The sequence below is a fragment of the Anabrus simplex genome, chromosome 6 (assembly GCF_040414725.1).
Source record: "Anabrus simplex isolate iqAnaSimp1 chromosome 6, ASM4041472v1, whole genome shotgun sequence".
Lineage (NCBI taxonomy): Eukaryota > Metazoa > Arthropoda > Insecta > Orthoptera > Tettigoniidae > Anabrus > Anabrus simplex.
The window spans coordinates 349,018,893-349,163,071 of record NC_090270.1 but is presented as its reverse complement, the minus strand read 5'-3'; the positions used below and the strand labels follow the sequence as shown (position 1 = coordinate 349,163,071).

The 144,179-nt window shown below is 40.4% G+C and overlaps 1 protein-coding gene across 1 annotated transcript; it reads left to right on the top strand.

Moving 5' to 3' along the window:
* The first annotated feature begins 31,459 nt into the window (after positions 1 to 31,459).
* On the top strand, positions 31,460 to 141,918 carry LOC136875825 (gastrula zinc finger protein XlCGF8.2DB). Its single transcript, XM_067149448.2, has 5 exons — positions 31,460 to 31,466; positions 60,272 to 60,341; positions 73,733 to 73,846; positions 110,592 to 110,650; positions 140,333 to 141,918. The coding sequence occupies exons 2-5, from the start codon at positions 60,285 to 60,287 to the stop codon at positions 140,907 to 140,909; spliced, it is 807 nt and encodes a 268-aa protein (XP_067005549.2). The 5' UTR covers positions 31,460 to 31,466; positions 60,272 to 60,284; the 3' UTR covers positions 140,910 to 141,918.
* The last annotated feature ends 2,261 nt before the right edge of the window (positions 141,919 to 144,179 follow it).

The window sequence follows — 144,179 nt, the reverse complement described above, 5'->3', positions numbered from 1 at the left end:
CACTTTCCGAGTGTTGTTTTTATTAAATTCTCGAGCCAATTTTCTCGGCACACCTGCTGCATTGCGTTCAATCTCCAATGCTTACAATAATTGAAAATAAGAGGGTTCCTCCTATTCAATACAAAGATATTTATTAACGTGAATGAGTCACAGATCGTTCGCATGAGGTCGTAGTTTCGGCACTAAACTTGTGCCATCATCAGCCAACAAGTCAAATCGGGCAAACACAATATAACTTTAAAACTGATTTAAAACACACTATAACACCTGCACAGATGAATATGTAATAAAATGTGGTACATGATGAATTTGCATTTCAGTTTAAAATCCATTAAAATGACGATGCCTCCGATCTTGTATACCCATGGCGGTTTGTATATGCCTCTAGTTTCTTAAATCTGCTAAAATTATGCTGCGGAGTTTAGTTAACACTATGTTTGGTTCCACAAAATAAACATTCACATGATGAACTTGGGTAATTCCCACTTCAATATGGGTTTTGGAACCTGGAGAACAAATCGAAAGTCGAATTAGGCAAAATATAGGAAGGAAAGATTAAAAAGAAAAGTTTAGAAAAGACGAGAGACGACTAGAAACGAATTCACCTTGAGCAGCCTGAGTGATCGGCGGACGGAGCTGGACTGATGGATGCGATCATGAAGTTAAGGGTGTTACGAGATCTTTTTTCTCTTACCTGATGATATTTTCTTCGCTCCGATTTGGTGCTCCTTATACTACGCGGCGATACGAACTGTCTGACTGCCAACATGTCTTACTACTGCTGAGACTGCAGCCTCTCCTTGCGCATCCACCGTGACGTCATCGGCAGGGAAATCGAGCAGGGATCAAGCTGCCGAGTCCCCGGCACGAAATGACGCGAAACAAAGTTCACCACACCACACGTGAAGTTCAGGGTGCACTATTATATTGCCAGTCCAGAGCACTTTGGCCACCACATTCCAAATAATAATGTCTTAATTGCAAAGTTAAGTGCACCAAGGCTATGATGAGTCCTGAAGGGACTAAAGTTCGAATCCACACCAGTGGCAAAGCACAAGCCAAGAAAATAAGGCCTTTTATAAAAATAAGATAGTAATAAAAAGTATCTGCTCACCCAGTCAGTTTTGAAGCACGAAGTAAGTTAAAATTGACACGATCCAGCCGTGTCCAGAGGTCCAGCTCCCACTGCCTATTACAAAGTTGAATCACAGCTGATCGGCGAAAGAAGTAAACGAGGAGTATATATATGGCAGGGGAGCGCTATCTAGAACTTACTAGAGGCCGATGACGTCACGGTGGATGCACAAGGAGAGGCTACAGTCTCAGCAGTAGTAAGACATGTTGGCAAGCAGAAGTTCATATCGCCGCGTAGTATAAGGAGCACCAAATCGGAGCGAAGAAAATATCATCAGGTAAGGGAAAAAAGATCTCGTAACACCCTTAACTTCATGATCGCATCCATCAGTCCAGCTCCGTCCGCCGATCACTCAGGCTGCTCAAGGTGAGTTCGTTTCTAGTCGTCTCTCGTCTTTTCTAGACTTTTATTTTTAATCTTTCCTTCCAATATTTTGCCTAATTCGACTTTCAATTTCTTCTCCAGGTTCCAAAACCCATATTGAAGTGGGAATTAACCAAGTTCATCATGTGAATGTTCATTTTGCGGAACCAAACTACAGAACATACATAGTGTTAACTAAACTCCGCAGCATAATTTTAGCAGATTTAAGAAACTAGAGGCATATACAAACCGCCATAGGTATACAACAACGGAGGCATCGTCATTTTAATGGATTTTAAACTGAAATGCAACTTCATCATGTACCACATTTTATTACATATTCATCTGTGCAGGTGTTATAGTGTGTTTTAAATTAGTTTTAAAGTTATATTGTGTTTGCCCGATTTGACTTGTTGGCTGATGATGGCACAAGTTTAGTGCCGAAACTACTACCTCATGTGAACGATATGTGACTCATTCACGATAATAAATATCTTTGTATTGAATAGGAGGAACCCTGTTATTTTCAATTATTGTAATCCCACTTCAATACGGATCATGAAATTTCTAAATACCAAATCTGTAATGCTCCCCATGATGGAACTGGGATGTGTTTGCGTAGCTGTGAGTTAGTGCAATTCCAGCTGAAGGTTTGGCTTTCGACGGAAAGACTATTTCCTCTATAGAAGATGCAACCTTACCAATTAGTAAACAAAACATCCAATTGAAAAGTACAAACATCAAGAAGAAAACAAGCACAATACTTACCGAAGGGCAGTAGCATAAAAAAATATGAAGCGTGGAGGGCAAAGACGAGAATAAAAAGGCCAGGGTCTTACATAACTTTGACAGGTTGCCAGGTAAATATTGCTAGCTACTAAATGACACACCAGATAAATTTAAAATGAAGAGAATTTACTAAGTAAATGTAATTTGAAAATGGTATAAAATAAGAACAATAAAAATATATATTTCTTTTTCCAAAAATTTAAAATGCAATTAAACTAAATGAGAGAAACAGTATTTTAAAATAAGGTTGAAATTAAGATGAAATGAAGCTCATATTAACATAGGCTTCCACCAAAATTAAGGTTTGAAAATTCATTAATAACTCATTACCTTACATACAGAAACATTATAATTATTTAAAAATTGGTTGCAACCGATATGCGGGCCCGCGATATAAAATCTCTTTAAAATTGAAATTTGCTACACTACTAAAATTTTGAAGTATAAGACGCACACAAGGACACACGAAAAAGAAAAAAAAAATTAGTGGCTCCAACCGCGAATAAACATTACACCAAAGAAACGAGCTAGATGAAAACAATAAAAGAATAGCGCACAGCAACACCAACAAAATGAAGAATATTAAAGGAAATTTACAATTAACGGTGCGCTCATAAAAATAATGAAAGAACACTGAAGCACCCAACAGGAGCTACCCGTTACCGACGCGAAGCCAAGATTCCATAATAATCCTCAATGCCACCCAAAAATAGCGTATCTTCAGATTAAATAAGAAGGCATGACATGACGTAATAAAGACAAAAGCAAGGAACCCAAACAAAGGGAGACACGTTATAAGACAACCAAAGAAAGCCCCCATATTAAACTTAATTTCGACCAGCAAATTTCAATTTTAAGATTTTAAGTTATTAAAATAATAATAATAATTATTATTATTTATCCAAGAGGTGATAGTACCAGTTTACATTAGCTCTAGTTAATCAATTTACCTGCAGTTTACATACTCTAGAACAGAGGGGGCCCTGGATTCCGCTACGATGCGAATATGAGGTGTCATTAATAAACGCCCGTAACAATGCAATAATAATCACGTACAAATAATCAGCCACGAAGGCAATAGGACAAAATTAGACAGCAAATACAACCAACAGGGAAAAATTAAGGGAGAAAATACGCACCGAAATGAATTACAAAAGAATAAAATTAATAATAATAATAATAATAATAATAATAATAATAATAATAATAATAATAATAATAATAAGATTCATCATCATAATGAACATCAAGAAAAACAGTTGGCAATAATGCACACCGACAAAAGCGTAAGATAAAATCACTTACACAAAATACCACCTCATAGATGCATAACTAGCGATCCCGAGCTCCCTACATTAAATTTTCTTTTTCCAACGGATTCAGTTCAAATATATATCAAATTTTGCTTACAAGGTTACACTATACCAAAATTGGCGTTTATACTGTTGCTCATGTCCACGATGAAATTACTCACACTAGTGCCTGAACGAACGGGATCTCTTCAATAAATTATAATTTTCAGTACTTACTTGGAGTTAAGATATCCAACTTACGAGACACTTGAAATTTTCATACCGATAACGGTTAACTCATAGCACCAAGTTTACATGTTACATTAAGAAAATATTAAGTTTGGAGCACACTGGATAACTTTCAAAGGATAACAGGGCCTAGCCCTCATATTATTCTTTAACCGCCGGAGTCCGGCTCCATTGTAATCGCTTTAACTTCTTGCCAAGCCGTCCACTTGGGACCTTCACATAACACAGCCTTCTTGGAATGTAGCGGCGAGCAAAACGCTACAGACTACTGAGCCCACACCGAGCTAGGCGAGTAGCCAGTCCTATAATTCAACGCGTGCACCGCGAAGGTGCGCAGAAGTTACAAATGATAATTCAGCGCATCACATAGTCCAGTCAAATGCCTGACAATAATGGATAGATAACTTGAATTAAATTGGTCTGGTAACTTCCACAGTTAGGAAACAGTTCCAACAATAGCCGATAATATAGATAACGGCTGGATACACAAGTCGACATGACAGATGAGCTTTGATGTAATAATTCAGTTATGTCCAGTAAATATTAGTTCCCATTTTCACATTACAGAAGACTTGGCCTCTTGTGCTTGAGCCATTGTTGTTTTATCTTCCTTTTTGTTAACTGGATGAAAGCCTTCTGCTTGAATGAGTTGTAGTATAACATTCGTTTTGTTGGATTGTTTGCAGTGGCGGCGCATGACATTTGTGACTGGTGGTTCAACAGAAGAAAAAATTGCACCCCCTTCCACCTCTCCCGTCGTGAGCCTTAACATCCTAAAATAAGATGATAGAAATCGGAGAAAAAATGTTAAAGGAAGAAAGAGATTCCGATCCCCCGAGAAAATCCCGTGGTCTCAATCATTTTAGTGGATGACTTCCCATTAGCAATTCAATGCCATCCCTTATTAACCCTTTGTTGCCTGAATAGTGAAAAATAATAAGTATGCTTGATTTTTCGCCTTATTCTAATGGAATATGTTCAAATAGTAAATGCTAATACTTTCAAATCATAATTTTAATTTTTGGTACGTGTTTGGGGCTTGGTACTTTTAATTACCGTCAGGCATACAGGAGGCTTCATTTTCGGGTAGATGCGAATGTTCACATTTTGGAATTATATCATATTTATTGCCTCAAAATAATAGTACAACATGTTTTTCATACGTAAAACTATTACAAAAATGTAAAAGAAAATGTAAGGCAAATATGTGTAATAAGAGTGAAATTTCGTAATATTATTGTTCATATGTAGAACATCTTGCATACATCCTATACAGCTGACACATTATGATACTCTGCGAAGCAGTTCTTTTTTCATTGCAGCAAAGGAAAACACTACATGTAGTACACTTTGAATGCGGTCTTGACTGCATCTTCTTTCTCGAACACACCTCACATCGACCACGGTCTTTTTCAAAAACAACAAAATGATTTCCACGATTACTTAGCCTGACATCACTGGGCACAGAATATTCTGTATTCCTCCTTTTTGGTAGACAATTTTGCTCTGGTGACTTTGGTGGCCTCATATCACCTGAAAGTTTTCCTGAAAGAGGAATTTCTTTCTGGTTCAACAGTCGTAGGGCCACATTACGCCGGAATGCCATTAGAGGGACTTTTTCATGCAGATTACGGTATATGATGTAGGCAAGGGCAAGTGCTATCTCAATCATTCCTCAAAATAATCTATGGCACCATTTTTTGGATCGACAGTCTAAACCATGAACGCCTCGAAGTCTGTCAGCATGGTCCACTCACCTATGTCTGCATTGTAGTCTTGCACAACAACCGGGCAATAAACAGTAACATTACTTCCATCCTTCTGTTTCTTAGAAACAGTTCTGGCTTCTGTTCCATGGGAATTAGATGCTAAGCACACTCCTTTTCTGTCTTTCCATAGAAAAACACTGATGTCCATCGGAGAAATTCTACCTCAGAGCACCCTCTTTTCATTTTTTCAGGCATAACATTCTGTAGGATTCCTTTTCTAGTCATTCTAATGGTTCCACATGTTAGAGTATTTTCTTCTTTCAACCTTTCAAGAAGTGGGAGAGAAGTAAAATAGTTATCAAAGTACAATTTTCTGTGTTGTCCCCAGAATGGCTTTGATGGAATCAACACAACTCTTTCCCCAAGCCCATAATTCTGGAATTCTTGTTTTAGGGCCTGATTCTTCCCTTGATAGATGTCAAATTTCAGAATGTACCCCCTCTGACTTGCAACGCACCACAGTTTATAACCCCTTTTTAATGGTTTCATAGGATTGTACTGCTTCATACTACTCCTTCCCTTGAACAAAATCATTGACTCATCGATGATATCATCATCAGTCAACCTGGCTGCTTTGTCACACATATTGCAAACCTTTAATGTAATAGATATTAGTACTTTTATTTGAGATGCGGTATGACTTAAGATTTGGAGAAATATTCTTAAATTATTGAAGAAAACTTGATAAATGCCGAATATTTTACATGAGTAAAGCATTACTTTCGGTTTTGGATATGACTAACATGAGACCCTCCATATGGACTGATGGTACTTCTAAGTACCTCGCCATTTACTAGCTATATATCCACACCATTTGCAAATTTCATCAATTTGAGTATCTTATTGCATTACAGAAACATACTTACATGCACAAATATCACTTGCAGGTGGAATATAACAATAGGAGCTAAGAAATAATCAAATGCCATTTTTACAGTGGAAACACTATGACTACACTCCTAAGAAGAAAACGATCTCCCGCGTTTTTCATCAATACCAACCTCAAAAATGAAATATCTCTGTTTCAAGAATTAGGTACCGTACTTGAAAGTACCATGAGGAAATTACAGGGTAGGATTTGCTAAATAATTCCAAAGCCATGAAATATGAGATGGTACTTTAAAGTACCGCCAGGCAACAAAGGGTTAATAAGATATCATAAAAAGAATTTTCACGACACTTAAAAATTTCGCAGAATAAATTTTAACAGGTTTTGAAATTTCTCCCTCCCATACGAAGGTTTAGACAGTGTAGCCAGTAAATCAATTACACATTCATATATAGCATTTTAAGGTTCAATTAATCTGAAGATCTATCGAATATTAATTTCCACAGGACGACTTTAAACCCACCAAATTAAAAGGTGTTTTGGTCCAGCTCCAGAAGGGAAAAAAATAAACTTGAAGAAAATAACTTAATTAGGTGCTTGGAAAAGTGCTAACGCTTGGCGTCAGCAGAGATCTTATTACTCACCCAACAGCCAGAAATCAGGAGATAGTAGATACATAAACAGCGGACATCCACTCCAGGTAAATTAAAAACTTGAGGGCATAAAGCCCTGATCCATTACGAACTATCCTGGCATAGTTAGCCGAATAGCCACTCCATGATGCGTCTAATCTCCATCATGGCTAACAAATACTCGAAGCACGCCAGCAAGGCAATGCGAAGCAGAAGTCGGCTGGAGGGCGGACGAGCCTCGGGAGAGAGACTCGCTCTACAGTGGTCCAACATCGGACCAGAAAATAACTGGTGACAGGAGGAAAATACATAATATTTTAATGATAGAATATAACTCCGCGCGAGGATAGATGCAATAAGCCGCACAGAAGATATAATAGAGCCATGTAGGATTAAATTCCTAAGTGACACGGATTTCAAAGGCAAGATCGCCGGATCAAAAATGTAGTGGGGAGAGGCTTAAGACACGTCCCCTCTGGGGCATATTGTGCGTGGTCCATAATCAAATTACTCAAGATTCACGGTTTATCACACTTTCTGACATTCTCTTACCTTAATATATGATGTGATGATACATGGCTTCTACCTCGATTAAATGAGAACACAAATTCAGATGGGTTCAAAGTATGTCTCTTATGGACATGAGGTCCAAGCGACCATAAGTTAAAGGAGAAAGAGGACGCCCCCAACAAACCAAACCATATTCCCCTAGAATACAAGATCGTTGAGTAAATGAGCTTAAAACAGGAGAAGAGGGAAGGGCACACCAAGCTCATAAGATTAAAGCAAAGAGAAAACGGGAAAAGGAGGTTACCATGGTTGTACGCCAAAGAACAAAGATAATATGGAAAGGCGACGCGTTAAGAATAAAACACAATAAACTAGAAAATAGGCAAAGGATATCAATGACGGCAATGCGAAACGAATAATAAATAAGTAAGTAGACACGAGAGGTATCACGGATCCAAGGTTAGAACCACCCTCGCTTACACAGTGGCCATTGAATTTAGATCGCCGATAAAGGGACACACACGCCGGACGCATATGAACGTCAGCCACACAGCACAAATCTAAACAACCGCTCTCGAGCTCAAACAGACAATACGAACCAGAAAGTGGTCCAACTTAGGGAGACAGAGTGTCTCCATACTGTGACCTTATCGGTCATGTACATATTTATTTATTAATTATTTGGCAGTGAAAAACCTTTGTAAAGCTCCCTCGTACTTGTTACAAAAAGTTGCATTAGGTTGCACCTGCTTACACAACCTTTGTACCCTGCTAAACACCACTCCGTCTTAACTAAAAGAATACACAGATAGAGAGAGAGAGAGAAGAAAATGTCAAGCCAGAAAAATCGATAATGATACCTTCACCCGTTAAAATAATGGCCGAACACGATGTTGCCAGCTCGCGAGTTGCATTTGTATGATGAGATTTCGAGACATGCATAATATTTAATATGGAAAACCTCGGGATGTTATATGATTTCATTATATACATCTGCCAAAATTCCAATTCTTTATAATATATTAACGTGTGGAAGAATACGCAATTGTTGCATTATATAACATGCTAAGCGTCCTTTGTACGCAGCACCCTCATGGAGGACATTGTAGGGGCATTATTTTGATAATTAATTTTAAATAAATGACCGAACAATTCAGGTTCCGCACATAACCAGACTACTTAAGAATCTGAGTCACACGTTTGAGTGTATTACCGATGTCATACGACACGTGGAACTATTAATTTAAAAAAAGTAGTGGGGATTAGCCACTGTCTCTTGTATGAGTGGGGGAAGTTTATAAAAAGTATAGCGGTGATGACAACAGGATCCACTTCACGCGAAGGATCCAAAGCAGAACCACGGTTTGATGGTGTTCTGATCTATTTAGTGTTTCAGACTGTAAATATACAGTTTATATCTTCGAGAATATTGTAATTGTCTACAAATAATAGTATTTAAAAAAGGTTGAAATTATGTGATCGCAAGAACGGTATAATTGTAATTTTTTAAGTGATGCAACAAGTGTTAATTTCATTAAAGTGTAATAATTGTATTTTTTGTGTTAAAGTGACGCAACAAGTGTTAATCACATAAAAGCTGTTATAAGTGTAGAAGATAGGCATTGGATTATGAACGCGTTCAGCGGGAGTAGCAACGGACATGAACCCGTGACCAACGTCAACACCATGGAAGCTTAAAAAGGGAAAATGAGGGTCTTACCCGGGACCCGAACCTTGGATTGTTACGACTTGAAGATAAGTACTAAAATGAAATAATTTTTAAATAAATGCGCGGTTATTCATTATGCAGATCACGTAAATTAGGTTAGACATGTAAATTGCATGTATTTTTTTAATTAGAGAGAGAACTTGTGAGTGGTCTTCATATTCATTTATGTTCATTTCATGGAATTAATAGTCTACTCCATAGGCTTAAATATAATATATATAATTTACGTAATGCATGTATTTGACGTGATGATAAAATATTAGTTAGTCTGAGAGTGCTTAGATTAGGTAAAAGTAATAGAAAGTAGATTTTTTTGGCACTGAGCCAAACCGTAATTTTGTATAAGTTATTTACGTGATATCCAAGCTTATTATGATAATGCATGGTGATTATGCTTGTAAAAATGGATTATCGACTGTTAACATCAGGATAGCAAGGCACTCTTATTTTCACGTAATTTGCATGATAATATTTGTAGATGGCTGTATTAATTATATGCGTAACTTGTGACATGCCTAGACATCGAACAGACGCCCTCCTATTGAGATTAGCGTTTTCTTTTAATGTCGAATATTTTCCCTTTCTATATATGAGAATAACATTATGGATATGTTTAAAATCCATATTTGATTTTATTGATTTGAGTTTAAAATGTAGGAAAAACCTAGGCTGCATTCTGTAATCGGATGGAAGCGAACCTGGTCATTCTAATTCTGAGGATGTGAATTTGATAAGATAAAAGGTGGCCTGATATTGAGTTAAAGAATTGTGATAATGCAGTGAACTAATAAGCCAGTGGAGGTTTGGAAATCTGATATGAGAATACGTAATGAAATGAGATTATTTAACAAATATGTGTTCCAAGGGAAACGATTTGGTTTCGCCCTGAAATGTTGAAAAGATATTTCTGCCACTACAGGCCATTATTTGCTAGAGCTTTGACGTCCAGATATTCACGACCCCAGGGGACGGAAGAGGGCTTGCCCCTTGTAGAGGATTACTGTATGCTGTATTGTTCGAGCTATTCCACTTAGAATGAAGGCAGTGCGACACCGATTATTGTTTAAAGGATTATTTTATTTTTCCATGTAAGATTTTTTAATAATATTTAACTAACTGGAACGCCAGTATTATTATTTATTTGTTGACCCTATGATTAATTAAGAAAGGGAGTTTTTTAGTCCCGTTTGTCGATGCCGTCATGGATATCATCGGTTCTAGTTCTGAGGCAACCATGGATTTTTGTTGTCACATAATTTTTTACAGCCAATTGCATGTGTATATTGTTTATTGTTTCTTTTCATATTATGTGTACATATTTTCTTTTTTATACTTTCTTTTAGTCGTGTTTCACTCTTTATGTGGATGACAAATCGAGTTTTATTTTCGTAAATTTTGTCAATGGATTCATTGGGATGTGGGTTCGATTTCTGGACCCGACATCAGTCATTTTATTTTGATTAGGATTTTATCAACTAGCATTCATTTATTCTTTGTTTACTTTTGTAATATAATTATTTAGCTAGGTGACCACTTCAAGTTATCTTCAATTTCTTTTGTTGTATAAATAACTGCTTCTTCTGATAGTGAAGAAACTTCTTAATGATAACCGTCGCATTTATAAGGATATTTCTGATTTTTTAAAAATATGTTATACAAATTATTATGTAGTATATCATCATGTCGGGAAGAAGAAAGAAGTAAAGGAGAAATAAAATTTTTGACACTTTACAATTTGTATTTAGTCCATTGGACATTGCATATTCAAAATTGATATACTATAAATATTCAGGATCAACCTTTAATTAATTTGATTTATCAAGGCTCAATAAATAGGTATTTAAACTTTTGTCTGTCTGTCATTTTGCCGAATAACATTGTATCCCAGGTTTCCTTCCGTTCATTTATGCCTTTAAGCTAGTTATGTGTTATTTTCTTTGATCTTCTGCCGCGAACGCACCATGGCCTTGGGAGGTCGGTGGATTGATTCTATGGAACGGAAGGGTGCAATAGACCCTTGCACGGTCGGAAGAGCATTTGCTCACCCATCATTCTGAAAAAAAAAAAATTTTCGTTCCTTCCTGATGAGGTGGCATTTGACTCTAGACTAAAAAGGTCCCTTTCCATCAGGCGCCTTGGCGTATGGTGCTATATGGCGGTATCCCGACTTTTTTAGGGATTATCATGTAGTTATTTGGTTCTATGCGGCAAATGGCGTGGGGTGGAAAGGTTGCAATACAAAACACACAGAAAGCAGCCAATCACGTTTTAAGCTTGTATTCATGCCAAGCAAGTATGGTGTGCATGAAATATACAGTACAAGCGATAAAATAATAGAACATGGGCTAAAGCGGTATGTTAATGAAGTGATACGACTGAAAGGTCTCGGACGGCACACAGCAAACCATCCCATACTCGCACATGAATACAGGTCACCTTCTGTTTTCAAAACAAACATAGCAGAAGCGTGTGAAAACGAAATTAACACACAAATAAATTAGAAACACTTGTAATGGGAGAAGCCTTTCTAACCCAACCATGAGGAGCACAGGATGAAGCAATTATCAAACCAAGAGAAGATTAAAGAAAATAAATACCTCACATACATAGGCCAATAGTATTCTGGAAAGACCGATAATCGTATAAAGACATATTGAATCTGTTAAAATATCTTTTTTACGTCAAAAAACGACTTGCAAATCCATCGCTTCCACATCCTCAAATCAAAAACTCTCCACCCAACCAACCAGAAAGATAACCAACAAGACGGGGCAGAAGAGAAATGCTTTGACATATGCTGACCCAAGTGAAGCCATCTCTCGGAATAGGAAAAGGTTACGTAGTAGTAACAACACATGATGGGGAAGAGTAACAGTTCAAAATTCATACAAGAGATCGCTAGGAAGGCGGCGTTTTCAGGGCAAACGTACCCGCAGGCAGCAACGAGTCTGCATAGAAACACGTCTTATATAATCCCAAGTAGAAAGCCCTAATCCTCTATTGCTTATGGATAAACGTTGTGTGATTCCTTATTGGAGACCTAACCATACACAACCATGGAGGAGAATGTTTGTTGAGCATCTGTCCAGCAGAAAAAGTGATCCCAACCACTCACTGCACACGAACATGCAGGGAGAGAGTCAACCCCACCATTGGGGACAACAAACCGCGCTATTCTGGAAGTCCGTGCAGATCAATGTATGGGTCATATACGGTCAGTGTAATCTGACTATCATCCTCTCTTTACAGCCAAAGAAGATGGTATACTACACCAAGAAATGTGGTCTAAGGTACATTTAATTCGGCACTTACCAGAAAACAGTGGTCCTGAAGTCACAAAAGCTCATGTCTCCTACCCAGACTGTGAAGCGCACCTACTCAAACTGGTTGCGAAGGAGATAAAGAAGAAATGGAGGAGCGCAAAGAAATTCCTCTCTTTGCAATAACCCCCAACAATACCGAGAGACCCTGGTAGATATATTTCCTGACATCTGCGTTAAAATTGAACAACTCCAGAGATAAAAGTCAACCCTCTCCCTCCATGAGTAAATGTTGCCAGGAGACGGTTCACAATCAGGAAAATAGAAAATAACATTCAGATTTGTTATGTACCCTGAGCCTCATGCCAGAACAGAGTGGGCTACATGTGTAAATTGCAGGTGCACTGTAAGGGATATAGTACCATATCGGAAATACTTATTTGATTATTGTTTGCGTAAAGGAGCTATACCAAAAGAATGGAGAACTGCTATAGTGGCTCCAGAGTGTAAAGGAAAGGGTGATAGACATGAAGCTGAAAATTACAGGCTAGTAAGTTTGCCATGCATTGCATGTAAGCTTTGGGAAAACATTCTTTCTGGTTATATTAGACATGTTTGCGAAATTAATAACTGGTTTGGTAGAAGGCAGTTTGGGTTTAAGAAAGGTTATTGCACTGAAGCTCATCTTTTAGGATTCCAAAAAAGATATAGCAGATAGCCTGGATTCAGGAGGTCAAGTGGACTGTGTCACGATTGACCTATCTAAGGCATTTGATAGGGTAGTTCACGGCACACTACTGGCAAAAAATGAGTGCAACTCGGCTAGAAATAAGAGTGATTCTGTGGCTATATTTCTAGGAAACAGAACTCACAGAATTACAGTAGGTGATGCTTTATATAACCCTGTAATAATTAAGACGGGAATTCCTCAAGGCAGTATTTTATTGTATTGTATTGTATTTATTTTCGTCCAACTGCTCATACACGTCAATAATCATATTTACGGTAACAAAGGATAAAACAGTAATATACATGCCATGAGAAATAAAGAGAAATATACAATGTGAAAAAGCAGCACAGATAAAATAAATAAATTTTAAAAAGGCGATCCATAAGTTAATTTTCAAGAACCAAGTATTCTTCAACAGAATAATAACAATGGTTAGAAGCAAATTTGAATAATTATTTCTTAAATTTTGAACATGTTTTGGTAATTTATTAAACAAATGTAGTCCTGCATAGCTCAAACTTCATTCATGTGGCTTAGTTTTGTGTTGTTCTATGTGCAGACTATATCTATTTCTAGTATTATACATATGTACATCTGATTTAATGGTGAAAGTAATTACATTCTCCTTCATATATCCTAGTGTATGGAAGATATAAAGGCTGGGCAATGCTAAAATAGAATAAAATTTCTTGCAGTTTGTCCTCCTGCAGACACCGGCCATTCCTCTAATTATTCTCTTTTGTAACTTAAAGATAACTTCTCTATATCATGAATTTCCCCAGTAAATGATTCCATAGGTTAGTATGGGATGGACATATTGAACCCGACAGGGGCATGATCCAAGGACCTTAGGTTGATATCGATATCCGTAATTACGCACGCAATGCTATTAAAGGGAAAGAACGCTGAAAATGATTAATATTCATATCATTAATAGAGGTCATACCGGAACTAATTAATATTCATACCATTGAGATAGATAAATTGTGTATTTTAAAATTATTTTACGAGATTTCTTTGTCTGCGACTTATTGCGCAGTATTATCCTTTGTGTAGCGGGGGCCCCGCAGATGAAGCCAAGCCAACTTAGACCCGGGAGGGGTTACGAATGGGGATTCCCTGTGACATCACTCGAGAGAAGACATCCCTCCTCAAGGCTCACAGAATGAGGGGAAACTAACTTTTTCGAAACGGAATATAGGAGCCATTTTGGAATCGGACTGGCCAACTTAATTACCTACGAGATAGAAAATTAATAAAACTCGAATTAGGGGCTCATCTCCCGATCTAAAAGGGATGAATGTTACTGGGACATTTATTTAGAGTGTTTAATGTCCTCTTCCGTGATAACTTTCAGCAGAAGAAAGAATACTGTGTTGTTTCTGCGTGGAAAAGTACTGGGGCCATCTGGTTAGTCTCATGACACGTCCTCGACGGAGGGACTTCACCCCGTGTGGTAGGGGAAGCAGAACATATTTTAATTAATTTAAAGAGATTCACCGAAGGATAATTGAGTGGTTATGTCTCAATCGCACCAACTAGATACTGGTCACCCGTCACCCGCACTATTTTACCTCAGTACGCCGGGAATAGGCGCTACGCAAATTAGTGGAAGGGGTATCGCTCCCTAGTAAAAACTACTGCAGGAAGGGAGAAGAGTCAGTCGGGATTTGTGGCTTACGGACGGCGAAGCTATGTGCATTCGAGCTTCCAGCGACCTTTTGTTTGAGTGAATTTAAAATTAATTTACAAGTGAAATCACGTACTGTGCGTAAATATTGCAGAGATTGGATAGACGTGATGCTAGTGTCTAAACTTTAAAGATCAGGGACGTGTCGCGAACATTAAATATAATTTGTAATAATATTATTATTATTATTATTATTACTACGGCGCTACTGTGTCGAGTAGTAACAAAGGAACGCGGAATCCGATACTGAATCGCGGATCGCGGAGTGAGGTCCGATATCGTGGCTGGACGTTCACTCTGAATGTAACTAAAGAAAACTTGGAATAAATAGTGACGTATTGTGTGCCTCAGGAATACTGCCAGCGGTTTCGTCAACCTAGAACAATGGACTCCCGGTTGGAAAGAAGAATGGTGCCTCCAGTAACTGCTTTGGTGGCTATGGGTCAGCACTAAACCAGCAATGGACTCCCTGAGCTGACAACGGGTCATCGAGATTGAGATGAGTATCAATCATAATTAATATGACGTAATCAGATTGGGCGGGGAACAGTTATCATTACCTGACGCTATAATGTTAAAGATTGTAACTTCAGTAATGTAGATGTGCTACCATGATACACGTAGCTTCTATTTACTTTATTTAATTAGTAACACGTCTGAGCAATCAATTGTAAATAAAGGGGTAATACGATAAGTTTGCATGCAGTCGTATTTTGACTTAATCATTTTATTTGGGGAAACTTGTAATTATTGATGCGTCAGGAGACCAATTTTTTAGTAATTCAGTGTAATTCAAGTTAGGCTGTAGTTAGTCCAGCGATGATAATGCATGGCTGGTAAATAGTGTAATTTTATTCCGTGAGCACCCAGAACTACGAGATATGACTTCGGAACTGACACCCAGGCCTCCACTGACATATATTTAGATAGGAAGTGTACAATTTTAATTGGCAGGCTTATCACAATTTAAGTGCAAATTGAGGAATATTTAATTCATAATTGTATTACCGTGTGACGATTTTATCAGAAATCACAATTTAGATATGGATTAATTACACCGTATTACGAGGAAGTTAATTATGATCACGCAGTATGGTCTAATTTCCAGGTAAGTCGTGTAGGGAGATAGTGTAATGATGAACCCAATAATAATAATAATAATAATAATAATAATAATAATAATAATAATAATAATAATAATAATAATAATAGTAATAATAATAATAATAATAATAATAAATTGTAGTTATGGTAATCATGCAAGTATTGGTATCATAGAAACCGGTGTCGCGCCGCGGGATCATGATATTGTAAACGAATGTGTGTGTTGAATTGAAGTGAAGTATTGAGAGCCGATGTAATTTTGTTTAATGAACAATGAAGTTCAGTTTATTAGTGAACGATCCCCGAGATGGGGTGTTTTGTTAAGAAAGGGCGTTATGCCTGTGAAGGCCGAGGCCATTGACCACCCGCCGTGCAAAGGGGCTGGGGCAGTTGACCTAGTGAGGAGAAGTGTTGGTTTTTTTTGTATGCTCGTCCGCTCGTAAAAGGGGGAGCCTTGAGTTAAATAGAACGAGGGCGGAAGAATCGCCTAATAATGGAATATTCAACACGCCAGAATGATGTAGTCGCTAATAAATGACACGGCGATTGTTACCAGTACTTGTTAGTTTACTGTCATTACACACTTGAGTATAATGTAGCTTAGGGTTTTCAGAGTCCCACTTCCATCCCAGGGGGTGTCAGTTCAGTTCCCGACAGCGGCATTGGTACCCCAATGCTCAACCGAAGGCTGGATGTCTCACGTGTTTACTGTATATAATTTGTGTTCTTTAAGGGTTTATGTATCTTGTTGTGATTATAATTGAGTTGCCGATGGTGTTGACCATCGGGGTGGTGAATTGTATACAAGTGAGGGTCGGTTCAAACCCGGGCGTTTGTTCCACATTTTTATGAGTTCCTTCTTGGTACTTCGTTGGGGAATAGTTGTGTGTTTAGTATAGGGATTGCTCAGATTCGTAGCATGCATGTTAATCCTATTGGTCCATGATATCACATAGCCTCAGTGTCTATGATAAGTGTTTTCCCGTTCGAATCTCGTCATAATGGATCGCTCTGCGATAGATAATACTCGGATCCATCACATACGACTAAAAGTCGATAACAAACAACAACAATTGATAATAATCCATGTAATTCGTTTGTATATAAATGCGTCATTACCATCATCATCATTAAGGCCTAATAAACCACTTGTATTAATCTAAACTTTAACCCGAATGTGTTCTCATTGTAATTAGGTATGATCCGTCTCCTACCCTGTATGCCTTTAAGCTATGTCGAGTTAAGCGCCTATTTGTTTTATTCCAACCCGTTAACGCCCTGTAGATATTATGCCGGAGCCATTATGTGTAGGGACGGGTGCATACTAAAAATGGCGCTTCCAACGTGGTGCGAGATAAAAGGGCGTAAGTGAACTGTGGGGGCTCGATATGTCCGTAAATAAGGGCTACCCAGATTTAGGAAATTTAGCGCCATAGTAGACATGGTAGCCGAGCAACGTGTGGCCCGAAATTCCGTAAAGGGGTACCATAGCGCCATATAAAATGTCGGCCCAACGTCCGACGTGTTTTACTGTTAAATAGGGGCGCATATTTACTTTACCTGCCATATAAAATGACGCTCCAGGTGGGACATGTTTTACGGTTTAATGGACGTATTTTCATGTTTAATAGGCGCATAATTATCCCACATATCGCATACTATTAATGCGAAGATAGGGGCGTGTTGTGTTATGTATTAGGCAAGGCATACTTGTGCGGCTTCCAGGAGTGGGCACGATTATTTTGGTAACCCATGTCTGCTTCTGACATTTCCACGCGAGGCCCAGTTCATTATAATTGAATAAGTGACACCTTGATGTCAATATTAAATCGTTTTATGAATGAGAACACAGTCATGGTCCAATGATATGGGCAGAGCCATGACATTCGAGTAAGCAGGGGCGTATCCAAAATTCAAGGGGATTAGTTCGAATCCCGGGAAACAATAAAACGAATTTCCCATAAGTGAGGTTTGAAGTGAATAGTGGCTTTTTCTTAGTGCCTATTTATTCACGGATATTAGCCAGTGGTGCGTGTTTCGTCACCAAACAACCTGCTATTAGGAAAGATATTTTACGTTAGTATAACCGTGGATGAGAAGAGGTAACCTCACGCCTACTTTTCTTTTTCGAGTGGCAGTAGGTTGATTTCATGGGTTCAGTTTGAGATTCTGATGACTTTGTGTGTTTGAAGGACCTCAATGCTGAGGGCATGGGTTGATTTACTGGCACGATACCACATGTGTTGGTATTTAAAATCGAGCCCAATTTTAGAATCACAGGTCAACCGGCAACTTTATTAACTGAATTTGGGGGCTAATATTATAATCATTTTCGGAAATTTCCCGTTGCCATCTTATATAAATTTCATGAACCTTAATGATGTTAGGCGGTTAGGCAGCTTCAATGATAGCCGTTTTTGAGGCTTAGTTTGCAATGATGATTAAAGTAAAAATTATTTGAAGCTGGAAGAACGTAAAGTTTGGATAGAGGAATCTTTTCCTTTAAAATAAATAATAATTATATATTGTTGTGGTTTGTTGACGCCGACGTTAGCGAGGAGGGTCCTGTCATCTCAAAGGATAGCGACATGGATAGTGAAGCCATGCGGGCTTTGATGGAGGAGATTATGGTCAGCGTGAAGGACGATATTAAGACGCTTGGAAATAGGATGGAAGAGAACAGTGCGCAGATTAGGGAAATGAAGGACGGTGTGAAGGACGATTTAAAGGCGAATCGGGAGGAAATGAAGGACGATATTAAGACACTTGAAAATAAGATGGAGGAGAATAGTGCGCAGATTAGGGGTAGCGTGAAGGACGATATCAAGACGCTTGAAAATGAATGCAAACAGGGGCGCGCAGAGGTCAGAGATCAATTAGAGAACTTTGACGGCAAATTAACACATTTTGAGGTTAAATTGGAAGAAAACCGAACCGAGACCAGTAGGGTGATCGAGGAGAAATGCAGTAGTCTAATGAACAAAATTCAGGAGGTTCAACAACAATGCGAAAAGGGGGCTAAGGAACTAAGCAACAAAATAGACGCGGTTTCTCAGCTCAATGCCGTTGTTGAAATAAAGGTCGAGGGAATAGTTGAGCGGCTTGGTCAGGTTGAGACCGGTATCGAGAGAGACATAACTCGCGTGAATGGCGAAATCGTGGATGTTAAAGAGGAAATCGATCGGCTGAATGGTGAGATGGAACAGGTCAGGTCCAAAGCGAATGACCGTGACACGAAGATCGAAGAGATAGGGGAGCAGGTCAAGGACAACCAGATAAATATCAGAATCGTTGAAGAAAGGACGGAGAAAGCCTTGGCGGTAATTGAGGCCCTAGATGAAAAGATTACATCAGTATCGCAAGCAGCGCAGTCCGATACGAAACTAACTTTTGCCAGGTTACGGAAGGAAGTGTCAGGACAAATAGTAGGAGAGACTGCTAAACAGATCCACGAATGGAGCGAAGAGAAAGGCTCGAAAATGATGGTGAAATTGGAGATCCACGAAGAACAAATTAACGCGCTTCGCGAAGAAATAGAGGGAATGAAGAATTTAGACATTCGGGATGAACCACATTTCAAAATGGAAACAGCTGGAATGAAGGAAATGGAATTAGGTGGCGGATCGCACCAGTTAGGCTACCGTCTGTTCAAGGAGCAACTACCCGGCAATGAAGAGTATAAATTACCGACGATGGACGAGAGAACGTCGACCTTGCTTGGCCAAAATTCAAAACCGATGTATAGCCTCTTACGTTCGGCGGATGATAAGCCAAAGAAATTCAAACCAGGCACTAGGACTACGCCAAAAAGTTTCCTCCGCGAGGTAGATGATTACATGGCGGATCATCGGGTACCAGCGGATAGGAAGTTACGAGTAGTTGAAAAATTTTTGGAAGACCAGGCTCTTGAATGGTTTAAAGCTTTCCGCTACTGTTTCGATAGCTACGAAGGCTTTAATAAGCTATTTTTGGAAAAATACTGGGGTTTGGACACGCAGCAAGGGCTTAGGTTAGAGCTTTACTCGAGGAGGTACGCTTCGGGAGGACCCACAAGGTTCTGCGAATATTTCACGCCCCAGCTGGTGAAGATGTGCGAACTGGACAGCCCGCCGACAGAAAATGAATTAATAACCGCCATTACGAGGCAGTTCGCAGCTGACGTCCAGCGCATGTTGATTGCGGCAAACATTCGTACGGCAGTGGAAGCCGAGCACGTGTTAAGACAGTTGGATCAGACATCTCATGTCGGGCACGGTCGAGCTAGAAACGTAGAAGCCATCAACACGTTAAACGTCCGAGAGGGAGATCAGTCGGTAAACCGGAGTACTCAGGTGACAAGTACTCAGACTGATGCTCAGATAGGCAACCAGAACAGGAATAGTAGGGATTGGCGATCTCCGAAGTGGGAAAACCACCAGTGGAAGTATCGAAATGACCAGGTTAGGAGTCAGTGGTATCAGTCAGGGAGATACAACCACGGACAAATCGGCGCACGAGTGCGACGGCCTTACGAGAGAACAGAAAATTCACGTTGGGATAACCGTGGTCGACCGAACAGACCGCGAGAATACTATCGGGGTGACCTGAACGACAGAAGAAATGAGTCACGCCGTTATGTCAGAGATCTGCGAGATACCCAGGCCGGAAACGATAGGTGGAAAGATTCGATGCAGCAGTTTGCTAAGTCGGATGAATGTCGAGGGGCAGAGAGCCTCGAACTACAGGCACAGAATGCTGCAAACCGTGCCAGTAATCTTGATCCCCGCGCACCACCATATTCAAGTGGGGGCGGAGGTCAGCTAAAAAAAATTAGGAAAACCGAGTGAGGAGATAGTCGGATTTTCGAGGACTACCGACGCGAAGGGGGAACCGTGGACGTCCGTGACCATCGCATCTTGGATAGTTCAGCCCGATGACCTCGTTGAAGATCCCGTTCAGGCATGTCCAAAACCAATCAGAGCGTTACCCGTCATTTATGTCCGTGTTAACCAGTTGCTGGTTCGTTGCCTTGTAGACACAGGCGCGAGCGTCAGCGTGGTATCTAAAGTATTAGTCAAAGAACTGGAATCGAAACAATGTATTCCAATCATTCCGATTTCCAATATTAAGGTTAGAGGAATAATTCCGGACCGCACAACTACATGCAATAGCCAGGCCTATCTAGATTTGGAAATTGGGAACAACCTCATATCACATCCATTTATAATTTTGACTAGAATGGAATATAATATCATCATTGGAGCTGATTTTCTTCGGGAATTCAAAGCGGTCATTGACATGGACAAGAATGAAATTAGATTCAGGAACGATTCAATTCAGGGAGATGTAAGGTTAAACGACTTCGAGGGACAACACGGGGAGGAGAAGATTTGGACTATGGAGGTAGAACAATTGAAACATGAAGGGGGAGATTGCTTCCCAAACTGGGATGCCTATCGGGACGAGATGATCAAGGAGTTTGAAGGGATGATTTTCAAGTTAGAAGCGGAGAATGAAGGACCATCATTAGTGGAGGTAGTCCAAGAAAAGATCGACGAAGCGAAGATAGGGGAGGAAGACAAAGGCACATTACAGAAAGTCATAGAGAGACACGAAAATGTATTTGGTTCACGTCCAGGGAAAATTCCAAATTTCAAATATTCCTTAGTCGTCAACAATTGGGAGCCATTTCGGCAAAGACCATATCCGATACCTGAAAAGTTTCACGCTGGGGTGAAGAAAATTATACAGGAGATGGAAGATAACGGAATTATATCAAAATCACCCACACCATTTTTGATCCGTTGGTCGTGGTGGAGAAGGGCAACGGTTCGTTGCGGGTTTGCCTCGACGCGCGAGCAATAAACCAGCGATTAATCCCAGAGTATGACCAGGCCCCGTGTATAAAAGAGGTCCTTAAGAAATTCCGGGGAATGAAATTATTTAGTGGAGTTGATCTGACATCATCATTTCATCACGTTGAACTTGACCCAGCCACCAAAATTTTGACCGGGTTTCTGTTTGATGGGCAAACCTACGTTTTTAACCGGTTACCCTTTGGATTGAAAACAGCAGGGTCAGCGCTCATTAGGGCACTAGATCGTAACCTCAGTGACGAAGTTAAACAGTTTACGGTGAGGTACGTGGATGACATCCTTATTGCATCTGAAACTTTGCCAGAGCACCTGGAGAAACTTGATAAACTATTAGCTGATTTAGAAAGGAACAACTTCAAGGTAAACCTACCCAAGTCTAATTTCTGCCAAAGGAGTATCCTATTTTTAGGTCATGTGATCGACTCAGAAGGAATCATGCCCAATCCTGTTAAATTAAAGGCAATTCAGAATTTTCCAAAGCCGACGAAGGTGAAACATGTCAGGCAATTTTTAGGAGTTTGTAACTTTTTCGCGGATCATTGTCCGAACTACACCAGTATAGTTGCACCATTACAAGATCTCCTCAAGAAAAACAATAGGTGGAAATGGGACCTTGCATGCGATGAAGCATTTGCTAAAGCAAAGGATCTGTTGGCCCATAGTGTGAAATTAGGATATCCGAACTATACACAAAGGTTTATTGTGCAAACTGATGCGTCGATTATAGGAGTCGGGGCAGTACTCTATCAAGAGACGCCCGAACCCGAACAGAGGATCACCTATTTGGCTTTCATGAGTCGCAAATTAAGGTCGCATGAGTTGAAATACACCGTGACCGAACTGGAGATGCTCGCGATCGTGGCATTAACAAGCGAGAGAGTCAGCCGGTGGTGCTTGTTTGTGCAGCAGTTCGACATTACAGTTGAGCACTGCGCCGGAAAGGCAAATGCAATTGCAGACGCCCTCAGTAGAAATCCAGATCCGGAACCTATCGTGGTTAACCAAATACAGTTGATAGAACAAGGGGACCGCGAAATCATAGAAAGGCTGTGGACTATTGGTGAAGAACAGCAGAAATGTCCGGAAATGAAGAAGTTGATCGATTTCCTCCAACGTAGAATGCAGCCAGGGACGGATGAATACCGTGAACTTCAGAAAAGATCCGAGAAGTACCAATTTTTTAATGGCATGCTGCATAAATTCGTGGACGAGGACCACACGCAATTTAGGATCGTGGTTCCAACGACGTTGCAGGTTGATTTAGTTTGGCTCGCTCATCACGTTACAGGTCACGCAGGGAGAGATAAAGTGATTGCTACACTTCGGGAAACTTTTATCTGGAAAAATTTGAGGAAAACTGTTCAGCAGGTACTCCTCACTTGCGACATTTGCCAACGGGTAAAACCCAATCCGTACCTACTTAAGCAAAAACCGAAGCCGTTGTTGCCAAGTAAACCTCGGGAACTGTTCGCTTTAGACTTTTACGGACCACTTCCCAAGGGAAAGAGAGGGCTTCAATACATTTTGGTATGCGTGGATGCGTTTTCAAAATTCGTCACTCTCTGTCCAATCCAGAAGGCAAACACTAGAGCCGTCATAAATCAGTGAAAGACTAAAATCATACCACGTATGGGCAAGCCCGAATGCGTCCTTACTGATCATGGGTCGCAGTTCACATCGGGAAACTTCAAGCGAGACATCGACAACTTAAACATCAAACATCATCTAAGTTCAATTAGGCATCCGGAGTCGAATCCTGCAGAACGGATAATGCGAGAAATCGCAAAATTTTGCCGTATCTACTGTCCTAGACAACATTGGCGTTGGGTGGACGTGATTCCTGTTATCACAGAAAGTATCAACGGCACTATCCACGAATCCACCGGCCAAATTCCGTCAGTGATTCATTTCGACAGTTTCCCGAAGAGACCATGGCACGAGGTCTTAAAATGTCCACAGGATCCTAGGCTATCGGTTGAGCTATGCATACAGGAGACAGCAAAACATTTGAAGGCCCAAGCAGAACGAAGATTACGCCGTCTCCGTAACAAGAGGTACCATCGACCACTGCGCGTAGGGGAACTTGTTCTCGTTAAACGACCAACAGTTTCTGATCCACCTAACAAGTTCTACCACAAGTTCGCTGAACTGTACATCGGTCCTTACCGAGTCATCCAGAACCTCGACAACAACGCGTACAAGGTGCAAAGCATGGACGGCGTGACCGAAACCATCTATAACGCGGCAAATCTGAAGTTGTACCATACGTCCGGAGGCAACTTAGAAGACGTGGACAACGCTGAAGAACTTGGGGCAACGGAAGAAGAAGACGATGAGGAAGACGGAGAAGAAGATCGACGCGACGTGTCAGATGAAGAGTCGGGACCAAATGAGGAAGCCGAAGAAGTCAATTATTTGGAGAATTTGTTTTCACAGAGAGATCTTGGGGATGAAGAATGTCCAGAATGTCAGTACCGGGAGAACTACAGAGAAGCATTGCGTCAGATAGCATATTATTTGGAAAGAGAGAACCAGGAACTTCGCCAGAAAGCAAAGGTTTGGAAACAGTTGTGAATCGATATTGCCAATTGTATATTTAGCGACGAAATGTGTCCAGTGCCTTTACCCATTTCTTCTCGGGGAGGGGGGAATATGAACCCAACAGGGGCATGATCCAAGGACCTTAGGTTGATATCGATATCCGTAATTACGCACGCAATGCTATTAAAGGGAAAGAACGCTGAAAATGATTAATATTCATATCATTAATAGAGGTCATACCGGAACTAATTAATATTCATACCATTGAGATAGATAAATTGTGTATTTTAAAATTATTTTACGAGATTTCTTTGTCTGCGACTTATTGCGCAGTATTATCCTTTGTGTAGCGGGGGCCCCGCAGATGAAGCCAAGCCAACTTAGACCCGGGAGGGGTTACGAATGGGGATTCCCTGTGACATCACTCGAGAGAAGACATCCCTCCTCAAGGCTCACAGAATGAGGGGAAACTAACTTTTTCGAAACGGAATATAGGAGCCATCTTGGAATCGGACTGGCCAACTTAATTACCTACGAGATAGAAAATTAATAAAACTCGAATTAGGGGCTCATCTCCCGATCTAAAAGGGATGAATGTTACTGGGACATTTATTTAGAGTGTTTAATGTCCTCTTCCGTGATAACTTTCAGCAGAAGAAAGAATACTGTGTTGTTTCTGCGTGGAAAAGTACTGGGGCCATCTGGTTAGTCTCATGACACGTCCTCGACGGAGGGACTTCACCCCGTGTGGTAGGGGAAGCAGAACATATTTTAATTAATTTAAAGAGATTCGCCGAAGGATAATTGAGTGGTTATGTCTCAACCGCACTATTTTACCTCGAGTACGCCGGGAATAGGCGCTACGCAAATTAGTGGAAGGGGTATCGCTCCCTAGTAAAAACTACTGCAGGAAGGGAGAAGAGTCAGTCGGGATTTGTGGCTTACGGACGGCGAAGCTATGTGCATTCGAGCTTCCAGCGACCTTTTGTTTGAGTGAATTTAAAATTAATTTACAAGTGAAATCACGTACTGTGCGTAAATATTGCAGAGATTGGATAGACGTGATGCTAGTGTCTAAACTTTAAAGATCAGGGACGTGTCGCGAACATTAAATATAATTTGTAATAATATTATTATTATTATTATTATTATTACTACGGCGCTACTGTGTCGAGTAGTAACAAAGGAACGCGGAATCCGATACTGAATCGCGGATCGCGGAGTGAGGTCCGATATCGTGGCTGGACGTTCACTCTGAATGTAACTAAACAAATCTTGGAATAAATAGTGACGTATTGTGTGCCTCAGGAATACTGCCAGCGGTTTCGTCAACCTAGAACAATGGACTCCCGGTTGGAAAGAAGAATGGTGCCTCCAGTAACTGCTTTGGTGCCTATGGGTCAGCACTAAACCAGCAATGGACTCCCTGAGCTGACAACGGGTCATCGAGATGGAGATGAGTATCAATCATAATTAATATGACGTAATCAGATTGGGCGGGGAACAGTTATCATTACCTGACGCTATAATGTTAAAGATTGTAACTTCAGTAATGTAGATGTGCTACCATGATACACGTAGCTTCTATTTACTTTATTTAATTAGTAACACGTCTGAGCAATCAATTGTAAATAAAGGGGTAATACGATAAGTTTGCATGCAGTCGTATTTTGACTTAATCATTTTATTTGGGGAAACTTGTAATTATTGATGCGTCAGGAGACCAATTTTTTAGTAATTCAGTGTAATTCAAGTTAGGCTGTAGTTAGTCCAGCGATGATAATGCATGGCTGGTAAATAGTGTAATTTTATTCCGTGAGCACCCAGAACTACGAGATATGACTTCGGAACTGACACCCAGGCCTCCACTGACATATATTTAGATAGGAAGTGTACAATTTTAATTGGCAGGCTTATCACAATTTAAGTGCAAATTGAGGAATATTTAATTCATAATTGTATTACCGTGTGACGATTTTATCAGAAATCACAATTTAGATATGGATTAATTACACCGTATTACGAGGAAGTTAATTATGATCACGCAGTATGGTCTAATTTCCAGGTAAGTCGTGTAGGGAGATAGTGTAATGATGAACCCAATAATAATAATAATAATAATAATAATAATAATAATAATAATAGTAATAATAATAATAATAATAATAATAAATTGTAGTTATGGTAATCATGCAAGTATTGGTATCATAGAAACCGGTGTCGCGCCGCGGGATCATGATATTGTAAACGAATGTGTGTGTTGAATTGAAGTGAAGTATTGAGAGCCGATGTAATTTTGTTTAATGAACAATGAAGTTCAGTTTATTAGTGAACGATCCCCGAGATGGGGTGTTTTGTTAAGAAAGGGCGTTATGCCTGTGAAGGCCGAGGCCATTGACCACCCGCCGTGCAAAGGGGCTGGGGCAGTTGACCTAGTGAGGAGAAGTGTTGGTTTTTTTGTATGCTCGTCCGCTCGTAAAAGGGGGAGCCTTGAGTTAAATAGAACGAGGGCGGAAGAATCGCCTAATAATGGAATATTCAACACGCCAGAATGATGTAGTCGCTAATAAATGACACGGCGATTGTTACCAGTACTTGTTAGTTTACTGTCATTACACACTTGAGTATAATGTAGCTTAGGGTTTTCAGAGTCCCACTTCCATCCCAAGGGGTGTCAGTTCAGTTCCCGACAGCGGCATTGGTACCCCAATGCTCAACCGAAGGCTGGATGTCTCACGTGTTTACTGTATATAATTTGTGTTCTTTAAGGGTTTATGTATCTTGTTGTGATTATAATTGAGTTGCCGATGGTGTTGACCATCGGGGTGGTGAATTGTATACAAGTGAGGGTCGGTTCAAACCCGGGCGTTTGTTCCACATTTTTATGAGTTCCTTCTTGGTACTTCGTTGGGGAATAGTTGTGTGTTTAGTATAGGGATTGCTCAGATTCGTAGCATGCATGTTAATCCTATTGGTCCATGATATCACATAGCCTCAGTGTCTATGATAAGTGTTTTCCCGTTCGAATCTCGTCATAATGGATCGCTCTGCGATAGATAATACTCGGATCCATCACATACGACTAAAAGTCGATAACAAACAACAACAATTGATAATAATCCATGTAATTCGTTTGTATATAAATGCGTCATTACCATCATCATCATTAAGGCCTAATAAACCACTTGTATTAATCTAAACTTTAACCCGAATGTGTTCTCATTGTAATTAGGTATGATCCGTCTCCTACCCTGTATGCCTTTAAGCTATGTCGAGTTAAGCGCCTATTTGTTTTATTCCAACCCGTTAACGCCCTGTAGATATTATGCCGGAGCCATTATGTGTAGGGACGGGTGCAATATGCAAAGTACATTATTCGGCAAGCCTATAAATTAAAACTGTTTTTCAAAGATATTATCATGTAAAAAATTCTACTAAGCTGTTTCCCTATTGGAACTTTATGTTTTCTTATATATATCAATGATATGTGTAAAGAAGTGGAATCAATGATAGGTCTTTTGCAGATGATGTTATTCTATACGGAGTAATAAGTAAGTTATAAGATTGTGAACAACTGCAAACTGACCTCAATAATGTTGTGAGGAGGACAGCAGGCAAATGGTATGATGATAAAGTAAGGCTGTGAGTTTCTCAACTGGGAAATTTCCTCCCTTTTTTATTACAGCGTTGTTGGGAGAGAAAGTTCCTTTCGGGGATCATTGCAGTTTCCTAGGTGTTAATGTAAGGAAAGATCTTCATTGGGGTAATGACATAAATATGATTGTAAACAAAGAGTGCAGAAGTGTGCACATGGTTATGAGGGTGTTTATGGATTGTAGTAAGGATGTAAATAAGAGGGCATATAAGTCTCTGGTAAGACCCCAACTATAGTATAGTTCCAGAGTATGAGACCCTCACCAGGATTAAGAATACTTGATTCAAGAACTGGAGCAAATCCAAAGAGAATCAGCTCAATTTTTATCTGGGTGATTTCCGACAAAAGGGTAGCGTTACAAAAATGTTGCAAAGTTTGGGCTGGGATGACTTGGGAGAAAGGAGACGAGCTGTTCGACTAAGTGGTATGTTCCGAGCTGTCAGTGGAGAGATGGCGTGGGGGGGACATCAGTAGACGAATAAGTTTGAGTGGTGTCTTTAAAAGTAGGAAAGATCACAATATGAAGGTAAAGATGGATTTCAAGGGGACAAACAGGGGCAAATATTCGTTTATAGGAAGGGGAGTCACGGATTGGAATAACTTACCAAGGGAGATGTTGTTCTGGGTGATCCCCGACAAAAGATTATTTTTGTTATTTAAGAAATGGCACCTGAGCCGAAGCTCTTATGGTTCAAAACAAGAATTAAATATTGGCAGAGTTTACACCTTATATCTAAATACGACGATGGTATAGGAAAGGCCTCGGAATTGGAAAGAAGCGGTCGTGTTCTTAATTAAGGTACAGCCCCAGCATTTTCCTGGTGTGAAAATGGAAAACCACGGAAAACCACCTTAAGGCCTGCCGACAGTGGGGTTCGAACCCACTATCTCCCGGATGCAAGCTCACCCGGTGCTTACTAGTTCTTACAAATTCTCTATGGACTGTCTGTGCTCCTCGAGTGTTATATGATAATGTTTGTATGAAACTCTATCACGTAATACGTGGAGCGGGATAAGTCTGCATTTCTTATACAAATTATCCGTAGGTGTAAAGGGCGTATTTTAGTGCTCATTTTTGTATGGTGGCAACTTTGTCAAAGAGATCCTTATTGCAACATCACCAAACATAAATCAGTAAGTCAGGTGACTTTCAATGAGAGTATGACGAATAGATTTTAAAAACTTATGGTTGAATGATCTTAGTCTCTGAAGCACTCCAATTACTGGAGTTATTTTTTGCATGTTTTATGTAACTTGCTCGTTCCAGTCAAGCATTTCATCTATTTTAAACCTAGAAATGTTGTAAATTGCAGGCCTACTCTTGCTAAAAGATTATGGAATTATGTTAATGTAAGGTCAAGAGGAGTTGCACATATGGGCTGTGAAATATCATATAGTTGGTCTTGCTAAGATTAATGGATAGTCCATTGTTTGAAAGCCAAGTTTGTAATAAGGTAATGTCATACTGCATTTTTACCTCAAGTTCTTTATCAGAGGTACCAACATAAAAATATTTGTATCATCTGCAAAAAGAGATAATTGTCCTTGTCATTTTAATGAGCCTAAATCATTCACAAATATTAGAAATAAAATCGGAACCAGTACTGAACCCTGAGGTGTTCCAATTGTTATAGGAAGAGATAAACTTTTAGCAATTTTATATGAAACGAAGTGTGACCAATCACTGAGATAATCCTTAAACCAGTTCTTCGCTACACCTCTTACTCTTGCTTCTTCCAGTTTCTGATCATGATATCATGAATAACCGTGTCCAAGGCTTTTGTTCAGTCTAAAAATAACCCCGAGGCTAATTTTCGCGAATCAAAAGCTTCCTGCAGCCTAATAATAATATCCTCAATAGCACTGTATGTGCTGGATTTTGGAATAAAGTATTATTGATGTTTATAAAAGTAATTATTCTTAAGAAGGAATTTTAAAATTTTTTTAAATTTGTAATAATTTGGCTAAAATGGGAACGATAGGGATTGGTCTGTGGTTGTTTATGTCTGATTTATCTATGCCTTTATGGATGGGTATAACTTCGGCAATTTTTAACAATGTACTGACTGTATCTTCAACTGACGATTTGTTAACGAATGCAGTGATGTATGGAACTAATTCGGTTGATTACTGTTTGAGAACTGTGTTGCTTAAACCATAACAATGGCAACTACCGGTACTGTATTTTTTTTAGTTCTTTTATCATACTTGCTACTTCTTCTTTGTCAGTTGGGTACAAGAATAGCGTTAAAAAATGTTGCAAAGTTTGGGCTGGGAAGACTTGGAAGAAAGGAGACAAGCTGCTCGACTAAGTGGTATGTTCTGAGCTGAAAGTGGAGAGAAGGCGAGGAATGGCATCAATAGACGAATAAGTTTGAGTGTCGTCTTTAAAAGTAGACAATATGGAAATAAGGCTGGAATTCAAGAGGACAAACTGGGGCAAATATTCGTTTATAGGAAGTGGAGTTAGGAATTGGAATAACTTATCAAGGGAGACGTTCAATAAATTTCCAATTTCTTTGAAATAATTTAAGAAAAGGCTAGGAAAACAACAGATAGGGAATCTGCCACCTGGGCGACTGTCCTAAATGCAGATCAGGATTGATTGATTGATTGATTGATTGATTGATTGATTGATTGATTGATTGATTGATTGATTGATTAGTAAAAATCCCGAATTACGGCGAAAAGATTGCCGAAGAAGATAAAAAAAAGCACTGAATATCCAGAAGTAAGGTCTTGTAAAAATTTCGATGCTTTACTGCCTGAGATTCTCTCACAAAGGCGTTATGGGCAATTTATTCAAGAACAAGGAAAGAAATTGGAGATGGAGGTACGTAGAGCTTAATGTTAATTAACTGTATATATGTGTGGGTGTTTTCTTTTAGTAATATTCCTTTTATTTGCCGAAAAAAACATCGGAAAGGATCGAGGGCATTTTCCATCGGGTTTCAGTAAGCCTACTTTTCGACAGCTTGACAGTTTTGACGCATTTAATTAGCACAACTTTAAGAGGAGAATTGAGGCGGATTGCCTATTGTTGTTGTATACTCCTTGGTTGTGCTTCTCATTGTTTCCGGCGTCCTCTGGCCAGTTTCTGACAGGTCGACACGACAGTATCGAATGGCTTTGTTGCTACCGAACTGAGGTGAGCTGCACTCTCTCAAATAAATATTTGGAATTTTGATAAGAAACTAAAAAATATATCGAAATGAAGATTTATTTAACGTTTCACCATTGGCCACAGCCTAGGTGTACGCTCAACCGATTACTAATCACACAGTTTAAACTAAACTTTCAGCAGTTGCTCAGTGTGGGAGACCTGTTTCAGGCCGTGAGTGTTATCAACTTCGCTCTCGTTAAGTTGAGTGATGCAGCACTTTACAATGTTATTTTAATACAATTTATTAACAAGTAGTAACAATAATTATTATTTATTTTGCTATCCCTTTTGGTACTTTTGGTACAAGTAGTGTTTTGTTTAATTTTTATGATTCACTCTTTCATAAGCGGATTGAATTTCTTTTTGGTTATTCATTTTGAAAGAATTATATGTTTCATAAAGCAAAGTCGAGTAGTAACTTCGCATATTTCGTAAATCTAGGCTTCAACTTAGTTTAGTAGACCTACGTTGAATATGGATCTGCTTGAAATATAATGACTGCCCCATGCATTCATTCCAGTAGGCCTATCTAATTTTATGGTACTTGTAGGCTGCTGTAGTGAATGGTTGTGTTTATAACGAACCTCGGATTTTATTTTCTTCATTTTAAGAATTATATCTTTGATCTGCCTGTAAATGAAGAATATTCTTTTAACGACTAGACGCAAGATTATCAGAGCCTGAAAAGTGATATGTACATAAAACATAACTCCAATATTTACCAGTCTCTGATCTAACCATAGAGCTTTGCTCTGAATATTGCAGTAATACAAAGGAGTAAGTTTAATCTTCCATCGTTGTTTTAATTACAAGTTTTGGTTTGAACAGTGCATGTTGTGATTTTGACATTTGGTGCATGAAGGATTATCCAAGGGACTTGTCGTACCTGTGATAATCCTTTGCTTGGAATTGGTAGCTGCTTATGCAGTGCTGAAAATTGTTTCCATATCATTGATATTCATATGGCTTCGATAATGTACCGTATATATTCAGTATTGACTTGTGTTCCTTGGGGGCATTGAATTAGGAAATGTTTCATGATGTCCTCAGCAATTCCCCATTTGATATAAAGCATGATATCATGCTGGATTAGGCAGGGCATTGCTGTTTTTAGGCCTCATTCATCCCGCTGCCCCCCCCCCCCCCCTATAAGCTAAGGGAATTCTTTATTTTTTTGCTGTCAAGATGTTCCTCTTAAATCCCTTCTTGCTGACAAATAGATCTCCATGCAAATGAATGTTTTTAAAGAAGCACGAACTTTGCAAATATTCGTTGTACGGCTTAGAGATTCCAAATAACAGTACTTTTCCTGCATGTTTTGGGCTCTTTAGGGGGAAATTCATGCATAATGCATATTTTGAAGATGTTGGATTTACTAGTGAATATTTGGACGTTTAGTATCACATAATATCATTTTTCTTCTGACTTTGGCGCAAATATAATGTTAACTTGCATGATAGTGCCTTTTAGGAACGTTACTTTTCAGGATTTGGGAGAATACAGTATGTTTATTACCGATAGATGAAGAGAGTGTATTCCTGGCATCCTACTGTATGTGACAACCGAACTTAGTACATACGGTAGGGGTCAAACACTTTCTTATCTGTTGCTTGAGTACACATTGCTCCACGTCGATCTCTGTAGTTCCAGTCATACATTGCTATAAGTTGTGCATTACTCATTGACGGCTCATATTTTCGTCAATGTTAGACGAACAAAACAAAACTCGCATCGCACTTCTGTGACGCCGCGTTACTGAGATATGTTCAGCCTCCGTGGCGTAACCGTCAGGGTTGCCACCGGGCAGAAAATGTTCGTACTAAATTTTCCCGTGAAAAGGTACTAGATTATGGAAAAAAGTACTAAATCATTTTTTTACAATGGAGTAGGATTATTCATAAAGGCAGTATAGAAAAAGTATACTTATCAAAAATACCCCTTTATTAAATGAGAAAATCGTAATTATCAGAAGTTATCGGTTTTGATATCTATGATGGGAAGCAGCAATGTTGCAGTTTCAATACCCACTATCCTAACACTTCCATTTCCAAGCTGACTACCAGATGAGGGTCATTTATTTATGTTTAGAATATGAATATGAACACGCGTGCGCGTACACACACACACACACACACACACATTCATATATTCATTTTGTCTTCATACACTACCCAAAAGTTGGCTATCTTTTAGAATATATTAACATGTATTTAACATTTTGCTCTTCTCTTAATCCTTAAAAAATATTGCCAAAGCAATAAACTGTTTTGAAATGTGAACAGCTTGGGCAGACGAGTGCTTTAGAAAGAGCCCATTCACATACGCTACAGAATAGTAGTTTATTTCTCAATCTGGTCTTATTAACAGAAAAAGCAGGAAAAAATACTGTTCTGTTTCAGCAGGAGAATGTGGTAAACAGAGCAATGCCTTCAAAAAAATTGTCAAATTTGAAAAGATGTAGTCGGCTACAGGATTTTTCAGTTCGATTAAAGAGTTCCAAAATTCCATACCGTAAATTCTTAGTTCTCTTTCAGTGATTCTGTGGACTTGTTTGTTAAGGAGGAAACCATACTTTCCAATGTCGACTCAGTTAAATGTAACTTAAAAGCCGTTCCAGTCTGTCGAACACACAAGTTAAATATAAACAGGGCCTATTTCTTAATAGCGTGTTGTTTTGCAGGCATGTTATAGTGTAATATTTATATTGAACCTCTGTGTTCGAGAGACTGAAGAGCTTTTTAAGTTTCTGTGGAATTTGCCACCCACCATTTCCTATCTAACTTCATAACCACTTTCTGTAATTACATTAGGGAAATATATAGCTAATAGGATTATATTGATGAAACTGCCATCTCTTTTGCAGTTTTCTAGTTCGACATGTAGAGATTTCTTAAAATAGGATCACTAAAAACTACCCTCTAAAAAAACCTTTTTCACCGAATTCAACATGAAAAGATAGACACTTGGCTCTGAAACTTCTTATCAGTGTCTTTCTTGTTCTTCTGCTGCAGTGGAAGAACGTCTACTCTACCTCCGTAAAAAGTACTAGATTTCCATAAAAAGAACTAACGTACTAAAAATGTCCACGAAGTACTAGATCTAGTACTAACGTACTAACGGTGGCAACCCTGGTAACCGTTAGTATAGTACGCGCACTTTTACTTGAGGCCTAGTTCCCATTCGTTACTATGGAGATCCGGGCTCAAGATAAAGTGCGCGTATAGTATTGTTAGCTGCCTTCCTAGGGAGGCCGAGTTCGATTCCTGGTACTGCCAGAAATTTAAGAATGGTAAGTGGTTGGGATGGTACATGCAGTTCACCCCAATTAGGGTTGTGCGTGAAAAGAGCTGCCTCACCTCGGGATGAGGACTTGAGTTTACTCTACTGAGATAGCACTACAGATGGGCACTATCGACTAGTCGGGTGATAGTCCCTTCGAACTATCGACTAAATAGTCGAATGTTTTCAGTCGAACAAAAGTATTCATTTCTTCCTGTCGAGAAGACTGAACAGTCGAATGATTTCAGTCATATGAAAATATTCATATAACGCAACTACAACTAGTCAGTCCATGAAAAACATTCGAATGTTTCCTGTCGAAACTCTCCGTATCGGAAGTGGAGAGTCGTACTTTTACGAATTCGGCTCATTTTAACGCAATTTACATATAATTAGAAATCACTTGTGTAGACACGCATTAAAATCCTATTTACGCACTCGTTCGTACACGGGGCTAATAGATAGAGAGATGCCCTTAATACGAAACAACATCATACGAATGGCCTTTCTTGGTGCTAAATGGACAGTGAAACGTAGAAAGACGACAATGAAGCTCTATTCCCGAACAATGTTAACAATAATATGTAAAACGCGTTGCTGTAGTACACAATCAAGATATACTGTAGATGAGAACAGCCGAACACAATACTACCGTATTTTCTAGATTATTATTATTATTATTATTATTATTATTATTATTATTATTATTATTATTATTATTATTATGATAGTTATGCCTTATTTATGAATACGGCTTAACGTAATTAACATAAACAAATATGCAACGAAATAAAGAGCATATAAATGACAAGAGAAAATCGCCATATATCGTAGGTACATACGAAGTTAACATAATTATATAAGTTATTACATATCCGAAGTGACCATAAACCGATAGTTCCATTCGCTTCCATGTCGTTCTGACTTGAGTGCGACTGAATTCAGTCGACGTGTTTTGTGCTGACTGGACAGTGAAACGTGGAGAGATGCGTGGCGGGAATGCGACTGAATTCAGTCGACTTGTTTTTTAAAGTAGTCGACTGTTACGATAGTTTAAACTATCGACTAGTTCGATAGTTATCAGTCGATAGTGCCCATCTCTAGTGGCGTATACTGAGGGCTACCAGTGAAGCCCAAACCTCAGTTGAGAATGATGGACACATTGTTAGCCGTGAGAGCAAGGCAAGGTATCCGCCACTGCTAACTTCTACCATCAAGGTCCCGCTCCCAGGGCTGCTCACTTCGAACTATGATAAAAAATTGCTTTAAAATTACATACACCTTGGATTTAATGCGGAACATATAATTAGTATGGACACGATGAAGTCAACTTAAAGCTACAAATAAAGCAAGGCGAAGCATGACGTTAGTTTTTGGAGGAAAATCTGTTTATTAAAGTAAACAAGAAAAATACCAAAAAGTATCAAATGATCCACTTTTTTTAGATGACTCGGAATTTTTCTTTCAGCTTGATACAGTCCATTTTTGGAATAAAAAAATAGAAGGCATTCAAATGTGGCACTGTATGCAGACACAGATACTTGACATATCAGATCGGGTCTTGAAATTTCATTCATTTTAACACATGGGCTTGCGTGCTCTCATCACACTTTTGTGAACACTTTGAACTGTAGACGAGTACGTTTCCTTTTCCTGAACACTTGATATTGCAGTAGGGGTCCTTAATCTTAAGAAATTACGTGATTTAATGCGCCAAACTGGAGACAAGAACTAATCTAACTGTACAGTATAAACACGCTGAGTAGTAAAACATCGTACCAATATATATACACCTCAACCAAGAGCACAAGAGAACACTGTGGATCGGAACCACACATAATAAAATCACATCAAAAGGCAAATATATATATTGGAAGTGCGCACAAATGTGCATAGTACAGCAAAAGAAATAATTTAAATATTATTTCTATTAATACTTAGTTTTGCGTATTCACTTATGCTTTTTGTTTGCTTTGTACACAGTTGGCACATACACGTCTTCATCGGATTGTGGTACACCTTGTATTTGCAGAGGTGATGATGGAAGCCGTGCACGGACAGTCTCGTTAGTACATGTCTCATCTCGAAGTTTGCTGACGTCGATCATCGCACCCGTGCTGTAGAATTCTGGCCAAATATAAAAAGGCAAATATACACATTCAAAGAAACAAAAACATGTCATATTTTCCAGGGCTCAGCAAGAAAAGCATGCGGCATTTTCGCAATCGTTACTCACTCAGAGACTCGATGGAAAATATAAGGAGATAAATTTACACTTTAAGCAACACTTCCTATTCAGCGTAGGTTCCTGAAATAAATTACATGACACAAAAATTCCTCAGCGCGGCTATCATAAAAGATAATCCAAACTAAGCGTTGCGATATATATACACCTCAACCATGAGCACAAGAGAACCGTAGTGGCATGGACAAAGGCCGCTAAAATAAAACACTACTCGGTAGACACGCATATCACCCTTGCCAACACACGCGGGAATGACACAAAAGCGGAGATTCAGTCTCCCAAAATAAAGCTGCTAACATGAAAAACATAAGTTCCAACCCTTTACATCCGCTGTTCAATAGTCTAGACGAGGCAGGTCACACAGTCATGAAAATTGCAGGCCTTTTAAATGAGGAACGCGTCCTCTTACTCAAAATCGCACAAATAATATTTCATGTCCTAATGTTGCCAAAACTGAAAAAAGTATATAAAATGACATCGTCTAACATTCGCCCGCCTGAAAAGAAACAAGATCGCGCTGGTCACAAATCAAAGCACTCGCGCTTGTATAAGTAATGAAGTGGCCAACTCTGTAATAATATCGTAATCTGAAACTAAGAAAATGCCACGTAGCCTGACCATCTGAAAATTACTGAAATATTTCAATCTTACAACTCAAGAAACTCGCATTGATAATAATAATAAAATTTTACGGAAAATTTGATTCTAATATTCGGAACTTGAACTAGGAAACTGCGTTCGAGGAACTCGTGAATCAAACACTAATTTACGCTCGTCTTGATATTCAAAACAGTGGTGAAGATGACGCTATCAGAATTTGTGGATCCGAACTCCACCGTCTCACACATTCTCCTTCACACGTCATGCAGGAAATCTCAGAAAACGTGACGGCATGTTTGCGTACTCTCTGAGCTGCCATTAATAATACCTACTTTAATCTAGTCCTTCCTGACTTTAATTTAAATTCTTATTTCCATTTAAGCCCCGAGATGTATACTGCGTCTCAAATATCAAAGCAAAACAAATCAAAATAAATGACGCTAAAATAAGAAACTGACTCGTAAAATAAATGACTCTAACCCCTCAACTAAAAATCTGGGTAAAATTGAAAGAAATCAAGCTGTGACCTCATGCAGTTCCAGTTATATTTACATTAACAAACTTCGTAACATTTATTTTAAACATGACGTAGTTCTTCCCCTTTTGCAACATTAAGCCACGTTCACGTCCTGTATTTCGTTGACTTATCCCCGCCAGCCATCGGAACAGCTGGCTCCCCATCGTTTTAACCCGCCATAGCGAAGATAATGCCTTCAGAAAAGACTTGGGTCTCCATCCTGCCGTAGAACTGTTATCTCCTAGTCTCTGTCGCTGCTTCTGCTTCTAATGCCGTCTAAAACATCCCCTCGTACACGGTGTAGGAAACTGGGTCAAGATTAACCCACCATCTAATAGAATATTACTGCTATGGTAATTTCCACAGACCGTGAAAACAGTTCTCATTCAGTCGCGGAACAACTTTTTGTCTAATCCCGTAACTAGGTCAAATATTTCCCATTTAAATGATGGACTGGAAATAACTGAATTTGATGTCCTCGTAAAATCTCTTTACAGCGGCAAGCTACTAAACATTCAGTGACTATCTGGAAACTGTTCTTCCCTCCTGAAATCGAAAACTAAAAACCATTCTTAAAAGTTTAACATCTTGAATTACTGAAATACAGACTAAGCGTCTTAAACCAAAGTTCAAGTCCCCACCCGATCAAGAAACATGAGTTCTGACCCGCACTCGCGTACCTGCACCGAATCTCGCCGAATAATCGGGTAGCTCAATCAGTTCGTCCTCTAAAGCGCCGTCGTGTACTCGGTCGGCGCCATCGCTTATATAGACCAATGCCTAGCAGTATTGACGGTGGCATCGCTCTCGTGATGCTTTCTTCAAACGTATATTTCCAGGTCCTGTAGCTCTCGCCGGACCTCAGAAATGTTTTCCTTTGGTCTGGGCGTTGGAGTTCTATTGTTACCTTGTTCTGCTTTGTGTACGTCATGTCCTAAACTTAGCTGGCGAGCTCCAAGCTTACTGTACAAATTGCGACATGTGCTGCTGAATGTAGATGTTCCCTGCCAGTTACTAGTACTTAATAAAATGAAATAGTCTCTGTACATTCGACTAAATGACTGATTAATTAAATGAGCACTTCAGTGAGGGCTCATATCCTCCGTACTTTGGCAAAAAATCGTGGAATGATTTTTCTTTCTCCGTGGTATCTCATTTTCAACTGGGTATGATTCCTGTCTGCGGCCTTCTGCTCGTCGTCCTCACACTCCGGATATGTGTCATCCACTTCCTGGTCAAGACGTGCACGTTTACTGGGGTCTGGTTCACAAGCGTTGACCTCCTCGTTCGTTTATTCTGCTTCTGGGACATCTTCCTCCTCTTCGTCTCCTTCCACTACGCTGTCGGGTTTATATTACAGCGTTATGAGCTGTTACATTCGCGCCGTCCATTCCTCTGTTTCTTACGTTGAAGTGTCTCACTCTCGGCTCCCTCACGTCCTTCTTGCGCTGCTCTCTCCCATATTGCCTCCTTCCATTTCTCTGATTCTCTTCGTCTCTCTTCGATTTCTTCTCTAAAATTACGACTTGGTTGGTTCCATTCTCTACACTCTCCCGTGCCGGGAGTGTTCGCATCTACCGGGCTGCCTACTGTAGCGGCACTCCGGCCTTGGCTGCCACGTCCCTTCCCTTGGTCTCTTCCACATTCATTTGTAGGTTTTAGTTGACCTCACCGTGTTCATATTAGTTACATGTACCCCATCAAATCCAGGGTATATGAACTGAGCACCCCTGCGAGCGGCTGACTAGTGATGATGGAAACGGAGACAGCACATTTTCTTTCTCGGCCAGTTTCGGTTTGAAAAAATCGAATATCTTTGAATATTCCCGCTTCGTAACTTAGAGTTCTAGTTATTTCCGATAGGTGACAGTGCTATAACGAGCCTTCAAAATGGCGTCTGTAACGGAGGGACGTATCAAACAGAGAGCAGCAAGGTGTCCACAGTGAAACACCTCGCTGCTGTACTTGACGTGCTCCTAACAGGAATTACTCGCTCATTGTGAGGCTGAAGGTGACATTTCCTTGTCAAACATTGTCAGAGGCGATAAAACATGGAGTCATCACTTCAGCAATCCATGAAATGACGCCACACCAACTCTCCCACGAAGAAAAAATTCAAGACCGTACCCTCAACTGGTAAAAGTCATGGCTAAGGTCTTCTCGGACTCTGAAGGGGTTATTCTGTACGATGTCCTCCCTCGGGGTGAAACAATCAACTCTGAAGTGCTACTCGAAGGGAATTGAAGAAAGTACTTCAGCGTGTTTGTAGTCGCAAAAAATGCAAATGAACTTCTTCTCCACGACAATGCAAGACATGACAAGAGCTCCCTAGAGCCCGGTCTACCACGTGTTTGACCCAATGAAGGATGGTCCTGTTGTACCGTGCAGGCATACAGGCTGCAGCAGGGCTATTTGAATCCTCAATAAAACCAAATGTTGCATTATCTATTGCAATCGCTTCGTATCTTGTGTACATGAGGGAAATACCATCTGTAGGATACACATAAACCATACAGAACCGAGTTTTATGAATTAAATTATATGTATCGAGATGTTATAGACACTAGATAGAACTGTACAAACCCTCGTAGAATTACGGGACTTGTCCGTCTTGAAGCTCTGTAGTTTTTAGCTGCTTATCACTAACAAGTCTCAGTCAGTGGCGGGGGGGGGGGGTGCTTTTTGTGTGAGTGGTGTGTGGAGTGTCACATGCAATTTAAATTGTATTGTACTTGTATTTTTAGGGACCAGCTGGCGAGTTCCTACCCATTGCGTGAACACATCACTTTTCTACAGGCAAAACGAGGTGAGATTTATGTGATTTAGTCTATTTATGGTGCAGCTCGTCCCCTAAACATGTCGTCAGCTTTATAAGAATACAGATTTTGATAATGTACACATGTTATGGATATGAGGGATTGAGAAACAATTTCCCACGAGGTCATTGACCCCTAGTAGCACGTGCTAAAGATGAGCACGAAGGGACAAGTTGCCCGGCTGTCAGCTTGCATCCGGGATATAGTGGTTTTGAATCCCCTTGTGGGCAGCTCTGAAGATGTTTTTCCATGTTTTCCCATTTTCACACCAGGCAAATGCTGGGGCTGTACCTTCCAACTCCTAGGCCTTTCCTATCCCATCGTCGCCATAAGACCTATCTGTGTCGGTGCGACGTAAAGCAACTAGCGAAAAAAGGATAAGCCACGTGTTAGGTGCAGAATTTGAATAAGAGAACAGCCCTAACCTCACAGACGTCATCTTGGACGGGCCTAACTACACAGGGCCTACTTTTACGGGGCAAATGCCCTTACCGACCCAATCTTGCCAGATCCCCTTCCAGATGCTGTGTTCGAGGGGCCAAATTTACAGCGCATAGTTTTACAGGTAGATGCCCTTCCCGACGCCATCTTGGAAGAGCTTAACTATATAGGGCCTAGTTTTAGGGTCATAAGGCTTTCCCGTCGCCATCTTTGATTGTGGCCCCTCCCCGCCACCATTTCGAAGCGGCGTAACTACACAGTCGTTAACTTGGGCCCAGTTTTACAGACAGTTGCCCTCCCGTCGCCATTTGAGAGCGCTCTAACTACACAATCGCAGTCTGTGAGCTCATGGGTTTACGTCTCCATCCGACGGACAAATAACGTGACCTGTCCCCTTACAAACATGACGGCAGGGCCCAAGCAAACTCTGCAGGTTCTGTCCTGTTACAGAAGACCGGAAATGCATTGTGTTGCGACCTCTTAAGATGGTGACATGTCTGTAAATGTTTGAATGCATAGAACATACAGGGTCTGTTGTTATCTTACCTTGCTCATAATAAACAGTAAAGATATGAACAGGCAGCATACAATCCCTTGTGTTCTGATCAGAAAACTTACTTGATCACAAATATCTGCCAGGTGAATGAGAAGAGGGTGCAGTAAAGGTGAATGGGCTGGGCACGGGGAGGGTGAGATATAAACATTTGAAATTGACACGCAGGCAACCTCGAAGCAAACGATGATGTCATTCTGGAACCTACTATCTTCTAAATACGAACTTACAACTGTATGTGTCATTCAGTATAAAACCAAACAGTTGAAATTAACACGCAGGCAACCTAGATTGTGATGAGTCACCCTGAAGAGGGAAACTAGCTCACTCATTTCTGTGAGCTGGCTATACACTGCTCGCACTCATTCCATACACCTCTGAGTGTCCGGTTCATCAATAAACACGGGGATGAACGTGGCATGCAAATTAAGGTAGGAGAACGCTCAAGCATAAACACAAATTAAAGGACTCCACGATAGGACTGGGAAGTGACACTTTAAAATTATCATGGGCATCCATAGAAAACTACAACAAAAAGAGTATGAGAATGGTTTCCTTTGAAAAAATGCCATAAGGAGCAGTTTATTGCAACATTTGGCGCAGTTAAGTCGTGCACAGTTTACCAGTACACTGATTGGACCGGAGAATAAAATGCCGCAAGTGGTGTGGACTGCTGGAGGTGGCTCCATCATCTGATCCGGCGTTCGTATGAGTGGGTGGTTCACATGGACGTCCCGAGAGTAAATTAAATTTTACTGTCGGCTTCTCGGTCCGTTTGATGAGATACCTTCGGCAAATGTGTACATTGCCAAGGCAGGCACCTTGCTTTGGATAATGTTACTATGATTAGGCGGGAATTAATATGCGGACGGACCCAGTTCATGTTATGCCATACCGAACTCGTCATTGCACGGATTACCTCAAAATGTTTATTATTGTCGGGCTCGAACACCTGGCTTGGGAAGGTCAAGCACATCACATACATAACAAGAGACTTGACTGGAAATAGCTTGCTGCTCTCCGCTCCGAGCAAACGCGAACAACGGCTCTGGCACACGACCATTCGTCTAAATCTCGAACCTATGATGATTATTATTATTATTATTATTATTATTATTATTATTATTATTATTATTATTATTATTATTATTATTATTATTATTATTGCGGGTTACCCGTGGAACGCAGAGGTGATAGAAGTTGTCGGGATGAATGGGTCTAACTACAAAGTCAAGAATTGAATTTAAAACGTAAACCGAAGGTTATATTTTCAAAAAACAACAAATTTAATAATTTTTCACTTAGTGAAATAACAATGACATATCAGGTACCATAACAAGGTTTAAATAAGGCAAGAAAATCCAAAATTTAGTGACTGTTGAGTAATCTGGGCTTCCAGCCCCTCGCTTCACAATTCTGGAGCACTCAGCTCAAATTGACAAAAGAATACAATTTTACTCAAGGGCAGAAATCTGCTAATACATGGAGCACAGCTCCGTAATTTACAATATCAAGCCTCCTAGAGGCACTTTTACAAGACTTGAAAAAGAGCTAACGTGCTCTCAGTTTTCCAAGCCTATTCAAGACAATACCAGAAAATTACAATTACTTGCCTTGATAGGCACAACTTACAAATATGAAACAGGGGTATCTTGTACCCAACCTATTGAGCCTTTGCGGAAAAGAAAAGGTTAAGTAAATGGCCCGAAACACAAATTGAATGGAGGCGTGTACCTGCACTCCTGGATATGAATTCTTAAAACCTAAATGGCACTAGGCCGATGAAACAGGGGCTATTCACAAACTATGGAGGTGACTCATATAAGAATAAATTAAGACTTTCCGGAAAGGAAGAAAACCAGTTACAAAACGTAGTCACCTCAAACCAATATGGAGGGGAGCTTGAGAGGGTACATCACTCTCTATCCCCGATTTACAGTTAAAGATTTTAAGAAGTTATTACATAAGCCGGCAGAAGTTACATTTGCAGAAAAATAGGTTACATAGTTAAGGTTTCGGACCTCTCCCTCGGGTTAAACTGCAGAGCTAGCAAGAAATAAAGATGTTAATTGGCCATTGTCTTGTTCGTGTACTGCTGTCTGATGAAAGAGGCGCCTCCCGCCTCCTGCTTGACACACACACTAGTTCAGATGATGTTCAATTGGCCAAGAGACGAGAAAATTCGCAGTTTATAAACCCTCGGGGAAAGTTCGAGGCCTTTGACGAATAAACCAGCCACACCCTCTCAATTTTCTTGGACAGTTTCAAAGTTACACTCAAAATTGAAGAAAAAGCTGGCGATTGGTAGAAAATTAATTACAGAAATTTGGGATTGGCTAGATTCAAATCTGATGGAAAGAAAAGATAAATATTGCCAACCCAAAAATAAATGAGCATCATTTAGTAAAAAAACCACTTATGAATACAAAACGTCTTCAAAAAAAGTTCTTTCACTTCGCACCAGGGTGCATAATCATAGTTTCTTAGCAGTGACATCTATGAGAGAATGTCCAAACTTCTTGGTGAATGAAAAAAAAACAAGTAGAAATACAGTCAGTTCTGAAAACTTCACAATAACAAAATTATATCAGATTTTAGTGGTGACATCTTCTGAGTAAAGTTCTAACTGTTTGTATTATTGGTTTCACCTTTGATAGATAGAGGAGCTCTTTTAGGCGCTCATTTTGAACGCGCCGCGTAGAGGTGTACCTTATGGCGACGATGGGACAGGGAAGGGAGCGTCCGTTGTCTTAATTAAGGTACAGCCCCAGCATTTGCCTGGTGTGAAAATGGGAGACTACGGAAACCATCTTCAGGGCTGCCGACAGTGGGGTACGAAATTATTATTATTATTATTGGTCCCTTTTAAATTCGTTTAATCTGCCATCATTAATCATTACACCTGACGGTCATTTATGCGGACTATCAACCTCTATGATCTCTGGGGCCGTAGCACTTCACATAACTACGCATGCAGCCTGTCCTTCTCTTGACGTACTATAACGGGTTTCGATCCCTGCACCCTCCGTAGCTCAGTCTTACAGTGCCTACATCTCACGGACACTAACACTTTCTCCGTTTCTTGTAGACTATTTCATCGTAGTATCATTATAAATATCCCTGATGAGGGACTCCTTCCTTCCTTACACATCAGAGTAATATCACTCAATTATTATTCACAGAGTTATTGACTGATTATATTCCATCGACGACAAAGTACGATTTACTGCATGTTATTCCTAATTTCCGCCTTTACACTTGATTTGTTTCCTGAGGTTAGTCTCCACGATTGATCGTAATGGTGTAATTTTATATTCCCATAATTTTTAACAGTCGTGAATACGTGATTATTACGCGGTTCCAAAACACTATTTGCACAATAAGAATTTTTCCCATTATTTATAGTTCATTAAGACGGCGATTTAAACAATAGGTTTAGACCAGCGGCAGCAGTCTGACATGACTTGGAACCCACTCAGAATTTAAGGTGTCTCTAGCGATTCCCAGTCAAAGTTTACATTTGAATATTGTATTTTACTTCCCGACAATTCAATCACCGGCAAAATCTCGGCTTCATGAATTTTTTATCTCGACCTTCCCAACAAATAGCCTACATAGTAATAAATAACACGAAAACAAAACGACACTGGTGTTTCATGTGACTGGATTTCTCATAGAACACGATCAAATTTCACCCTACTTGTCATCAACTGACGGATAAGCAAACTATGGGTCAGTACAAACAACTACACAATTGCTTCAATATCGAGAAAAGCTCGAATAAACTAACACCATAAAACATGCATGAACTAAAATACTAAACCCAAACCCAATGTACACTATTTACAACAAACAACTATACTACTGAAAACATAGCCATTATTTACGCTACAAATCTTAGCTCTGTCCGTCTATCCTAAATTAATAATGGATTCGGGAAGCGATCCATTTTTTACATGAAGTAACCACATCTAAATGACATTGTGTCCCTTCTAATCACGGTAACATTCCCAAATAATTCACAAATTAGTCCTCATCTATTTAGTTGGATCCTCGGCGGCATTTTACGAATGAGGGGCCCACTCCGGCCCTCACCCGTCTACTCCTGCCGTTTACAGGTCACAAATATACTTTACACTGAGGTGTTCAGCCATTATAAACACCGGTCTAATATTTAAAACTTATACATGAAAATTCTCTTAACACATCGTTGCACTGAGGTGACTAAGACCAAAATTTTAATTACAATGGTTATTCTTCGTCTTTTCCCGGACAAGACACGTACGACGTCGTGTCCAATATATCGCACGAATATCGATACGGCGCGTCCGAAATGTCTCACCGACTACTGACTGACTGCTATTTTCCGCACTCTACGATAGAAAGTCGCAGTTCACCGTAACAAGATCTGGTAGGATTTAAAGATCGCTCGAACTCGGGCTGACACGACTGCTTCCCTCCGAATATCAACGAGACGTCACTTCGCACGAGATCGGCGCACGATTGAGAGTGTATATAGATGATGGGGTCGTATGGAACATACTCTAATATCGTTCGTAGATCTCAGAGATATTAGCGGATATTGCTCCTCCACATTAGGTGGGCTAAACTCCGTCATAGCGGCCAATACAGTTTGAGATGATCCATTTCCGAGAATTTTATTCTTCAGTTTATTATACTTATAACTGATTCTTTTGTGCACATCTAAAAATTCCTTGATTAAATTCAGATAATTGCAATGTTTAATTAATAATTAATTTCGGAAATAATTGATGTTTCAATTCATTTCTGTCAAGCTGGTATCCCTGCAGGGCCATATGCTTTTTGTGATTGGCCGATAGCGGGCGGTTAATTCGAGTCTTCCTCTGTGGCAACATAAGGACTCTTTTGCCCTGAAGCGCAGGGATATTTGGCGTACAGCTTCCGAGAATTTCTGACGTACTAGAAAGTTCTGCCTGACCCTCATGTTGTAACTAGGCCTCTGTCTTTCCTACTGTCCTTTCTCTTCTCGTGCGAGACCCACTGGTTTATCCAAATCTTCCTGTCGCATGCTGATGGCTCCCCTGCTGGTACTCGAGTGGCCTTGCAATTGTGACAGAATAATCCTTCTGGCGCCAATGGGTCACGCTGCAGATTTGTTCATATCTACGCTTCCTTTGACTTGAATTTTGTTCACTGATTTTTCCCATTTCAACATGTGTAACTATTCTCCTTCTAATATCAAATCATGGTTAATTTATGGGATATGCCATCCAGGTACAATATTACCAACTTCAAGGCACAAACACATATTCACCAAGCGAGAATAAAAAACAATTTTATGTCATAGACATGAATTCAAACCCTGAAGCAAAGAGGAAAAACAACGGGAAAGTACCTCACTCCTTATTTCTGCAAGCCAGCCACACATGTACACATATCACCAACACAAGGAGTATTTGTACCGCTGCATAACACAACTGTTTTAAACTTTCCTGATCATTACAAAAAAGAATAAATTTATAAATGAGTAAAATAACAACAGACCCTGTATAATGTTCACAAAAAAACGCACTACATTTGATGATGAAATCAATGGGAAACTACTCCACTTCTCACAACACGGCACACATCAAATCAAAATCTCTTTATTTGCAAATGAGGTGTCTACCTCAGTGGCAAATGGTCCATTAAAATACATTATTGTCTAGCACTAAATATTAAATTAACAAGAGAAGGAGAAAATTTTCCTAGAATACATTATTATACAATTTATGCTAACAATTTTTTTCTATTAAATACACAGCTCATTTATACTGTTTACAAAATTCTACAGTACTTATAATATCTCCTGTACAACTTACAAACATGGTCAGTTCATATACAGTATGTGGAATTACTTCAAATATTACTATACAACTGGTATTAGATTAAAATTTACATTGCATTTATTTACTTATTTATTTTTTACCCATTCTGGAACCTAAGTAGCATAACAAACTGCTGCGTCTTAACCAGAGCACCTTTTGCCACCACTTTTCAGAGTTCCCGAAGGGCCTTCACAGCTACCGTAGAGGTCCCAGGGGCCTTGAGGTCCCCACTGTACTTCACCCCTACAGGCAGTACCCTACTTTGCCTGTCCAAACTCCATAGACCAGGGGATGAAATTAATTTAATCACACACATTTTTTATGTACAATAGCCTGCACTGGTCGAATGCCCTCTAACATGTCATTTATTTTTTCTGTTGCTGTTTATTCTCTTCTTGAATATCTGTACAGATTTTGGAAAAGGATCAAACACTACCCTTGGTAAACTGTTCCACTCCTTCATGCCCTTCCCAATGAAAGAAAACTTACCCCAATCACTTCTGCTAAATTCCTTCTAATTTTATACTTGTGGTCAGTTCTGCCGATAAAATTATTTTCCAACTGAAGCCTCTCATGGATTTCCCTCCATGCTTCTTTTCCTGTATAGGCTCTATATAATTCTATAAGACTAGTTTTCTCCCTTCTCTTACTTAAAGTTTCCCACCCAAGTTCCTCTAACATTTCTGATACACTAATCTTTCTCCTGAAATCCCCTGTTACAAACCTTGTTGCTTTCTTCTGCACACGATCTAGTTCCTTTATTAGGTATTCTTGGTGAGGATCCCAAACACTGTTTGCATATTCCAATAATGGACAAACCATACCTAAGTACCTTTTTCTCTTAATTCTTTGTTGCATCCTTTAAGTAGCCTCATTATGACATGTAACGATCTGTATGCTTTCCCAACAATGTCATCGACATGACCCTTCCAGTGCAAATTACTTTCAAATCTCACACCTAAGTATTTGCACTTGCCATCTTTTGGGATAACTACCTCATCCAAAGTACTGTATATTCAAATTCAGTTTTAAAACTCCTGTTTGTAAATGTTGTAACAGTTGATTTGCCTCCATTAACCTTCATATTATTTCATTAAACCATTGTTGGATACTCTCAAAGTCCCTTTGTAAATCTGAACAATCCTCAATGTTATTTATTTTCCTATAAACATTTATGTCATCTGCATACAATCTTATTTTCGATGTTATATTGTTCCCTAAATCATTTGCGTATATTAAGAAAAGTAACGGACTGATTATACTACCCTGTGCAATTCCCTTCCAAACTTTCTCTTCCTGCGATACATTATTTCTTACTTTGACTTTCTGAACCCTTGAATTTAGAAATGTTTTTCTCGAATGTGTAACCCTTACGTCCAATCATATTCCTTCCAATTTCTTTAATAATATTCCATGTTCCACTCTATCAAAGGCTTTGGAAAGATCTGTGGCTATGCAATCTAACTGGCCTCCTGAATCCAACTGATCTGATATGTCCTGCTGAAATCCCACCAGTTGTGCCTCACAAGAATATTTCTTTCTAAATCCATACTGGCTCCTCATGAACCAAGTCTTCACATCACATATCCCTCTAATGTACTTTGCTATTAAACTCTCCAACACAAGGAGGCTGATTGGTCTGTAGTTCTCTGGTTTCCTTTTATCACCCTTTCCTTTATAAATTGGTATTATTATAGATTCCTTCCATTCCTTTGGTATTACACTATTATTTATGACATAGTCAAAGAGAAATTTTAAATAAGGCACTATGTACCACCCCATTGTCTTTAATACCTCCCCAGTAATTTGATCACTTCCTGCTGCTTTTCCTTGCTGAAGCAGTTGGATTTCTCTGAAAATATCTTCATTTGTGAATGAGAAGTTTCTTGTTTCCCTCTGTCTCTCTCCCTCTCTGTCTTCTGTTATGGTTTCCAACTCCTGATAATCATCTACTGAATCTCTGAATTCTCTACTAAATAGATTTGCTTTCTCCGCACCTGTTAAATAGTGTTCACCCTCTTCTCCCACCATTGTAGGAATTTGTATTCCTTTTCCTTTTTGATTCCTGATATATGAATACACAGTTTGCCGTTTCCCTTTGTGGTCATTACCCTCTTGGTGTATGCCATTCATATATTTCTCTTTTGCTTCCTTTTTCACTCTTTTCAGTTCCATCATTAGCTGTTTTCTAGTTTCTCTACTCTCCGTACCCTTTTTGATTTTCCTGTTTACTATTGTACATGTTCATTTCAATTTTCTTATTTCCCTTCTATAATAAACATGGTCTGAGGTCATTTTACCCTTCTTGACAGGTAAAAATCTCTTCTCTCCTTCCCAGATGATTCATTTATATTTAGCCCAAAGTGTATCCACATTACTCCCTTCACTTATCCAACAACTGAATTGTGATTTAAGGTAAGTCCCAAATTCATCAACTTTAGTGTTCCTGTACAATTTCTTGTCTTGTGTAACCCTCTTATTAAGCCTTTTTGGTACCAGTCCTACATCCATTATTACAGCCTTATGGTCTTCTATTCCTTCAATTACCTCAGTTTTATCAACAATTTCCCATGGTTTAACCAAGAATACATCTAGTAAGTGATTGAGACGAGTTGGTTTTGTACTACTTGTGTAAATCCTCCCTCCCAAATTAATTATTTGCCAGTTTCTGTTCATGGGCTTCACTTGCAGCTCTATTCCATTACACTTCAGGCAAGTTTAGTTCTCTCCCAATTATTACCATTTCATTATTATTGTTTTTATGAGTATAATCTATTATTTTCTCAAATATTTCCATGTCTCTATCCTCTCTTCCAGGCCTGTATGTTCCTATAATTCCCACCTTCTTCATGTTATCACAAACTAATTTTATCCCTAATATTTCATCTCTTTCATCAGGAAACCATTCATGTGAACAATAGGTTTCCTTCACCAGAATAAACAACCCCCTCCCATTTTATCTCCTCGGTCTCTACGATAAACTGTGTACCCTTCTGGAAATACTTCTCTAAAACCCACCCCTTCTCTCAACCACGATTCCACTCCTATCACCACATCAGTCTCATGAGATTCCATCAATGTACTGAATTTTAGTTGTTTATTTACTACACTCTGACAGTTTATCAAGAGCAATCTCAGACCCCCTTCCTCCCTAAAACTTGACTTTTGGAGTTGGGTAACATTAGACTCATGAGTTGAGAACACCATGCAGAGAAAAATGGTGTGTCAAGCAAATGCTGTGAGCTGGCCCCAGACACGTAAATATTTCAACACTGCATGCAGTAAAAATTTAGACATAGCATACACACACTTCATTTATGTTATTCCCTTACCTCAGATTACCATTATATATAATTACATCTGAAAAAGCTGAGTTCACAACGTAAAGAGGCCACATCATGTAATGATAGAATTGGCTGATGATGATGATGATGACATGTGAAAAAGTAAGTGAAATTAAACATGTTTAAGATGGGACTGCACTCAGTGCCGGGATATAAGAAGAAATGGATGAGACTTCATACAAAACACCGCATCGCTAGCAGGAAACGGATGTATGTGTCAGCACATGTATTGTCCAGCAAATATCTCTGCTGTTGGTATGATACAGTACAGTAAAAATTTGAAATATTGGGCTGCAGTTTTTGAGGTATCATTCATGCCCCCCCCCCCCCCTCTTACTTGGTCATCGTCATAGCGTCCGCCATGCCAACTGGCAGTGGGCCCGGCCCTGCACCGTACAGGCCCACCCCTTACGCTTCAACTTTGCCAGTCACAAGCAGCGCTTAAGTGCTAGTCCAGCCTCACTCGCTTCTGCTCGCGGTCCCGTAGCAGAGGAGTATGGAAATGACTCCACGATTAATCTGGAGTGTGCCATCTGGAGAGGTTCATTGATCCGTCCAGCATCCGGATTATTCTAGAAGAGCCAGCGCAGCTATATAAGAGAGGAACGACCTGCCTGGAGTGAGTGAGAGTTAGACTGAGTTAGAAGTTGATGTGGTTCAGTCGTGAGCGACTGCCAGTGTAGTGAAGTGTGTGAACTGCCGTGATTATCGGACTAGTGTGCTACAGTGCGGGCTGTTGGCGAAGGAGAGAGCGTGTAGCCGTGCGATGCGGGACCTTGTGTGTGAGTGTAAAACTGTGTAGTGTGAGAACAATTGAGAAACTAAGGGAGAGAGAGCGCACGAATTGCGTAAGTTTGTGTTATGAGTAACTGTTGTGTGTAACCTTGTGTAGTCTAGCGCGTAGCTAATGAATCCTAGTATTGAAACTGCCAGTCTAGTGTTAATTGATCCTACTACCCCGCCAACTCGTTACAACTGGTGTCAGAATCGGGATCGACTGGTAGCAGTAATTTCGTAACTAGGAACTTCTAGTGAATCGTAAAATGGGTAGCGAACAGTTTCAGGCTCTCCTCAGTAAGTTCACCGAACTCTCATCCAAACGGGACGAAATCAAGAGCGAACTGAAACTGGAATTAAATGAAGTTAAGGGTGGACAAGGTAAATTAGAACACGAAATGCGCTCTTTCGAAAGAAAATTAAAGAGTGACATTATGCAGGACGTACAGGAACTGGTTGAAAAACGGATCAAAGAAATGCCGCAGGTTGTGGAGTCAGGGGTTCGAGTCCTGAAAGAAGAAGTAAGTGCCCCCGCTTCGACGGGACAACATCTTGGCGTAACTTCCGGGCCCAATTCGAGACCGTGTGCGGGCACAACGGTTGAACATCAGAGGAAAGGGCCGTGTACGTATTCGGCATACTGCAAGGACCAGCAGCGGAAGTACTACACAGCCTTCAGCCGGGTGCTACTTACGAAGAGATCGTTAGGGCCCTCGACAGCCGGTACGGTGACCACCAGCTGGCAGCCGCCTACCGAGTCCAGCTCAGGAAGAGGACCCAGCGCGCTAATGAGTCGCTGCAAGAATTCGCACAGCATGTGGAGCTGCTAGCCTACAAGCCTCTGGACCACATTCAGCGGGAGGCAGCCTATACATTCATTGATGCGCTCCGCGACGCTGAGATCCGTCAAAAGGTGATGCTCAGCGGGGAACATGACCTCAGAGAGGCCCCGACGTTAGCCCTGAGGGTGGAGGCGGTGAAGGGAACAGTGGCACCATCACCAAGAATACGAGCCGTGAGAAGCGAGGACGCGCCGTTACGGGCGAGCGTGGCCACCTGCGGAGGAACTGCCGTATGGAGGCACCCCTGATCAGGGAAACGAGTAAGGGCCGACAAGGAGAGGGGCTCGTCGGCACCGTTGTTTTCACCGAGCGGAGCGACGGCAGCTTGATCGCCGACGGGTGGCTCGGAGTCAGGCCGTGCCGAGTGACGATAGACATTGACCATCGCCAGGACGGACATCGCTGAGGGACAGCCAGAGAGGGAACCCCACCGCCCTTATCTGATGCGATCGGCCTCAGGAGACACCATCCCTGTCTTGAAGGAGGCGATACTACAACTGATGCTGGGACAACGACGCCTACGTGTCTGGGCCTTCGTCGCCGCCATCACGGATGAGGTCATCCTGGGCCTAGATGCGTTACGGGAATACGAGGCGACTGTCGACATGGGACGACGTGTATTGTGGCTCGGCAAACAAGAGGTAATGCTGCGACCTCGAGTAGCGCGGTTAACGTTGGCCATCGAAGAAGTGATACCAGCCAAGAGTGAGGCGATGGTTACGGCACGGTTAGAGGAACCCATACAAGGGGGCAGCGTGCTCGTGGAACCCGCTTAGCCGACCACCGATCAAGGACTGTACCTGGTCAGGACGCTCGTTTCGGCACGAAGCTGCGTGCCGGTACGAATATTGAATTCGACGCCACAGGAGCAGAGGGTACCCAGCGGGACCGAGCTTGGGACTTGTGAACCAGTCACGTGCATCGTGCCAGTGGACGACAAAGACGCACAGACCCTGGAAGCAGGCGAAGGATTGGATAAGCTCCGGAAGATTATATCCGACGCCCGGAAACATTTAGAGGCGAGGCAGCTCAGAGAGGTTAAGGAACTAATCCATGAGTTTCAGGACATATTCACTGCCGGAGGTGACTAGAAGTCTGGATACTGCAAGTAGCGCTCCATCCGGAAGACAAAGAGAAGATGGCGTTCTCAACCGGCCAAGAGCTCTACCAGTTCACCGTGATGCCCTTCGTCCTCTGCAACGTGCCGCTGACTTCCGAGTGACTGATGGAGGCCGTGCTGAGAGTGCTAACTCAAGACGCTTGCCTCGTGTACCTGGACGACATAATTATTGTGGGACGCATGTTCAAAGACCACGTAGAGAACCTACGGAAAGTGTTCGAGAGGCTACGTGGGGCTCACCTAAAGCTAAATCCCGGGAAATGCCAGCTGTTCCAGAAGGAGGTCCGCAACCTGGGCCACATCGTGTCATCTGAGGTAGTAGCCACGGATCCGGAGAAGTTAGAAACTGTCAGGGACTGGCCGGTGCCGAAGGACAAGCGAGCACTAAGGGGTTTTCTCGGTCTTTGCACGTATTACCGCAGATTTATAGCTGGCTACGCAGACATCTCAAAGCCTCTTACACGCCTCACCGAGGAGAGGAGGTCTTTCCAATGGTCAAGCGAGGCGGAGGCTGCCTTCCGGAAGCTGAAGGACTCGTTGTGTACTGCACCCATCTTCGGATATCGCAAGCCTGGGGAGAAGTTCATCGTCGATACCGACACCAGCGACGTGGGAATTGGTGGGGTATTGTCACTCGTGCAAGACGGCCAGGAGAGGGTGATCGCCTATTTCAGCAAGACGTTGTCAAAAGCTGAGAGAAATTACTGCGTGACGCGTTGGGAATTGCTGGCCATCGTGAAGACCTTGGAGTACTTCCACAAGTATCTGTATGGGCAGCCTTTCCTCCTGCGCACTGACCTCTCCGCATTGACCTGGCTCCTAAGCTTCAGAAACCTGGAAGAACAGAGAGTTCGCCGGGTGCAACGCCTTCAGGAGTACGACTTCACCACCGAGCACCGACAAGGAAAGAAGCACTGCAACGCCGACGCTCTATCGAGAAGACCGTGCCCTGCGAACTGCACACACTGCCAGAAAGTGGAGATACAGGCAGGCACCGTGGACGCCCGGGCCGTGAGGGCCACCGCCGCTGAAGGATGGGATCGAGCCGCCCTCAGGAGGGAGCAGCTGAAGGATGAGGACATCGGGCTGATCTTATGAGAAGTAGAGTCGGGCCAGAGGGTGGAATGGAAAGACACCGCCGAATGCAATCCAACCTATAAGGCGTACTGGGCCCAGTGGTCGTCTCTCATGGTAAGTGACGGGGTACTTACCCGCACGTGGGGATCAACCGACGGAAAGAAGCACATTGCACAGCTGATAATCCCCAGGAGCATGAGACAGAGGTGCTGACCGAGTTGCATGCGGGCGCTACTGCCGGCCACTTGGGAGTGAATAAGACACTAGATCGTGCCCGACAGCGTTACTACTGGGTCCACTTGAGGAACGATGTTGAAAGGATGTGCCAGCTGTGTGACACCTGCACAGCGAGCCGGGGTCCACGTACCAGGAGCAGGGGCCAAATGATGCAGTACAACGTTGGAGGACCATTCGAGAGGATCACCATTGATGTCGCTGGACCATTCCCCGAATCTGACGGCGGGAACCGTTACCTACTCCTGGCTATGGACTACTTCATAAAGTGGCCGGAGGTCTACGTCATCCCAAACCAAGAGGCATCGACAGTGGCCGACGGCTTGGTCAAGAACTTCTTCTGTCGATTCAGTGTCCTGAGGGAACTTCATAGCGACCAAGGCAGAAACTTCAAGTCCACATTCAAGAGGTTCTGCAATGCTTAGGAGTGCGTAAGACACGTACGATGCCTCTCCACCCTCAGTTAGATAGCGTTTTGTGAAAACCGTCGAAGAGCACCTCAGAAGGAGTGTGACGAGAGGGGCCCCTTCTTCTTGATGGCCTATCGAGCGTCCACCCATGAGACGACGGGCATGACACCTGCAACATGGTCTTCAGAAGGGATCTTGGCCTTTCCATGCGATCTAATGTTCGGGTCTGCACCAGGCCAGCAGCAACCTGCGACAGACTGTGCATGGGAGTTGGTGGATCTGCTCAACGACATCCACGATTTTGCCCGACATCACCTAAGGGTAGCCAGCGACAGGATGAAAGCCCGCTACGACATGCTCGCGAACTCTGCGGGTTTCCAGGAAGGTGACAGAGTGTGGCTGTACCATACGGTACGGACGAAAGGTAAGTCACCGAAACTGCAGCCACGATGGGAAGGCCCATATACAATTGTCACCAGGATCAACGACGTCGTCTGCCGGATCCGGCTGCCTCCCCGAGGGAAGAGGATGGTAGTTCAGATGGGTCGCTTGACACCGTATCGTGGAGCAGCCTTGAGGAGGGGGCAGTGTAGTGGTCATAGCGTCCGCCAGGCCAACTGGCAGTGGGCCCGGCCCGGCACCGTATAGTCCCACCACTTACACTTCAGCTGCGTCATTCACTAGCAGCGCGTAAGGCTAGGCAAGCCCCACTCACTTCCGCTCGCGGTTCTGTAACAGAGGAGTATGGAAATGACTCCACGATTAATCTGGAGTGTTCCATCGCGAGGTTCCTCGATCCATCCAGCATCCGGACGATTCTAGAAGGGCCAGCGCAGCTATATAAGAGAGGACCGACCTGCCTGGAGTGAGTGAGAGTTAGACTGAGTTAGAAGTTGGTGTGGTTCAGTCGTGAGCGACTGCCAGTGTAGTGAAGTATGTGAACTGCCGTGATTATCGGACTAGTGTGCTACAGTGTGGACTGTCGGCGAAGTGGAGAACGTGTAGCTGTGCGACCTTGTGTGTGAGTGTAAAACTGTGTACTGTGAGAACAAGTGAAAAACGAAGGGAGAGAGAGCGCACGAATTGCGTAAGTTTGTGTTATGAGCATAAGTTGTGTGTAGTCTTGTGTAGTTTAGTGCCTAGCTAATAAATCCTAGTAATGAAGCTACCAGTCTGGTGTTTATTGATCCTACTACCCCGTTTCAATATTTCAACACTGCATGTAATAAAAACTTAGACATAGCATACACACACTTCATTTATGTTATTTCATTACCTCAGATTACCATTATATATAATTACATCTGAAAAAGCTGAGTTCACAACGTAAAGAGGCCACATCATGTAATGATAGAATTGGCTGATGATGATGATGATGACATATGAAGAAATAAGGGAAATTAAACATGTTTAAGATGGGTCTGCACTCAGTGCGGGGATATAAGAAGAAATGAATGAGACTTCGTACAGAACACCGCATCTGCCTGCACATCGCTGGCAGGAAACGGATGTATGTGTCAGCACATATCTCTGCTGTTGGTATGATACAGTACAGTAACAATTTGAAATATTGGGCTGCAGTTTTTGAGGTAGCATTCCCCGCATCTTTCTTGGAGCCCCGGGGTTCAATTCCCTGCTAGGTGACGTATATTTACCTGCAACTATGGGGCTGCTCAACCTCTGATGGTGAGATAGCGATCCTGGTCTAGACACAGTTTTGATTGATATCAAGACGAATGTCTGTAACCGTTCTTTCCGTTCCAGAGTGAACGGTGTAGCACACAATAATATTTATGATAAAGGGCTGTCCTTATTTATAGTCATGTATTATTATGTCTTCGGAAGAAAGCTTACAGCTGTGTGTCCCTAACCGCACACTTGCCAAGTGACCGCTGCTCAGCCCATGAAGGCTTGCAGATTATGAGGCGTCATGTGGTTAGTATGACGGATCCTCTCGGGGCAATATCAATGGCTTTCTAGACTGGGGCTACAATCACACCATGCGATAGTACATCAGTTTTAATGATAATTATTAAATTATATTTCCATTGATTAATAATAATAATTCTTTTCAGTTTGCTGAGACGATATGCATATCACGTATGGATTTGTCTCTGTTTTACATGGTGCAACCTGGTCGCAGCCTATTCCTTCCATCTCGTAGCCCTTTCCTCTCCCATTGTACTGTCCTGAGGATGTAACACAACACAGACAGGTCTTAAGGTACAGCCCCAGCACTAGCATGGTGTGAAAATGGGAAACCATGGGAAACCATCTTCAGGGCTGCTGGCAGTGGGGTTCAAACCCACTATCTTCCAGATGCAAGGTCAAAGCTGCATGGCCCTAACTGCCCTTAAGAACTGTTAACTGTTAATTACTTTCTTGAAGGTATATAAATAATTTGTTGAACACTTGTTTGAAGTTAAAACAATTGGTGAAACATTAAGATAGAGTAGATTATGTTATAACTAGAGCCCAGCACTACCATATTAAGGTGGACGATCCTTTTGTACCTTGTACAACTACTAATTGACTTCATTTAACCTCATCCTTTTATCTGTCAGCATATTCTTAAGTACAGAAAATGATCTTTCCACATCACAAGAAGTGACAGGTGCATACTTAAATTATGATATTTGGGACAAAGGGAGATCAAATTGTACAACTTTTGTATTTTCACCTCAATGCGTCTTTTATAAGCTTATTTAAATCTAAGAATTTCATTTTTGTCCGTATTGAACTGAGAATGGAAGATAGGAAACTTAAAGGGTCCACCTTTTCAATACAAAAATGTTATAGTTTTATTTACAACATATATTTACAACTTGGAACTAGTTTCGACGCTGTTTGGCGTCATCTTCAGCCAAAATGTGGGAAATAGGCTAGCATGTAGACATTTATATTACACAAGGCGTTACATTAAACAATACACATCTTACGAGGAGATAAAAACAGGGACGAATGTAGAAACAAATGAATCGTTGAGAAAGCAAAAGTTATAAATATTAAAAATAACCTTAACCACACATCTTGTAGTGCGAAAATATTCGCCTTGAATGATTCCTGAATACAAAACGCACGTGCACACATTTCTGAAGAGCCAGCAGGCAGGAAAAAGTAAAGTGAAACCTTAAGAGTTCTTCTGAGAAGAGTTCATAATTTTTTCTGTGTTCCGACTAACTAATGAACTCAAGGGAGACTTCATTAGTTAGTCGGAACAAAGAAAAAATGATGAACTCTTCTCAGAAGAACTCTTAAGGTTTCACTTTACTTTTCCCTGCCTGCTGGCTCTTTAGAAATGTGTGCGCGTGCGTTTTGTATTCAGGAATCATTCAAGGCGAATATTTTCGCACTACAAGATGTGTGGTTAAGGTTATTTTTAATATTTATAACTTTTGCTTTCTCAACGATTCATTTGTTTCTACATTCGTCCCTGTTTTTATCTCCTCGTAAGATGTGTATTGTTTAATGTAACGCCTTGTGTAATATAAATGTCTACATGCTAGCCTATTTCCCACATTTTGGCTGAAGATGACGCCAAACAGCGTCGAAACTAGTTCCAAGTTGTAAATATATGTTGTAAATAAAACTATAACATTTTTGTATTGAAAAGTGGACCCTTTAAGTTTCCTATCTTCCATTTTATAAGCTTGACGAATTGAAAATCAGGATTTGAATGGATCACTTTTCTGTACAATGATTGTAGATACATTTGAACGTCCTCAATAACTGGTAACGATTGCCTGCTGCAATAACAAAGATGTGTGATGAGTGAGAATTCCAGGATAACAAACAAGTCATTGTCAAGAAATTTAGAAACTAGTTCCTAGTTAGTTTCAGGAGGTGAGGGGTATCTGTACTAAGGCATTCCATATCACTACTGCACTTTAATACAAAGGAGGTAAGTCAGAGAACAATACTTCTGAAGTTGGGACGTTAACTTTGATTGGTTATTATTGTGTCTGTGATGTTAATACTTTTTATTCATCTCTCATAATGCTAAAAAAAAATTTCCTAAATATCATACTTAATGTGAGATATTCCCTTTTGTACACTAGACAGATTGTATGTAATAAATTTCATATTAGAGCCCGTATTGTCCAAGTATCAACTTTTGAAAATTTCAATTTATAATTCCACCGTTACAATACTGTAATTGTCTTTATTTAAAAGACTACATTAGACTTTATCCATGATTCATCTAATGTAGTCTCTTTATCCATGATTTGTCTACTGTAGTCTCTTAAATAAAGACAATTACAGTATTGTAATGGTGGAATTATAAATTTAAATTTTCACAAGTTCACTTACCAAATGGCATCTCTCTTTTTACTCAAGATGAAGTATTAAGAAAAATTAGTTAATGGACAGTATAATGCATTAATGCAGGGTGTCAAGTGAGGAGATTGCATTTTAATTTGAAAAGTTTCTAACTAACGCACTCTACAAGGCACATCACACATTATAGCCACCTACATGTAAACAGTCTTGGAAAAGAAATGCAAATCTAACTAAATCTCAGATAATCTGTTTTGCTGGAAAACATCAATTTCTGAAGTATATGAATGAATTACAGACAGGAAATCATGCCGTGTTTCTTAACCAAAGTGAATAGTTCCTCTCGTCATTTGCTGTCAACTGAGTAGAGCTTTAACTGTTTTATTTTTAAGTTTCTTGAGACTAATTCTAGATAAAATAAATTTAGATTTTACCTGAGGAAGAACAAAAATTAAACAAAATGAGATTTTTTGTTCTTGAAAGAATCAACAATTTTTACAAGATTGTGCACAGGTTTTTATCGTAAGTTATTTTTACATTTCTTAATAATATGAATAGAAAATCAATAATTGTATTTTTTATTTCCATTTGTAGATTTCTGATAATAATGGAGGAACCAGTGTTCATCAAAATTGAGCCAGACACCGAAGTATTCTGTGACGATGTAAGTATTTGTGGTTGGACTTGCAAACATTCAGGGATGTTGTCTGAGTCTTCTGGTGGGGCTGATGACATTGATGTTTGGCATCTTCCGAGTCATGGCGCATTTGTGTATCCCTCCTCACGTTACGCATGTTGCTCTGGATCACTTGATATAATCCTTGTGCCAACACTTACCTTTGCTCAGCCACATTTTGGACACGTGTTATACAATTCAAATTATTTCTGCCTGTGGAGGAGAGACAATGTCCTGCTGCATGCAGGAGGTTACTTTGGACGAGTCTCTGCACAGAAATGTGTAGTCTGTATTCCTCTCATTTGTCAGACTTGCTGCAGAGTGGTTCAGACTGTTAAGGCGTTGGCATTCCGAGCCCAAATTGGCAGGTTCGATGCTAGACGCTAACCTTCTGGCACCTCAACGTCTCCAAAAACCATAGAAATAATTCATGGGATGTAAAGCCAATAATGTGAAGAAGGACTTAACATACAGGTTTCCTCGTGTGTAGACTCAGACTGACAATGAAACTGTATCTGGGGGGACACTCGCTCTTTCCTCGAGCAACACAGCGCTCCTCTCTTCTCCTTCATCATGTAGACCCTACATGCACAAATGTAGGCAGTTTACGTTATAGTTGCTGCTTAGTCAAGCGAAGTCAAAGTATAAAAACCGATTGAAGAGTCTTTCGTAAAGCCACAAACAAAAGAGAGGGGTCATGCGTGATGTTAATGCGTGGATTTAAGCACGGGAATACAAACATTTACGATGACCAGTACAAATCCCAAATAACCATAGGCAAATGTAGTCCATGTCACATTAGATAAAAGTGTCTACTGATTAACACAGGAGGTTTCTGCTTGGATGGCTTTTCTTTCAGTTATGGGCTCTCAGAAATTTATGGCTCATTTGAGGGGCAGGTGAGAGTTGTAAGAGGGTTTGTATGTGACTGTCATATCATCGCATATTAGGAAATTCTCTCGAATGAGCTTCAATTTTTGAGATAGTTCAACAATGTGAAATACGGCAAACCTTTACAGAGTAGAATCTTGTTCAGTACTTCTTACTGTCCAGTGTGCCATCGCTTATCATCACGAAACTTCCCTCACGTGACTTCCTTTAGACTGCATTACACATTCGACTTAATGTTTCAAACATCACTAAACATTACATTTCAGAAACACGTAAGAATTAGTTAACGTAAGATGTTTCATTTTTCCGTATTGAACCAAGAATTACAATAAATAAACTTGATATTTCCACCTATTCAATACAATTTTAATGCTGTTATTCAATTACAACATATTAAATTTCACAGGACTAGTTTCAACGCGTACTTGCGTCATCTTCAGCTGTTATCGGAAAATAGGCAACCTTAAAATTCATGACATGTCTTAAAATGTTTGGCATGAAAACCCATTAAATCTATAATTAAAACCTTGACTCATTAAAAACTATTATGACAAATAAAAGACTTGCAAGTCAGTCGTATAATAAAAGTTCATTGGTTAAATGATATCCTTATGGACAAGCAGTTGTGGAGTCCTTAAATTTGTTGTGCGATTGATAAAATGTTGTGTTCCATTCCACTACAGTGTGTATACTGCACAAACATCTTGAAAAATGTGAAGGTTAGTCGTATGGAATTTTCTGGATAAAATCTTCTATGTCCTAGGCCTGTGAGGTGGAAACATTAAAGTGGCTTCTTATGATGTTTATGAAACCAATGTTTGCTGGTTCAATGCGAAACCTGTAAATATATGAAAACGTAGTTAACGATCCAATGTTGAGTGTGTTGTGGCTCTATTCGGCGTAATGATGAAGTAATTGTATGTAGGACTCACCTCAAACTGCACTATGAACAACGAGAAAGCTCTGAGCAGGTGCTAGAGAGGGGAATTAGGGGTGGTTGAGACGATGTATGTGGGCCGAGCGCGTGGACTGCGAAACGAATATTGGGAGAACTTATTGTGTATTATACGTAAGATTAAATTCTTGTTTGGGATTTGAACATTTTTGAAAAAATATTATCAGGAAATCTAAGAGAACTTTCGGAGTTTCAGATATATCATTGAGGTTGAAATTAGCGTTAAAATATTGGTCTATATGAATGTAACATAATTCAGTAGCGTCCAGCAATGGTCCTTTGCTCAAAGTCTGTAATATTTGAATGTCTTGTTCCAAGTTTGTAAAATTATGTCTTAGCTCACGGATACGTTGTCCCACAGTGGAGAATCTATTGTATTTTACTGCATTAACGTGTTCGGCATACCTTATCTTAAAGTTGCGCCCAGTTTGCCCTAGGTAGGTGCTGCCACAGTTATTGCATTGGAATCTATGAACACCTGACCTAAGATAAGGGTTGGATTTATTTACAGTAGCTGCATTGTGTAAAACTTCGGTACTCTTATTATCTGTACGAAAATATATCTTTAAATTATTCTTTTTAAATATATTGGTGACTCTGTGAATGTTGTTATTAAATGTAAAAGTTGAATAGGAATTATGACTTGGTTTATCTCTGGTGACCGGACGTTTAATCTCATTGATCATGCTTTTGATGAAAGAGGCCATTGGCATAGGATATATTGCAGATAGTATTCAGCTCCTTGTTTAAATTAGCTTTAGACATAGGGATTCTAAAAGCTCGCTCTACGAGCTTTTATCATTTTATCAATCGCACAAGGACTCCACAACTGCTTGTCTGTAAGGACCAACAAACTTTTATTATACGACTGACTTGCAGGTCTTTTACTTGTCGTAATAGCTTTTAATGAGTCAAGGTTTTAATTATAGTTTTAGTGGGTTTTCATACCAAACATTTTATGACATGTCATGAATTTTAAGGTTGCCTATTTTCCCATAACAGCTGAAGATGACACAAGTACACGTTGAAACTAGTCCTGTGAAATTTAATATGTTGTAATTGAATAACAGCATTAAAATTGTATTGAATAGGTGGAAATATCAAGTTTATTTATTGTAACGTAAGAATAAGATATGTTTTTGCTTTAAACCTTGTAAAATTTGTAGAAAATATGGCCATATAATTATGACATACTTAAAGAATATTTTGCTAGGTTAATGAATGTTAACAACATTAAAACATGTTGTCGTATGTGGCACGCATGTCATCCCTGCTTTAAGAGCACAACGATGGTGACAAGAAGTGATCACTGCGCAGATAACTCAACTTCTGTGCTTTTAAAGATCACACAATTTTTTTTTTACATTTACTTTCACTAGCGTATTGTGTAAAAATATTTTTGTTTTGTTTTGATGGTTATGTTGCTTTGCTTAGTAGAGTGAATATGATCAGTCTGGTCAATAAGCCGGGATACCGTGTGATCCACTTCAGTTATATTCAACCTGCAATATTAATTCCGCCCTGCCGGAATGCTCAGACAACCTTACTGCCTCACCATGATAGGGCAGTGCCTTCCAGATCATATGAACTTGACACACCGGCGAAACACTAAATTGAGTGAAGATTTCATATTTTTGAATTATTTGTTTAATATGTAGCACAGTTCATGCAAACTGTTTGTGGCCCTAAGAAGGGCCTATTAGTTAGCAGGCCAGACACATGCGCACCAGGAACACAACTAGTTAGTGTAGCAAATGCTCGATGTGATGACCGTGTCCAATAGAGCACTCAGCAGGCGTCTGTGATGAGTTGCCACAGCTGGTCGGGGTTTTTTGGCGCTTGAGAGTAAACAATGTTCTTCAAATGCCCCCACAAGAGAAAGTCTAACGGCGTTAAATTCGTTGATCTGGTGCCCCAAGAAACGGGGCCTCTTTGTCCTATCCATTTCCCTGGCTGTTATTCGTTCAAATGGTTACGAATGGGTAGAGTCGAATGTGGCGGAGCTCCCTCCTATTGCAACCACCTCGTCAAACGATCGTGCAAGGGCACATCCTCCAGCAGCAGTGCGAGTAAGGTAGTGTGAGCCCATCCAATGGCCCTGAAAGAAATAAGGTCCAATCAGGCCATTCCTCAAGATTCCACACCACGCAGTCTCTCTCCATCCTACTTGGCGCACTCAGTGAGGATTGTCCGGACTCCAATAATGCATGTTGTGGTGATTGATGTTCCCATTCTTGTGGAAGCCATACGAATGCTGCATCATTGCCCAGCCCGTCTAATAACCACCGACAGAACTCCATTCCTGCTTCGAAATCCCACCAATGGAGCTCTTGCTGTAGCTCAAGATGGTATGAGTGAAATTTATGTTCTTGCAGTATTCGCCAGACGGACAGCGGGCTGGTCACCTGTTCTGCAATTGCCCTCGTACTAATGTGTGGATTATTACGAGTTGCCTCCAGAACGGCTCTTCTGTTTCACCCGATGTAATGGGCCTACTGCAGACTGGTGGCTGCCTGTTTTCATTAGGCATCTTTCAACACAGCGGGACTTCATAGCAGCCGGATGTCGCTTGATGGGATACTGTTCCTGGTTCAGACGTTGTACCTCGCACGCGCTTCCCCATAAATGAGGAGTATCTCAACGTATTCCTCTGTGGAAAATGTGCTGTACATTCAGACCCTAACCAGCGGAGTATGCACAGGGCACAAGAATGTGGCAAACGTGGGCCTGTGTTTACGTATTCAAACACCATACTGATGCAAAACTATTTGAACGATGGAGGGTGGCACATTCCATCGATTGTGAGGCTACACTGCTTGGAACAATCTGGTAGGAGTCTACATAGGCCATCCAGTACGGTGTTTAATTACTGCACTCTAATCTAGTTTTATGCATTGATTCCCCTCTTCCTTACACCCGGTCATGAGGTGCGACACATTAACATAGTTACAGGGTCAAAGGACTTCGCTACAGGATTTCGAGGCATCACGATATAACATTTTGCTAGGGTTCAGAATCGTGTGCTCACTGTGCCGTACAGTAGACCTGCGCTGGAAGGGCGACTGGATCACATGGTATCGATCCCCGAGGAGAGAAGTAGAAGCAGATCTATAAAGTAACAGTCTCATTACCACTTCACAAGAAGCAGTCAACAAGGCATTAGTGACGGGATATTCGATTAATTCGATTTCGTTCATGTTACTGAATCGACGTCCGGCTCCATGGCTGAATGGTTAGCGTGCTGGCCTTTGGTCACAGCAGTCCACGGTTTGATTCCCAGCAGGGTTGGGAATTTTAACCATCATTGGTTAATTCCTCTACCCTTAGGGCTGGGTGTATGTGTCGTCTTCATCATCATTTCATCCTCATTACGACATGCAGGTCACAGACGGGCGTCAAATCAAAAGACCTGCACTTGGCGAGCCGAACTTGTCCTCGGACACTCCCGGCACTGAAAGCCATACGTCATTTCATTTTCAGTGAATCGATACAGCGAGCCAGTTCACGGCTCATGAGTATCATCAGTCTTATTGCACCTGTGTACTGATAAGGCAGCAGAAACAACATTCAGTGCTTGCTGCTGCCATCTTGTCTTCATTCTATGAACTGCTTTCCTATGCGTCCTCCTGCCACTTCTTTGCATCTAGGGACAACTCCATTAAATAAGTAAAGCAGTTAGATGATCTGCGTTTCGAGCTGTCATGCAGGTGGGAGCTTCCCTAGTCTTTCCTTTAATGATTTCCAAGAACTTGGAAATTTCATTATATTCTGGGTAAGTACATAATACAAAATAAATAAGTTAAAAATTTAAATGCTGGAAAAAAAGAGCTACCTGTGCAATAGTACAGACAGTTGTTACACCACAAAACTTATGTAGTTAATAATAATAATAAAGATAATAATAATTTATATACCACAAATTATATACATTACCTTATGGTTTTCCATAGTTTTCTGAAAGTCACAACTATATTATATATACACATTTAGATGTAAAAATATCTGTGGTCCACAACATGTAGCCTAAATATTAAACATGAATAAAATAAGTTGCTTTACTTCGCACCAACACAGACATGCCTTATGGCAACAATAAAGGGCTAGGAGTGGGAAGGAAGTGGCCGTGGCCTTAATTTAGGTTCAGCACGAGCATTTACCTGGTGTGAAAATGGGAAACCACGGAAAACCATCTTAACGGCTGATGACGGTAGGATTTGAATCCACCATACCGCAAATGCAAGATCATAACTACACGACCCTAACCGCACGGCCAACTTGCTCTGTCGCCTTTGAAAAATCTTTTTCCTATCAGCAGAGGATTTTCTAAATCAATATATCATCCTATGGGCTGCCCGAACCCACTCGGTCTGACTATTGCATGACTCGGCTCAATCACTGCCCTCGTGTAACACTGAGAGTGTAACTGTGTTAGTATTAGACTGTAGCACTGGTGCGATTGAACACTGAGAGTGTAACTGTGTTAGTATTAGACTGTAGCACTAGTGTGATTGATCACTGATAGTGTGTTAGTATTAGACTGTAGCACTAGTGTGATTGAACACTGAGAGTGTAACTGTGTTAGTATTAGACTGTAGCACTAGTGTGATTGATCACTGATAGTGTGTTAGTATTAGACTGTAGCACTAGTGTGATTGAACACTGAGAGTGTAACTGTGTTAGTATTAGACTGTAGCACTAGTGTGATTGATCACTGATAGTGTGTTAGTATTAGACTGTAGCACTAGTGTGATTGAACACTGAGAGTGTAACTGTGTTAGTATTAGACTGTAGCACTAGTGTGATTGAACACTGATAGTGTGTTAGTATTAGACTGTAGCACTAGTGTGATTGAACACTGAGAGTGTAACTGTGTTAGTATTAGACTGTAGCACTAGTGTGATTGAACACTGAGAGTGTAACTGTGTTAGTATTAGACTGTAGCACTAGTGTGATTGAACACTGATAGTGTGTTAGTATTAGACTGTAGCACTAGTGTGATTGAACACTGAGAGTGTAACTGTGTTAGTATTAGACTGTAGCACTAGTGTGATTGAACACTGAGAGTGTAACTGTGTTAGTATTAGACTGTAGCACTAGTGTGATTGAACACTGAGAGTGTAACTGTGTTAGTATTAGACTGTAGCACTAGTGTGATTGAACACTGAGAGTGTAACTGTGTTAGTATTAGACTGTAGCACTAGTGTGATTGAACACTGAGAGTGTAACTGTGTTAGTATTAGACTGTAGCACTAGTGTGATTGAACACTGAGAGTGTAACTGTGTTAGTATTAGACTGTAGCACTAGTGTGATTGAACACTGATAGTGTGTTAGTATTAGACTGTAGCACTAGTGTGATTGAACACTGAGAGTGTAACTGTGTTAGTATTAGACTGTAGCACTAGTGTGATTGAACACTGAGAGTGTAACTGTGTTAGTATTAGACTGTAGCACTAGTGTGATTGAACACTGAGAGTGTAACTGTGTTAGTATTAGACTGTAGCACTAGTGTGATTGAACACAGAGAGTGTTAGTATTAGACTGTAGCACTAGTGTGATTGAACACTGAGAGTGTAACTGTGTTAGTATTAGACTGTAGCACTAGTGTGATTGAACACTGAGAGTGTAACTGTGTTAGTATTAGACTGTAGCACTAGTGTGATTGAACACTGATAGTGTGTTAGTATTAGACTGTAGCACTAGTGTGATTGAACACTGAGAGTGTAACTGTGTTAGTATTAGACTGTAGCACTAGTGTGATTGATCACTGAGAGTGTAACTGTGTTAGTATTAGACTGTAGCACTAGTGTGATTGAACACTGAGAGTGTAACTGTGTTAGTATTAGACTGTAGCACTAGTGTGATTGAACACTGAGAGTGTAACTGTGTTAGTATTAGACTGTAGCACTAGTGTGATTGAACACAGAGAGTGTTAGTATTAGACTGTAGCACTAGTGTGATTGAACACTGAGAGTGTAACTGTGTTAGTATTAGACTGTAGCACTAGTGTGATTGAACACTGAGAGTGTAACTGTGTTAGTATTAGACTGTAGCACTAGTGTGATTGAACACTGAGAGTGTAACTGTGTTAGTATTAGACTGTAGCACTAGTGTGATTGAACACTGAGAGTGTAACTGTGTTAGTATTAGACTGTAGCACTAGTGTGATTGAACACAGAGAGTGTAACTGTGTTAGTATTAGACTGTAGCACTAGTGTGATTGAACACTGAGAGTGTAACTGTGTTAGTATTAGACTGTAGCACTAGTGTGATTGAACACTGAGAGTGTAACTGTGTTAGTATTAGACTGTAGCACTAGTGTGATTGAACACTGAGAGTGTAACTGTGTTAGTATTAGACTGTAGCACTAGTGTGATTGAACACTGATAGTGTGTTAGTATTAGACTGTAGCACTAGTGTGATTGAACACTGAGAGTGTAACTGTGTTAGTATTAGACTGTAGCACTAGTGTGATTGAACACTGAGAGTGTAACTGTGTTAGTATTAGACTGTAGCACTAGTGTGATTGAACACTGAGAGTGTAACTGTGTTAGTATTAGACTGTAGCACTAGTGTGATTGAACACTGAGAGTGTAACTGTGTTAGTATTAGACTGTAGCACTAGTGTGATTGAACACTGAGAGTGTAACTGTGTTAGTATTAGACTGTAGCACTAGTGTGATTGAACACAGAGAGTGTTAGTATTAGACTGTAGCACTAGTGTGATTGAACACTGAGAGTGTAACTGTGTTAGTATTAGACTGTAGCACTAGTGTGATTGAACACTGAGAGTGTAACTGTGTTAGTATTAGACTGTAGCACTGGTGTGATTGAACACTGAGAGTGTGTTAGTATTAGACTGTAGCACTAGTGTGATTGAACACTGAGAGTGTAACTGTGTTAGTATTAGACTGTAGCACTGGTGTGATTGAACACTGAGAGTGTAACTGTGTTAGTATTAGACTGTAGCACTGGTGTGATTGAACACTGAGAGTGTAACTGTGTTAGTATTAGACTGTAGCACTAGTGTGATTGAACACTGAGAGTGTAACTGTGTTAGTATTAGACTGTAGCACTAGTGTGATTGAACACTGAGAGTGTGTTAGTATTAGACTGTAGCACTAGTGTGATTGAACACTGAGAGTGTAACTGTGTTAGTATTAGACTGTAGCACTAGTGTGATTGAACACTGAGAGTGTGTTAGTATTAGACTGTAGCACTGGTGTGATTGAACACTGAGAGTGTAACTGTGTTAGTATTAGACTGTAGCACTAGTGTGATTGAACACTGAGAGTGTAACTGTGTTAGTATTAGACTGTAGCACTGGTGTGATTGAACACTGAGAGTGTAACTGTGTTAGTATTAGACTGTAGCACTAGTGTGATTGAACACTGAGAGTGTAACTGTGTTAGTATTAGACTGTAGCACTAGTGTGATTGAACACTGAGAGTGTAACTGTGTTAGTATTAGACTGTAGCACTGGTGTGATTGAACACTGAGAGTGTAACTGTGTTAGTATTAGACTGTAGCACTAGTGTGATTGAACACTGTGAGTGTGTTAGTATTAGACTGTAGCACTAGTGTGATTGAACACTGAGAGTGTAACTGTGTTAGTATTAGACTGTAGCACTAGTGTGATTGAACACTGAGAGTGTAACTGTGTTAGTATTAGACTGTAGCACTAGTGTGATTGAACACTGAGAGTGTAACTGTGTTAGTATTAGACTGTAGCACTAGTGTGATTGAACACAGAGAGTGTAACTGTGTTAGTATTAGACTGTAGCACTAGTGTGATTGAACACTGAGAGTGTAACTGTGTTAGTATTAGACTGTAGCACTAGTGTGATTGAACACAGAGAGTGTTAGTATTAGACTGTAGCACTAGTGTGATTGAACACTGAGAGTGTAACTGTGTTAGTATTAGACTGTAGCACTAGTGTGATTGAACACTGAGAGTGTAACTGTGTTAGTATTAGACTGTAGCACTAGTGTGATTGAACACTGAGAGTGTAACTGTGTTAGTATTAGACTGTAGCACTAGTGTGATTGAACACTGAGAGTGTAACTGTGTTAGTATTAGACTGTAGCACTAGTGTGATTGAACACTGAGAGTGTGTTAGTATTAGACTGTAGCACTAGTGTGATTGAACACTGAGAGTGTAACTGTGTTAGTATTAGACTGTAGCACTAGTGTGATTGAACACTGAGAGTGTGTTAGTATTAGACTGTAGCACTGGTGTGATTGAACACTGAGAGTGTAACTGTGTTAGTATTAGACTGTAGCACTAGTGTGATTGAACACTGAGAGTGTAACTGTGTTAGTATTAGACTGTAGCACTGGTGTGATTGAACACTGAGAGTGTAACTGTGTTAGTATTAGACTGTAGCACTAGTGTGATTGAACACTGTGAGTGTGTTAGTATTAGACTGTAGCACTAGTGTGATTGAACACTGAGAGTGTAACTGTGTTAGTATTAGACTGTAGCACTAGTGTGATTGAACACTGAGAGTGTAACTGTGTTAGTATTAGACTGTAGCACTAGTGTGATTGAACACTGAGAGTGTAACTGTGTTAGTATTAGACTGTAGCACTAGTGTGATTGAACACTGAGAGTGTAACTGTGTTAGTATTAGACTGTAGCACTAGTGTGATTGAACACTGAGAGTGTAACTGTGTTAGTATTAGACTGTAGCACTAGTGTGATTGAACACTGAGAGTGTAACTGTGTTAGTATTAGACTGTAGCACTAGTGTGATTGAACACAGAGAGTGTAACTGTGTTAGTATTAGACTGTAGCACTAGTGTGATTGAACACTGAGAGTGTAACTGTGTTAGTATTAGACTGTAGCACTAGTGTGATTGAACACTGAGAGTGTAACTGTGTTAGTATTAGACTGTAGCACTGGTGCGATTGAACACTGAGAGTGTAACTGTGTTAGTATTAGACTGTAGCACTAGTGTGATTGAACACTGAGAGTGTAACTGTGTTAGTATTAGACTGTAGCACTAGTGTGATTGAACACTGAGAGTGTAACTGTGTTAGTATTAGACTGTAGCACTAGTGTGATTGAACACTGAGAGTGTGTTAGTATTAGACTGTAGCACTAGTGTGATTGAACACTGAGAGTGTAACTGTGTTAGTATTAGACTGTAGCACTGGTGTGATTGAACACTGAGAGTGTAACTGTGTTAGTATTAGACTGTAGCACTAGTGTGATTGAACACTGAGAGTGTAACTGTGTTAGTATTAGACTGTAGCACTAGTGTGATTGAACACTGAGAGTGTAACTGTGTTAGTATTAGACTGTAGCACTGGTGTGATTGAACACTGAGAGTGTAACTGTGTTAGTATTAGACTGTAGCACTGGTGTGATTGAACACTGAGAGTGTAACTGTGTTAGTATTAGACTGTAGCACTAGTGTGATTGAACACTGAGAGTGTAACTGTGTTAGTATTAGACTGTAGCACTAGTGTGATTGAACACTGAGAGTGTAACTGTGTTAGTATTAGACTGTAGCACTAGTGTGATTGAACACTGATAGTGTGTTAGTATTAGACTGTAGCACTAGTGTGATTGAACACTGAGAGTGTAACTGTGTTAGTATTAGACTGTAGCACTAGTGTGATTGATCACTGAGAGTGTAACTGTGTTAGACTGTAGCACTAGTGTGATTGAACACTGAGAGTGTAACTGTGTTAGACTGTAGCACTAGTGTGATTGATCACTGAGAGTGTAACTGTGTTAGACTGTAGCACTAGTGTGATTGAACACTGAGAGTGTAACTGTGTTAGTATTAGACTGTAGCACTAGTGTGATTGAACACTGAGAGTGTAACTGTGTTAGTATTAGACTGTAGCACTAGTGTGATTGAACACTGAGAGTGTAACTGTGTTAGACTGTAGCACTAGTGTGATTGAACACTGAGAGTGTAACTGTGTTAGTATTAGACTGTAGCACTGGTGTGATTGAACACTGAGAGTGTAACTGTGTTAGTATTAGACTGTAGCACTAGTGTGATTGAACACTGAGAGTGTAACTGTGTTAGTATTAGACTGTAGCACTAGTGTGATTGAACACTGAGAGTGTAACTGTGTTAGTATTAGACTGTAGCACTGGTGTGATTGAACACAGAGAGTGTAACTGTGTTAGTATTAGACTGTAGCACTAGTGTGATTGAACACTGAGAGTGTGTTAGTATTAGACTGTAGCACTAGTGTGATTGAACACTGAGAGTGTAACTGTGTTAGTATTAGACTGTAGCACTAGTGTGATTGAACACTGAGAGTGTAACTGTGTTAGTATTAGACTGTAGCACTGGTGTGATTGAACACAGAGAGTGTAACTGTGTTAGTATTAGACTGTAGCACTAGTGTGATTGAACACTGAGAGTGTAACTGTGTTAGTATTAGACTGTAGCACTAGTGTGATTGAACACTGAGAGTGTGTTAGTATTAGACTGTAGCACTAGTGTGATTGAACACTGAGAGTGTGTTAGTATTAGACTGTAGCACTAGTGTGATTGAACACTGTAACTGTGTTAGTATTAGACTGTAGCACTAGTGTGATTGAACACTGAGAGTGTAACTGTGTTAGTATTAGACTGTAGCACTAGTGTGATTGAACACTGAGAGTGTAACTGTGTTAGTATTAGACTGTAGCACTAGTGTGATTGAACACTGAGAGTGTAACTGTGTTAGTATTAGACTGTAGCACTGGTGTGATTGAACACTGATAGTGTGTTAGTATTAGACTGTAGCACTAGTGTGATTGAACACTGAGAGTGTAACTGTGTTAGTATTAGACTGTAGCACTAGTGTGATTGAACACTGAGAGTGTAACTGTGTTAGTATTAGACTGTAGCACTGGTGTGATTGAACACTGATAGTGTGTTAGTATTAGACTGTAGCACTAGTGTGATTGAACACTGAGAGTGTAACTGTGTTAGTATTAGACTGTAGCACTAGTGTGATTGAACACAGAGAGTGTAACTGTGTTAGTATTAGACTGTAGCACTTGCAGAATTGAACAGCGAGATATGAGAGAGAGCTCTAATGAATGTAACTGGTAGTTAGGATGAAGAAATCTCAGTGAATGAGGTACCAGTCGAGGATTCATTTTTTTCTGCTACCATACCAACTTGTTACAATATCACTTATTACCATCAATGTCATTATTTAGGAACTTCAATAGTTGCCATGTTTAACGTTGTTTTACTCTGAAACTTTGTTAGTATATTTTTTACGGAAGCGAGGTCTACGTAAACTCGATGGGTCTGTAGGCCGATTGTAAAATGAGATTTTTCATACGACAGTGTCCAATGTCCATAAATAGCAACGTGTATGTTCTCGTACACTCTCACATATTTTCAGCGTATCTCTCAAATTATGTTTTCATTTATAGGAACTGAAATTCGTTTGGAAGCATGTTCTCGACATCACTTGACAGCAAATTTCATAGATTTGCAGAGAAAATTTAAAATGTATTATACAGATATAACAGAGCGTCCTTATTAATAGAACTTCCCTTTTTCAGGAGCCAAATGAGGAGGTGCCCTCGGATAGCCAGCCCGATGTGAAGTCTGAAACTGATGGTGTGTTAGGTGCAGAAGAGCCTGCCTCAGTCACGACAACAGAACAGGAGATAAAGGTTATTATTCTTTAAGTTCTCTTCACAATTTCTTGTTTATCTCTGTACCTTGATTTACAGATTATTGAGCATACACGAGACATTATCGCTAGTACACTACATTTTATTTTTTCTGGAGCAGGAGTGGCTTCACATACTTTCACTTCAAAGAACATGGGAGCATGTTTTTAATATCCGTAGTACAAACACAGGTAATGAAACTGACCTCTGCAATAAATTTATTAAAGGTACGAGAGGTCTTCGTGTTCATTGGTCCCAAAATAATTCCGATAAGCCTATTAAAGGAGATGGTACGACGGCGATATCACAGAATTCTTTTTATGAGGAACTGGCTTCGTGGAAGAATAACATACATATGTTATGTAGTATTCCCGGATGTGCTAGTTATTTCGTCGCCGAAAATTCATGTCGCCTAATAGATCGTTGTGTTTAAGATAATAGTGAGGACTGCTGGAGAGGTCTACTGCTTCTCATTTATATTGCTCTTCGGGTCGTAGATAAATCTCTAAATTATAAAGGTCGATCTCTTGTAATCGTTATTAAACATAACTTCAAGGAATTGTAATTGTCATCTCACATAAAGTGATACTACTCATCAAAAATACATATTGTAGAATATTTTATTGATCGTGTCTACTCTACAGTTCATTCTTGGAAGGTGTGGGCTGCGGGTCAGAATTCACCCACGATAACTTCTGCCTGTCGTAAAAGCCAACTTAAAGGTGACCGAATGGCCACCGGTATAAGTGGCTCCCTCAATGTCGTCAGCAGCCTCCTCCGAGGGTGGATGAACGAATTGAGGTCAGGGCAGTCTCTTGTCCTTGGGGTGAGAAATTACCCCTAAAAGCGGATGAACCTATACATATTGGTCAACGGTATAGAATGGAGAAGGCAACAGGAAACCACTCCATTAAAGATCCTAAGACCAAGCTCAATAGCTGCAGTCGCTTAAGTGCGGCCAGTATCCAGTAATCGGGAGATAGTAGGTTTGAGCCCCACTGTTGGCAGCCCTGAAGATGGTTTTACGTGGTTTCCCATTTTCATACCAGGCAAATGCCAGGGCTGTAGCTTAATTAAGCCACGGCTGCTTTCTTCCAATTCCTAGGCCATTCCCATCCCATCGTCGCCGGAAGTCGGTGCGACGTAAAGCAAATAGCACTTTACAATGGCGAAAAATGAAAGTATCCTCCTAATCAATACATCATATATTCCGTCATTAGACGGAGTAAACAAGATCAGACATGTTTCGGCTCGTTTGAGCCATCTTCAGTGAAAAAAATTAGGGGGGTTGGAATAATTTACATAATATGAGTTGAAAAAATGCTAAAAAACATAATGAAAGCGCAAATGAAAAAACAAACAAAAGAGAGCCTATACGGAAACAAAATTAGCACCACCTGTTTCACTGAATTTTGTCACAATAAGTTGTTTTTTGCTCTGCATATTGATGTAAATATTGTATATTTGTGCTAATTTTGTTTCCGTATAGGCTCTCTTTTGTTTGTTTTTTCATTTGCGCTTTCATAATGTTTTTTAGCATTTTTTCAACTCATATTATGTAAATTATTCCAACCCCCCTAATTTTTTTCACTGAAGATGGCTCAAACGAGCCGAAACATGTCTAATCTTGTTTACTCCGTCTAATGACGGAATATATGATGTATTGATTAGGAGGATACTTTCATTTTTCGCCATTGTAAAGTGAAAGCCGTCAATACGGAATGATTCTAATATCTTGTAATGTAAAGCAAATAGCAAAAAAAAAAGAAAAGATCCTAAGGATATCCCAAGTAGAATGCAACCATGGAAGCTGATATTAATGAGGAAACGTTAATTACTGATCATGGATTTTGGAACCCAAGATCTGGTAGGAGAGGTTAGAGGGCTTCTCAGGTCATTAGCAAGCTAAATCCCTGTAAAACCGCCATGAAGATGGGAACATGGAATGTACGAACGCTACTGAAAGCGTGAAAACTGGATGAAGTGAAAGACCAGATGAGGAAGAATGAGATAGATATATTAGGTATGTGTGAGACAAGATGGGAAGGAAATGGAGACTTCTACAGTGATGAATTTAGAGTAATGGAGAGAAAAGAGGAAAATGGTCAAATAGTACTTGCAGTACCTACCATGTCAGCAACCGGTTAATGATGGTGAAAATTAATAGTTCACCTGTGGACATAGTAAGAATTCAGACATATTTCCCACCATCGGCTCATGACTTGGAAGGCGTGGAGATTATGTATGAAGATATTGAAGAACTATTAAAACTAACTAAAGAAAAAGATAGTGTCACAATAATGGGCGATTTTAATGCAATAGTGGGATCCCATACAGGCAATAAGACAGTAGGAAATTTTGGTCTGGGGGAAACAAATGAAAGAGGTGAAACTTTGGCAAATTTCTGCAGTCAAAATGATATGGTATACGTGGGAGGTGCCAGACAAAAGACGATTATATACTAATGAAGCAAAGATACAGGAATCAGGTCCTGATAGAGATAGAACCAAAAGATCTATCAAAAAGAAGTGGAGACTAGAAGCAGCAACAAGGGCGGCTTTGGAAGAACGAACCAATAAAGTAGATAATGGAAGTGATGAACCAATGCAGTGCAATAACATGAAGATCAGCAACAAATGAGCTTTTAGGAAAAAGGAAATTGGAGTCCAGAAAACCTTGGATGACACAAGAAATACTAAACCTAATTCAAGAAAGGAATAAGCTCTGGAAGGAAAACAATCTAGATGACTACAAAAGGATTAAAAATCAGATCGCAACCAAACGCAGAGAAGAAAATGAGAAATGGACCAAAAACATTGATGAAGAGATAGAAGAAGATATAAAAAGGGGAAAACAGGATGTTTATAAGAAAATCAGTTCCAATCAGTACAAAAATAGAACCAAATCTGCAGTAGTAAAAAACAAAGAAGGAGTGTTACTGATAGACAACAATAAGATGTGTGCTCGATGGAAAGAATACATAGAAGAACTGTACGATAATGAGGACTTTAAAAATGACAATAAGCTAATTGAAGACATCAATGAGTGTGGAGGAGAAATTCAAGGTCCTTCAATCATGAGACATGAATTTGAACATGCGCTTCAGAGTCTGAAAGAAGGAAAAGCAACCGGTGTAGATGACATCCCAGCAGAATTACTGAAAAATTTAGGTATCAACATTAAAGACTACTTATTCAGAGTAATAAATGAATGCTACGAAAGAGGAATCATGCCGGAAGACTTAACACAATGAAGAACCATTACCATACCTAAAATAGGAAGGGCAGTTGCCTGCACCAATTACAGAACACTAACAATATTAACACATGCCTCCAAGATACTCCTTAACATTGTTAAGAACAGAATAAAAGAAAAAGTAGACAAGTATGTTGGAGAAGATCAATTTGGATTCAGAGAAGGCAGAGGAACAAGAGAAGCAATTCTGGCCTTACGCATGTTGTTGGAGAGAAGGATGGAAATGAATAGAACGACTTATCTTACCTTCATTGACTTAGAAAAAGCTTTTGGCAGTGTGAACTGGGAGCTACTGTTTAGAACTATGAGGAAAATAGGACTGGACTGCAAGGGTAGAAGAATGATTAATCAACTGTATCTGAACCAAAGCAAAAAGATAATCGTCAGTCAGGTAGAAAATAAGGCCAGGAATAAGAAAGCAGTTTATTAAATATGTTCATTGAGGAAGCTATTCAGATCATGAAGGAGAAGACAAAGGGGATAAAAATCAATGGTGAAAGGATAAATTGTATCAGATTTTCAGATGATATCGTATTAATTGGAGACTCAGAAAAAGAAATGAATAGAATGCTGAAAGTCCTCTCAGGGACTCTTAAACTATGGAAATTAAAAGTAAACAAACGGAAAACGAAAATAATGGTAGTACGGAAGAAATTAAAACCAATATCAAGATTGATGACGTCAGAATTGATCAGGTCAAGCAATAGTCTGATGACAGAGGGTAATAGATGCTTCCTGGAAGTGAAGAGAATAGCATTGGCATTTATGAGCAAGAAAAACATTTTAGCCACCACACACATGAATATAGATGTCAGATGTATGGAGTAGACTTCAGTACGGAAGTGAGAGTCGGACTCGACTAGAAGCTGCTGAAATGTGGATATGGCGGAAAATGACCAGAACGAGCTGGACGGAAAGAAAAAGCAACCTGGAAGTCTTAAGGGAAGTTAAAGAGGAGAGAAGATTTTTAAACGAAATGGAAAACAGGAAATTTAAAGTTATTGGACATGTCATCAGACAACGTACTTGAAGGGAAAGTACTGGGAAGGAAGACCTAGGATGACATCAAGAGGAGGTTTACATGGAACTGAAATGAGCAGCATCGACAAGGCAAGAATATTGATTGATTGACTCTTAATGTGCATCAACTGATGGACATCTGGTGGCAAAATCTTCAGCCATTGCATTCGGGAACTCATCAGCTCAGTCTGTTGAAGAGCCACCGTCAAATTCACTGCTTGCCACATTCAGTAAAGCTCTGAGACTATGTGGAACATTGCTGGGCAGTGTTTGAAACCAACACCCATCAGTGGGTCATCCCACTCTTCGTAATGCTCTAGAAATGTCTGGGACTCAACATATTTACCAAAATCTTCACATTCTCTTTTTTGCTCATGGTTGAGATTTACCTCGAGTTGGGACTCGACTTCCGTCGTTAACCCTAGAACACTAACCCTATTTCGCCACACATTATTACTAACCCTTCGTAAATTTGACTACTCCAATTTATAATTGTTATATTTTCTGCATAACAGCTTATATTTGGCAAGATTTTTTTATTTAGAGTTGCTATAGCTTCGTAAACTTTACATGAATCAAAATACGTAGATATTAAATAATTTTATGTGATTATTTATTAAATATAGAAAACTTGACACACAAAAAATATCAAATGAACACATTTTTAAGAAATAAATTTTATAACACAACATATTCAAATAAACCCTTAAAATTATGAATGTGGGGTTATTTACATCGCATAGAAACCAAAACTACCAAGAAAATAAACACAATAAATATAAATGTAAGAAAGGCATAAAGACACATTATACTTAGAAGTTCAGCTGCAAGATTTTCTTTGTTATAATTTGTTAAAATGCCTCTGAAAATACATCTTTTATGCAACTCAGGTATGCATTGGAAAACACTATATAGCCTAAAATACTATAAATATTCACTACAGTAATGAATTTACTTTCAAGTTCATTCTACTCTGTGTTTTTCTCAAACAAGAACAACACACTTTTACTATAGCATCAAGGTAACACAAGACATGGCTCGATAGCTTCATGACAATGACTGCAGTAGGATGTTCGATGAACGGAAGAAGTGACAGATCTTACTCTTTCCCAGTGCTCATGGAGCTTCTGGATGATTAACTCAAATATTATTATAATTATATTATATTAATATAATATTAATTATGTTGTTGTTTGAGTCATCAGTCCATAGACTGGTTTGATGCAGCTCTCCATGCCACCCTATCCTGTGCTAACCTTTTCATTTCTACGTAACTATTGCATCCTACATCTGCTCTAATCTGCTTGTCATATTCATACCTTGGTCTACCCCTACCGTTCTTACCCCCTACACTTCCTTCAAAAACCAACTGAACAAGTCCTGGGTGTCTTAAGATGTGTCCTATCATTCTATCTCTTCTTCTCGTCAAATTTAGCCAAATCGATCTCCTCTCACCAATTCGATTCAGTATCTCTTCATTTGTGATTCGATCTATCCATCTCACCTTCAGCATTCTTCTGTAACACCACATTTCAAAAGCTTCTATTCTCTTTCTTGCTGAGCCAGTTATCGTCCATGTTTCACTTCCATATAATGCCACGCTCCACACGAAAGTCTTCAAAAACACCTTTCTAATTCCGATATCAATGTTTGAAGTGAGCAAATTTCTTTTCTTAAGAAAGCACTTCCTTGCTTGTGCTAGTCTGCATTTTATGTCCTCCTTACTTCTGCCATCGTTAGTTATTTTACTACCCAAGTAACAATATTCATCTACTTCCTTTAAGACTTCATTTCCTAATGTAATATTTCCTGCAGCACCTGCCTTCGTTCGTCTGCACTCCATTACTTTTGTTTTGGACTTATTTATTTTCATCTTGTACTCCTTACCCAAGACTTCATCCATACCATTCAGCAACTTCTCAAGATCTTCTGCAGTCTCAGATAAAATAACAATATCATCGGCAAATCTCAAGGTTTTGATTTCTTATCCTTGGACTGTGATTCCCTTTCCAAATTTCTCTTTGATTTCCTTTACTGCCTGTTCTATGTAAACATTGAAAAGGAGAGGGGACAAACTTCAGCCTTGTCTCACTCCTTTCTGCATTGCTACTTCTTTTTCAAAGCCCTCGATTCTTATCACTGCAGACTGATTTTTATACAGATTGTAGATAATTCTTTGTTCTCGGTATCTGATCCCTATCATCTTCAGAATCATAAATAGCTTGGTCCCATATTATAATAATATTTGAGATATACGTCAGCTTCAATACAGAACCAAAATGAGAATAGTTACTTGTAGCTCCTGGATGAACCAGTATCTCAAGATTTTCACAGATCATTTGGCGCAATGATCGTTGCAGTGATGGATTGTTTAGACGGCTCCTCATGTGCGGGGCGACAAGCTCATTACTCATGAACTCTTTCCGACTGACTGGTTTTTTCCTGTGTATTCAAATGATAGATGATGTATGCGTTCACAAAAGCAATGTTCATCATACTGAAAAAAAAATACAAAGTGGCCATCGTTTCGTCTTTCGGCTGCATGTAATTGTTTCATATGTTTGGTCCATGGTTCTTGTTACGGGTATTCCCATGGAGCAGAAAGAGGTTAAAGTAGGTGCGGGGTGAACGGGTCTAACTACAATATCAAAATTAATTTAAAAACTTGAACAGAAGGTTATATTTCTTCAAGAAGACAACAACTCAACAAATAACAATATGTCAGGTACTAAAGCAATCCTGAAACAAGACTAGGAAAATTCAAGATTAGTGAACTTTGCAAACTATGGGCTTCAAGCCCGTAGTTTTACAATTGCAGGGATACCGGATTCAGTTTACACGTTTTAAGTTTAAAACTAGGAACCATTAAGACAGGTGCAGAAATCAAGAGCACATGCTCCCTAAATACAATATCTGGCACTCTTTACAATAATGAAAACTTAGAGAAAGAGCGAACAGGCTCTCCCATTTTAGCTGCCCGCTTAAGGCAACATTACACACAATTCTAACACTCTCTGGTCTTCCATGGTCCAACAGGGGTATCTCGTACCCAACCTCCGGGGCCTTTGGGAAAAGAACAGGTTAAGTAAACAGCCCGAAACACAAACTGAAAGGCGTACCCTGCACTCCCAGATAATGAAAACAGGGGCTAATCCCAAGCTGCTTGAGGTGGCGCACATGAAAATCACTTTAACACATTACAGGAAGAAAACCAATACAAAACGAAGTTACCTCAAACCAAGATGAAGGGGAGCTCGAGAGGGTACTTCACTCTCTATCCCCGGTTTACAGTTAAAGATTTTATGAACTTTTTGCATTAGCCAGAAGAAAGTTGCATTTTAGAAAAGTAGGTTACATAACTAAAGATTCAGACCTTTCCCCTTGGATTAAGCTGCGGAGGTAGCTACAACAAGAAAGATGTAATTTATGTGGCCATTACCTTATAGATGTTCTGCTGCCGACGAAAGAGACCGCCCGCCTCCTGCTTAAGCACACATCACTCAGATAGACGACGATCAATTGGCCAAGAAACGTGAAAAGCCGCAGTTTATAAACCCTCAGGGAAGGTTCGAGATCATTCAAGACTAAACCAGCCACACCCTCTCAATTTAATTTATGTTTATCACCAAGTTACACTCAGAATCGAACAAGAAGCCTGTGACAGGTTGAAAATTAATTACAGAAATTAGTGATTGGCTAGATTCAAAACTGGCGGAAAAAAAAGGAAGTGTTGCCAATCCAGAAATAAATGAACATAAGTCAGTTATGGAAAACCTAGAAATACCAAACTTCTTTAAATTATAACTTCTTACACCTCACACCATGGTGCATGATCATAGTTTTTTGGTAGTGTCATCTATGGAAGAATGTCCAAACTTCTTGATGAATGGCAAACAAAACAGGGAGAAATTCACTCAGTTTAGGAAACTTCACAACTAAACAGTTACTTAATTTTTCAGTGGTGACATTTTCTGAAAGTTCCTGTTGTAGTACTTTCCACTTCTGTTCGATAGAGGAGTTCATTAAGGCGGTGTTGAGCTGTACACTTCTACAGCACCTTTCCTGTCATTATACATATGAATCATTTTTTGATTTTTTTGTCTGTGGGTGTAGCACTATGGTTTCATGGGTAGTTGGTTACAAACAAACAACTTTGTTTTGTTTGGGTTTAAGGGAAACTAACACTTTTTGTTTGTCAAAGCAGAATATGAAAGAAGCCACTTGCCTGGAACGTGTATTGAGCAATTCTTGAGGACTTTCCTGTTTGTTTTGACGTATTGTACCAACAATTGTCAGACTGTATGGTGCCTTTAGTTTATCATCTGTCAGCTTAACACCAGTAAACCATTTTTTTCTATTGGCTTTACGTCGCATCGACACAGATAGGTCATATGGCGACGATGGGACAGGAAAGGGCTAGGACTGGGAAGGAACGGCCGTGGCCTTAATTAAGGTACCGCCCCCACATTTGCCTGGTGTGAAAATGGCAAACCACGGTAAACCATCTTCAGGGCTGCCGACAGTGGGGTTTGAACCCACCATCTCTCGAATACTGGATACTGACCGGAATTAAGAGATATTTCTATAGCTACCGTCAACTCTTTCCCAAGTAAGGGATTGCATTTATCGTGTAGTTAATGCTTATGTCGCACGCCATCACAATCGTCAAACCGTATTTGGCTGGTTTGTTAGGTATATGCATACGGAATTTGCACTGGCCCCTAAAACTTTGAATAGTTCATTGTTACTGCTGTGACGTGTTGTAAACATTCTTACTACTCAATCTATTTGTTCGTTAGTATGAAGTACGATTTTCTCGATCATTTCTTTGTTGAAAAATAGCTCAAAGCATTCTCTTGGAGTAGTTGCATCTCAGCATTATTTGCAGGTCCGTACTTGAAGAAGGGAACTTAATTTCTGGCAGGAATACGAACAGAATTACATTTTGGTTTCATTGACCAAGGGTGACCATTTCTTCCTCTAACGATTCGTTTCGTGGTAAATATGACATTGCGATCAAAATCAGAATAAAAATCAAAATCAGAATAAACTGGTTCGTCATCTTCAGAGGAATCAGATGTAGTTCGGATCTGTTGCGTGTCTGAAGATGTCAACAGATAAAATGATGTACCACTAACAGTAATTTTGTTTCCTCTTTCTGGACTTACATACTCATTCTAATCTTCGTAATTGAAACATTGCTCACTATCACTGGTATCATGAAGTCCTCTTCTTCACTCTCTTCCTCATCTTTTTCATCTTCCTCCGATTCATATAATAATCGGTTTATTTCTTCTTCTCTGGTCGCCATTTGATGTTCGCATTGCTCTCCTGCAGCGACAGTAAGTGACTGTTTAAATCGTGATATTAACGTACGTACCTTATATCAGTTGAAAAGAGAGTTGTTGTGAGATCGCAAGAATTCACACCATCACTAACCGTATGACAGCCACGCAGTTACTACAAGAATGAGCAATGATCACACATGCGACAGTTTATAACTGCTCGAATAAATCAGCTACACAAAATAGCAGCAGGCACGCAATAAACTATACCGTTCTGCTATCTACCATCGTAAAATTTATCAAGGGTTAGTGTTCTAGGGTTAAACTACACAATAATTAATTAGAGAACTTGTGAGAAGAATGCAAAAGACTCAGAGAAAATTACTCTAATAACAATACTAATGTAATTTTTAAAATTGTAACAGCAATAAATTATTAGTTTACTGCTAACAACTACCAAAACGGAAGTTTCAAAGTAAAAACAAAAAAATGGTACGCAAGGGATGTTTCAGTCTTGACAACGTGAATGAACTCACAGAATCATGATTTATAACCTTCATTTCCGTGTTAACGTTTGAATTAGATAATAGGAATCAATGGATGGATGTTCCACCATTCAACACTTTACATCTCGCGTAACTTTGGAATGAACCCCTCCCTTACCGAGAACTGCACCCCAGCATATACACACATCGGGAGATTATGAGGTGTGAATTGCGACTAAGAAAGGCCAGATAAAACAGCCTTGAACTGGAAATGACCCTCATTACAAATGCAAATAAATATGGAACTAATACTACTAGCAATGAAATTCAAATTAAGATTAATGAGGGTTTATTGATATAATGAAATTAAAAACAGAAGCAAAGAAATGAAGAAAACACTTTAGAAATATAAATAACCAAAGGATACAGTCTGTTCCGTTGATGTGGTAACATCATTTCATGAGCAAGGCATTTTTCAACTTCAAGATAAAATTACACTTAGGACGGGTTCACCACTTTGAAAGTAATCTCATTTCATTTTCTGTCAATTCAAATATAATCCACACGGGACAATTAGATCGTTCCTTCTGTGAGATTACAATCCTCCTTCACATACGCTTCTTTAAACTCCGCCATCTCACAACAATTACCCCACAGCGAAAAGCTCCCACGCATCATGGAGAAGAAAAAGTCCCGAGCAGATAATACAAGGGAATGTAGGTATCGTCATGGCACAGATGGGGAACATCTCTGGACCAAAGAAGCAATGATCAAAACCCCAAAGAGAAACCCAGGCTTGTGCATAGCCTAAATATAAGGAAAACAAAAATGGTGGCATTGCGGGCAAGCCAGCGACCAAGATAGCCATAAAGCTAAAATAAGTAACACCGCACCTCAAACAAATATAAGGTACAGAAACAAGATCAATAATGAAAATTGAGCCGAGCGATACGCGATCCTTTCGCTCCCCTCACTCGTTAACTCACACCCAAACATCCCGACATTGCCGGTATCAGCAACAAGATGAGCTCAACTCCGGTTAACGGTCGAAATCCAATTCATATACTATGACTCTCACGGTCATCGACAAAGGTCTCATTCATCTCGGAAGCAGCGTGCACGGCTCAAACAATTCAGCAGTTGGATCAGAGAGGATCCCGTAGTCATACATAAAATCATCAGGTTACGCACCTCGTACGACACGAATGGAACTTCACGTTGACACGGGGGCGTACGTTCTTTTGACGGCATAACAGTTTAGAATGCAGTACACACAATTAAAATCAATCTGAAACCCAGCTATCAACATAACTCAATCACAATAAAAACAAGCACGCAGCCCATTCATGCAGCAGAGCAGAAGGATGCGTATTAATCAGCTATGAATAAAAGCGAAAAAAATCCACGAGAGAAACGTAAAACCAATACTAAAACAAGAATTGTCAGCCATCAAAATTAAAAGAAGGATGGCAGTATAGGCTAAGTTTGAACTGATTAAAAACCCATCTGTAGCTTAAAAATGCCACTCCGATCTGCATGGGCTCCATTTTATATTCTTCTCTCTATAAAAAATACAAAGATTCGTTCCAAAGAGATATGACAGCTATCTCATCGGAAAGAATGATGCATCGTGTTCACAACCGAGAGAGCTGCCCTCTCTAGTGCAATCTAGGAAATAGTTAAGTCATTCAATGATAAGCCTGGAAAAGGCCATTAGTTTGGATCCTCTAATATGCCTAACATCTATTTGGAAGGCCGAAATTCTGATGACCCATCGGGCTATACGACCAGTACGACGCAGCCTAGCTAAGACCCAACTTAAGTCTTGGATATCTGCTTCCTGGTCGAACTTGAGTTCCAGTATAACGTGCTCCAAATTTTTCAACTATTCTACCTGATTCTACGTCTGCTACGCTTGACATGCCGCTACTAACCTGTGTGTGTGTGTGTGTGCTCTCTTCGCCCGTCCAGTTTGTACTGTTCGTGCTGCTTACCCTCCCTCCTTTCTTCCCCTACCGCCTCGCTGTGCAATGTGTACCGTCTGCTCTCGTCTTTTCTGGACGTTTCCATCGGAGTATAAATAAGGCCTGCTCTGGGCTTGATCGGCGAGTTGGATGAAGACGACGACTTGTGTGGAGGGAGGACTTTATTTTACTTACGCTAGCGGCTGGTCCATGTGCAATGTTTCCTTTTAAATGGTGTTTAATGTTCATGATTGAAGCTCAAGGACTGCTGGACGGGTGAGCGAACTTTAAATTTATTTTCCCTTGCTATACCTCATTTTCTTTTTAATGCTGCACTTCCTGTACTGGCTACTAATGACTGTTCACGCTAATAATATTGCTAGTCTGAGCTGTTGACAGTGGTGTTTTTCTTGCAACTGCATTACGATCTCTCTTCAAAATTTGACTTTCAATTACGTCAAGTGATTACTGTGATATGAACCACTGGATTCCAATAGACTTGGTGAACAAACGCAAGAATAGGACTAATTGTAATTTTATTAACGCCTAGCTTCTGTTTGAAAATTTGAATTCCATCAATGTTTGTAGGTTCTATTTTTCCTAATCCCTGTTGCCAGCCTTAGGTACTGTTCTCTTTCACGTCCTTCCCTTTTTCCCCGTTCCTGTCACGGGTTTTATCTTTTCTTCTACTTTTGCTATTGTACAGTGGCCTAATGCTTTTCAAAACTTTGTTAAAATTTTCGTATTAATGGGTAATATCTGTTTACCGTTTTGTAGGATACTCCCAATGTAAACTATTGTAAAATTCATCTTGCCTCGAGTCTAACTGTTTTCTTTAAATTGAAATTAGTGTTGTTAAATGGTCGTCCCATATGTTTTTTGGAAATCAGAAGTTTCTAATCTTTAAAATATTGTTGGATTCTTTATTATCTGTTTCACTTTCTTTGGCCTGTAAAAATTCTTCTTGGTGTTTGTGCTAATATATTATTGTTATGAAAAAACTGTTCCTTCTTTTTCCCTGATTTTCATCACACGCATTTCCATGTCCTTTAATTATCTGTACTTACCTCGGGTTCCTCTGAAAAAATGGACACAGTAATATGCTTCCCTATGCGCTCTGCTGAAATCCTTCACTTTGAAAATTGAAATCTGAGTACTTGTGCATGTATGGATTTTTCTGGAGAGTTGTACAATCCTTTTCGTGGCATGCCATCACTTGCATAGATTGGTGTTTATGTTACTGTGTTAGTCGGACTAGTGTCCAAGTTTATGACTTAGTTATATTCTTCTATGATCGTGTTTGTTTTGTTGGTATTTTTACTCACCATTTCCACTCTGGTGTGTTGCGAGATTATTCGTAGTGTACATACTTACCCAAGTCTCTAAATCCTAACGCCACACCAGGTAAAGGCGGAACTTCTCTAATGCAAATAAGACTGCCAAACCCTCAAGTTCATAGATGGAATACTTGGCTTCTTGAGCCGATAGTGTCCTAGATGTATAGGCGATGGGTCACCTTCCGAGTTTAGTTTCTTGAAGAAGAACAGCAGCCACCGCTGACGACGAGGACGATGAATCGCAAGAACTGCGGCATTGCAAAGAGCTAATTTCAGATCTTCAAAAGTGGCCCCCACTTGAATTTGACACCTTTCCTACGAAGTAAGTTCAAGGGCGCCGCTCTGTTAGCGAAGTTAGGAATAAATTTCCTGAAGAAATTCGCCATGCCAATGAACCTGGCAATACCTTTGTTGTCCTTGGGAGGTTTGAAATCACGGATGGCCTGTGTTCTAATAGAATTATCAATGGACACACCATCGGGCGACACAATATGGCCTAGGAATGACATGGAAGGCTTAGCAAACACTACCTTAGATAACTTCACCGTTAACCCTGCCTTACGAAGGCGATTAAGGACCTCTTTTAGATGATCAAAGTGTTCTTCAAAGATCTCAGAAAATACGACGACATCGTCAAGATAATGTTACAAGTATTCAAATTTGATATCGGAGAAGGCCCTATCTAGCAGTCTCGTTAGCACAGCTGCCCCTGTGGGAGCCCGAAAGGCACGCGGTTGTACTCCTACAAATTCCAATCCATGGCAAAAGCTGTTAGATGTTTTGATTCTTCTGCTAGAGGGATCTGATTGTACACCTGATTAAGGTCTAAGATGGTGAAGAGCTTAGCTTTCCAAAGCCATGAAAAAGAAGAGTGAAGGTCGGGAAGAGGCACAGATTCTAACACCACCTTCCGATTTAAAGCCTTGTAGTCAATCACAGGCCTGAAGCCGCCTTGGGGTTTCGGAACCAGCAAAATAGGTGATGAATAAAATAGCCGATGAATACACCGACTTAGAGGGTTGAATATTACCATCCTTTAACATCTGATCGATGATCTCCTTGAGGGCCTTCATTTTAGGAGGAGATAGCCTATAAGGTGGAAATCTAACCGGGATCGAGTCCGTAACCTCAATCTTGTTTTCAATAAGGTCAGTAACACCAAGAGGATCGGAAAATACATCCAGAAATGACTGACACAACTTACGAATTCTATCAGCCTGCTCCTCAGGTAGATGTCTAAGGTCTAACATCTCATCCTGGGTAGGCAAAACAGAGGAACATGATGCAGAATTACACTTAAGCAAAGGAATTTTATAGTTACTAGCAAATTTGAACGTTCACGACTGGCTCTGAATGTCGAGCACTAGACCAGTAGAAGACATGAAGTCTGCTCCTAATATTATGGGGGAAAACGAGCACCTAGCCACAAACAATTTAACTTTCCAGGTGAATTTAGAAATACGAATTTTGGCAAATAGGAAACCTAAAATTTCTAATGGAGAAGAATTAGCCGAACTGCATTGAACTGAGGTCGAACAATAATCAGAAAGTTTACAGACCCTCCCAGAGTCTAATAGAGCGGTAACGGGCTCACTATTCAATTCCACTTTCAGAAAAAGGTACAAGTGCGGGGGTCTCTGCCGCAATCCTAAGGCATTCTTTAGGGCATTAAATGCGGGGTTAGAAGAACTTCTACCCTGTTCCGAGCTTTCGGTGGTTTTAACCAGGGCTGAGCCTTGGGAAGATGACTTTGCCGACTCAGCTGATGCCACAAGTCACTTTCGATTATTTGAGTTGGTGGAGGTTGCACCAGAAGTTGAACAGGAGACGGTGCTATTGGCATTAGGGCAATTCTTGGCGAGCTGATTAAAGGAGCCACACTTGAAACATCTTTGTGAGGAACCTGCTCCATTCTTTGTCCCACTGGATTTAATCAAAGGGCACTTGTTACGCAGATGATCTGTCGACCCACAAGCATAACATTTGCAGGTGGTGAAAGTTCGGTGAGGTTGAGGCTGAAAGTTACTCAAAGACGGAGGGGGCTCCTTAGCTCCTTAGCATACCGCACTCCTTCGGCTGAGACCGCCATAGCCTCTAATTCAGCAAAGGCTTGAGGGCGCAACGCGAAACACAGATATGACCTATAGGGTGGGGAAATGCCTTCCACAATGGTCAGCACGATTTGATCTTCCGGGAAATGAAGAGCGAATACCCTGGTGTAGAACTTAATGTCCTGGATGAAGTCAGCGAGATTTTCATCCAGTCACTGTACTCTGTAATAGTACTTCTGTATTAGAGAAGATATTGCCCTAGCCGGAATGAAATTCGCCAGAAGGTGTGCATGGAAGTCTTCTATAGAAGATTGCTCAGCTATGGCTCTGACTATATTGTCCAAGAGGACACCTATGGAGTAAGGGTAAATAATTTGAAGAATTTGAGGGGGAGAAAGAGAAAACACTAGAGTCTGATCTTGAAATTCAACTAAGACTCTTAAAAATGAAATGACATTAGTAGAATTAATCGAAAATTTAGAAATTCCCCTAAGCAACATAGCCAAAGGATGAGGCAAACTACTAAACCCGGGTGACATTGTAGGGGGTGAAGAAGCTTGAGAGACAGCATTATTTAAAAAGACTGGTGGAATAGATATACGACGATCAGCCTCATTTCCTAATAGGGCATAAGTTTGTTGGATTGATACAGCTTTTATGCTTTCTACACCCTTGGAAGAATCCTCCTCACTTGCTATGTTTACGGCAGTGGCTTGGTCGGTCCCAGTTAACAATTGACTAACTCTATTCGATAGATGATCAATTAAATTACTCACCTCCCTAGCATGATCGCTCACCCTGTGGAACAGTCTTGCCTGCACTCTCTTAAGCTGGTTAGCAGAAGGATCACTTACTTCAAAAAAATTACTACAGAAGCTAGGTCGGTGGTCTTGTCTGTGATAGTGGACAAAGCCTCATCAATATCCTTCTCTCCCAAAGTTGGGATACTAATTGGTAATTCTAATGACTCTGTAAGCTTGGTAGTATCTGCCACAACCGTACCTCCAGATTGAACATTTCTAATAAGTAATTCATAAATTAATTCCTCCTTGTGCATGTAGCCAGGATGGAGGACTTTGTGAGGGCCGGACATGATGACAGAAAATAGGAAAAAAATTCCAGCAACTGAGAAAATTGTTAGAGTACCAATCGAATCCTATGCTTAGCCATTCAACCACGCTCTGCTACTACTTGTTACGCAGCAGAAGAGGTGAACCAAGGTGCCGGGATGAATGGGCCTAACTACAGTGTCAAGAAAAGAATTTAAAACTTAAACTGAAGGTTATATTTTCTTAACTTCAACCTTAGCAAATTTTCATAACAATGACATTTCAGGTCCAAAATGGCAATTAGAAACAAGACTTAGAAAAATCCAAGATTTCAGAACTTTAACAGTCTTGAGCTACAAGCCCCTAGTTTTACAATTTTTGAGCTCCCAGCTCAAATTTTACAGACGAGCATACATTTGTTCAAAGGGCAGAAATCCCCTAAATTCATGGAGCACTTGCTCCCGAAATACAACATCTAGCCTTCAAGAGGCATACAGTAATCTTACTCTGAAAAACAGCTAACAGGCTCTCAGTTTTCCAAGCCTACGCAAGGCAACATCAACTAACACTTCCTGGCCTCTCAAGGCACCACTTACAATAGAGGAAAAGAAAAAATATTAAACAGATGTATTTAATACCCAACCTACTGGGCCTTCATGTAAAAAGAAAAACGATTAAATAAATGGCACGAACACAAAATAAAAGGAGGCGAAAGCTTGCATTCCTAGATATGAGCACATAAAACCTAAGGGCACTAGGCCGGTGAAACAGGGGCTATTCCCAAACTACTGAGGTGACTCGTATGGAAATAACTTTACCACATTGCAGAAACAAAAACGTGGCACCTCAAACCAGGATGAAGGGGAGCTCGAGAGGGTCTAACACTCTCTATCCCCGATTTATAGTTAAAGATTTAATGAAGTTTTTACCTAAGCCGGCTGAAAGTTACATTTTTAGGAAAACTAGGTTACATAGGTGATGATTCAGACCTTTCCCTCGGGTTAAACTGCGGAGCTAGCAAGAAAGAAAGAAAGAAAGATGTTATGTGGCCATTACCTTATAGAAGCTCTAGCAGCTGACGAAGAGGCCTCCCGCCTCCTGCTTGACACACACACACTCAGTAAGATGACAATCAATTAGCCAAGAGACGAGAAAATCCGCAGTTTATAATCCCTCGGGGAAAGTTCGAGACCATTCAAGATTAAACTAGCCACACCCCCTCATGTTTATTGGTCAGTTTGAAAGTTTCACTCAAAATAGAAGAAGAAGAAGAAGAAGAAGACGAATAAGAAGAAGAAGAAGAAGACTGTGATTGGTAGAAAATTAATTACAGAAATTAGGGATTGGCTAGATTCGAAACTGGCAGAAAGGGAAGAAAAATATACATACATACATTATCATTATAGACTGTTATGCCTTTCAGTGTTCAGTCTGCAAGCCTCTGTGAATTTACTAAACGTCGCCACAATCCTCGATTTGCAACTAGTGTTGTGGCCTCATTTAGTTCTATACCTCTTATCTTTAAATCATTAGAAACCGAGTCTAACCATCGTCGTCTTGGTCTCCCTCTACTTCTCTTACTCTCCATAACAGAGTCCATTATTCTCTTAGGTAACCAATCCTCATCCATTCGTCTCACATGACCCCACCACCGAAGCCAGTTTATGCGTACAGCTTCATCCATCGAGTTCATTCCTAAATTAGCCTTTATCTCCTCATTAGGCATAGATATCAAGGATAATTTAATAAAAAACCACCTATTCAATACTTTCCACGTTTAATGTGGTTATTATCTACATGATTTTATGTAGACTTATTTGGTCAGGTACATGTTTCACCCATTATTTTGGGCATCTTCAGCCTGTAAACAACCTTTAGGTCAAGGTTTGGGACCTTTTTTTAACCAATATAAACATACCAATATATACACTATATACAACATATACATTATATACAATATATACAAACATAAGTCAATACAGTAAAGTTTTTTGGTCCTAATCTATCTAATATGGAAAATGTCCAAAACTAAAATGGATCTTCTTTTCGGTGAAGAGGATTGCATATCGGGGTTTATGTGACCCCTATATCATATTAAGTTCTTGACGTATCGTGTCTGGTGACAGGATGTGTCGTCAACAATAAGTAGAGATTTGAACTGATTGTAGGTTGGTCAAGATTGAAAATATAAATTTAAATTAAATGTGTTTTTAACTTGGCAGTTCTATTCTGGTTAACTTAAAATGTTCAAAACTAAAAATAAAATGAAATGGATCTTCTTTTTTCTTTTTTCTTGAGAAGGGGTGATATTAAAACTGGAGCTTGTTTGACCCACGATTTTCATTTTCATGAAAATCGTGGGTCAAACAAGCTCCAGTTTTAATATGATATAGGGGTCACATAAACCCCGATATGCAATCCTCTTCACCGAAAAGAAGATCCATTTTAGTTTTGGACATTTTCCATATTAGATAGATTAGGACCAAAAAACTTTACTGTATTGACTTATGTTTGTATATATTGTATATAATGTATATGTTGTATATATTGTATATATTGGTATGTTTATATTGGTTAAAAAAAAGGTACCAAACCTTGACCTAAAGGTTGTTTACAGGCTGAAGATGCCCAAAATAATGGGTGAAACATGTACCTGACCAAATAAGTCTACATAAAATCATGTAGATAATAACCACATTAAACGTGGAAAGTATTGAATAGGTGGTTTTTTATTAAATTATCCTTGATATCTATGCCTAACGTCATCTTCAATACGGAACAATAATGAGAGTTGTTACTTGTAATTTATCTCCTCATTCCGAGTACCCTCCTGCCATTGTTCCACCTGTTTGTACCAACAATCATTCTTGCTACTTTCATGTCTTACTTCTAACTTATGAATAAGATATCCTGAGTCCACCCAGCTTTTGCTCCCGTAAAGCAAGGTTGGTCTGAAAACAGACCGATGTAAAGACAGTTTCGTCTGGGAGCTCACTTCCTTCTTACAGAATACTGCTGATCGCAGCTGCGAGCTCACTGCATTAGCTTTACTACATCTTGATTCAATCTCACTTACTATATTACCATCCTGGGAGAACACACAACCTAAATACCTGAAATTATTGACCTGTTCTAGCTTTGTATCACCAATCTGACATTCAATTCTGTTGAATTTCTTACCTACTGACATCAATTTATTCTTCGAGAGGCTAATTTTCATACCATACTCATTGCACCTATTTTCAAGTTCCAAGATATTAGACTGCAGGCTTTCGGCACAGCCTGCCATTAAGACCAAGTCGTCATCATAGGCCAAACTGCTTACTACATTTCCTCCTAAATGAATCCCTCCCTGCCATTTTATATCTTTCAGCAGATGATCCATGTAAACTACAAACAGCAAAGGTGAAAGATTACAGCCTTGTCTAACACCTGTAAGTACCCTGAACCATGAACTCATTCTACCATCAATTCTCACTGAAGCCCAATTGTCAACATAAATAACTTTGATTGATTTTAATAATCTACCTTTAATTCCATAGTCCCGCAGTATGGCGAACATCTTTTCCCTCGGTACCCTGTCATATGCTTTCTCTAGATCTACGAAACATAAACACAACTGCCTATTCCTCTCGTAGCATTTTTCAATTACCTGGCGCATACTGAAAATCTGATCCTGACAGCCTCTCTGTGGTCTGAAACCACACTGGTTTTCATCCAACTTCCTCTCAACAACTGATCGCACCCTCCCTTCCAGGATGCCAGTGAATACTTTGCCTGGTATACTAATCAATGAGATACCTCGATAGTTGTTGCAATCCTTCCTGTTCCCTTGCTGATAGATAGGTGCAATTACTGCTTTTGTCCAATCTGAAGGTACCTTACCAACACTCCACGCTAATTTTACTACTCTATGAAGCCATTTCATCCCTGCCTTCCCACTATATTTCATCATTTGAGGTCTAATTTCATCTATTCCTGCTGCTTTATGACAATGGAGTTTATTTACCATCCTTTCCACTTCCTCAAGCGTAATTTCACCAACATCATTTTCCTCCTCCCCATGAGCTTGGCTGTTTGCAACACCACCATGATGATTTCCTTTTACATTGAGAAGATGTTCAAAATATTCCCTCCACCTCCCCACTGATTCCCTGGGATCTATTATGAGTTCACCTGAATTACTCAAAACACTGTTCATTTCATTTTCGCTTTGTTTCTTTCATGTACATACCAATCCCTGTCAGCCTCTGTCCTTGTTTGGAGCCACTTCTGATAAGCCTTCTTTTTACGTTTACAAGCTGCTCTCACTTCATCATTCCACCAAGATGTTCGCCTTTTCCCATCTTTACACACAGTTGTTCCTAGGCATTCCCTTGCTCTTTCTACAACAGCATCCCTGTATGCCACCCATTCACTTTCTATATCCTGAACCTTTTTACTGTCTACTGTTCGAAACTTCTCACTAATCATATCCATGTACCTTTGTTTAATTTCCTCGTCCTGGAGATTTTCTACCCTTATTCGTTCGCAGACAGATTTCACTTTCTCTACCCTAGGCCTAGAGATACTTAGTTCACTACAGATCAGAAAGTGGTCTGTATCATCGAAAAATCCGCGAAAAACTCATACATTCCTAAAAGATTTCCTGAATTCAAAGTCTGTTAAGATATAGTCTATTATGGATCTGGTACCCCTAGCCTCCCATGTGTAGCGGTGAATAGCCTTATGCTTGAAGAATGTATTCGTAACAGCTATACCCATGCTAGCACAGAAGTCCAGCAAACGCTTCCCATTCCCATTAGCTTCCATATCTCCCCCACATTTACCAATCACCCTTTCGTATCCTTCAGTTCTATTCCCAACTCTCGCATTGAAATCGCCCATTAGCACTATTCTATCCTTGCTGTTGACCCTGACCACGATGTCACTCAATGCTTCATAAAACTTGTCAACTTCATCCTCATCTGCACCCTCACATGGTGAATACACGGACACAATTCTAGCCCTAATTCCTCCAACTGACAAATCTACCCACATCATTCGCTCATTTATGTGCCTAACAGAAACTATGTTGCGTGCAATGGTATTCCTGATAACGAGCCCTACCCCAGACTCTGCCCTTCCCTTTCTAACACCCGTCAAGTACACTTTATAATCTCCTATCTCTTCCTCATTATCTCCCCTTACCCGAATATCACTTACTCCTAGCGCATCCAGATGCATCCTCTTTGCTGACTCAGCCAGTTCTACCTTCTTTTTTCCATAAGCCCCATTAATATTGATAGCTCCCCATCGAATTGCATTTCGTTCGCCATGTTGTTTCCAGGGAGTCCCTCGCCTGTCAAATGGGAGTGGGACTCCGTTACTCCCATATGTCCGAGGCTTGCTTAAAATGTTCTGAGCTCGGTAAATTCATGAAGCAGGATGCTCCCCTACTTGCACATAGTCCAAGTGAGGATCTCTCCTCTAACGGGTTATGGACCACCGGTGAATTGTATAGTCCTAGCCGCCTGAGCACAAAGAGGGCCATGACTCAGAATATGTCCGAGATGCCCACTCCCATTCCATAGCAACTGGTATCCCGATTCTCAGGACCACTTACTAGGCCACTCAGCCGTTGCCCATGGTTCATGAACTAGGACGTGACTACAGTAACCCACAAACATGAAGCAGAAAAATATTGCCAACCCAAAAATAAATGAACATCAATTAGTAAAAAAACTTATGAATACAAAACTTCTTTAAATCAAAAGTTCTTTCACTTCGCACCAGGGTGCATGATCACAGTTTTTTGTAGTGACATCTATGGGAGAATGTCCAAACGTCTTGATGAATGGCAAACAAAACAAGTAGAAATCACTCATTTCAGGAAACTTCACAATAAAAAAATTACATCAAATTTCTGTGGTGACATCTTCTGAGTTGGTCTAGTTTCAATTTCACAGTTTCTCCAGTAGATGAGTTCTTTAAGTGCTAGATTTAAATTTGCGGTGTTGGGGTGTACTTCCCAGTACAGTTGTTATTATTATTATTATTATTATTATTATTATTATTATTATTATTATTATTATTATTATTATTATTATTATTACTAGAAATCACTCGTGAGAATCTACGTATCTTGGCTTATTTTGATGATGTATACGGCACATCAGCTGTGCACTGAATACATATGGACTACATAAATATAATCTATCAAACTACATAATTTAACAGAAGAAACTTTGCTTGTCTCCACTGCTTCTGGGCTGGTCTAGGTTCGGTTTTGCCCCTTGATCTCCGAGCGACCCTCGTGGTTGGCATCTAGCTATGCGGTCATCTGTAGTATTGAATCGTCGCAGTTCGGCTTAGTCCATCTCAGGTAGTCCATTTCCCCATTTTTTTAGAGAGATTCCATCTTGACAATCTCGTTCAACCAATTGGAAAGTTGGAAAGTACAATTGACATCGGCTGATGCATCTTAACTTCATACTCGAGGCCTTCTAATTGATTAGCTGTTATTCATTGTAAGTGCTTGGACTCTTCTCTAATTTACTATTATTAGACCTTCAGTATGCTGGCAGCATTCAAATAATTTATATTAAATAAATTTGTTTTATAAACATGAGCACAGTTAATGTATTCCTATTATCTTTTTCTTCCTTGGTTATTCTAGTTAAATGGGCTTTTCGTAGCTTAGTGGTCTTCATTTTTTTTTTTTGGAATTGAAAAGAAAATATGCATTTTTATGTTCTTCTTTCAATTTGTTTTGCATTAAATTGCTGGATTATAATAAAAAATATGATTTTCTGCTTCAAATCTTTTCTTTTCTTAAAATAGGTTTTCTTTTGTAATAACTTCGCCTCTTATCTTGAATATGTCCATGTGCTAAGATTGCCAATCAGTTTGTCATTTTTTCCAGTGTTGGATCTTCTCAACAATTTAACTCATGTTTTTGTCTTTTTGCACCACTGCCATGATTGGATCTGTTTCCGTACAGTGTTAATCTGGACTTCAATGACATTACTATGACATTATTCAGTCTGCTTAACTTCGTCACGGATAATCATGTTTACTCTGATTCGACTGGAACTTCACGTTTGGGATAGTGTAACGGTACACTATATATTATTATGATTATTATTATTATTATTATTATTATTATTATTATTATTATTATTATTATTATTATTATTATTAAGCGTATGGAATTTACAAAATGGACAAATATATACAATATTATACAAAAGAAAACCCTGCAAAGAATTCATGGTAAGTAGGGAACAATTACACATGGATATCTAAATTGTTTATCCACTGCACTGGGGATACTGAGACATCAACAAAGTCTTTCCGGTCTCCACTATAAGTATGCAGAAGGCATTCGTCCATTATATGATGCATGGTCTGGACTAAAGCACCACAATCACATGCTGGAGAGTCCCTGAATCCCCACTGGTGAAGGGAGAATGCAGATCTTCCACAATTAGTGCGAAACCTGTTTAGTGATGCCCACGTTCTTCCTGGCAAGCTGAAACCAGCTGGGGCGTGGTTTGGATTAAAGAGGCTTGGCCACTCCGGAGCTGTATGAATCCATTGCTCTTTCCATTCCTCTTTTAAATTGAAACCAGCATCCATTAGATTTTTAGCTGTTTTCATTGGTGGCTTACAGGATTTCAGCCTTTGTTTCCAGAGATCTGCAACATCTCTGTGGATAGGTAGAGTTGGATTGGACATTATCTTATCATATTCTTGAACAAGGGTTCTTGAATGTCGCAGGCTTGGTGGAGCAATGTGGGACAGGACTGGCAGCCAGTGCGTTGCAGTAGGCTTCAGAGTACCAGAGATGATACGCATGGTGGTGTTAAGTTGTACATCCACTTTCTTCATGTGGCAACTGTTAAGCCATACTGAAGAGCAGTATTCAGCTGCAGAATACACAAGGCCAAGCGCAGTACGTCGTAATGTGTCCACTGAAGCACTCCATGAAGTTCCACACACTTTAAATAGAATATTATTACGTGATCTCAACTTAGATCCAAGGTTTTCAAGATGCTTTCTATAAGATAGGGTTCGGTCAAGCGTTACCCCGAGGTACTTTGGATTACGATTGTGCTTTAGCACTGAGCCATTGAAGCATACTTGGAGTTTTGTATTAGCCAACTTGTTGTGGAGATGGAAGCAAGCAGATTCTGTCTTATTCATGCTGGGTTGTAGTCTCCAGTTTCGGAAGTAAGAGCTAAGTGTATTCAGGTCAGACGTCAGGATGGCCTCGGCATGGCTGAGATCTGGATGTTGAATGGCAATGGGTACGTCGTCTGCATAAATGGATTTTACTGATTTTGTCTCAGGAATATCCGATATGTAGAGATTGAATAGAAGAGGTGCCAATACTGATCCCTGGGGAAGGCCATTTTATAGTTTCCTAAGATAACTAATGTCATCATACATGACGACACGGAAGAGCCTTTCGGTTAGCATATTGTTGATCAGTGTGGTTACAGTTTTGCAAGGGATAACTCATTGCAGCTTCAACATCAGCCCTTGCCTCCACACAGTATCATATGCAGCCTTTGGATCTACAAAGACTGCAGATGTTTTAGTACCCCTTTGAAAACCAGCCACAATGTGAGTTGTTAGTGCTAGCACCTGGTCAACACAGCTTCGGTTCTGCCTGAATCCAGCTTGCTCTACTGGGATCACTTCATTAATTGCCGAACTAATTCTATTGTACACAAGTCTCTCAAGGAGTTTATAGCAAATACTCAGCAATACTATTGGTCGGTAGCTATCGACTTGGTCTTCCGGTTTACCGGGTTTCAGAATTGCAATGATCTTGCCTACCCGGAATTCATATGGCAGATGTCCAGACGATAAGATATTAGAGTAGAATTTAGCCAACCAGAGCCTTGTGTTTGGATCACTATTCAGGAAATATCCCATCAAAGCCTGCAGTTTTACCAGGTTTGAGGCTTTTAATAGCAGTATCTACTTCCAGATGTGAAAATGGTTCCGAATATATAGAGTTCTTGTGCAAGTTGCTTTTCTGTTGTTTGAGCAACTTCTTTACTTGGATGGTATGTTTCTTATCAGAGGGCACTCGTGACATATTAACAATATGTTCAGCTACTAGGTTGGCGGTGATGCAACCATTTCTTTTGTGGCAGGTTCTGTTTCCGGTAAGTTTCATGAGAAGACTCCAGGCTTTTCTGCTGGACTGTTTGAAGTCCATAGTCTCCACTTCTGCTGTCGAGACTGTAACAGAGCACTCTCCACCCTGTAGAGTGTCTCGCAAGTTTCATTCAATCCAGGGATATACTCTTTCTGCAGCCCTCTGGGAATATATTTCTTGGCAATTGAGATAATAAGTCCAGCATAACATTCGTAGTTAGACTGAATAGGCGGTATGAATCGGACACATTTGTCAAGATCTTCTGAAAAGCATTCCCACTTGGCTTTATTGAAATTCCAGCGTGGTCGAGGTGTGCTTTTAACCAAAGGCATTTGTATTCCTGTAGTTATCATGACAGGTCTGTGTTGACTGTGGGGAAAGTTTTCCGTTACTTTCCTTGTAGTAGGCAGGAAAATACTGTTTACATCTTCAGTGACAAAGCAAAGATCAGGATTGTATTCTCTCTTCCAGCGGGCTGACTTAAAGGTTCCTCTATCTTTCACATCGAAAACCAAGTGTAGATTATTAGCTTCAGCCCAGGTGACTAGTTGAGAGCCACATTCGTCTGTATCATCATATTTCCAGTTCGGATGATGATTATCGACATGTATTGCTGGGTGAGGAGCACTTCATTTGACCAAGCCACAGAACACATTTACCACTTTGATGCCCGATATGTCAACAGTTACCACGTGAACATCGTCAGTCACCATTACTGAAATGAGCCGAACATCTCGTAGATTCGAACGAGCATAGGTTGCTGCCCCATACGTCTGGTGGTAGGTTGCCCCAATAGCGCTTTCCTCTCGACCTTAGCTGTTCCTCAGTCGCAGTATGAGTTTCTTGAATGGTCACTAAATAAATGTTGTTTTCAAGAAGGATTCCAGAAAGATGTTCACTCTTCGATCTGGACATGCTTTCGATGTTTATTTGGCATATTCGTAGAGAAGGTCCTAGTATCTTTGCAGGTTGGTCCTGAGAAGGACCATTTGCAGAAGTTCTCTCTGAGTCCATTTGACCAGGAGATCAATGACTGTTGATAGTTTGGCCGCCGATGTGTTGTTGCTCGCTTAGCACCACCCGGGGAACACGTGCACGGCAATATGGAGGTAAATCGTGCGGACGTGAGCAACGTTCATTCCCCACACTACATATTGACAAGCACCAAAAGAAGCAAAAGTAGTATTGAGGCAAGGAATTATAGACTGAGCGGTAGCCAACTTGGAAATAACCATGAAAATCTGTTGAAACCATCTACATATACAAGGATGAATTTGTTCCCATTCCCCTTTGATTGAGGGAAAGGTCTGATGTAATCTGTATACAAATGCTCCATAGGGCGAGATGATAACAGCCCTAGACAAGGTGGGTTTACTAAGTAACCATTTCCCTGATTTTGCCATCCGTACTCTTCAAGATGAACATTTCTCTGACTTTTTCTCTGGTTTTGAAGATGCCTAAATGTCCACCTAATGGGGGCTCATAACAATACTTGAAGATCATGGGCACAAGAACAGCTGGAACCTTGACTTTCATCTTCTGATTGTGCCTCGAAGGGCAACACTGAACCCCATTCCTCAGAACTTGAGGGACAACATGTTCCCCAGAAGAAATGGTTTCCATCATAGGAGCCAGCATTGGATCTTCCCGTTGATATTTCTCAATGTCACAAATAATATAGGGTCATCACTCAAAATAGCACTGGCACAAGGAGGTATGGAAATAGGATGAGAAGAACCTTCCACAGGGACCAACGTCACTAGAAAACATGCGGCTTAACCCACCTGTGATCACATTCTCTGAGCCCCGAATGTGTTGCACGTCAAATTGGAATGCTGGGATGTGGATAGCCCAACAGGCAATATGCACTGTACAACCGGGCCTATCTAAAACCCGACTTAAAGCCTGATTGTCCATTTCTGACTCAAAATTAACACGCTTAGAGAAATCAAGCATAGTTAAGACTGGGGCTAACTTAAGATCTTCGAATGCAGCTCACTGCGTTGGCTGCCATTCGAACTTAACACCATTCCTACGAAGTACGTTTAGGGGCGCCACCCTATTAGCGAAGTTGGGAGTAAATTTTCTGAAGAAATTCACCTTGCCTATAAACCTAGCAATTCCTTTAATGTCGTTAGGAGGCTTGAAGTCACAGATTGCCTGTGTTCTAAAATGGTCTATTCATACTCCATCGGGCAACTCAGTATTCCCTAAGAATGACATAGAAGGCTTAGCAAAAGCTACCTTAGATAATTTAACCGTTCACCCAGCCTTACGAAGATGATTTAAAACTTCCTTAAGATCTAAGTGTTCTTCAAAGGTTTCAGAAAACATCACGGCATCATCACAATAATAGTAAAGATATTTAATCCTGATGTCGCAGCAGACCCTATCCAGCAGTCTGGTAAGAACAGCGGCGCGCATGGGGAGTCTGAAAGGTATGTGGTTGTATTTGTACAAATTCCAGTCAGTAGCGAAAGTCATCAGATGTTTGGATTCTTCTGCCAGAGCAATTTGATTATGCGCTTGGTTAAGATCTAAGATGATGAAGAACTTAGGCTTTCGAAACCATAAGAAACACGAATGATGATCAGGAAGGAACACTGACTGCAACACGACCTTAGGGTTTAAAACCCTCTAATCAATGACAGGCCTGAAACCCCCTTGGGGTTTTGGTACTAGGAAAATGGACGATGAATACGCCGACTTTAAAGGTCGAATAATGCCATCCTTCAACATTTGATCAATGGTCTCTTTAAGAGCCTTCATTTTAGGCAGAGATTGCGTATATGAAGGAAATCTTTCTTATTTGTTTGTTTGTTTGTTTGTTTCCACTACAGGACTTGGTGTCCCAATTACAGTGGCAACTATGTCAGATAAGCCACAATTAATGTGGTGATACTTATATCTAAACTATATTCTACAATTTTATCTAATCTCCTATAAGTTAATAATGATATAAAATATTAAACTATATTTTCTTAAAACTAAAGAAACTTATGTTAATATGATGGAACAACACACGACAAAGTAAAATGACAAAATGAGTGAAGCAATACACGTACAAACATAATATTATAGGACTTCATTAAAAGTAATAAACTTCATTGTTAGGTTCCGTATTGAGTTGAGACTATGCTTAAAGTAAATACAAAATTTTAATATTCCACCTTCTCAATACTAAAAAATCATTTGATGTTTTTTTTTTTTTTACAAAAACATTACAATGACGATAAAAGGTACTAGTTTCGGTCCACTGTGGACCATGATCAGCCTAGCCAAATTACAACAGTAAAAGACATAGTGATAAAAATAGTATGGAGAAATGAGAGAGGATCTAGAAGGATGGGATGGTGGTGGTATGACAGATAAAAGTGAAAAAACCGTATTTGCGAATAATGATAAAAGTAACAGAAGTGTTCACAATGACAAGTAAAATCTTGTGAAGTCACGTAAAAACTCTTGGTGAGATAGTCTTTGGTTGGCAGTTGCTCCTCTGTTGCACGATTGACATATATAACTACGTATATGCTTCTAGAAAATTGTAGATGTAAGTTCCACTTTTGCGTAGAGGGAAGAATTGTCCTATGAGACTAGCACCAGATTAAAATTGACAAAGTTGAACCTGTTCTATGGTGGAATTAAAGGCTTTCTGTGTTAAACAGAAGTAGTCTCAGTTCAGTCGGCACCCCAATGAACCTGGGGAAAGAAGATAGTATTAACGCGGGTAATCGGATAGAGAACAAGCGAGGCACCGGAAAATATAAACGATGACTCACCTTGTGCTGCGTGGAACAAACTTGCTGGATTGAATGCAACTTACGGAGTGAGCGTAGCGCGGAGTAGATCAGCAGGAAAGGGGTAGGTGAATACGGAGGGGAGGAATGACGTAAGTGGTGGAGGGTGGGAGGGATGGGAAAGGTTCAAGGCGGGGTGGACGGGAGAGGAAGTAATGGTGTTTGTATTGTCGGGGGACCCTTAATTGACTTAAAGAAAAATTTTGAACGACCGATTTGTTTTTTCTGTAATAAGTAATGAAAAGGTCAAATAAAATATTGGGTTTCTCTGTTATTTTGTTAAGGTTATAGTTGGCATTAAAGTATTGATCTAAATGAATGTAAAAGTTCTCTATTATATTGAGTAGAGGTCCTTTCTTAGCTATTTTGAGAATGTCCATGTCTATTTCAATATTCGTGAATTTGTGGTTATAGTCGACCATATGTTGGGCGATAGCTGAAAATTTGTTGTATCTGACTGCGTTGAAATGTTCTAAATATCTAATGTTGAAGCTCCGGCCGGTTTGCCCCACATAAGAAATATTAGAGCATGTATTACATTTAATCCTGTAGACGCCTGATTTTGTGTACCTATTTATTTTATTTATATGTGATGATTTATGTAAGATTTGTTTGGTGTTGTTGTTGTTGGTTTTAAAGGCTATTTTCATACCTTGTTTGTTCCACGCAGCGCAAGGTGAGTCATCGTTTATATTTTCCGGTGCCTCGCTTGTTCTCTATCCGATTACCCGCGTTAATACTATCTTCTTTCCCCAGGTTCATTGGGGTGCCGACTGAACTGAGACTACTTCTGTTTAACACAGAAAGCCTTTAATTCCACCATAGAACAGGTTCAACTTTGTCAAGTTTAATCTGGTGCTAGTCTCATAGGACAATTCTTCCCTCTACGCAAAAGTGGAACTTACATCTACAATTTTCTAGAAGCATATACGTAGTTATATATGTCAATCGTGCAACAGAGGAGCAACTGCCAACCAAAGACTATCTCACCAAGAGTTTTTACGTGACTTCACAAGATTTTACTTGTCATTGTGAACACTTCTGTTACTTTTATCATTATTCGCAAATACGGTTTTTTCACTTTTATCTGTCATACCACCACCATCCCATCCTTCTAGATCCTCTCTCATTTCTCCATACTATTTTTATCACTATGTCTTTTACTGTTGTAATTTGGCTAGGCTGATGATGGTCCACAGTGGACCGAAACTAGTACCTTTTAATGTCATTGTAATGTTTGTTGTAAAAAAAGAACATCAAATGATTTTTTAGTATTGAGAAGGTGGAATATTAAAATTTTGTATTTACTTTAAGCATTATAGGACTTCACCTTACAATTTCCCCTATTTTTAGGACTTCATACAATTGCGCGATAAAGTTCAGTTACACACTCACACAATGGCGGACTGAAGTCAAGGCCATTATTTTTCTGAATGGCACTGTTAAAGATACTACAGATCCTGTTTACCGGCGAGTTATTATGGGCACACATCCTAGCTTTTTCATTTAAAAATGTTATGTTATTTCTGGAATTGAAGGGAGGTACATGGAAATTTAGGAGAGAAAGTAATTCAGGATTATCAACAGCATAGTTTATAACTTTAAAAAGAAATTTTACTGCATCCTTCCGTCTGCGAATTTCTAAACTCTCCACTCTGAAATTCAAAAGGATATCACTATAGGGTACCATACGGGGATAGCATCCAGTTTTTTATATTGCAAGTATTTTAAAAATCTTTTTTGTAATTTTTCAACCTGATAGACATATGATTGATACCTAGGGCTCCAAACGATGCTGGCATATGCTACATTTGGTCTTACTATGGTACTGAACAGATTAATGCAAGTTTGTGTGGTTTTGAAGGGTTTTATATTCCTGATAATGAATCCTAGGGTCTTGTACGACTCAGCTACCACTTTCAGTATATGCGAATTGCATGTAATCTCGCGGTCAAATAAAACCCCGAGGTCTTTCATCTCGCAAACCGATCGTAAATCACTGTCACCTAGCTTGTAAGTGTAATGGACGGGAGTTTTCATTCTGGTGAACTACATCGATACACATTTTTCTGCATTTAAGTACAGTTTGTTTTCAGTCGCCCACTCCGATACACTTTTCAAGTCTAGCTGAAGCTGTTTACAGTCGTTCATGTTTTCAATGGTTTTGAACACTTTGAAATCGTCGGCGTATAGCAGACAGCTGGAATATTTCACTTGTTCAGGCAAGTCATTGATGAATGCAAGAAAAACTAAAGGGCCTAAATTTGACCCCTGAATTATTCCTGAATTTACAGGGTATTCCCGAGAAGAATGTCTCTGGAAAGAAACGAACTGCTTCCTATCACCCAGATAGGAACTGAAAAAAATGCAAGAGTTGTTTCGAGAAACCAAACAGGTTTAACTAACTTAGGGCATCGTGATTAATTTTATCGAATGCTTTTGCAAAATCTGTAAATACTACGTCCATTTGTCCACCCGTGTCAAGTTCTGTGGACGCTCGCTGAGTGAAGCTAAACAAGGTTGTGACTGTGGAACCATGTTGTTTGTCTGATACAAGAGGTCTTAAATATGTTGTTAGTTGCTATCGCAAGGCCGGTAGTTCTTAATTAGTGTGTGATCCCCTGATTTAAGTATGGGGCACACTCGTGATAACTTCCAGATGGATGGGAATAGAATCCGTTTTAGGTCATTTACACCAAGGTTTTCAAAAAATACATCGGGAAAAGGGTGACACCCGGCTGCCCTCCCAACCATAAGGCAAACACACCCAGCCAACATTGGAAACAATCTTCGAGAACGGGACCACTAGATCGAGAATGCTGCTGTTCTAAAATTTTAAATTCATCGGCGTTTTTCCATCACTTGTCACATACATTTCACCTGGCATGTCGTCTCCTCTGAAACTTGATTTCTCGCTCCCCTCCTAGCCATTCGTGGGATGGTGTCTCTACAAAGACAGGCTGTCAGCCTGAATTTTCAACCAATGATTTCGACCTGTTTTTGCATTGTTATTAAAAAAAATTTAGTCTAAGAGGTCCACAACCTCACTATTAGCAATTATTGTTTCGTTTCTGTCTGTATCATTTATTTTCTTCTTAGGTTTAGCACATTTTTTGGATTCAATAATGTTTTATATTAACCTTTTTTTTCACTAAATTTGCTCAGCGAGTTATTTATTGTTCCATCTAGTGATGTAAATATTGTTATTGTTTTTATTTACATCTGGTTTTTTTCTTTCATTTACTCCTTCATTATGTTTTTAGCTTATACCATGTAAATTACTTAAACCCCCTTAATTCACTGAAGATGGCTCAAACGAGTCAAAATATGTTTGAATTTTATTGCTCCATCTAATGATGGAATTATTTTTTGTATTGAATTAGGAGGATTCATTTAATTTTTTCCTTTGTAAAGTGACATAACCTTCGAATACTCTCAGCCTTGTCCTCAGGGAGATGTCTAACGACATCTCACTCCGGGTAGGCGAATTAGATGAAGATGAAGCAGAATTACATTTTAAAAGAGAAATATATACGTTACCATTACATTTGAATGTGCACGACTTGCTTCGAAGGTCGAGCACAAGACCAGAATACAACATGGAATCGGCCTCCAATATTACAGGGCAAGACAACTGTTTAGCAACGAACAACTTAATTTTCCAAGTAAATTTTAAAATGCAAACTTAAGCAAAAATGAAGCCTAAAGTTTCTAAGGGCGAAGAATTTGCCGAAACACATTTGATAGAAGACAAACAATAATGAGGCTTTCAATTTAGAATACCGCTCCTCAGAAATAATAGAGTTTAATAGTGCAGTGTTGGGTTCATTATTTATCTCAATTTAAAGAAATGGCACAAATCTCGGTGTCTCTAAAGCAATTCTAAGGCATTTCCTTGGGTCTTTGAAGGATAAATTAGAGGGCTTCTTCATTGAAGGGTTCGGTGTCCGATTTAACGTGGGCTGAACATGGTGACTGAGCCGACGGTGCTGGTCACTTCGTATCATCTAAGTTAGTGGAGGCAGAACAGGAAGGTGACATCCCTGCTCCATTCCCAGTTCCACTAGGACACTTGTTGAAAGATGTTCTGCTGATCCGCACATATAACACTTGCGTGGAGGAAAGGTTCAGCAAGGTGATGGCCGAGAATTGTTAGACGATGGAGGGGGTTCCGTAGCGAACCTCATTCCCTCGCCTGACACTGCCATAGGCTCAAGTTCAGAGAAGGTTTGAGGTCGAGAATCAAGACATAAGTCTGACCCGTGGGATGGAGAAATCCCTTTGACAGTGGTCTGTACAATTTGATCTTTGGGGAAATGGAGAGTGAATATCCTCATATAAAACTTTATGTCTTGGATGAAGTCAGCCAAATTCTCGTCAAACCTTTGGACTTCTGTATTAAGGATGACATTGCTCTAGCTGGAATGAAATTAGCCAGAAGATGGGCATGGAAGTCTTCTCTAGAAAATCTTTCAACTACTGCCTTCACAATTTTATCTGAGAGAACACCCAGAGAATATGGGTAAATTATTTGGAGAATTTGAGAATGAGACAGAGCGAACACCAAAGCATGATCCTGGAATTCTACTAGAAATCTCAGAAAACAAATCACATCATTAGTTCAATTTACTGAAAATTTTGAGATGCCCTTAAGCAACATGGCTAAGGGGTGGGGCAAGCTGCTGAGACCTGGTGAAATAATAGTGGATGGCATTGGAGGTTGAGGAAGTTAAGAAGCTGTGTTCCTGATAAGAAAAGGTGGAAGTTGTTTTGGATGATCAGATACTTGTTCAGATTGGGGAGAAGTTTGTTGGTGAACCACAGATTTCCTACTCTCAGCAGACCTACTAGAATTCTCTTCTGTTTTTAAGTTTACTACCAGCTGTGATCTGAAGTCACTGTCACACGAGGACGCAGGATGTTTGTGATGTATCAGTCTGCCGTCAGGGCTCTCTCAGTGACTACTAGGAATGACCTGAAGTCACTGTCACTCGAGGACGCAGGATGTCTGTGATGTACAGTCTGCTGTCAGGGCTCTCTCAGTGACTACCAGCTGTGATCTGAGGTCACTGTCACACGAGGACACAGGATGTCTGTGATGTACAGTCTGCTGTCAGAGCTCTCTCAGTGATTACCAGCTGTGATCTGAGGTCACTGTCACACGAGGACGCAGGATGTCTGTGATGTACAGTCTGCTGTCAGAGCTCTCTCAGTGATTACCAGCTGTGATCTGAGGTCACTGTCACACGAGGACGCAGGATGTCTGTGATGTACAGTCTGCTGTCAGAGCTCTCTCAGTGATTACCAGCTGTGAACTGAAGTCACTGTCACACGAGGACACAGGATGTCTGTGACATATCAGTCTGCTGTCAGGGCTCTCTCAGTGACTACTAGGCATGACCTGAAGTCACTGTCACACGAGGATGCAGGATGTCTGTGATTGCTGTCAGGGCTCTCTCAGTGACTACCAGCTGTGATCTGAGGTCACTGTCACACGAGGACACAGAATGTCTGTGACATATCAGTCTGCTGTCAACGCTCTCTCATTGACTACTAGGCTTGACCTGAAGTCACTGTCACACGAGGACACAGGATGTCTGTGACGTATCAGTCTGCTGTCAGGGCTCTCTCAGTGACTACCAGCTGTGATCTGAGGTCACTGTCACACGAGGATGCTGGATGTCTGTGATGTATCAGTCTGATGTCAGGGCTCTCTCAGTGACTACCAGCTGTGATCTGAAGTCACTGTCACACGAGGATGCAGGATGTCTGTGATTGCTGTCAGGGCTCTCTCAGTGACTACCAGCTGTGATCTGAAGTCATGGCTTGCCATACCACGATGCTCCAAGCCATTGGAAGAACCAGAGCTCTTCCCAGGTCGCCATCATACTCTCAGACGATGGTGCAGCTCCCGCTCATGGCACCACTCCAAATGCAGCCATTTTGCAGCCTATACATGGGACAGTAATTCCCTGCTCTGGCTGTTGCTAGACTCTGACCAATATTGCAGGATGGTGCAGATGTGACGGGATTACATTGTGCGATCATCCCTTGTGGTACGGCAATCTTGAAGACAAGTATGATTGCCCGCGCAGTCCTTCAGCGTGTTACTGTTGCATCCGAATGCCCCACAAATCTGGATATTGCACAATTCGACCAGGCGGCCAATTGGCCACCCACAAGGACGTCCTTTTCAAACTTTGTCAGGTGCTGATAATGCTGTCCCATGTGAGTACACGGTACCTCCATGTCCTTCACAGCGATCGCGCGACATCGGGTGCTGTTATGGCCGTGGTAGCAGTACTAAACACTCATTGACTCTGGCAACATTTGTACATGTTACAGAGAATTCCAATTGTAATCACTTACGTTACATTAAAATACGACCATTTCTTCTGGGTGCTTCAAGTTTTTTGTCAGGCAGTGTAGATAAGGAGGAAATTATAACATTGACTAATATAATGTGGGAAATATTCTTGAATTGATGCATGTTGTAACGTGTCTATGCTCTGGTGCAGATCTTTTCTTGTCTCTCTCAAAATGTTGTTTGAAGTGATGTGGGGTCACCTTGGTCCTCTCTGACGCAGCAGGAGCCAGTTCTGTTTCCCCTCGCCATCCAAATTCATGCAAGTATGAAGAATGAGATTTCCACCTAATCAATACTTTGTTACAAAATGTTTGAAGTTGTCTGCATTGAAACAGTACCGGTTTCGACCTGTAAAAAGGTCATCATCAGCTGTTGGTGAACCTGCTTAACAGCGATAGTACGTAAAACATTACTAAAACTAATTTAACAAGAATTTAACAAGAATGCCTTATTCAGCAGGTTCACCAACAGCTGATGATGACCTTTTTACAGGTCAAAACCGGTACTGTTTCAATGCAGACAACTTCAAACATTTTGTAACAAAGTATTGATTAGGTGGAAATCTCATTCTTCATACTTGCATTCTTAATTCATCAATACGGACAATGAAGCTGATAGATTATAGTATCCAAATTCATCTCACTGTTCGTGACATCAACAGTTCAGTGGTTTGGCAAAGGCTCAATCCATCCTGCTGCTGTTAGGGAGAACAAGTGAAGCAAAATTCTTGGAGCCTAAAATTTAATCATTATGCTTTTTTTCCTTTCTGTTCTTTCTGAGGAGTTAGTGGAGGAGAATAATGAACTCTGCGATGTTGGGTAAGAGAAGTAGAGGGAGACAAAACATTGCGAGGGTTAGACTCATGTTTCATGGAACTAAATGCAGCTTGGGAATTATAGAGGAGCTTCGTTAATTCACACAGAAAATGCTGGAAGGCATAAGAATGGTGTTATTTATACATTGTTTTATTTATCTTTCCAGGATTTGAAGAAGAATCATGACAATGAAGCATGGGTGAGAACTGAAACCATCTTAAAGGAGTAAGTAATCTGAAATTGATATTTTGCATGTCATCATCATCATCCTAAACCATCTTCAGTTTCCCGGGTGTGGTATATGAGCCTCCTCCATCTCATCCTGTCCTTGTACCATTCTTCCTCCACCAACTTGTCCCAATCATGACCTCTCAGCATTACATCGCTCTTAACTAAATCTATCCATTTCCTTCGTGGCCTTCCCACGGGTTTTCTTCCTTCTACCTTTCTGTCAAATTCCTTCCTTGATGGTTATGAATTTCATGTTTTTGGTCCGTATTGAACAATATATAAGTAATAATAATAATAACTTAAATGTTTCCACCTTTTCAATACAATATATTCACAAATTTACAAAATTATACGGTACTAGTTTCGACCCATCTAGGGGTCATCATCAGCCGTATTTGAGCAAAGATCATTTGTGGCGAAATCCTAAGACAGTATTATTTTAAAGAATAACAAGTGAAATGAGATGTTATGGTAATAGTTAATAATACAAGGAATATACATAATAAGAGGTTTTTAACAAAGAATCAAGTATAAATGGGGTGTTGTAAAAATTATAATCATGGAAATCAGTAAGTTCTTGTATTGAAATGAAATATGGCTTAGGAAGAGGGCTTAAGGTGGGGCTGAAGGGTGCGGGAGAAAGTGTAATTGTTTTGGAAAAGTACCTTTGATTAAATTTAGGATTGAGTTTAGGTTGGCTGCATTATTGTTTCTGAGGAAAGTGATAAATAGATCGAAGAGTATGTTGGGTTTCTCTGAGATTTCATTGAGATTGTGACTGGCATTAAAGTATTGGTCTAGGTGTATGTAGTAATTTTCCATTATGTTCAGTAAAGGGCCCTTGTTTGCTAATACGAGGATGTCCATGTCTTGTTCAATATTGGTGAAATTATGGTTATAATCTTGCATGTGTTGGCCGATGGCTGAAAACTTGTTGTATTTTATTGCGTTAGTGTGCTCGTGGTATCTGATAATGAAGTTTCTCCCGGTTTGCCCGATGTAGGTTTTTTTACAGGTGGTACATTTGATCCTATAAACTCCTGATTTTAAAAAACTGCTGGTCTTGTTGATGTGTGAAGTATTGTATAAAACATTCATGTTCTTATTGTTGGTTTTGAAGGCTATTTTAACGCCTTGTTTCTTAAAGATGTTGGTTAACTTGTAGATATCATTGTTGAACGTGAAGGTGGAAAATGTTAGAGGTTTGGTTATTTCTTTTTTGAGGGTAGTTTTTGGGCGATGTTTGTGTTTATTGATTATCCTTTCTATAAAATGATTGCTGAAGCCGTTGAATTTTGCGATTCCGCGGATTGTGTTGAGTTCGTTTTTTAGATCTTTATTGGACATAGGTATGCTGAAGGCTCGGTGAACTAGGCTGTTGTATGTGGCTCGTTTGTGGGACTGGGGGTGCACTGAATCTTGGCGAATGGTGGAGGCTGTTTGAGTGGGTTTTCTGAAAATTCTATAACTGAAAGAATCTGAGTTTCTAGTGATGGTTAAATCTAGAAAGTTGATTTTTTGATTTGATTCGGATTCTAGATTTAACCATCACTAGAAACTCAGATTCTTTCAGTTATAGAATTTTCAGAAAACCCACTCAAACAGCCTCCACCATTCGCCAAGATTCAGTGCACCCCCAGTCCCACAAACGAGCCACATACAACAGCCTAGTTCACCGAGCCTTCAGCATACCTATGTCCAATAAAGATCTAAAAAACGAACTCAACACAATCCGCGGAATCGCAAAATTCAACGGCTTCAGCAATCATTTTATAGAAAGGATAATCAATAAACACAAACATCGCCCAAAAACTACCCTCAAAAAAGAAATAACCAAACCTCTAACATTTTCCACCTTCACGTTCAACAATGATATCTACAAGTTAACCAACATCTTTAAGAAACAAGGCGTTAAAATAGCCTTCAAAACCAACAATAAGAACATGAATGTTTTATACAATACTTCACACATCAACAAGACCAGCAGTTTTTTAAAATCAGGAGTTTATAGGATCAAATGTACCACCTGTAAAAAAACCTACATCGGGCAAACCGGGAGAAACTTCATTATCAGATACCACGAGCACACTAACGCAATAAAATACAACAAGTTTTCAGCCATCGGCCAACACATGCAAGATTATAACCATAATTTCACCAATATTGAACAAGACATGGACATCCTCGTATTAGCAAACAAGGGCCCTTTACTGAACATAATGGAAAATTACTACATACACCTAGACCAATACTTTAATGCCAGTCACAATCTCAATGAAATCTCAGAGAAACCCAACATACTCTTCGATCTATTTATCACTTTCCTCAGAAACAATAATGCAGCCAACCTAAACTCAATCCTAAATTTAATCAAAGGTACTTTTCCAAAACAATTACACTTTCTCCCGCACCCTTCAGCCCCACCTTAAGCCCTCTTCCTTAGCCATATTTCATTTCAATACAAGAACTTACTGATTTCCATGATTATAATTTTTACAACACCCCATTTATACTTGATTCTTTGTTAAAAACCTCTTATTATGTATATTCCTTGTATTATTAACTATTACCATAACATCTCATTTCACTTGTTATTCTTTAAAATAATACTGTCTTAGGATTTCGCCACAAATGATCTTTGCTCAAATACGGCTGATGATGACCCCTAGATGGGTCGAAACTAGTACCGTATAATTTTGTAAATTTGTGAATATATTGTATTGAAAAGGTGGAAACATTTAAGTTATTATTATTATTACTTAAATTCCTTCCTTGCAGTTCTGTTTACTGGCATCCTCTTCATGTGACCAAACCACTTCAGTCTTGATATCTGAATCTTATTTAGGAGAGAATTGTCTATTCCTACTTCTTCTCTAATTTTCTTATTCCTAATCTTGTCTTTCCTGGTTTTCTGGATCATAGTGCGTAGGAATTTCATTTCAGCTGCCTGAAGTTTGGAATTCTCTCTATTGGTCAGTGTTGTGGTTTCGAGACTGTATGTAAGAATTGGGTTATAATAGGACTTGTACAATGTCATTTTTGTTTTCATGGGTATTTGCTCATCCCACAGCAGGTGTCTTACCTGGTGGTAGAATTGTGTTGCCTTATTGATTCGATTGTTCACCTCATGTTTTGCTAGGTTGTCATTTGATATAACGCTACCCAAGTATTTGAAAACTGGAACGCTGTCCAGTTGAGCTTCATTTAGCATGACTATTGGTTCTGCTCCTTCCCCATACACTTTCATCACCACCGTCTTGGTCTTGCTGATGTTTAAACCATATTTCTTAAACTCCTCATTCCAGCTTTGTATTCTCTCTCCCAATTCATCTTCTGAGTCACTCCAGATCGCAACATCATCTGCAAATGTGAAGGCTTTGATATCTCCATGTTCTTTCCTTTTAATAGATTTCATTACTACATCCATTACAATAATAAATAGAAGTAGTGAAAATGAGCTGCCCTGCTGCACTCCTCTCTTTGTTTCAAACCAGTCCGACAAACCACATCCTACTTGAATACAGCTTCTGTTCCCACTATACAACTATACAACTTTGTCTATGAGGCTGTCTCGCACTTGAAGTTCTTTCATGCATTGCCAAATTCTTTCCCTTGGTACACTGTCGTGTGCTTTCTCAATGTCCAAAAATATTAGGAATAAAGGCTTGTTCTTCTCCCAGTATTTTTCCATTAGCATCCTAATTGCAAATATAAGGTCTGTAGTTGACCTTCCTGGTCTGAAACCGTACTGCTCTTCTTCCAAAATTGGTTCAACAATATCTCTGATTCTGGTCTCTATTATTTTTTCCAATATTTTCAGGACATGAGACAGTAGTGTGATACCACGGTAATTAGTACATTTTCGTCGGCTTCCTGTCTTGAACAGAGGTATAATGATGCCCATCTTCCAGTCCTCAGGAATAGTATTTTCCTCCCATATCTTGTTGAGCAGTCTATAGAGCCATTGGATTCCTGGAACTCCCGCTGCTTTCAGCATATCTGCACTTAGTTCATCTACGCCCACTGCCTTTCCTTTCTTCATGCTCTTGAGCGCATTTTCAACCTCAAGCCATGTAATTGGTGGTTCAGTTGTGGTTCCTCGACTTGGCTCTCCTCTATCCGTTGTTACGTTTTCTGTATCTCCATTACGCAGCTTTTCGAAATAGATCTTGAGTTCTTGTTTAATTTCTCCCTCTTCTTGTGCCAGAGTTCCATCATCACGTTCTATTGCTTTTATAGTCTCTTGATCCCTTCGCTTGTTTTTCACTACTCTGCATGTATGTAAAAAATTTATTTCTAGGTGAGCAAATATAGCTTTACAAGTGACAAGCTTTAACAGCTTCATTTCAAGTAATACTAATCCCGTATTGAGTATAATCAATTAGTGAATATTCAAGATAAACTTAAATATTATAACTAAGTGTGCATCTTACTTACTCGGTACAAGTGAGACCTTCTCCGCACATCGGGGCCAATAATAAGGAATAAAATTATATCCATTACCACAAAGAACTTTGCCACTACAGCCCCGAGCTAACTTTAAATTCTAAAGCATTCAATATATTATACTATCTAAGGAATGCATATTAAAGTTTTAACAAATCTTTCATCAAGAGATACAAATCAAGTATGCTATTTACAACAATTGATCATTTAACATTTTATAAAGAAAAACTGGCATTTTTCCAAGAATATCAACAAGAGTAAAATGAACAAGTTAACTGTTTTATCTATCATAAGACTTACAATTTTAACAAAATTTCAGAGATCTTATTTTACACTGACTGACAGAGCAAATGCAACACCAAGAAGGAGTGGTTCGAAAGGGATGAAAGTTGGGGGAAAAACAGAGACGGCACGGACGAATAATTGATGTTTATTTCAAACCGATATGCAGGTTACACAATGCGCACGGCATCGACTCAGTAGGATGTAGGACCACCGCGAGCGGCGATGCACGCAGAAACACGTCGAGGTACAGAGTCAATAAGAGTGCGGATGGTGTCCTGAGGGATGGTTCTCCATTCTCTGTCAATCATTTGCCACAGTTGGTCGTCCGTACGAGGCTGGGGCAGAGTTTGCAAACGGCGTCCAATGAGATCCCACACGTGTTCGATTGGTGAGGGATCCGGAGAGTACGCTGGCCACGGAAGCATCTGTACACCTCGTAGAGCCTGTTGGGAGATGCGAGCAGTGTGTGGGCGGGCATTATCCTGCTGAAACAGAGCATTGGGCAGCCCCTGAAGGTACGGGAGTGCCACCGGCCACAGCACATGCTGCACGTAGCGGTGGGCATTTAACGTGCCTTGAATACGCACTAGAGGTGACGTGGAATCATACGCAATAGCGCCCCAAACCATGATGTCGCGTTGTCTAGCGGTAGGGCGCTCCACAGTTACTGCCGGATTTGACCTTTCTCCACGCCGACGTCACACTCGTCTGCGGTGACTATCACTGACAGAACAGAAGCGTGACTCATCGGAGAACACGACGTTCCGCCATTCCCTCATCCAAGTCACTCTAGCCCGGCACCATGCCAGGCGTGCATGTCTATGCTGTGGAGTCAATGGTAGTCTTCTGAGCGGACGCCGGGAGTGCAGGCCTCCTTCAAGCAATCGACGGGAAATTGTTCTGGTCGATATTGGAACAGCCAGGGTGTCTTGCACATGCTGAAGAATGGCGGTTGACGTGGCGTGCGGGGCTGCCACCGCTTGGCGGCAGATGCGCCGATCCTCGCGTGCTGAAGTCACTCAGGCTGCGCCTGGACCCCTCGCACGTGCCACATGTCCCTGCACCAACCATCTTCGCCACAGGCGCTGCACCGTGGACACATCCCTATGGGTATCGGCTGCGATTTGATGAAGCGACCAACCTGCCCTTCTCAGCCCGATCACCATACCCCTCGTAAAGTCGTCTGTCTGCTGGAAATGCCTCCGTTGACGGCGGCCTGGCATTCTTAGCTATACACGTGTCCTGTGGCACACGACAACACGTTCTACAATGACTGTCGGCTGAGAAATCACGGTACAAAGTGGGCCATTCGCCAACGCCAACGCCGTGTCCCATTTATCGTTCGCTACGTGCGCAGCACAGTGGCACATTTCACATCATGAGCATACCTCAGTGACGTCAGTCTACCCTGCAATTGGCATAAAGTTCTGACCACTCCTTCTTGGTGTTGCATTTGCTCTGTCAGTCAGTGTAAATGTCGTAACCATACATCAATATTTGAATGTGTCTTTCCAATTTTAATAATATCTATTTTGTATTTCTGATATATTAATGTTAATTTATTATTAGCTGATGAGGTCCCTTAGGGGACGAAACATATACTAAGTATAATAAATTATATATTGTATTGCCTCTTCTGCGAACCATGTGACCTTGCCGCGGTGGGGAGGCTTGCGTGTCCCAATGATGCAGATAGCCAAGCTGCAGGTGCGACCATATCGGATGGGGGTATCTGTTGAGAGACCAGACTAACGAATGGTTCATCGAAAGGGGGGAAGCAGCCTTTCGGTAGTTGCAAGAGCGGCAGTCTAGATGATTGACTGATACGGCCTTGTAATAATACTCAACATGGCTTAGCTGTGTTGATACTGCTACACGGCTGAAAGCAACGGGAAACTACAGCCGTAACTACCTCCCGAGGACATGCAGCTCTCTCTGTATGAATGATGTACTGATGATGGCTTCCTCCCGGGTAAAATGTTCCGGAGGTAAACTAGTCCCCCATTCGGATCTCCGGGTGGGGACTACACGAGAGGGGGCAATCATCAGAAAGATGGATACTGACATTCTGCGAGTTGGAGCGTGGAATATTTGAAGTTTGAATCATTGCGGTAGGTTAGAGAATCTGAAAATGGAGATGGATAGACTAAAGTTAGATGTAGTTGGTATAAGTGAAGTATGTTGGCAGGAAGAACAGGATTTCTGGTCAGGTGGCTACCGAATTATCAACACAAAATCAAACAGGGGAAATGTAGGAGTTGGTTTAATAATGAATAAGAAAATAGGGCAGCGGGTAATCTACTACAACCAGCATAGTGAAAGAAGTATTGTCGTCAAGACAGACACCAAACCAATGCCCACCACAATAGTGCAGGTCTATATGCCTACTAGTTCAGCGGATGATGAGGAAATCGAAAGAACATATGAAGAGATAGAAGATTTAATGCAATATGTAAAAGGTGACAAGAATCTAATTGTGATGGGAGACTGGAATGCACTTTTAGGCCAAAGAAGAGAATGTAGTACAGTAGGAGAATTTGGATTGGGACAAAGGAACGAAAGAGAAAGTCGGCTGGTTGAATTCTGCACTGATCATAATTTAGTCCTTGCCAATACTTGGTTTAAACACCACAAACGACGGCTGCATGCATGGACGAGACCAGGAGACACTGGAAGGTATCAAATAGACTTCATTATGATTAGGCAGAGATTCAGAAACCAGGTGTGGGATTGCAAAACTTTCTCAGGAGCAGACGTGGACTCTGACCACAACTTGTTGGTCATGAAATGCCATCTGAAGTTGAAGAAATTGAAGAAAGGAAAGAATGCAAAAAGATGGGATTTAGACAAGTTGAAAGAAAAGAGTGTGAGGGATTGTTTCAAGGAACATGTTGCACAAGAACTAAATGAAAAGGCTGAAGGAAACACTATAGAGGAAGAGTGGAGAGTCATGAAAAATGAAGTTGGTAGGGCTGCTGAAGAAATGTTAGGAAGGGAGAAAAGATCAACTAAGAACCAGTGGATAATTCAGGAGATACTAGACCTGATTGATGAACAACGAAAATACAAGAATGCTAGAAATGAAAAGGGCAGAAAAGAATACAGGCGATTAAAGAACCAAGTGGATAGAAAGTGCAAGGTAGCTAAGGAAGAATGGCTGAAGGAGAAGTGCAAGGATGTCGAAGGTTGTATGGTCTTGGGAAAGGTAGATGCTGCATACAGGAAAATCAAGGAAAACTTTGGAGAAAGGAAATCTAGGTGTATGAATAGTAAATGCTCAGATGGAAAGCAGAAAGATGGCAGGAGCATATCCAACAGTTGTATCAAAGTAAACATGTAGATAATTTGGTTCTGGAACAAGAAGAGGCTGTTAACGCTGATGAAATGGGAGACCCAGTTTTGAGGTCAGAGTTTGACAGAGCTGTGAGTGACCTAAATCGGAACAAGGCACCTGGAATTGATGACATTCCCTCTGAATTACTGACTGCCTTAGGAGAAACCAGCATGGCAAGGTTATTTCATTTAGTGTGCAAGATGTATGAGACAGGCGAAGTCCCATCTGATTTTCGGCAGAATGTTGTTATACGTATTCCCAAGAAAGCCGGTGCTGACAGGTGTGAGAATTACCGCACCATTAGTTTAGTATCACATGCCTGCAAAATTTTAACATGTATTATTTACAGAAGAATGGAAAAACAAGTTGAAGGTGAGTTGGGAGAAGATCAGTTTGGCTTCAGAAGAAATGTAGGAACACGTGAAGCAATTCTGACTTTATATCTGATCTTAGAGGATCGAATCAAGTAGGACAAGCCCACGTACATGGCATTCGTAGATCTAGAAAAGGCATTCGATAATGTTGATTGGACCAAGCTATTTATGATTCTGAAGATGATAGGGATCAGATACCGAGAACGAAGAATTATCTACAATCTTTATAAAAATCAGTCTGCAGTGATAAGAATCGAGGGCTTTGAAAAAGAAGTAGCAGTCCAGAAAGGAGTGAGGCAAGGCTGCAGTTCGTCCCCCCTCCTTTTCAATGTTTACATAGAACAGGCAGTAAAGGAAATCAAAGAGAAATTTGGAAAGGGAATCACAGTCCAAGGAGAGGAAATCAAAACCTTGAGATTTGCCGATGATATTGTTATTTTATCTGAGACTGCAGAAGATCTCGAGAAGTTGCTGAATGGTATGGATGAAGTCTTGGGTAAGGAGTACAAGATGAAAATAAATAAGTCCAAAACAAAAGTAATGGAGTGCAGTCGAACGAAGGCAGGTGATGCGGGAAATATTAGATTAGGAAATGAAGTCTTAAAGGAAGTAGATGAATATTGTTACTTGGGTAGTAAAATAACTAACGATGGCGGAAGTAAGGAGGACATAAAATGCAGACTAGCACAAGCAAGGAAGAGCTTTCTGAAGAAAAGAAATTTGCTCACTTCAAACATTGATATCGGAATTAGAAAGATGTTTTTGAAGACTTTCGTGTGGATCATGGCATTGTATGGAAGTGAAACATGGACGATAACTAGCTCAGAAAGAAAGAGAATAGAAGCTTTTGAAATGTGGTGTTACAGAAGAATGTTGAAGGTGAGATGGATAGATCGAATCACAAATGAAGGGATACTGAATCGAATTGGTGAGAGTAGATCGATTTGGCTAAATTTGACGAGAAGAAGAGACAGAATTATAGGACACATCTTAAGACACCCAGGACTTGTTCAGTTGGTTTTAGAAGGAAGTGTAGGTGGTAAGAACGGTAGGGGTAGACCAAGGTATGAATATGACAAGCAGATTAGAGCAGATGTAGGATGCAGTAGTTATGTAGAAATGAAAAGTTAGCACAGGATAGGGTGGCATGGACAGCTGCATCAAACCAGTCTATGGACTAATGACTCAAACTCCAATATATTGTATTGAATAGGCGGACCACTTATAATATTTAAGTTTATCTTGAATACTCCCTAATTAAATATAGCTTTTACATACTAAAACTTTTATCTTGGTTCCATATTGATGTTGAGGACAATACACTATTTAATCAGATAAAATACAAGCAATTATTATTACATGTTTCATCTACCTAATTGACATCTTCAGCTATACAAGTACTAAACCATTATTACATTTAGGTTATTAAAAAGAGAACAATGGGAATTAAAATATCCATAGGATAACTAATGCATGACCCATTGAAGCTGGAATGAACCTCCAAATTAAAATTCATGAAAGAGAAAGTACATCTGTCGAGTCGTACAAACATATTTTTGGCACAGCAAACCAACCACATGAAAATCTTCAAATTGTTCATTCATATATTAATACACAGTCTTCATGTACTAAGGAACCAAATTAAACGTGTCTCATGTAGCAGAGCGTGGATCATTTGTAGCGAACCGCTGTGCCTTTAAGATCTTGCAAACTGATAACACGTGTGATATAACCAGCCACATACGAACAAGGGCCAGTGGGGAATGTCGCAGTCCAGGCTTAGCACAGTTAAAAGAGAATGCACAATGTTTGATTATTTAGTTTCTCAGCTTGATGTAAATATGTGGCTGACATTTTCAATATATTGGATTCAGAAGAGCAAAACAAGTACACACTCGCAAATCAAAGACTTTTGAGGTTAAATCATGAAAGTGATGACAGGCAACTTGCTTGCGTGGCTTGAATTTGGTATAATGCAACGCAGTTGTTAACTTCAAACATTATGGCTGGATAAATTGCGGAGATCGATCAAATATAAACAGGATTTTTGTTCCTTAACATCAGTGGTTGGTAGGACTGGCACCGCGCTTAGGCAGGACCATTGGCAGTGGGGAGAGTGTGCTGTTAGATATTTCAACCTAACGCTCACAATGTCAGAGCAACTGTTGCACCCCTCTACTGCGCAATGCATGCTCGTGAACGAGTTACAGTGGCGCAGATTTGTCAGAGATGGACTGCACAGTTCGGTGATCAAACTTTGTCAAGGATGCGTTTGTTTGCCTGGAGTGAAAAGTTCAAGGAAGGACGAGAGTCAAGCAACCATCACAAATGACCTACAGTTCCGTAAAGTGTGTTCCAGAAGGGTCCCTCACCTTTTGACCAAAAATCTGAAGTTGACAAGTTTGTAGCTTTATCAGAGGCTTACAGCAAGGTTTGCAGAAGAAGGTGATGTATTTTTGAGTCGGATCGTCACCTGCAACGAAACACTGATCCACCACTACAGTCTGGAAAGGGGAGGCAGCACCAGTGGAAGCCAAGACTTGACTATCAGCTGGCAACTGTTTTTTGATCAGCGAGGCATTTTTCATGAGCGATGCACAATCAATGCTGCTTACAACTGCTAGCTGTTGAACAAGGCGAGGGTTGCATATCACCGCAAAAGACAACACCAGTGGATTCGGCAATGTGCGGCCCCATACTGCAGCTCTAACTGTCTCCAAGCTACAGTACTACACTTGATCATCCTCCTTACAGCCCAGACTTATCACCCGGCCGGATTGCTTAAAGAAGCTCTAGGAGTGCAACGATTTGAAGATAATGAGACTTCATGTGCAAGTGGCTGGTGACGCACCCTTTGTTTTTTACGATGAGGGCATCAAAAACTGCCCATACACTGGGACAAATGCATTTCCAAAGCTTGAAACTATGTGGAAAAATAAAGTGTAATTGCCTTGTGTTTTTCAAGAAATGAATTTAAATGAAAAATAAAATGCCTTTTATTTTGATTCCCCCTCATACCTGAGTCAGTAAGGAATATTTTACTCATTTCAGATGAAAGCCTCCATAAATCAGCCATCATGACAAATAAAATCACGGACTTGTCAATCCTCCGTGATGTTTATGACGTTAGGAAATTGGAGGCTACAGATGGCATGCCAGTCAGAATCACTACCTAAGGAGTTAGTTGCCACAGATCTCCTAGTTACAACTGTGGAGGTAGCCAGTCTCGCCGCTACTTTCATCACCATTTTAGGAAATAATGTCGCCTCAGAAGTGTGAGCAGGATTCAGAAAACTCCAGGGTGCCGACAGTGGGGCTCATGTACCAATAATACCAGTCTCGAAGCAGAACATTCCAAAGGATCCTAATGATTTCAAGTTGTATGCTGCCAATGGAACAGAGATTCCTACTTTTGGTATGAGAATAGTGACCATCAGTTTTGGGAATTCACATGGCCTTTTACAGTAGCTAAAGTGGGTGCTGACTTTTTACATCATTTCAAGTTACTCGTTGACAGTGTTTAATAGATGATAACACAAAACTATAATAAAAGTAGTCTAGTATCACTGAAAGTAATGTTGTCATTACTTCGTCAAAGCACCCAGAATTTTCAGACATTTTTAGCATGTATCCAAATATCACCAAGCCCAGTCTTTTCCCAAGTAACATCAAGCATGATCTAAAGGACAACTCAGCTAGCAATAGACAAGGAAGAATTTGAATTCATGCTGAGCCATGGTATAATTCGATGGTCAAATTCTCAGTGGCCTAGTCCGTTACCCTTAACACCGAAGAAGGTTGGCGCGCTGCATCTGTGGTGACTTCTGCAGACTTAGTTAGCAAACGATACCTGATCGATACCCTATTCCGAGGATTGAGGACTTTCAGCATTTCCTGCAAAACAAGAAGATCAATTTCAAATTCCGGTCACTGAAAAAGACAAACCGTTTGGTCTTTGCAAGTTCAATGTGATGCCATTTGGACTCACTATATTCCAACGTTTTATCTGAGGAATGGAAGTAGATAATTGTCTAATCACTTCATGTTCTGAAGAAAAGCATGTACAGCATCTCAGATTAGTGTTTGAACGATTGAATAAGCATGATCAATCTATTAACGTGTCCAAGTCCGTTATCGGTGTAGAAGAACTAGAATTCTTAGGTTACCTTATAATATCGCAGGGAACCCAGTTTCTACGGTAGCTGTGAAGGCCCTTCAGGAACTCTGAAAAGTGGTGGCAAAAGGGGCTCTGGTTAAGACGCAGCAGGTCATTATGCTACTTAGAATCCAGAACGGGTAAAAAAAAAAGAAAAAAAGAAAATAAATAAATGCAATGTAAATATTAATCTTATACCAGTTGTATAGTATCATTTGAAGTAATTCCACATACTGTATATCAGTTGACTATATTTGTAAGTAGTACAGGAGATATTATAAGTAGAATTTTGTAAACAATATAAATTTATTAAGGATGAGCTGTGTGTTTAATAGAAAACATTGTTAGCATAAATTGTATAATATTGTATTATAGGAAAATTTTCTTCTCTTGTTAATTTAATATTTAGTACTTGACAATAATGTATTTTAGTGTACCATTTGCCACCGAGGTAGACACCTCATTTGCAAATAAAGAGATTTTTGATTTTTTGATAAAAAAATTGACGTCATTGTAGACACAAACTATTCAAATGATTCAGATCAACTTGTACAAGTGATACCTCGCGAATGCTGCTGAGACTCAAGCTGTTCTACACAAGTATATAAAACGAGCAGGAAAACTTGAAAAATGAGAAATTCAGTGGACACCTGAAGCAGTTAAACCATTTGAGAAATGTAAATGGGACCTAGCTGAAGCAACAGTGTTTACACACTAGCCCTTGTGACTGACACTGGTAATTATGCTATTGGAACCATCGTTCAGCAGCTTCAAAAAGACGGATGGAAGCCTGTTATTCGGAAAGGTTGAATGATGCACAACAGTCATACAGCACCTGACTGTCCATAAACATTACAGAAGTTCTTCATTTTGTGATTTATACTGACCGTCAACCATTGTTGCATGTGTTAAAACAAAAGAATGAAAAGGCATCGCCTCGATAGTGACGGTTGCAATATATATTGGAATTTTCAACAGATATCTGTCACCTTACTTGGAAATTAAATGCGGTGGCTGATATGCTTTCAAGGATTGATTCAGTTAGTACTCTCCACCTAGATCAAGTAGCTGATGCCCAAGTCAATGATGCTGAGTTCCTAATATCAAAGAATGGCACTAAATCTTTGAAATTCATGCCCTACGAAGAGGAAAAAGCTTGTGGTGTTATGTCTCGATGTTCTTCACTCAGTTACAACATCGAGGTGTGAAGCAAATGCCACGTCGTTTCATTTGGCCAGACCTTAATGGAAATGTTCGAGCTTATCAACCTGATGATGGTCTATTGGCTCTTTCAGACTGATATACATGGAATAGACTGGATGGAAGCAGTCCCGTTAACTAGCATTACTGTGGAATCGATAGCCAAAGCTTTTTATGAAAACCGGATATCTCTGTCTTCCGACTGAGGAATGTTATCCCCTCTATTACCCTCAGAGTAATGGTAACAGAAAGCTGCCAACAATCCCGCGTGGTCTGTGTGCCAGGTGTGCCAGATACGAAGAATGATTGTTTTTGTGCCCCAACTCCTGTTCCTGTACAAGTGAAAACCAAGATTAATGTATTTGTGCACAAAGACTCGTGTTTGTGTGTGTGGATAGAGTGAAGTTTGTGGAACCTGCTTATAAAGGTCCATTTCCTGTCGTTCATCAAAATGATAAATTTTTCACTGCATTCGTCAAGTCAGGAAATTGTAACATTTTAGTGGACCGATTAAAACCAGCATGCCTGGTATTCGCCGATTTGGTGTTTGAGTTTTTGTTCTAACCTTGACAACAGTGCTATGGATAGGATGTTGTGTGTTTCTGGAAGTAACGAGATGCCTCCGGAGTTCTCTGTCTTGTGTAGCGGGTACACTAAACGCTAACTCCCAGTCGTCGGGAATCTTTCCAGTGTTCCAGATTTCTTGCATTAACTGACATGGGTTCTTGACCGTTTTGGGGCTCGATGTTTCCACAGTTTGGCCATTATCGAATCTTCACCAGCTGCTTTGTTGTTCTTGAGCTTCTTAATGAGATTTGCGATTTCTGCTTCATCTCACGGTGTTGAATCTGTGTTCTTTTAACGTGTTTCTCTTGTGGTACTGGGAATTTAAGTAGGTGTTTAAAGTATTTGACCAATAGCTGGCAATTTGTTGTGGTAGTGCCATCCTCTTTCTTAAAGCACAAGCTCAGTGGTCGGTATTTAGAGAAGTTCCTCCTAAATGTCTTGTGTTATTCTGTTCTATTGGAGACATCTGCTCTTTATGAAATTTTCTGTTTTCTCCTCTTATAATCTTTGTGGTTGTTTGTCTTTGTTCTTTGAAGCTGTTGTAATCTTCCTGTTTGTTTTTGATCCTTGCAATGTGAGTGATGTTGCCTGTTCACTCAGATGTTAGCATGTATTCTTGAGTGTTGCTGTGTCCTTGGCTGCTTCTACCATGGTCTGCTACATCTGCTTCCATTCAGTTTGTCAGTTCTTGGTTCCTGTTACTGTTCTGTTTCAGCTTTTAAGTGTCAGACCTTAGTACTCTATTGTTTACCGGGCGAGTTGGCCGTGCGCGTAGAGGCGCGCGGCTGTGAGCTTGCACCCGGGAGATAGTAGGTTCGAATCCCACTATCGGCAGCCCTGAAGATGGTTTTCCGTGGTTTCCCATTTTCACACCAGGCAAATGCTGGGGCTGTACCTTAATTAAGGCCACAGCTGCTTCCTTCCAACTCCTAGGCCTTTCCTATCCCATCGTCGCCATAAGACCTATCTGTGTCGGTGCGACGTAAAGCCCCTAGCAAAAAAAAAAAGAATACTCTATAGTTTGTGCATTTCTTACTGTTGTTTGGAATGACTTTTACCTTGATGCTTGTTAAGTAATGATCTGTTGGCTCCTTTCTTTACTTTAACATTCTCGATTTCCTTTTGGCTTCTAGGGAGGTTGCAGCTTGATCAATTTGATATTCCCCTAGTAGTTTGTATGGTGATGCCCACATTGTTTGTTTGCTAGGAAGCTTCCTGAAATGGGTGGACATCAGTTTCAAATTAAAGCACTTACAGAACTCTATAAGCCTTTGCCCATTTTTGTTAGTTCTTCTATGAGCTGGGTTTTCCCCCACTATTTTCTTGTAGGCTTTTTTTCATCCTACCTGAGAGTTAAAGTCCCTTAATAGTATTTTCACATGATTGTTGGGGATTTTTGAAGTCACTGATTCTAGTTCTTTGCAGAATTCATCAAGCTTTTGTGGGTTGGCTCAGTTGTTGCCATTAATTGGAGCATGAGCATTAATGGTTATTGTTGAGACTCTTCCATTGGAGGACTGGAAGGAAGTTTGTAACTGAGTTTAGAATCATTTTGTTGATTACGAAGGCTGTGCCTAAATGTGGGATGTTCTTCATGATTCTTTGCCAATCTTGCCTTTTAGGATTCTGTAGTTACTAAATTCCATTGCAGTATCTTCCATGAATCTTGTTTCTTGGAGTGCCATGATCTAGATTTTTTGCTGGTCCATTACATCAGTGACTTGTTTGAGTTTCTCTGTTTTTAAGAGTGAATTTCTGTTATTGTGCCAAAAGGGTATTTTCATTTAGGTGTATTCAGATTGAATGTGCATGGTGGGAGGAGCCGATGGCCCAAGTGCATTTCTTTTCCCGGCTACCACATCAAGTAGTTTCTGAAAGAAATATTTCCATCATGTGTGTTATTCGAAATTGTTGGCAGAGCCAACCAAGGTCAGCTCAAGCCTTACGGTTCCTCCTTTCCTGAAGATGTGTCCGGTTCACTCTCCCCGCCCTCATCTCCTGTTGAATCGTTCACTACCGATGTGCCGTCCCCCGGGTGGCAGATTCTCAATCTCTTGTCTTTTCGTTTGTAGAACAGAGAGATGAAAATTTTAAAGTTACAGCTATATGTCATTCAGACTCTCAAATTAGATACACAAAGTTCATATGATTGGGCAACAATTTAGAAAATTGAATAATAATTAACAACTTTGAGCCTGAAGCTCCATGAGTGCTACAACAAGGGGACAGATCTCCACACCACACCAAAATACACAATCTTCCAAGAGCATCTTTGCTCTAGGAAACCACTCGCCGAACATTATCACATTATATAGAAAGATCATCCATGCTCTATAATATTTACACCTAGGAACCTTTTTCCAGAAAGGTCCAGACCTATCAAATGCACAACCTACACTTCCGGTCAAAAGTTTTCGATCACCTATCACAACTATGGATTTGTGGTTAAAACAGAGATGTAGTTTTAAATAATCTATCATAGCCCTGTTCTGATACTGGAAGTTCTTGCTTTGTCTTGTACAGTACATTTTATGTATATGTTTCATCTAGTTTAATCACTTGGAGGCAAGACTGTCAAGCCCAGGAACATACTTGAAATGCCAATTGTTTCACATCATTGTGTCTCATATCGTAAGTGTGTTTTCAACCAGTGCAAGAAATTCCAGTATTTCCGTGTCTACGAACGCGCCACAGTCTAGACCAGAACCATGCCTTTGTACATTTGTTTCAAGGTCTGCATATTTTATCCATTTTTTAAGATAAAAACAGAACTGTCAAGTCCAGGAAGGCACTTAGAGAGCCAAGGTGTCTTCGTCACGTGTTCAACAGTGCGTGTGTTTCCAGTGTTACGTGTTCCATGAACACAGGACAGGTTAGGCCAGAAATGCTGCTTGCCATGTATGCGTTGCATTTCAAATTAATGTCTTGCAACCCAGTGATGTTTCTCCAGGCTATCACCTTTGAATTTTCTTATTATGATGATTGTTATCAGGTTCCACTGAATTAATTTTCAACAGGAACTGACGATGAATTCAAGGGAATCGAAACTGGTCTTCTTATAATTCAATGTATTTTTACAATGTGTTGAATGGTGGAACATCCCTCAAACTCTATCTTATTAGTTAAACGTCAACAGGGAAATGAAGATCATAACCTACAATCACAGGTAAATTTAAATACTTCTTTAGTATTAGTCACCTCCTCTATCTCGACATTATTCTTGTAACCAACAATCCTTACATACTGCTGACTGAATACTTCTGCCTTTTGAAGGTCCTTGCATACTCCCCTTGTTCATTAATGATTCCTGGAATATCCTTCTTGGAAGCTGTTTCTGCCCTAAAGTACCTGTTGGTTGTCTTCTTCATCTGTAACCCACAATAAATATGTAGGTGGATGGTCCGCCTAGTCAATACTAAATATTAATTATTTATATTTATTTACATAAGTCTAGTACATGTTTCGGGAATCTATATACATTCCCTTTATCACCTGGTCAAATTAAAATTAAAATTTCTGTACACAAAAAGACCTAATAAAAAGGGGGGGCCCATTAAGAAATCCAAAACTATTGCCAATACAATTTAACATTTTAAAAATCAAAGTGTGGATGCATGGAATTAAATTCCATCTGGTCGAATAGAATAGAGTCTGTATGCATTAAAATATTGAGCACTATGTTCTTGTTGTGGCGTTAGATCACTGTGTACTTGATGATCCCGATGATTTCTTGTAAAATTCAACTGGAGTTAAGAATAAAAGAATAGTGCAAAAACTTGTTGTCATTCCGAAACCATCCATTAATGGGCGTGTTATGCAGCCAGGTGATATGAGCTTAAAATGGTCTGTAAGAGGGAAAAGTAAAATAGAAACTATAATCGGAAGACTATAACATAAACAAAATGAGAATTCAACGCGTAAAATTATTACAACTTACCAATATAATGATACAAGAAGTACGTGAGGCTGTTATATAACTATTAAGGATATATAAAAGCGGGTGAAGTTGTTCGGCGACTGAGTGCGGAGTTGCAGTGGGAGGCACGGTGGATGGACGGAGGAGGGGAGAGTACTGCCCCTGTGTTCTAACGTCATACTTCCCCTCTTACGCGTTTTTCTTCCTTCTCTTTTGCTCTCGCGTATTGAGTCACCAATTTAAACAACTGGTTATCCTCTGCCATGTGCTCGTTAAGGCTATTTTCATTATCAAATTTTTGTAACATGTAAATTTCTAACTTTTCAAGGGTATTCATTTGTTTACCTTTGTTTAGTGGGTGTAATAGAACCATGTCCTGTTCAATATTAGTGAAGTGATGGTTATTTTTCGTGCATGTGTTCACACATAGCAGATTATCTAGAATGTTTTTTTAATACACAGTAAACAAGGTTTTTATTTTCTCTAGCTACTGTTACTTCTAGGTAGTTTAGACTTTTATTATCTTCCGATTCAATTGTAAATGTTATGTGTTTATCTAAGTTGTTTAACTGGTCTAACAGCTTGTTTGGTTTGAGGTCCTGTTCGTTAATGATAACGAATGTGTCATCAACAAACCTCAACCATAAATCTAATCCTCTTTATTTTAACGACTATTTTATTAGATTCCATGTGGTCCATATATATATCCACAAGGATGCCAGACACTGGTGATTCCATGGCCAACCCATTAACTTGTTTATACACGTTGTTATTAAAAGTAAAAAAGTTGTTTTCTAGTGTGAACGTTAATAAGTTGATGAATTCGTCTATCTCTACTCTACTCAACGGGCTGTGTGTATTCAAGTTATCTTTAACAATGTTAATAGTTTCCTGATTATCGGATCATCAAGTACACAGTGATCTAACGCCACAACAAGAACATAGTGCTCAATATTTTAATGCAATCAGACTCTATTCTATTGTCTTTTGTCGTATTCGACCAGATGGAATTTAATTCCATGCATCCACACTTTGATATTTAAAATGGTAAATTGTATTGGCAATAGTTTTGGATTTCTTAATGGGGGCCCCCCTTTTTATTAGGTCATTTTGTGTACAGGAATTTTAATTTTAATTTGACTAGCTGATGAAGGGAATATATATAGATTCCCAAAACATGTACTAGACTTATGTAAGTAAATATCAATAATTAATATTTAGTATTGACTAGGCGGACCATCCACCTACATATTTGTTGTGATCAAGTCAATACGGATCAAATACCGGCCAGACAGGGTGCCCTTATCTTTTGGAGCCGTATTAACCCTGGCTTTTAAAAATGAGGTGTTACTCCTCCTCCTCCTTTGTCAACAAATTATTTTACGAACATTCCTAAAATCGGGCTGTTACGAGGCTACGTATTGCTATCTGCCTCAGTGCCACTCAATCACTGTTTTTCCTATGGGAGAGGTATATTCTTTTTGAAATTTACAGATATTCTACTTTTAAAAATGCAGCTGATAATTCTGGTTAAAGGGGTTTAATTTAATGCAGTTTTACCCTATACACACATAAAGTATTTGCCTCAAATAACGAGGCATGCTATCAGGGTCACCTTAACTCCACATTTCCGGAGTGGCTTTGTTTTTTAATGAGGTGCACTGTTTCCCACACACAGCTTTAGAGTCACCCCTGCGGTTGGGGAGAGCAGGCAAAGAATTCACCTATGGTATCCCCTGCCTGTCGTAAGATGTGACTGAAAGGGGTGACCAAGAGGAAGCATGAGGAATACCATGGGTTTACAGTAGCAGTGCCCACGGGTATTATCCCCTACCATGATGAGGCTATCCTCACTGGGGTGCTTCAGCATCTGGTTGCAGACACCATGGGTCAGCATTTCAAGGAACACCACAGTTCTGTGATTAGTACCACAATGTGAGGAACACCATGAATCTGTGTTACTTGTGATCAGTATCACTACATGAGAAATACCATGGGTCTATTTTACTAAGTACCATTATGATGGGCTGTACCCCTTAAGACAACAAGCATCCTGCCTCAAAGTAAGTTAGTATATACCATTGTTTTAAGTTTGATCTTGAGAAGGTGGGGCGTTGCGGGTGTCTTTTTGATTTCTAGTCAGTACATTGATTTTGGAATTATTTTTAACTTTCAATATTTTGAGTTGGATCTGCTGATTATTTTACAATCGTATTCATCCATTCGTTCTTCATCATCAAGTTGGAACTCTCGTCAATGGATGAATTGTGAACTTAAATTGTCATTACATTTTGTACCATTAGGGGTCAACGACCTCATCAGCAGTCTTCCTAGGAGAGGCTTTAGTCTTCCCAGCCTTTTTAGATTTGGATGCCTTGGGCTTCTTGGTGGGCGCCTTGGCGGCCTTCTTAGCCTTGGAAGGAGCCCTCGCGGTGGTACTGCTTTCTTCTTCTCAGCAGGTTTCTTAGAGATGGCTTTCCTGGCTGCAGCTTTGGCTCCACCAGCCTTCTTTGCCTTCGGCATGTACTTCTCCTTGGGGGCAGCGGACCGCTTGATGGGGGCTCCGCTGGCCTTCTCTGGCTTGGCAGCCTATGTGAGCTTGAAGGAACCTGAATTTCCCTTCCTTTCCATCTGGACCAGCTCTAAATCTGTTAACAAATTGGATAAATATAATCATTCTGATATTTATAGATTGAAATGTACCAACTGTGAAGCTAGCTACATAGGCCAGACAGCCAGAAGTCTCAATACCTGTTTCATCGAACATATGAACATGATAAAATATAATCGCTTTTTTGCAATGGGAAAACACGCGGTTACTTTAAACACAACTTTCCAATGGGGGACTAGATCTGAAAGTCTTAATAATTACACAAAAATGTACCCTGCTCGATATCGCTTAGGACACATGTGGACTAATCCTAACTGCAGCCTTAACCAAACAAACTATATTTTATACAATGCAGTCATCCCCCTAATTACTCATTTTCTTCCGACACTGACACACGCCTTTTACTTGTGAGTTGATATGGAAATAAACTCCAAGACTGACACATGTCAGTCCCTCGCGAGATGGTATGGAACTGTAGTCCAAGACTGACACATGTCAGTCCCTCGTGAGATGGTATGGAACTGTAGTCCAGGACTGACACATGTCAGTGCTAGATGGTATGGAACTGTAGTCCAAGACTGACACATGTCAGTGCTAGATGGTATGGAACTGTAGTCCAAGACTGACACATGTCAGTCCCTCGCGAGATGGTATGGAACTGTAGTCCAAGACTGACACATGTCAGTGCTAGATGGTATGGAACTGTAGTCCAAGACTGACACATGTCAGTGCTAGATGGTATGGAACTGTAGTCCAAGACTGACACATGTCAGTCTCTTGTTAGATGGTATGGAACTGTAGTCCAGGACTGACACATGTCAGTGCTAGATGGTATGGAACTGTAGTCCAAGACTGACACATGTCAGTGCTAGATCTTATGGAACTGTAGTCCAAGACTGACACATGTCAGTCCCTTGCTAGATGGTATGGAACTGTAGTCCAGGACTGACACATGTCAGTGCTAGATGGTATGGAACTGTAGTCCAAGACTGACACATGTCAGTGCTAGATGGTATGGAACTGTAGTCCAAGACTGACACATGTCAGTGCTAGATCTTATGGAACTGTAGTCCAAGACTGACACATGTCAGTCCCTTGCTAGATGGTATGGAACTGTAGTCCAGGACTGACACATGTCAGTGCTAGATGGTATGGAACTGTAGTCCAAGACTGACACATGTCAGTGCTAGATCTTATGGAACTGTAGTCCAAGACTGACACATGTCAGTCCCTCGCTAGATGGTATGGAACTGTAGTCCAAGACTGACACATGTCAGTCTCTTGTTAGATGGTATGGAACTGTAGTCCAAGACTGACACATGTCAGTCCCTCGCTAGATGGTATGGAACTGTAGTCCAAGACTGACACATGTCAGTGCTAGATCTTATGGAACTGTAGTCCAAGACTGACACATGTCAGTCTCTTGCTAGATGGTATGGAACTGTAGTCCAGGACTGACACATGTCAGTGCTAGATGGTATGGAACTGTAGTCCAAGACTGACACATGTCAGTCCCTTGCTAGATGGTATGGAACTGTAGTCCAAGACTGACACATGTCAGTCTCTTGTTAGATGGTATGGAACTGTAGTCCAAGACTGACACATGTCAGTCCCTCGCTAGATGGTATGGAACTGTAGTCCAAGACTGACACATGTCAGTGCTAGATGGTATGGAACTGTAGTCCAAGACTGACACATGTCAGTCTCTTGCTAGATGGTATGGAACTGTAGTCCAAGACTGACACATGTCAGTGCTAGATGGTATGGAACTGTAGTCCAAGACTGACACATGTCAGTCTCTTGCTAGATGGTATGGAACTGTAGTCCAAGACTGACACATGTCAGTGCTAGATGGTATGGAACTGTAGTCCAAGACTGACACATGTCAGTCCCTCGCTAGATGGTATGGAACTGTAGTCCAAGACTGACACATGTCAGTCCCTCGCTAGATGGTATGGAACTGTAGTCCAAGACTGACACATGTCAGTCCCTCGTGAGATGGTATGGAACTGTAGTCCAGGACTGACACATGTCAGTCCCTCGCGAGATGGTATGGAACTGTAGTCCAAGACTGACACATGTCAGTCCCGCGCTAGATGGTATGGAACTGTAGTCCAAGACTGACACATGTCAGTGCTAGATGGTATGGAACTGTAGTCCAAGACTGACACATGTCAGTCCCTCGCTAGATGGTATGGAACTGTAGTCCAAGACTGACACATGTCAGTCCCTTGCTAGATGGTATGGAACTGTAGTCCAAGACTGACACATGTCAGTCCCTCGCGAGATGGTATGGAACTGTAGTCCAAGACTGACACATGTCAGTCCCTCGCGAGATGGTATGGAACTGTAGTCCAAGACTGACACATGTCAGTCCCTCGTGAGATGGTATGGAACTGTAGTCCAGGATTGACACATGTCAGTGCTAGATGGTATGGAACTGTAGTCCAAGACTGACACATGTCAGTCCCTCGTGAGATGGTATGGAACTGTAGTCCAAGACTGACACATGTCAGTGCTAGATGGTATGGAACTGTAGTCCAAGACTGACACATGTCAGTCCCTCGTGAGATGGTATGGAACTGTAGTCCAAGACTGACACATGTCAGTCCCTCGTGAGATGGTATGGAACTGTAGTCCAGGATTGACACATGTCAGTGCTAGATGGTATGGAACTGTAGTCCAAGACTGACACATGTCAGTCCCTCGTGAGATGGTATGGAACTGTAGTCCAGGATTGACACATGTCAGTGCTAGATGGTATGGAACTGTAGTCCAAGACTGACACATGTCAGTCCCTCGTGAGATGGTATGGAACTGTAGTCCAAGACTGACACATGTCAGTGCTAGATGGTATGGAACTGTAGTCCAAGACTGACACATGTCAGTCCCTCGTGAGATGGTATGGAACTGTAGTCCAAGACTGACACATGTCAGTCCCTCGCGAGATGGTATGGAACTGTAGTCCAAGACTGACACATGTCAGTCCCTCGCTAGATGGTATGGAACTGTAGTCCAAGACTGACACATGTCAGTCCCTCGCGAGATGGTATGGAACTGTAGTCCAAGACTGACACATGTCAGTCCCTCACTAGATGGTATGGAACTGTAGTCCAAGACTGACACATGTCAGTGCTAGATGGTATGGAACTGTAGTCCAAGACTGACACATGTCAGTCCCTCGCTAGATGGTATGGAACTGTAGTCCAGGACTGACACATGTCAGTGCGAGATGGTATGGAACTGTAGTCCAAGACTGACACATGTCAGTCCCTCATGAGATGGTATGGAACTGTAGTCCAAGACTGACACATGTCAGTCCCTCGCGAGATGGTATGGAACTGTAGTCCAAGACTGACACATGTCAGTCTCTTGCTAGATGGTATGGAACTGTAGTCCAAGACTGACACATGTCAGTCCCTCGTGAGATGGTATGGAACTGTAGTCCAAGACTGACACATGTCAGTCCCTCGTGAGATGGTATGGAACTGTAGTCCAAGACTGACACATGTCAGTCCCTTGCTAGATGGTATGGAACTGTAGTCCAAGACTGACACATGTCAGTCCCTTGCTAGATGGTATGGAACTCTAGTCCAAGACTGACACATGTCAGTGCTAGATGGTATGGAACTGTAGTCCAAGACTGACACATGTCAGTGCTAGATGGTATGGAACTGTAGTCCAAGACTGACACATGTCAGTCCCTCGTGAGATGGTATGGAACTGTAGTCCAAGACTGACACATGTCAGTGCTAGATGGTATGGAACTGTAGTCCAAGACTGACACATGTCAGTGCTAGATGGTATGGAACTGTAGTCCAAGACTGACACATGTCAGTCCCTCGTGAGATGGTATGGAACTGTAGTCCAAGACTGACACATGTCAGTCTCTTGTTAGATGGTATGGAACTGTAGTCCAAGACTGACACATGTCAGTCCCTCGCGAGATGGTATGGAACTGTAGTCCAAGACTGACACATGTCAGTCCCTCGCTAGATGGTATGGAACTGTAGTCCAAGACTGACACATGTCAGTCTCTTTGTAGATGGTATGGAACTGTAGTCCAAGACTGACACATGTCAGTGCTAGATGGTATGGAACTGTAGTGCTAGACTGACACATGTCAGTCTCTTGCTAGATGGTATGGAACTGTAGTCCAAGACTGACACATGTCAGTGCTAGATGGTATGGAACTGTAGTCCAAGACTGACACATGTCAGTCCCTTGCTAGATGGTATGGAACTGTAGTCCAAGACTGACACATGTCAGTCCCTCGCGAGATGGTATGGAACTGTAGTCCAAGACTGACACATGTCAGTCCCTCGCTAGATGGTATGGAACTGTAGTCCAAGACTGACACATGTCAGTCCCTCGCGAGATGGTATGGAACTGTAGTCCAAGACTGACACATGTCAGTCCCTCGCTAGATGGTATGGAACTGTAGTCCAAGACTGACACATGTCAGTCCCTTGTGAGATGGTATGGAACTGTAGTCCAAGACTGACACATGTCAGTGCTAGATGGTATGGAACTGTAGTCCAAGACTGACACATGTCAGTCCCTTGTGAGATGGTATGGAACTGTAGTCCAAGACTGACACATGTCAGTGCTAGATGGTATGGAACTGTAGTCCAAGACTGACACATGTCAGTCCCTCGCTAGATGGTATGGAACTGTAGTCCAAGACTGACACATGTCAGTGCTAGATGGTATGGAACTGTAGTCCAAGACTGACACATGTCAGTCCCTTGTGAGATGGTATGGAACTGTAGTCCAAGACTGACACATGTCAGTCCCTCGTGAGATGGTATGGAACTGTAGTCCAAGACTGACACATGTCAGTCCCTCGTGAGATGGTATGGAACTGTAGTCCAAGACTGACACATGTCAGTCCCTCGCGAGATGGTATGGAACTGTAGTCCAAGACTGACACATGTCAGTCCCTCGCGAGATGGTATGGAACTGTATTCCAAGACTGACACATGTCAGTGCTAGATGGTATGGAACTGTAGTCCAAGACTGACACATGTCAGTCCCTCGCGAGATGGTATGGAACTGTAGTCCAAGACTGACACATGTCAGTCCCTCGCGAGATGGTATGGAACTGTAGTCCAGGACTGACACATGTCAGTCCCTCGTGAGATGGTATGGAACTGTAGTCCAAGACTGACACATGTCAGTCCCTCGCGAGATGGTATGGAACTGTAGTCCAAGACTGACACATGTCAGTCCCTCGCGAGATGGTATGGAACTGTAGTCCAAGACTGACACATGTCAGTCCCTCGCTAGATGGTATGGAACTGTAGTCCAAGACTGACACATGTCAGTCCCTCGCTAGATGGTATGGAACTGTAGTCCAAGACTGACACATGTCAGTGCTAGATGGTATGGAACTGTAGTCCAAGACTGACACATGTCAGTCCCTCGTGAGATGGTATGGAACTGTAGTCCAAGACTGACACATGTCAGTCCCTCGCGAGATGGTATGGAACTGTAGTCCAAGACTGACACATGTCAGTCCCTCGCGAGATGGTATGGAACTGTATTCCAAGACTGACACATGTCAGTGCTAGATGGTATGGAACTGTAGTCCAAGACTGACACATGTCAGTCCCTCGCGAGATGGTATGGAACTGTAGTCCAAGACTGACACATGTCAGTCCCTCGCGAGATGGTATGGAACTGTAGTCCAGGACTGACACATGTCAGTCCCTCGTGAGATGGTATGGAACTGTAGTCCAAGACTGACACATGTTAGTCCCTCGCGAGATGGTATGGAACTGTAGTCCAAGACTGACACATGTCAGTCCCTCGCGAGATGGTATGGAACTGTAGTCCAAGACTGACACATGTCAGTCCCTCGCTAGATGGTATGGAACTGTAGTCCAAGACTGACACATGTCAGTCCCTCGCTAGATGGTATGGAACTGTAGTCCAAGACTGACACATGTCAGTGCTAGATGGTATGGAACTGTAGTCCAAGACTGACACATGTCAGTCCCTCGTGAGATGGTATGGAACTGTAGTCCAGGACTGACACATGTCAGTCCCTTGTGAGATGGTATGGAACTGTAGTCCAAGACTGACACATGTCAGTGCTAGATGGTATGGAACTGTAGTCCAAGACTGACACATGTCAGTGCTAGATGGTATGGAACTGTAGTCCAAGACTGACACATGTCAGTCCCTCGCTAGATGGTATGGAACTGTAGTCCAAGACTGACACATGTCAGTCCCTTGCTAGATGGTATGGAACTGTAGTTCAAGACTGACACATGTCAGTCCCTCGCGAGATGGTATGGAACTGTAGTCCAAGACTGACACATGTCAGTCCCTCGTGAGATGGTATGGAACTGTAGTCCAAGACTGACACATGTCAGTCCCTCGCGAGATGGTATGGAACTGTAGTCCAAGACTGATACATGTCAGTCCCTCGCGAGATGGTATGGAACTGTAGTCCAAGACTGACACATGTCAGTCCCTCGCGAGATGGTATGGAACTGTAGTCCAAGACTGACACATGTCAGTCCCTCGTGAGATGGTATGGAACTGTAGTCCAAGACTGACACATGTCAGTCCCTCGTGAGATGGTATGGAACTATAGTCCAAGACTGACACATGTCAGTCCCTCGCGAGATGGTATGGATCTGTAGCCCGAGACCAGCACAAGTCTGTCGTTCTTGAGATGGTATGGAAGAATGCTCCAGGGTAATGCTTCCTGCTTCTTATACCAACTATGAAGTTTCCTCTTCTCAAAATTTCCATGTGCCATATTCACAGGATATAGAGGCTCAGTACTGTGATAATCATCTGACCCATGATCTTATAAGATGGTAAGACTTGTCCCTATGAAGTCTGTTTGCACAATCCATAATAAATATCTGTCCTCATTTTTAAATAACTCACGGGACTTCAGCGCTGTCAAGTAGCTGTCATGAAAATAACAACGTGGGCCCTGTAACTTTCCACTCTGATATAACCACGTATTCTTCTTTTGTAGGAAATTATCATCATAGAGATGTCACAAACAATAACAAAATTCACTGATGACCAACTCTTTTGTAACTCTCTACTACAATGCAATGTTATTAAAATCATTAATTTCCTTGATATTGAAAGCAATGTTAGCCATGCTGTTTTAAGGTTGGGTTCAAGATTACAATTGTAAAAGTTTTAGCTCTCCCTTTCACAGACAACTTGTAGTCAGGATTACCCCACCCCTTTTTCATTCTGGGGTTCCCTCGCTCTGCTTGGTGGAGGCACACCCTAGTTTCACACTTGGCATTCTACACTTTGAGTTACCCCATACTTGCTTTCAGATAGTGAAATGCATGTTCTCTTGAACCCTAGTCCTTGGTTCTTGTCCCTGTCGGCTATAATATGTTTATGATGCGTGTCGAATTGTTTACTACATTTATTTCAGTTGTAGAATGGTGGCCATTGGGTTGAAAAATCGCAGCTCCAAATATAGGCTCATACTCTCCAAGTTGTAGAATGTCGTCATCTAAATACCTTCATGGGGTCATTGTGTTCACTCAACTTGATCAGAAAATATGTGAGGGTTGAAATTCAATGACGGTTGTGTATTATTTGGAAAAATTGACTCAAATATGTACAGTAATTCTAGAATTAAAATATAGGTGCTTTGTAACTGGAAAGATATTTGTCCTCTTCCATAGAACAAAAATCATTACCACCTGTTATTATTTTATAGGTGTGAGGAGGTGGGCTTACACTTCATAGTTGAATACAATTGCTGGGGAAGTACACATCCCTCTTAGATCACTGCATTGCCCACAATCCTTTGCTATCCAACAGCTGGAGAAGGATTAATTACATGGTATATTATAACTACACTATATACTTAATATTTGTCTGTTCGTTGGAGATGAATTCTATTTTAATAAAAATCCACAGCCGCTTTTCAGTTATTAGACCAGGTCAGGAATGGAGTGAATGAAGCCCCATCTAGCAGCGATGGTAGGAAATGTGCCTGCTGCTGAAGCCTGTCACACTTCTTTGGGGCAATGGTCAATTAAAGACAGATGAAATTATATTGGAAAGTGTTGCTGGAATGAAAGTTGACAGGGAAAACTAGAATACCCAGATAAAAACCTGGCCTGCTTTGTCCAGCACAAATCTAATGTGAAGTGACTGGGATTTGAACCACGGACCGCAGCGGTCACTGCCCAGGACGCTGCTGCTTGAGCCGTGGAAGCTCCTATATTTTAATAATAATTACTAATATATCGAATGAGAGGGCCAAACTTTACCATGCGTGTACGTCTAGTCCATTGTTGATTATATTACGCAGGCTAATAACTAAACTAAGTGTCATCTGGGGAAATTAACTCCCAAGTTTAGTGTTAGTTGACTTTCCCCACTTCGTCTTCAAGTTGCATTTGTATAATATATGAGAATTAAAGTGCTTCTAATGGAGCCTTGTTCCTGATATCATATCTGGGGGAAGTGTGTTTTGTGTCCGTGCTCTCTGGGTACTTACAGTATTCCTGATATATATGGGGGAAGTGTGTTTTGTGTACGTGCTCTCTGGGTACTTACAGTATTCTTCATTTCTGTCAATACTTGTACCAGTAGAGTATTTTTAATATGCCACATTTGACCTATTTGTGTTGAGTGCAAAATTCTAATAGTCTCTCCTTCTTGCCATCCATTGACTGGTGATAACATCAGGCAAACTAATGATTGTTGATATTTTGTTGAAGATCTTCAAAGCCTGAGGAATAAGTTTTGTCTTAACAGGTTTATGTGTTCTATATTTTCCAGGAACTTGGAAGAATATCCAAACCTTAATTCACCATATAATGAAGAATCTTCTGTTCAGTCGTATGATAGCATTAATCCTGATCAGGACTACCAGTCTTCATCGATCTTAAGTGAAGTTGAAGAGACTGATAATTTAAAGAAAACTGGTAAGAAAAGTTATGGTTGTTCTGTATGTGAAAAGTCATACACTCGCCCAAGTAGGCTTAGAGCCCACATGCTAATTCACACGGGGCATAGGCCATATTGTTGCCCAGTTTGCGGGGATTCATTCACGCAGCGCAGCAGCCTCAATGTTCATATGCTACTTCATTCAGGAGAAAAGCCACATTCATGCAGTTTCTGTGGAAAGGCTTTTACGCAGCGCAGCAATCTGAAAGTGCATATGCTGGTACATACCGAAGAGAAACAACATGTTTGTAGCACATGTGGGAAGGCATTCGCTCATCAGTGCCACCTTGTCACGCACATGCGTGTCCACTCAGGAGAGAAACCTTTTACATGTACAATATGTGGTAAGACATTTGGGCGTCGAGATTATCTCAAGGTACATATGACAAAGCACACAGAGCAGAAGTGATTTATTTTTCCACTTCCAGTTGATTCTTATAATCACGGATCTATTAGAGCTAATGTTATCCTCTCTTATAACCAGTATATTCACTCACGAACTTGGTCAACGTAGGTTTGGTCTGTTGTACCTAATTCTAAGAATTGGATACAATTAATTCACACTGAATATGTTGAAGAGGCTTAAGTATAGTATTGACACAGAGAACATCACATACGTAAGTCAATATATAATTTTCTTTCCATTACATCTTTCAGGTCAGTGTTATAAGTTTTTGTATTAATGAGATTGATGGCACATCTCAGTAGGTCAGCGTACCTACTCCTTGTAACACATACATCACATACATTACCACAATCGTCTATTTGGAACTAGTCCTGTGACGTCATTTAGTTCTATACCTCTTACTTTTAAATTGTTTGAAACTGAGTCTAACCATTGTTGTCTTGGTCTCCCTCTACTTCTCTTACCCTCCATAACAGAGTCCATTATTCTCCTAACTAACCTATTCTCCTCCATTCGCCTCACATGACCCCACCACCTAAGCACATCTATACGTACAGCTTCATCCATCGAATTCATTCCTAACTTAGCCTTTATCTCCTCATTCTGAGTACCCTCCTGCCATTGACTCAGAGAACATCACATACGTAAGTCAATATATAATTTTCTTTCCATTACATCTTTCAGGTCAGTATTATAAGTTTTTGTATTAAGGAGATTGATGGCACATCTCAGTAGGTCAGCATACCTACTCTTTGTAATACATACATCACATACATTACCATTAGGGATCATTATGCCTTTCAGCATTCAGTCTGCAAACCTCTGTGAATTTACTAAATGTTGCCACAAGCGTATATTTGCAACTAGTGCTGTGGCCTCATTTAGTTCTATACCTCTTATGTTTAAATCATTAGAAACTGAGCATAACCATTGTTGTCTTGATCTCCCTTTACTTCTCTTACCCTCCATAACTGAGTCCATGATTCTCCCATGTAACCTATTCTCCTCCATTCGCCTCACATGACCCCACCACCACAGCACATCTATACGTACAGCTTCATCCATCGAATTTATTCCTAACATAGCATTTATCTCCTCATTCTGAACACCCTCCTGCCATTGTTCCCACCTGTTTGTATGAGCAGTCATCGTCACTACTTTCATGGCATTACTTCTAACTTATGAATAGGATGTCCCGTGTCCACTCAGCTTTCGCTCCCATAAAGTAAAGTTGGTCTGAAAAATGACTGATGTAAAGATAGTTTCGTCTGGGAGCTAACTTCCTTCTTACAGAATACAGTTCATCGCAACCGCGAGCTCACTGCATTAGCTTCACCTTCATTCAATCTCTCTTTCTATATTACCATCTGGGAGAACACACAACCTAAATACTTGACATTATCTACCTGTTCTAGCTTTGTATCACCAATCTAACATTCAGTTTTTTTGAATTTCTTACCTACTGACATCAATTCAGTCTTCAAAAGGCTAATTTTCATACCATACTCATTGCACCTATTTTCAAGTTCCAAGATACTAGCCTGCAGGCTTTCGGCACAATCTGCCATTAAGACCAAGTTGTCAGTGTAGGCCAGACTGCTTACTACATTTCCACCTAACTGAATCCCTCCCTGCTATTTTTTTTCTTTTGGCAGATCCATGTAAACTACGAACAGCAAAGTTGACAGATTACAGACTTGTCTAACCCTGTAAGTGCCTTGAACCAAGAGCTCATTCTACCATCAATTCTCTCTTAAGCCCAATTGTCAACATAAATGCCTGTGACTGATTTTAATAATGTAGATTCAATTCCTTAGTCCCCCAGTATGGCGAACATCTTTCCCCTCAGTACCCTGTCATGTGCTTTCTCTAAATCTATGAAACATTAAAACAGCTGTCTATTCCTCTTGTAGCATTTTTCAGTTACCTCCTGCATACTGAAAATATGATCCTGACAGCCCCTCTGTGGTCTGAAACCACACTAGTTTTCATCCAACTTCTCAACAACTAATCGCACCCTTCCTTCCAAGATGCCAGTAAATATGTTGCCTGGTATACTAATCAGTGAGATACTTCGATAGTTGTTGCAATCCTTCCTGTTCCCTTGCTTATAAATAGGTGCATTTATTGCTTTTGTCCAATCTGAAGGTACCATACCAACACCCCATGCTAATCTTACTACTCTGTGAAGCCATTTCATCCCTGCCTTCCCACTAAACTTCACCATTTCAGGTCTAATTTCATCTATTCCTGCTGCTTTATGACAATGTAGTTTTTTTACCATCCTCTTCACTTCCTCAAGCAAAATTTCACCAACATCATTTTCCTCCTCATGATCTTGGCTGTTTTCAACACCACCAGGATGACTTCCTTTTACGTTGAGATGATGTTCAAAATATTCCGTCCACCTCCAGTGATTCCCTGGGATCTGTTATGAGTTCACCTGAATTACTCAAAACACTGTTCATTTCCTTTCTCCCTCCCTTCCTGAGATTCATTAACACTGTCCAGAAAGGTATCCCTGCTGCTTGACCTAGTCTTTCCAGGTTATTACCAAAATCTTCCCACGACTTCATTTTGGATTCAACAACTATTTCTTCCGCTCTGTTTCTTTCATCAATGTACAAATCCCTGTCTGCCACAGCCCTTGTTTGGAGCCACTTCTGATAGGCCTTCTTTTGATTTTTACGAGCTGCTCTCACTTCATCATTGCATCAAGATGTTCGCTTTTTCCCATCCTTACACACAGTTGTTCCTAGGTATTCCCTTGCTGTTTCTACTACAGCATCCCTGTAGGCCACCAATTCTCTTTCTATATCCTGAACCTGCTTACTGTCTACTGTTCAAAACTTTTCACTAATCACATCCATGTACTTCTAATTTCCTCGTCCTGGAGATTTTCTACCCTTATTCGTTTGCAGACAGATTTCATTTTCTCTATTGTAGGCCTAGAAATACTTAGTTCACTACAGATCAAATAGTGGTCCATATCATCAAAAAATCCCCAGAAAACTTGTGCATTCATAACAGACTTCTTGAATTTGAAGTGAGTATAATATAGTCTATTATGGATCTGGTACCCCTAGCCTCCCATATGTAGGGATGAATAGACTTATGCTTGAAGAATGTATTCTTAACTGCTAGACCCATACTAGCACAGAAGTTCATCAAATGCTTCACATTCCCATTAGCTTCCATATCTTCCCCACATTTACCAATCACCCTTTCTTAACCTTTAGTTCTATTTCCAACTCTTGAATTGAAATCACCCAT

Excerpts from the sequence above, each read along its gene's own strand:
- LOC136875825 (XM_067149448.2), top strand. The coding sequence starts at position 60,285 with ATGGAGGAACCAGTGTTCATCAAAATTGAGCCAGACACCGAAGTATTC. Across the intron at positions 73,847-110,591 it reads CAACAGAACAGGAGATAAAG|GATTTGAAGAAGAATCATGA; the intron begins GTTATTATTCTT and ends TTATCTTTCCAG. Across the intron at positions 110,651-140,332 it reads ACTGAAACCATCTTAAAGGA|GAACTTGGAAGAATATCCAA; the intron begins GTAAGTAATCTG and ends TATATTTTCCAG.